At 45.8% G+C, this 143811-nt stretch overlaps 3 protein-coding genes, 1 long non-coding RNA gene and 2 pseudogenes across 5 annotated transcripts; 3 read left to right on the top strand and 3 right to left on the bottom strand.

The window, feature by feature from the left end:
• Positions 1–4144: 4144 nt before the first annotated feature.
• On the bottom strand, positions 4145–13752 carry LOC145522372 (pregnancy-associated glycoprotein 2-like). The gene is made up of 9 exons (XM_081531129.1): positions 13661–13752; positions 12404–12554; positions 11323–11440; positions 11127–11245; positions 9662–9855; positions 8636–8752; positions 6431–6572; positions 6246–6344; positions 4145–4282 (listed from the first exon to the last, which is right to left on the bottom strand). Exons 1-9 carry the CDS (start codon positions 13711–13713, stop codon positions 4145–4147), a joined length of 1131 nt encoding a protein of 376 aa, XP_081387255.1. The 5' UTR covers positions 13714–13752.
• Positions 13753–34969: 21217 nt separating this feature from the next.
• LOC145522390 (phosphatidylethanolamine-binding protein 1 pseudogene) lies at positions 34970–35517 on the top strand (annotated as a pseudogene).
• Positions 35518–40833: 5316 nt separating this feature from the next.
• On the bottom strand, positions 40834–48631 carry LOC145522389 (pregnancy-associated glycoprotein 2-like). Its single transcript, XM_081531136.1, has 7 exons — positions 48625–48631; positions 47242–47360; positions 45847–46046; positions 44877–44993; positions 42884–43028; positions 42698–42796; positions 40834–41150 (listed from the first exon to the last, which is right to left on the bottom strand). The coding sequence occupies exons 1-7, from the start codon at positions 48629–48631 to the stop codon at positions 40998–41000; spliced, it is 840 nt and encodes a 279-aa protein (XP_081387262.1). The 3' UTR covers positions 40834–40997.
• A 32141-nt stretch (positions 48632–80772) lies between these two features.
• LOC145522388 (pregnancy-associated glycoprotein 2-like) lies at positions 80773–86935 on the top strand (annotated as a pseudogene).
• Positions 86936–94190: 7255 nt separating this feature from the next.
• LOC145522370 (pregnancy-associated glycoprotein 2-like) lies at positions 94191–126846 on the top strand. Of its 2 annotated transcripts, none has more exons than XM_081531128.1 (9): positions 94191–94333; positions 118471–118621; positions 119843–119960; positions 120048–120166; positions 121590–121789; positions 122668–122784; positions 124297–124441; positions 124529–124627; positions 126544–126846. In XM_081531128.1, the coding sequence occupies exons 2-9, from the start codon at positions 118487–118489 to the stop codon at positions 126694–126696; spliced, it is 1086 nt and encodes a 361-aa protein (XP_081387254.1). In that variant the 5' UTR covers positions 94191–94333; positions 118471–118486; the 3' UTR covers positions 126697–126846. The 2 variants fall into 2 exon arrangements, with proteins under 2 accessions (XP_081387254.1, XP_081387253.1); XM_081531127.1 differs by lacking the exon at positions 94191–94333 and adding an exon at positions 117774–117874.
• LOC145522373 (uncharacterized) lies at positions 101903–125497 on the bottom strand. The gene is made up of 2 exons (XR_014066004.1): positions 125097–125497; positions 101903–102700 (listed from the first exon to the last, which is right to left on the bottom strand). It is a non-coding gene; the product is annotated as an uncharacterized LOC145522373 (long non-coding RNA).
• Positions 126847–143811: the final 16965 nt, after the last annotated feature.

Here is a 143811-nt window from a genome sequence, read left to right as displayed (position 1 = left end):
CACCAGGCAGTCACAGCTCGTGCCTGTCAGATGCAATCTCGGCATTCTCAGCAACACGTACCTCTGAGCCACTTGTCCATTGATTGACACTGAGCTTCAGTCTGGAGCAAGTCCAGTCTCCCTCATTCAAGAGATGGGAAACTGAACCCTGGGGTGTATGACTCACTCTAAGGCTGCAGGTGGTATGGGGAAGTGCTGAGTCCCAGGGCTCCTGGTTCTCAGGCTGGGAGAGCTCCAGGGAAATGTCATAGAAAGCTCAATTGCATCCACTGCTGAGAAGCTCTCAGAGGTCTGCTGGTGACAGAGTTGAAGTACTTTCCCCTTGCTCCTTAGTCTGGCTCTGATTCTATCAGCAGACCTGCCTTCTTGTAGCAGCAGGAAAGCAATACTGGGAGCTGGGTCTTCTGGATTCCAGGCACAGTGAGGGCAGACCCCACCTGGAGTGGCTCCAGGAGACACTGGTGCAAATGGCACCTGACTCACTTCCAGCTCAGCAGCTCCAGAGCTCCCTCTCCTCATCCCCACAACACAGACCATTGGGAGGCTGGGTCACATGGACCTTCATTCACAGCAAGGAATGTTTTCTGTTCATCCTTCTGACAACTTCGATGCAGTGTCTTACTGTTTCATCAGGGTACCCCTGGCTGAGAGAGGTAGGAGGTGCTGAGACTAGCCTGGATTCAAGGGCTGTGTTCCCTCTCTGATGCTCAAAAAAGACCTTGGTACTTTGAAGACCTTGAGAGGAGGTGAAATAGTCATGTTCTTTCAGGACTTTGCTTTATGGACCTGGTTGAAGAAAAAGGACAGACACCAGGACAAGGCTGGGTATCTTTGGGTCCCTGATGCTTGTGACTTGAGTTCCAGCCACCAGGCTTCAGAGTCAGGTGCTGATGTTAGTTACAAACCACCTTTGGAGAAGGAATAGAGAGGAAAACGTTTTTGCCCAGAGAGCAGTGTGGTCAGGGGACCACGGGATCACACAGGGCAAGATGGGACAAGAGCGATTGCTTGTTTCTCTGCCCTACCAGTTCCCTGGAAGTTCCGCCCCTGAGGACAAGCACACAGAGATTGTCAGAGTCACTGGTGGTGCCCCTGGCACCTGATGCCCTTGGTGATAACCGTTTGTGTACACAATCCTGAGCCCAGAGCTGGCTCAGCCCTGTGACAGCCCCCGTCTCCCTTCTGAGGGGGATGAGATGGCTCATTTGTAACATTGTACAGGAAGCAGACACCTAAAACATCCCTAAGAAACAGAAATGTGAAAAGGCAAAGTGGTTGTGTGAGGAGGCCTTACAAAGAGCTGAGACAAGAAGAGAAGCCAAAGGCAAATGAGAAAGGGAAAGATATACCCAAAGGAATGCAGACTTCCAGAGAATAGCAAGAAGAGATAAGAACGTCTTCTTAAGCGAACAGTGCAAGAAATAGAGGAAAACAATAGGATTGCAAAGACTGGATATTTCTTCAAGAAAATTGGAGATACCATAGGAACATTTCATACAAAGATAGGCACAATAAAGGGACAGAAAAGGCCAGGACTAACAGAAGTAGAAGAGATTAAGAGGAGGTGATAAGAATACACAGAACTGTACAAAAAGTCTGAATGACCCAGATAGGCATGGTGGTGGGGTCACTCATGTAAAGCCAGATGGTGGAGTATGAAGTCAAGTGGGCCTTAGGAAGCAGTACTCTAAACAAAGCTAGTGGAGGTGATAGAATTCCAGTTGAGCTGTTAAAAATCCTAAGAGATGATGCTGTGAAAGTGCTGCTTTCGATATGACAGCAAATTTGGAAAACTCAGCAGTGGTCACAGGACTGGAAAAGGTCAGTTTTCATTCCAATCCAAAAGAAAGGCAATTCCAAAGAATGTTCAAACTACCATACAATTGCGCTCATCTCACATGCTAGCAAGGTAATGCTCAAAATCCTTCAAGCTAAGCTTCAACAGTACATGAACTGAGAAATTCCAGATGTACAAGCTGGATTTAGAAAAGGCAGAGGAACCAGAGATCAAATTGCCAGTGTTCATTGGATTATACAGAGAGCAAGGGATTACCAGAAAAACATCTACATCTGCTTCACTGACTATGCTAAAGCCTTTCACTGTGTGGACCACAACAAACTATGGGATATTCTTAAATAAATGCGAGTACCAGATCACTGTACCTGTCTCCTGAAAAATCTGTATGCAGGCCAAAAAGTGATAGTTAGAATCAGACATGGGACAGTTGAATGATTCAAATTGGGAAAGGAGCATGACAAGCACTCTCGTTATTTAACTTATGTGTTCAATATATCATTTGAAATGCTGGGCTGGATAAATCTCAAGCTGGAATCAAAACTGCTGGGAGAAATATCAACAACCACAGATATGAAGGTGATACCACCCTTATGGCAGAAAAGGAAAAGGAACTAAAGAGCCTCTTGATGAGGGTGAAAGAGGAGAGTGAAAAAGCTGGCTTAAAACTCAACATTCAAAAAACTAAGATCATGACATCTGGTCCCATCACTTCATGGCAAATAGATGGGGAGCAAGTGGAAACAGTGGCAGATTTTATTTTCTTGGGCTCCAAAGTCAATATGGACCTTGACTGCAGCCACAAAATTAAAAGACACTTGCTCCCTGGATGGAAGAAAAGCTATGACATACCTAGACAGTGTATGAAAAAGCAGAGAATCACTCTACTGATAGAGGTCTATAGTATCAAAACTATGGTTTTTCCAGTAGTCATGTACAGATGTGAAATTTGGACCATAAAGAAGGGTGAGCACCAAAGAATTGATGCTTTCAAATTGCAGTGCTTGAGAAGATTCTTGAGAGTCCCTTAGACGGCAAGGAGATCAAACCAGTCAATCTGAAAGAAAATCAACCTCTGACCCCTGCTGTCCCAGCTTCGGCCTCTACCAAGGGTATCCAGGTGGAAAGAACTGATGCTTCTACTCCAAAAGTGCCTAACCATGGCAGCTCCAACCAAATGTTTTGCAGTTCTTCCCCTGGAGGAAGCTCAGAAAAGCTGAAGTCTCTATGTATCCTGAGTCCCCCGTTACATGAATGTCAACCTCCCCAGCAGCACTGGAGGCCAAGAAAGGGGTGTGCTGGTCCCTGGAGAATGGGAATGGATCAAGCATCCACAGGGGCTGTCACTTGCCAAGTGGGACTGGAAAGGACCCAGCAGGCATGTTTGGCAGAGAGCTGGTGACTGGATAGGGGTGGGGGATGGACATAAGGGAACCAGCCCAGTATAAAGGACCTCACCCAGAACCCCCTGGAGCAGAAATCCACTGACAAAGTTCATCTGAGATGGGAAAAATGGAGTCTATTTTCATTACCCCTTATAATCCCTCTGAATGAGGAGATGGTGGAGTTGGTGGTGCCATCATAAACTCTTTCATGGACTAAACCATCCACCAGTCACTATCTTTGGGGCTCCCTCTCTCCAGCTCCAGTCATGTGGTTTTTTGAGGAAACTGACAATCATGTTTGCTACAGGGGCAGGGCCATGTGACCTTGTAAAGCCAGTCATAGGACCCCATGGCTCTGCCAGGATAGTTGGTCCAGGGCTGGACTTGTGATCTGAGATGGGCCATTCAGAACACTCCCTTGAACCTTGATATCTCTAAGCTTCTTCCTTCCTGGTTAGATGCCTTCAGGATATAAAACCCTAGGGCAGGTAGCTTTGGATTCCCTCACTAGCTGTAGAAGCCTTAAGGAAGAAAGCTGTCAGGCTAAGACAATCAAAGAAGAGAGAGGGGAAAGAGCGAGGATGAGAAAGAGAGAACTGATGACTTCTGATTTCTTGGGTCCAGTCACTGAGATCTTTGAATCTGCTCTGGTTCCTGTGTCCCAGATCCCCAGGATTCTTCCAATAAGTCCCTCCTTTCCTTGAAGCCATTTGGAGTTGGGCTTCTCTCACTTGTGATTCAGACTTGGTCCTAGATTCTCCCCAGTCACTATGCATGTCCCAGACACAAACAGAGGCATCCATTTGTTTTAGAACCATTAAGAGTGAAACCTTTTATTCTTTACTGAGAATATGACTTGCAGAGCACCAAACACAGTTTACCAGCATCCTGGGCAGGAGTGCCCTAAGCGTGAGCAAATGTGTGTTAGGGGTGGCCTGACTGATTCCTGAACAAGTCCTAGCATTTACACAGCAGAAGCCAGGCCAATCCTGTTATTTCCTCGGTCATAAACTGAGAAATACAGCCGCAGGAAGACGTCACCCAGGATCCATTTGTTGGTGTTCTCTACATGAAAGCTGCTAAGGCATAAGCTATCGGAAGTCTGGGGGAGACAGAAATACACACCAGTTAGCCTGAGCCCTTGCCTGCAACCCTCCTCAATAGTCAGACCTGGCATACTTCTTGGTTTTATTTCCTTCTTTTGATAAGTATCAAGTGGTTTCCTCAGCAGCTGGGGATGTGAGAGTTCATGCAAAAAGTTAAAGGGCCAAGACATGTGGTTGCCATGAGGAAGGGTGTGGGGGAGGCAAGGCTTGGGAGTTTGGGATTATCAAGTGAAACTAATATATGCAGGATGAATAAACAGCATAGTCCTACTATATAGCACAGGGAACTATATTCAATATCCAGCAATATACTGTAAGGGAAAAGAGTAAGAAAAAGAATATATATACTTGTTTTTGTGTAACTGAGTCACTGTGCTGTACAGGAGAACTTAATGCAACACTGAAGATCACCTACACTAAAACAAATCTTTAAAAAAATGAACAAGAGTTCATAGTTCCCCTCAGTCTCTGTTTCTTTCAGGCCACTGTTCACTGCTTTCTCTGCAGAGAGTGCCTTTTCTTTCACCTGCTTTTCCACGACCTGTTTTTTGTTTTGTTTTGTTTTTTTTAAAAATGTTTATTTTGTAGTGGAGTATAGCTGATTAACAATATAGTGAGTTTTAGGTAGACAGTTAAGGGACTCAGTCATACATATACACATATCCATTCTCCCCCAAACTCTCTTCCCATCCAGACTGCCACATAGCATTGAGCAGAGTTCCCTGTGCTACATAGTAGGTCCTTGTTAGTTATCCATTTTAAATAGATTAATAGCAGTGCCCACAATGCATTCTGTAAGACTGCTCTCAGGCCCTCTAGGCAGCCTTCCTGGACCCACAGTCACCATCCCTGAAGACTTCAGACTAGGTCAATGACTTACACTGGTTCTGCCATAGTCTGTGGCCCTCATCACTCCTAATCTATTCCCAGCACCCCTTTGCACAGCTCCCGGGGTACCATTTACATAAAATCCAGTATAGATTTGCCTCAACCCAAGCAGGTCTCCTCATTCCTCCATGAGGCTGCGGGGTTAGAATTACTGAAATTCCCTCTCTTCCTCAAAGCCTTCTTTGAGACCATCAGCCTGCTCTGAACTCCCACAGGGAGCTGATAGGAAGCCTCCACCCTATACTGGGGCTGTGCAGTCACTGTGCACCCTTTATTCACCTTAGCATCCAACCTCCCCACAGAGGGGACTGGTACCCCAACTCACAGAGAGAGCACTGAGGCTTAGCAAGGGAAAGTTGCAGCCAAGTATTAAGGTAATCATGTAATTTATCATCCCAATCTGGACATTTCTGAGATGGGATGGGAGACTGCTAATCACCATGGTGGGACAGCGCACTGGGACTGTCCCCGGTCACCCTCCCCACCCCCCACCTTGTCACACGGTCTATTTCAGGGAGTGCCAGAGCTGACTTTCCGTGTTCATGCACCTGAGGGCTCTGGTTGAACTGAAGCTCTGTGAAGGCTGAGGCCCTTAGTGTTCCCCTCCCCTTGTGACTCCCACCACGCCAGCATGGGGTGGTGTCTCCACATTTATTTCTGGATGATGGATGTTCCAGACTGCCCTTTACTCTCAAGTGGTTGATTTTGTGGAAGACAGTGGCCCAGCAACTGGGGCTCAGCAGCATCTGCAACGAGGTGACCTGGCTTGCAGAGGGACCCCTCCTCCCAGCAGCAACCCAAAGGTTCTTGCCTGTGTGCGTGCTAAGTCGCTTCAGTCGTGTCTGACTCTGTGGAGCCCTATAGACTGCAGCCTGCCAGGCTCCTCTGTCCATGGGATTCTCCAGGCACGACTACCGAAGCCGATTGCCATGCCCTTCTCCAGGGGATCTCCCGACCCAGGGATCGAACCCGTGTCTCTTACATCTCCTGCACTGGCAGGCAGGTTCTTTACCACTAGTGCCATCTGGGAGCCCCAGAATCAAGAAGCAGCTCTCAGGATTGGCCCCTCACCTTGTGGATATAGGCTTCAGCAGGCACTGAGTAATCGATGCCGTTGATGGTGAAGATGACAGGAGGCAGGGTACTCATGACAGGACATGAAACCATATACTGTTGGGGAAAGAGGGAGAGAGGTTGGCCCAGGAGATCCTTGTTGTGTGGGGAAACCAGGAGAGACCTGTGTCATGACCCTTCACCTCGGAACCGTAGGGGATGGCGTGGATGAGCCTCTGGATGTTGGTGACCAGTCCTGCTGGGCCATGGATCAGTGATGTCCCAGTGTCCACAAGAGCCTCGCAGCCATGTTCACAACCAATCACCCTGCCATTCATGGAGATGCTGAGAAACAGTGGGACAAAGAAGGCACCAAGATTACTCAGAAGTCTCCCTCACAGCTGCCCCCTCCCCAACTAACTCCCAAACAGCCCTTCAGCTCTTGCCCTGACTCTGTTTTTCTTTGTTCTCATCATGTCACCTTCTTTGACATCCTTAAATGCAGTACTTGAATAGGCTCTTTCCTGCCTCATGACCATGACACAAGCTGGTCTTCCTTCCTAGAAGACCCCAGTCCCCTTTGACTAGCTCATTTCTCCTCATCTTTCAAATTCCAGCTTAACTGTCATGGTTTCAGTGAAGTCTTTCCCCCAGTGTATATCAAACTCCTGTCTTGGTCACTCTCTATAGACCCTTTCTCATGTCTAGCATGTACCAAAGTGACAATTCACTATGTGTGTGAGTCATTTCATTTACATCTGCCTTCTTAGATGTGAGGGCAAGTTTTATTCTCATTGCCTCGCTAAAGTGCCTGGCACACAGTGGATGCACAATGAGTGAATGAATGAATGTGAAAATAATAAATGAGGAACATCCAGAGAGCTGTATCCAGTGTCTCACCGATAATGGGTCAAACACACAGTGAAGATGGAGGTTCCCTGGGGCAGCAGATTCTCACAGGGGGAGATAAGCTGCCCTGGGAGAGGGTGTCTCCCATCACTGCTCATTCACCCAGCTCAGACACTGAGGCCCTGGCCAGATGATACCTGATAGCCCATGAAATCTCCAAAGGACAGGGCAACTTTTGTCTGAGAATATCACAGAGATTCCCATCAATTACTGTGCTAGTTATCAGGCCACTCCTGGATCCCACCTTCCTGATTCTGTCAATCACAGTGCCTACTCCTCTGTGTGCTCAGGATGGGGGTAGGGGGGGTAGCTATGGCTACGTGGAGTGTCTCTTTTTATGAGTTGCTTTCAGGTCTCAAGACCGCAGCCAACCTCTCTCCATAGCTGGGTAGCTTCTCCCTAAAGAGACCAGATTTTCCCATTTGTTCAGGACTGTCTCTGTTTTTAAACTGACACTTATACATTCTGAGAACTTCCTCAGTCCTGGGTTCAGTTCAGTTCAGTTGCTCAGTCGTGTCCGACTCTTTGCAACTCCATGAACTACAGCACGCCAGGCCTCCCTGTCCATCACCAGCTCCCGGAGCCTACCCAAACTCATGTCCATTGAGTCGGTGATGCCATCAAACCATCTCATCCTCTATTGTCCCCTTCTCCTCCCGCCCTCAATCTTTCCCAGCATCAGGGTCTTTTCAAATGAGTCAGCTCTTTGCATCAGGTGGCCAAAGTATTGGAGTTTTAGCATCAACATCAGTCCTCCCAATGAACACCCATGACTGATCTCCTTTAGGATTGACTGGTTGGATCTCCTTGCAGCCCAAGGGACTCTCAAGAGTCTTGTCCAACACTACAGTTCAAAAGCATCAATTCTTTGGCCCTCAGCTTTCTTTATAGTCCAACTCTAACATCCATACCTGACTACTGGAAAAACCATAACCTTGACTAGATGGACCTTTGTTGGCAAAGTAATGTCTTTGCTTTTTAATATGCTGTCTAGGTTGGTCATAACTCTCCTTAACCTGGTTATCTTATCACAACTCTGTTCAGGCTGAGGAATTTCTCCCTGATCCTCTGTCCACCACACTGTAGGGTCCTCTAACCATGCTCCTCACCTCACAGGGCAGTGGGTGCAGCCCTCCCCCAGCTGCACAGACCTCTCTGGACCCTGTGAAGGACCCTGGTCAGAGCCCTGGTCAGAAGGCCTGGGGTGATTAGGAACCCATGGGTGGTTTGTGTATCTCTGTGTTTGTGTGTGTTTGTATGTGGCTCTGTGTGTCTGTCTGTCTGTGTGCTTGTGTGTATCTGTCTGCCTAGGTGTGTTTATATGTGTGCCTGCATGTGTGTTTATATGTCTCTGTGTGTGTGTTTATATGTGTGTCTTTGTGAGTTGAGCATATCTCTGTGTGTGACCATGTGTCTTTGCATGCGTTTGTGTGGCTGCATGCGTCTGTGTATAGATGTGGGAGCATCACTTGGGGTGGCATTCAGAGGAAGAGGCTTACCGGTCCACAGTTATTAGCCAGCCTTTGGTTCTGGACAGTGGTATCCAGTTGAGCTCTCCCTTGTAGTAGGAGTGGTCCACCCCACCTAACATCAACACACTGCCATCTTCCTTGTGGCTGTCAAGAGAATAACAGAGGGGGACTCCTTGGAGGACTGTTATGCTGGGCAGTCTGAGGGCTGTGCTTGTCCACCCAACAAGGCCCTAGTAGGGTCCCCATTTTACAGATGCAGAAATTGAGGCATTGAGGGATTGAGAACCCAACCAAGATTGGTCACTGGCTAGAGTGGCACAGAGGAGGTTAGAAGCTGGGCCACCTGCCTGGGCTCCACCCAGGCTTCTGAAGAGGCCCTGGACCTCCTGCAACCTGAGTGCTCAGAGATACCCTCAGAGGACAGTGTGCTGAAGGGTCTGGGCCTCCCCCTTGTCCAGCCTGTAACTTTTTCAGAAAAATCAAGGCCTGAGAATGCTAGGGGTGTGGCTTCAGGTCACCCAGGGTTGGTTTCACCTGCCTGTGACCTGTGCTGTCCATGGGGCCCCACACCCAGCAGGGCCCCCCACTTTTGTTATCTCTGTCTGGAAATTCCTAAGACTTGTTGGATAAGGTGTCCCACACTTCCACTTTGCACTGTCTCCTGCAAATTGTGTAGCTGGTCCTGGGCTCCCAGTGAAATGTTAGTGAGGAAGGAAAGATTTCCACCATCCCTCTCTTTCCTTTCATTTCAAATTCGTCAGCAAACTGTGTTACTTTTTCCTCCACCCTCTATCCTGACACCCTCCATTGCCCTCCCACTTCCCTCGCCCCTGAGACCAAGCCACTGCCCTTGAGCCCATGAGCTAGGTTGTGTTCCAATAAAACTTCATTTACAAAAGCCAGTGGTGAAACCAGGTGAGCCCCTGGGGCCATAGTTATCCTGGGCTACACAGTCTTTCAGGATACTTCTGTAACAAGTGTTTAATAATATTTATCTAACGGAAAGCATCTCACAGCTAGTTTGGAGAGAGGGCTTGTCCAGCTCAGACTTACGTGCTCAAGTAGAAGGCAAAGACAGGCTCAGAAATCGCACCTTGTTTCTTCAGGTTGTCAAAGATAGGGATGGTTCCTGGGATGGCAAGGCTGGGGTAGGACAAGCCCAGGACGCCATCAAAGGGTGCGTCATCAAACCCAAATTGTTGCAGGCTTAGGCCAAATGGCTGGTCAGTGCTAACCAGTTTCCCGATCTGTGGGAGAGAAGAGTGTTCCCACATAAAGGATTGAGAAGTGGGACTGGGCTAGGGGGGTGCAGATGCCATTAGAACCTCAGAGAAGAACTGAGTCCTGTCTGTGCCCTGGGTGGACCTCAGACGGTTAAAATAAGCTGGGACAGGAATTCGGGTTCCATTGGTATGGGGACGTGAATTTTAACCAACACCAGCTACTTCTGCAAACACCATCTGAGTCAAATTGGTCTCCTGCTTTCTGTATAGGTGGGGAAACCAGGAGTCAGGACTGGACCCAACGGTGCCCCCTTGAGGACAAAATGAGTAGAGAGCAAGGTAGTCCTCTCTTTTGCATCACTATGATCTGATGACAGAAATGGACTGAATTCATTGCTATGTATTATGGATTCTGGGTCTGCCAAAGAAGACAGGAGCCCATTTTACAATGTCACTGGCAGGGTTCTTATGAATATGCTACCTGGGAAATACGCACATGTAGGGGTGTGTGTGTGTGTGTGTGTGTGTGTGTGTGTGTGTGTGTGTGTGGGAGAGAGAGAGAGAGACAGGGAAAATCCTCAGGCACTTTGGGGAGGGAGGCCACAGGTTTTATTAGACTTTCAGTGGCCCCCTAGAGTGAGAACCCATTTATCAAGCCCCCCCGCATATGTGTGGGCCCCTGCTTTCACTGCCTGGATATCTGAAGCCCTGGGCTGCCCCCAGGGTCCCCCAATCAGTTTTACTCTCTCTCAAACAACTCCACACCTGCTTGAGCCCTGACAAGCCAGCCAAGCTACCACTTCCCAGATGTGTGACTTTGGCAAGGCCCTTGCTCTCTATACCTCAGTTCCCTCATGTGTATCATGGAGCTAATCATAGTAACTTCTGTGTGGGGTTGTTGCAGGATTAAACTAGTTATTACCATGAAAGTGCCCAGCACAGTCTGAGAATATAAAAATGGGTGCTTTTTTCCCTGTCCCTTTTCCCAGCAAAATGAACCTTGAGCTGCTCATGGGCAAAGGAGCTCCACGTCCACACCCGGAGCCACTCTCTGGGTTAGCCACTCGGATTTTGTGTGTCAGCAGGGGCCCTATCTCCCCAGGGACAGGATTCTGCAGGTAAGGCGGCTAGTCACAAGGGGAGTTAGGGAAGGATGGGCCCTGCCAGCTGTTCCTGCATCTGTTGTGTAAGCAGTGGTCACTCCATAGCCAGTCCTGACCCAACGTAGGCCATCTATGGGGACCAGGAGGGAGTTGGTTAGTGCAGATCTGACTCAGCTTCTGTTTCCATGTTACCTGAACAGTGTCATAGCCAAGAGCTCCATTCATCATCCCAGATCCGTAGAGGATACTGAAGGGCCTGTGCGTAAGCCGGAAGGTGGAAGATTTGTGATAGTCAAAAGTAATATGTGTATCTGCAGACATGAGAGATGAGTGTCAGTCAGGTCAGGGGATGGAGGGGATGAGTCAAGATGGGGGAGGCGATACTCACGACAGGCAGGACTGATGCACTTGATGGAGGGCACCCACAAGTCAGATGAGCCTGTGTCAAAGACGACCCGGAACTCCTGAGGGGGTGTTCCAATGGTGATGTTACCCACGTAGGCCATCTAGAGGGACCAGGAAGAAGTGGGTTAGTGCAGATCTGGCTCCCCTCGATTCCCACACTGCTGCCTCCCTCTTAGTGCCACATGTCTCTTGAAATCACTTTCCAACCACCATGCAGCTCTCAACCTTTGCTCACAGAGTGCCTGCATTTGATATTTTCCTGTGGTATGTGGCATGCAGGATTTTAACTCTATGACCAGGCATTGAAGCAGTACCTCCTGCATTCGAAGCCCAGAGTCATAACCACTGAACCTCCAGGGAAGTCCAGTGACCTCATCTGAGAAGCTCTCTAGTCTCCTCTTCAAACCCAGCCTCAGCACCTCCTTCTCCAGGAGGTCCTCCTTAATCAACCCCAGCCACTCCCTCTAAACTCAGACCATGTTTGATCAACACCACACAAATGGCCCTTTCACTAAATGTGTATTTACTCTTTGCATATCTCTCAGGCTAGCTTGGCCATTCTTGAATAAGAGACGAGACCTGTTTCAAATCGATAATAACAACTATAGTCTTAGATTCTCATGGCGTCACGTGCCATAGGGTTTCAGTAAATTTTTGCTGTTGTGATTCTTGGATCTCTGGAGGCTGAATTCCTCTACCTGGGGATTCACACTTGATTTCCAGCTGGCTTTATTTTTGATTAGAGATGGCTTACCACTTCACCTGTAAACTGAGTGGCTCACTTAGTTCAGAAAGAACAATCTCCCTCAAACTAATGCTACATCTTTGGCACAGAAATAGATGTTTACCTGCCACCTGGTCATTGCTGGGCCCAGTCACCACAGACCAAGAGTTGAGGGTGAGAATGTCTTCTCCTCTGGAAATGGGGCTCTTGTACTCCCACTGTTTCTGCCTTCTGCAGGAGCACAAGCTCCAACATCCCACCCGGCACCTCTAGATGAGCCCCAGTGTTAGACCAGAGCACCAGGGGGCGCTGTGGAGCACCAGCCTCCCAAAACACTCACATCCAGGGCGTTCCTCAGGGGGTGAGTAGATAACTTGGGGTCACTAGCAGAATCATCGGACAGTCTATTGGCTTGTTCCTCCAGGAAATCGTTCAGTAAGTTTTTTTCCCTCAGGATTTCTCGCATGGTCTTCGTTTTAGTTAGAGGCATTCTTTCACCAAGCATGAGGAAAAGGAAACAAAGACGGAGCCGCCGTCAGTTTCTGTGTTACAGTATAACAGTCATACCTGGTATTGTAATAGCACTGTGGGTTTTCCAAGCATTTTTTTTTGAGTGCCATCTATTATCAGAATGCTGTGCAAACACAGGGCAAAGACATAGATTTGAATACAGATTCTGTTGTGTTATCTTGGGTCAGCCATATGAACATTTGGAGTCTCAGTTTCCCTACCGGTAAAAAGGTAGAAGGGATAATCCCCACCCACCCCCCATATAGAAGGCTTTGCCTGTTAAGTACATTATGGATATAATGTACCTGATATATAGGGAGTCTCAACAAAGACAGCCATTACCGTTGCTGTTGCCATCCCACTGTATCTTTCTCATAGAAGCTCAGGGAGGGAGGTAGAAGGGGGATTCTCATCCTCTTTTTACAGGGGAGAAATTTGAAATGCAGAGAGTTTGTGACATGACTGTGATCACACTGCTTGTTCGAGGTAAAAACAGTCTAGATGTAGCCCTCCTAATCTTTCTCCAGAGTGGAAGCAAAAGAGAGGGGTGAGAGAAGAATCCAGGAGGTGGAGAACAAATTAGAGAAAGTAAGAGGCTGGAGAAACAAGAAAGAGTTAAAATTGAAAAGAGAAAAGAAAAGAAAAAAAACACAGAGAGATCTACATTAACAGAGACATCAAAGAGATGAAGAGATAAATGAGAGAGCTATGGAGATGCAGACATGGACACATACACACAGAAGTAGAGAGAGAACAGAGAAGACACCTAGAATAAAATGTAGAATATGCTACTCAACAGGACCACACGTACATTTGCATAGGATGTACACTGGACAATTGCAAGGTGTTCCATTTCCACATAGGTCATGATTGCACCCCCAGAATTGTGCAACCCTGCAGGTCTACCTCAAGACCCTTGGAATCCACATTTCCCATGGCAAATTACTTGCCAAAAAGTGAGAGTTGAACTTTAAGACAGTCATGGAATGATTATATTCCCTTCTAACCCTGATGAGTGGAAGAATAGGAGGCCGATAAGAAAAAAACCAGAAAGGAAGTTGATGTCGCTTACAGCCCCTGTACTTACATGACTATGCACTCTGAGAGGGCCACCAGCCCAAGGAGCACAAGGCACTTCATGCTTCTTTCCTGGCTCCAAGTGCGCACAGAAGATCGGGTTCTAGTCTGCAGTGGTGACCAGGCCCTTCTAGTTATATATGTTCTGAACTACCTTAATTGTTCCCTTTAGGCATTAATAGATTTGATAAAAATAGAAACCTCTAGATAAAATCTTTACCTCAATCAGTGTCCTTGGGGAGTGGACTTAGAAAATTCTCAGACTACAAAGAGTCTACTGTAATCTCTTCCTTGAGGCTTGGCTAGAAAACCAAACTGAACTGCATGGATTATCTGAGAGTGTGGAGAAATTTGCCAATCTAGAGACAAAACACTACTATTAACATGATAAAAGTGAACACTAGGGGCCATGCTAGACATTCGTGATCTCATGTGGTCTTCCTAGCCACATCATGAGATGTACATTGATGTCCTCAGTTGGAGAGGAGATTGCAAGAAGGAAAAGCCATCAAATGGCAAAGTGAAGACTTTAGGGGCAGCCCAGGGACATACGAGTCACTTTAGGTAGTGGGAGAGATGGCACAGATCAGGGGCACCTGTGATGCCAGTCTGCATCAAAGAGCTAGACTCGAGCAGTATTTCAATTGCACGGTTTCAATATTGGAATAAACATCATACATCCACAAGATACTTTATATAGTCAAACAAGCTTATACAGAAAACCCTGTGTGCTGATGTCTGGGTTAGATGATGGAAAGAGTCAAAGAGGATAAGTGGTCCTTATCTTCAGCAAGCTAGCAGTCTAGGGCAGTTCTCACAAATTCATGGCCCAGGAGGCAAGAAAAATGAATACAAGGACTAGGTGGCTATGCTGAACACTGGGCAGCACAAGCCTTATCACTGGGGGCAGCCTCTCCTCTGCTCCAACCATGCTGGAAAGCAGTCCAGTAGGCCAAGTTTTCAAGAGAAGTCGGAAGTCTGGATACTTGTGTACAATCTCCTGATTTTAATGTTAGCGACTTTTTTTTCTTTTTTCAGAAAAAAATAGTGAGAGCAAAATCTCCACAACAGAGTGCTGGATTCAGCTTTCAGTCTATGTAGGTTTTTATTTCTGGCCTAGAGGTGAGAGTGCAGTGAGGGTGGAGAGGGATTTAATTCAGGTTGGTTGATATAAAGTGACTGAATACATATTACACATATTAGTTTTCTTTCTATTTATAAATAAAGTCACCAAGGACATATAAACCAATGAATTTAATACTATCCATTTGCTGAAGATAAATGGATATATCTCTGATAAAATTTCCCAGTAGCGTCCATGCCATGAAAAATTTTGTCTGCCAAACCAAACATAAAGAAATAAACACTCAGAGCTCCTGCTCAGCCTGAGATGAACAGCAAAAGTCGATCAGTCGTGTCCGACTCTTTGCGACCTCATGGACTATATAGTCCATGGAATTTTCCAGGCCAGAATACTGGAGTGGGTAGCCTTCCCCTTCTCCAGGGGATCTTCCCAACCCAGGCATCGAACCCATGTCTCCCACACTGCAGGCGGATTCTTTACCAGCTGAGCCACAAGGGAAGCCCAAGAATATTGGAGTGGGTAGCCTATCCCTTCTCCAGACGATCTTCCTGACCCAGGAATCGAACTGGGGTCTCCTGCATTGCAGGCAGATTCTTTACCAACTGAGCTATCAGGGAAGCCTGAGATGAACAGGGCTACTTGTTGAATTCTTACTTCAGCCAAAGTAAAGACGATAGTGTTTTATGGTTGCTTGCAGGACTCCTAGGGCCTATTTCCGCATAAGCTCTATCCAGGTCTGTCCCTTGGATACAACAACGGGAGTCTGGCGTGTTCACCAGGTGTGGCTAGATGGGACGTTGTGTCTTAACCCTCATTTTTACACATTGTTTAAATTCAATTTCAGTGGTTCGATACCAACAGAGGGAATATCTAACAAATGACACACACATACACCATTTAACTCAGCAATTCTACTTCTAGGGATCAATCCCGATTATACCCACTGCCAAGAATATAAAAAACCATCTGCACAAGCTGTCTACTGCACATTGTTTTTAAAAGCAAAATATCAGCAAGATACCAGAAGTGATCATCCACAGGGGTGTGTGGAATAAGGCACAGAGCATCCCAACACTGGGTAAAATGTGGATGGAATAAGGAGTGGAGTGGGTGAGATGTTCAGGGTGCACTGTGTATTTAGTTTTTAAAAGAAGATCCAAAAAAGTTCTTATAGTCTGTTGCTTCTATATACATACATATGTCTATTTTCATTTAGAAACTGTAGAATTAGCCAAAAACAACTAAAATATAATTTATGGGTGAGGGACAGGAAAGTGAGATTTTTCTTGTTTTATATTTTGATATGCAATGCAAATGTGTTACAGAATCAAAAAATAGATAATCGCATCTGTCAAATTAAGAACAAAGACTAATATATCTAATTGTATAAAGTTGATGACTAGCTGCACATAACAAAGCATTACTTAAGTGGCTTTAAATTTCAGCTTTATGACTCAACATTCAGACCAGAGTGTCTTCTAAAGACAAAGACAAACAAATATACCCCCCTTATTAAAAACAAAAGCAAAAAATCTGAAACTATATTCAACAACTTATTATTGCTGATATAGCTTCTGTTATTGTGACAGTATCATATGTATGTTACATGTTAAATCAAGTCAGTAATAAATGCTAACGTTGTTCTAAAGTAACACTTACAGTGGTTAGAGAAAAGAGTTTCACACATAAAATAAAGAAGCTTAAGTAAAACCCTGCTGTCTTAAAACTTCTATTGGAAGCGTAAGCTTTTACCAATCAAATTTTTCATTTTTTTATTTTTAAAAAAATATCTGACTTCCTGGCTCTCACCACTGAAAAGCCTAGAAGCAAAGATAACTTGATAACAGTAGCTATCCTGAGGTCTAACTTGTGATTTCTAAATGCATTTCCCACCAGAGGATCCATGGATTCTTAAAGAGATGACTGATTTCAGAATTGGGTTAAGAAATGCACAAAATAATCTTCAGAATCTTGAAGAACCAGAAAGTTGAGGGACTTCAAAGACCAGAGGGGACTGGACAGAAAGTTTAGAAATCCACATAAAGAGGCCAAAAGTGGGGCTATTTTAGCATAACATCCAATCAATTGGAACAAATTAAATGCATAAAAAGTCAGATATTCTAAATGCTCAGTTCAGGTCAGTTCAGTCGCTCAGTCGTGTCCCACTCTTTGCGACCCCATGAATTGCAGCACGCCAGGCCTCTCTGTCCATCACCAACTCCCGGAGTCTACCCAAACCCATGTCGATCGAGTATTTTGTCACCGTGACAATTTCTAGGGCATCAACTCACCATTCTGAGCCCTGAGAAAGGAAAATAACCATCAATATATATGCTTTTTTTTTTCCTATGAGGCATATTTCATGTAATTACAAACAGTTAAAGGAATTTTCTTTTTAATTGAAAATTTTCAGGATTTAAATCCAGAAAGAGTGGTGGAAACAGGAAATCACTATTTTACAATATGCTTATAAAACGATGGATCTAGGCAAAGGCTATCAATGGATGCTGAAATCGTAACTGAAAGGTAGAAGGGGAGTATATAATGTCTGCATGAGGTTGGCAACATCAAGACCCAGAGCGTATGAGCATCTATCAGAGTGAGGCAACTAGAAATTATGAGCCTCTTGAAGTGGTCCCATTAGAAATACGTATCTGCATATGAAATTTTCCAATAAAAAGTTTTGAGCTCAAGTTTTCAGGGAAATACACATAGAAAGGAACAGAGAAGCAATCCTCTAAACCAGCGATCTCTAGCCTTTTTAGCAGCGGGGGCTGCTTTCCTTGAAGACAATTTTCCATAGTCCTGGTTGGGGGGATGGTTTCAGGACGATTCAAGGGCATTACATTTATTGTGCACTTTATTTCCATTATTATTACATTGTGATATACAATGAAATAATTATACAACTGTCCATAATGCAGAATCAGTGGGAGCCCTGAGCTTGTTTTCCTGGAACTAGACTGTTCCATCTAGGGGTGATGGCAGAGCGATGGGGAGCAGCTGTAAATACACATGAAGCCTCACTCACTGGCCTGCTGCTCACCTCCGGCTGTGCTGCTGGTTCCTAATAGACCAAGAACTGGTACTGGTGCTGGTACCAGTGTTGTGGACCCCTGCTCTAACCCCGGTATTTGGGACATTCCATAAGACAAACCACTCTACTTCCTGTCCCTTTTTGGACAAATAAATGACATAAAAATTGGAGGAGAGACAGTTATTTAGTCTTAACAGAGAGCAATCAAGTGCAACATATGAGCACATTCTCTAAATAAACTGTGAAGAGACATCTGTTTTTTGAGAATCAGGGAAATTTGAACGTGGACTGGATATTAGATGTTAATTGTTTTGAAACAAAATACATTGTGGTTATGTACATTTTATGAAATGGTAATCTCTTCCTTAAAATAGTTCAGGAAATTTAATAAATAGTAAAAGATAACTAAGTGAGGATCTGTCTTGATTTAAAAACAGGTCTGCATGGCTGCTATGGATTGAATTGTGTCCGTCCCCCAATTCTGATGTTGCATCCTTAAATCCTGATGTGATGGTATTAGGGGGTAGGGCCTTTGGGAGGTAATTAAGTTGACATGGGGTTTTGATTGTAGGGTCTTTAAGATGGCATTAGCCTCTCCCTCTTTTTCTCTCTTATTCTCCCTCTTCCTCCGTCCCCTCTCCTACCACATATGAGAACACAGCCAGAAGAGAACGGATGCAAGTCAAGAAGAGTGTCTTCACCGGGAACCCAACTGTCCACTGCCTCGATCCTGCACTTCTAGTCTCTGGTCTACGACAACCTGTGGGACTAAGAGAGTAGTTGTGCAGTTATTGATGCCGAATGATGAAATACAGGGTTCGTGACACTATTCTTTATTATTTTTGTTATGTTTGAAATCATTTTGTAGTAAGAAGTTAACAAAATGTCCATTTTGAAGTGTCTGTCTTCATGATACCTTGAGGGGCCCCAGAAAAGCAGATTCAGGCAGCCCCCCAATGACTGAGTAGTTGGAGACCCACCTGCTCTCTATCCAGCTCTTCTGTCATCTGATCACCCTCCCCCACACCCAACAATCCCACCCTCACCCCTGTCTACATTCCCCTGCTAACCTGCTTGTTCACCCAGCTGGAGACTTTGATGAGCCAGGTCAGGGCCTGGAGGTGGAAGGAATGGGGGCATTTTTTTTAAAGAATGAACTGGGAAGCCCCCTCCCTGGTTTTCTCTTCTTTAGTGTCATCTTCAGGTGAGGGAGAGGGCCTGGGTAGGGACGGAACCACTAGTGGAGCTGTGAGGACATTTGGAAGGGCAGAGAGGAGGAGTTCATAACCCAGTTACCAAGAGGTGGGCAGATTGCTCAGGATCCAGGAAGGAAAAAGCACTGGGAAAAGAATGGTGCCTACCAGAGGACCAGGCCTACTGTCTTCTGGTTAACCTTACTGGAGGTCACTTCCTTCCTGCTGGAATTCCTGCTCTGGACATGAAGGGATAGAGCTGTACTCACTGCTAATGAGCCGTGGGGAGAGGGACAGCCTCCCCCAGGGGCCCTTTGATTCCACTCTAACTGTGGGCATCATCCCAAGCTGGACAGCAAAATGGCAGGTCACCTAAACCATTTAGAATACTTCCTAATTTATCTAAGAGTCCTGGCATGACCTGTTCCCAGAGTTCCTTTAGGAGAGCTAATTCATCAGCCCAACTCGGGTTTCTGCAGAGGAATCTACAACCTTCCAGTTGGTAACTTCTGATTTATAACTACCTGATTTCATCGCACAGAACCTCATCGCACAGAACCCAAGTGGTGGAAAGTGTCAGTGGGCAAGGCCTCACACAGCTGTGTGCCAAGTGTTCTACTACTCCCAGTCCTGAGCCCAGGATCCATGGACATCACCAGGCAGTCACGGCCCACTGCCCACCAGATGCAGCCTCAGCATCCTCGGCAACATGCACCTCTGAGCCACTTGTCCACTGATTGACATTGAGCTTCAGCCTGGAACAAATGTTCTGGAGCAAGTCCAGTCTCCCTCATCCAAGAAATGGCAGATTGAACCCTGGGGTGTATGACTCACTCTAAGGCTGCAGGTAATTAAGTGAAGACTTGGGACCCAGGAGCTCTGGTTCTTGGGCTGGGAGACCTCTGGGAAAGGAATGATGTGAGGAAACTCAATTGCATCTACTGCTGGGCAGCTCTCAGAGGTCTGCAAGCACCAGGGTGAAAGTCCTTTCCCCTTGTCCCTCAAGTCTGGCTGCAATTCTATCAGCTGACTTGCCTTCTAGTAGCAGCAGAAAAGCAATACTGGGAGCTGATTCTGCTGGGTTCCAGACCCAGTGGGGGCAGCCCCAGATGGAGTGGCCCCAAGAAGCCGTCATGCAGGTGGTGCCTGACTCACTCCCAGCTCAGCAGGCCCAGAGCTCCCACTCCTCATTCACACAACACAGACCCTTGGGAGACTGGGTCACATGGACCTGTGTTCACAGCGAGGAGCATTTTCTTCTCAACCCTCTGACAAATTCGATGCAGTATCTTACTGTTTCCTCAAGGAATCCCTGGCTGAGCAAGGTTGGAGGCTGAGACTAGCCTAAATTCAAGGGATATGTTCCCTTTTCGATGCTCAAAATAGACCTTGGCACTGTGAAGGCCTTCAGAGGAGGTGAACCAGTCATGTTTTGGGGGGATTTGCTCTATGCATCTGGTTGGAGAAAAAGAACAGATGCACAGGACAAGGCTAGGCATCCCTGAGTCCCAGCTGACTGTGAGTCAAGTTCTAGACACCAGTCTTCAGGATCGGGTGCTGATGTTATTCACAAGCCACCTTTGGAGAAGGAATATAGGAATATACTGTTTAGAGAGCAGTATGAGCAGAGGGCCACAGGATCACACAGGGGAAGATGAGCCCAGAGTTATTACTTGTCTCTTAGCTCAATCAGTTCCCTGGGGATCTAGGGAAGAGGACAAGCACATGGAGAGGCTAAGAGTCACTTGTGATGCCCCTGGCAATAACCACCCTGTGTACTGGACCCCGGGCTCAGAGCTGACTCAGCCCTGTGACAGCCCCAGGGTTTCCCTTCTGGAAGGTTGAGATGGCTCCCTGCTGGTATCTCACGAGTGAAGTATTTGATGAGGTCATGGTGGGTGACCTATAGCCAAATTCCAAGAGTGGAAGGAAGATTGGAGGTGGAAAAGTAGCGATTTATTAAGCTTGGTTACCTTGGGCCTTTGCAATGGCTATTTCCCACATGTAGAAAGTTCTTCTCCCAGCATTTTGCATAGCTGCTTCCTTCTCCACATTCAGCATCATCTCAAATGCACCTTCCTCAGGCAGGCCTTCTTTGACCACTCCAGTCTCACAAGCACAGAGCCCGATCCTTTTGAAAAGCCCATAGACAATGACTGCATTTACCTGTGTGCCTTTCATGGGCACCTTGAAAGCTTGAAATTGCCATTAATTTACAGATGAGGAACCTGAGGTTGAGAGGCATTAAGCATCTTCCTGGAGGATATAGAGCCTTAAGTAGTAGAGCCAAGATTTGAATTCAGATCTGTCTGATAGTTAACCCAGCTGCTCCTTAGTCCTGGGCTTAGGGGACCTGGAAGTAATGCAGAGAAGACAAGAGGGTGGGGCATGGAGAGAGACACTGAGAAAGGATCTCACTATTGTCTGGGGCTCTGACCTGGGACATTGTCTCCCCAGGATGCAGACTGATGAATGCTTCACCATCTGCAGTGTCACTAGTTGCCATGGCAGGGGGAAGAGTATGTGCTAATTCATGGACTGACGGCTATGAATGAAAGTGTTGCCTGCCATTTGTTGTTGTCGTTGTTTGGTCGCTCAGTCGTGTCAGAATCTTTTGTGACCCCCATGGACTATAGCCCTCCAGGCTCCTCTGTTCATGGAACTTCCCAGGCAAGAATACTGGAGTTGAATGCCACTTCCTCCTCCAGGGGGTCTGCACATAACAAAACATTACTTAAGTGGCTTTAAAATTCAGAATTTTGACTCTACACTCAGACTACACTACACTCTACACTACATGCTACCTTGCTGTTGGGGCAGCTGGATATAAGTTCTCTCCACCATGGAGTGGAGACAGTATTGAGGACAGGATCCCGGTGGTATAATCTTTCCCAGAGCTGACTATTTGTCACGTGATTGAAAGCATGTGCTTTGTTTTGGGAAGTAGTAGAACGATATTCATTTGATGCTGAAGCTGAAGATCCAATACAGAGTGCCTGAAGATGGGTGGAGGTTGGTAACATTGTACAGGGACAGTGACCAAAACCATTCCAGAGGGAAAAAAAATGCAAGAAGGCAAAGTGGTTGTCTGAGAAGGTTTACAAATAGCTGAAAAAGAAGAGAAGAGAAAGGCAAATGTGAAAGAGCAAGATATACTCAACTGAATGCAGAGTTCCAGAGAATAGCAAGGAGAAATAAGAAAGCCTCCTTAAGTGAATAGTGCAAGAAACAGAGAAAAAAAAAAATAGCATGAGAAAGACTAGAGATATCTTCAAGAAAACTGAAGGTATCAAAGTAATATTTCATTCAAAATTGGGCACAATAAAGGACAGAAAAGTCAAGGACCTGACAGAAGCAGAAGAGATTCAGAGGAGATGGCAAGAATACATAGAAGAACTAGACAAAAAAGGTCTTAATGACCTGGATAAGCTTGATGCTGGGGACACTCACATAGAGCCAGACATCCTCTAGTATAAAGTCAGATGTCCCTTAGGAAGCATTACTAGGAACAAAGCTAGTGGAGGTGAATATTAAAAATCCTAAAAGATGATGCTGTTAACATGATGCCAACATCCAGTAGATCATGAAGAAAGCAAGTGGATGTTTTTCTGAAATTCCCTCTCATCAATAAGTATAAAACTACTCTCTTAGTCCCACAAGTTGTCATAGACCAGAAACTAGAAGTGCAAGATCAAAGTGGTGGACGATTGGGTTCCTGGTGGGACCCTTCTTGACTTGCATCAGTCCTCTTCTTGCTATGTTCTCACATGTCACAGGGAGGGGGAGGGAGGAAGAGGGAGAATAAGAGATAGAAAGAGGGAGAGGCTAATCCCATCATGAGGGACCACCATCAAGACCCGATATCAACTTAATTACTTCCCAATGGCCCTACCCCCTAATCATCACATCAGGGTTTAAGGATTCAACATCTGAATTGGGGGGTGGACACAATTCAATCCATAGCGGCCATGCAGACCTGTTTTCAAATTAAGACACCCTCATTTATTTCTTTTTTTTTTACTATTTATGAATTTTTCCTGAAATATTTTAAGGAAGAGATTACCATTTCACAAAATATACATAACCACAATGCATTCTGTTTCCAAAAAATTAACATCTAATATCCAGTCCATGTTCAAATTTCCCTGATTCTCAAAAAACAGATGTCTTTTCACAGTTTATTTAGAGAATGTGTTCATATGTTGCACTTGGTTGTTCTCTTTTAAAACTAAATTAACTGTCTCTCTCCCAATTTTTATGTCATTTATTTGTTCAAAAAGTGGGAGGAGGTGGGCTGGTTTGCCTTATAGAATGTCCCAAGTATTGGGTTTAGAGCAGGGGTCCACAACACCAGTTCCAGGACCAGTACCAGTTCTTGGTCTATTAGGAACCAGGCAGCACAGCCGAAGGTGAGCAGCAGGCCAGTGAGTGAGGCTTCATGTGTATTTACAGCTGCTCCCCATCGCTCTGCCATCACCCCTAGATGGAACAGTCTAGTTCCAGGAAAACAAGCTCAGGGCTCCCACTGATTCTGCATTATGGACAGTTGTATAATTATTTCATTGTATATCACAATGTAATAATAATGGAAATAAAGTGCACAATAAATGTAACGCCCTTGAATCATCCTGAAACCAGTCCCCCACCCTGGTCTATGGAAAATTGCCTTCAAGGAAAGCAGCCCCTGGTGCTTAAAAGGCTAGAGATCGCTGGTTTAGAGGATTGCTTCTCTGTTCCTTTCTATGCGTATTTCCCTGAAAACTGGTAGTTAGATCTACTCTTGAGTTCAAAACTTTTTATTGGAAAATTTCATATGCAGATACGTATTTCTAATAGCACCATTTCAAGAGGCTCATAATTTCTAGTTGCCTCACTCTGATAGATGCTCATATGCACTGGGTCCTGATGTTGCCAACCTCATGCATGCATTAGGTACTCCCTTTCTACCTTTCATTCATTGTTTTAGCATCCATTGATACCCTTTGCCAAGACCCATTGTTTCACGAAGATGTTGCAAAATAGTGGTTTCCTGTTTCTACCACTCTTTCTGAATTTAATTGCTGAAATTCTTCAATTAAAAAGAAGATTTGTTGGAGAGATTGGCCAATACACTCCAGTATCCTTGCCTGGACTTGGGGAGAGCAGAGGAGAAGGTGAGATATATAGAAAGAGTAACATGGAAATTTACATTACCATATGTAAAATAGATAGCCAACGGGAATTTGCTGAATGGCTCAAGAAACTCAAAAAGGTGCTCTGTATCAACCTAGAGGGGTGGTATGAGGAGGGATATGAGAGGGAGCTTCAAAAGGGAAGGGATATATGTATACCTATGGCTGATTCATGTTGAGGTTTGACAGAAAACAACAAAATTCTGAAAAGTCCTTCAATAAAAAATAAATTAATTTTAAAAAAGAAGATTCCTTTAACTGCAGTTACATGAAATATGCTTCATAGAAATAAAAACAGCATAAATATTGATGATTATTTTCCTTTCTCAGTGCTCAGAATGGTGAGTTGATGCCCTAGCAATCTGTCACAGTAACAGATTAGATGTTGTCTCTTAGCTTTTAAAATATCTGACTTTTTAATCCATTTAATTTGTTCCAAAATATTGGATATTATGGCAGATTTTTCTCACTTTTGGCCTCTTAATATGAATTTCTAAACTTTCTGTCCAGTCCCCTCTGGTCTTTGAAGTTCCTCAACTTTCTGATCCTTCAAGATTCCCAAGATTATTTGGTGCATTTCTTTACCCAATTCTGAAATCAGTCATCTCTTTAAGAATCCACGGATCCTCTGGTGGGAAATGCATTTAAAAATCACAAGTTAGACCTCAGGATAGCTACAGTTATCAAGGTGTCATTGCTTCTAGGCTTTTCAGTGGTGAGAGCCAGGAAGTACAGATTTTCCTTAAAAAAATAAAAAGGAATATAATTGGTTTGTACAAACTTATGCTTTCAACAGAAGTTTTAAGATAGCAGGGTTTTACGTAAGTTCCTTTATGTTATGTGTGAACCTCTTTAACCACTGAAAGTCTTACTTCAGAACAACATCAGCTTTAATTACTGACTTGCTTTAACCTGTAAAATACATACAATACAGTCACAATAACAGAAGTGATATCAGCAACAATAAGTTGTTGAATATAGTTCCAGATTTCTTTCCTTTTCTGCTTTTGGGTTTCTTTTGCTTTTGTTTTGGATGGGCAGTATTTTTGTTTGTCTTTGTCCTTAGAAGATATTCCGCTCTGAATGTTGAGTCATAATTCTGAATTTTAAAGCCAGTTAAGTAATGTTTTGTTATGTGTAGCTAGTCACCAACTTGATGCAATTAGACTTTTGTTCTCAATTTTGATAAATGTGATTTATCTATTTTTTGATTCTGTAACACATTTGCATGGTTGCAAATCAAAGTATAAAACAAGAAAAATCTCACTTCCCTGTCCCTGTAAAACAAATTACATTTTAGTAGTTTTTGGATTATTCTTCTACTCTTTCTTAATGAAAATAGACATATATGTGTACATAGAAACAACAAAATGTAATAACTATTTTGGACCCTCCTTTCTAAAAAAGCTAAATACACAGTGAGCCCTGAAGATGCCACCCATTCCATTTCTCCCTCATCCAAATAATGCCCAGATGTCAGGATGCCTTGTGCCTTATTCCACACTCTCCCATGGAAGGTCACTTCAGGTAAGTTTCTGATCTTTTGCTTTAAAAACAATGGGCAGTAAATAACTTGTACAGATGGTGTTTTATATTCTCACCAGAGTATCAATTGGGTAGATCCCTGGAAGCAGAATTGCTGAGTTAAAGGGCACGTGTATGTGTCATTTATTAGGTGCTGTCATGTTCCCACTGTTGGGATTGAACCATCAAAACTGAATCTAAACAATGTGCAAAAATAAGGGTTAAGGCACGGTGCACCATCTTATACACACCTGGTGACCAGGCCAGGCTCCTCTTGTTGTGCCCAAGGGACAGGTCTGGATAGATCCTAATGCAGGAATAGGCCCTGGGAGTCCTGGAAGGAGCCATAAAATACTATCATCTTTACTTTGACTGAAGTAAGAGTTTAACAGGTAGCCCTGTTCATCTCAGGCTGGGTTAGAGCTTTGAGTGGTTTCTTTGTCTTCTTTGATTGATAAGACACTTCAGAATAATCCCTTTGTAGTTTGGTTTGGCAGGCAAAATGTTTCAAGACAATGACACTACTGGGAAATTGTATCAGAAATATATCCATTTATCTTCAGCAAATGGACCTTATTAAATGCCCTCCAAGTGGGCAGTACCAACACTGACTGGACTCCAGGGACTGCCAGTCACTTGACAAGCTTAGCCATAAGGATATGTTATATCAGTCAGTATGGGCAAGTATGGGCAATACAAGCCACAATGAATATCAAAATATGACCCTTCAGACTTCCCTGGTGGTCCAGTGGTTACGATTTTGTACTTCGGCTGCAGGGGGCAGAGCTTCAAACACTGGAGGGGGAACTAAGATCCTGCATGCCATGTGGTGGGAACAAAAAAAAAAATCTCTCTGTCTATCACAAGTTGTCAGGGGCTCCAATTAAAGAAAGAAATCGTCTCCTGGGGACGCAGACTGATGGACGCTTCACCATCTGCAGTGCCACTGGTTGTAGGGCAGGGAGAAGGGCATGTACTAATTCACATACTGACTATTGTGAATGAAAAACGCTCACTGACATATCAGTAAACAAAGGATGTTACAGCCATCCAGCTATCACTTTATATCCACCCCCAGTGGTCCACCCAGAAGGAATTCAGGATGGCAAAAGATGCCCTCCATCAAGCCCTCAGCTACTGAAGTCACTTATTCCTCAAAACTGCGTACCTAGAAGGGACTCAGGATGAGAAGAAAGTGAATACTTGCCCTAGATAGCTATAGTTCATATCAAAACAATGATTTCAATAAGCCCAGACACTTGCATCTTCCCAAACATTGAAAAAATATCTAAAATTTACTTTAGATATTTAATCTGTCTTTAATGAAGTTGTCTTGATGTTCTGATATCTGGTTTTTGTTGCAAAAACTCCTATATATTCTGCTTCCTCCTTTACCTCTTCAGAGCGGTCCCTTAGAGCTATGAGAGGCTGCCCCCGGGCTTGAAGTTCTCAGAAAGTTTGCCAGATAAAACAAAATTGTCAACTTAGGTTGTGCTTTTTTTTATATAAATTTATTTATTTTAGTTGGGGGCTAATTACTTTACAATATTGTAATAGTTTTTGCCATACATTGACATGAATCAGCCATGGGTTTACATGTGTTCCCCCTCCTGGACCCCCCACCCACCTCCCTCCCCATCCCATCCCTCTGGGTCATCCCATTGCCCCGGCCCTGAGCCCTTGTCTCATGCATCGAACATGGAATGGTGTTCTGTTTCACATATGATAATATACATGTTTCAATGCTATTCTCCCAGAACGTCCCACCCTCACCTTCTCCCTCAGAGTCCATAAGATTGTTCTACGCATCTGTGTCTCTTATTTTGTCTCGCATATAGGTTGTGCTTTTATTTTTTTTTCAGTCAACACTATCAAAGCATTTGCAGGGAGTGAGCCATGTCACTGCTCCCTGCATCATGTTGGTATAAACAAGCCGTAGGACCACAGTGAAATATGAGAGAGCATAGAAGTATAATCCAGGGTGAGTTTAGGATGAAGACTTGAAAATTTGGGCAACAGCACCAATGATACACAGGACAGTGTAGAAGAGGGGGACCAAGACCAGGTCCCAGGGTTGGGAGTGGAAGACTTGGTGTTCAAGCCAACATTCAAGATCACGGGATTTATCCTGTGGGCAGTGGATATCTTTGAGTAGGTGTGTAAGATGTTAAGACTATGGAGAATGGGGGAGAGAAATGGAAAGAGAGGGTAAAACGTAAGAAGGAGATTAAAGGTGTTAAAAAGAAGGAAGTACATTAAGACAACCCAGAAGCTGTAGAAACAGGGTGGGGAAGACTTTGGACACTTAGAGAAGGTCATGGCCACTAGCTTCCATTTCATTGGGAAGTGGGAGTGTGGACAGATGTTTTGGAGGGTTGTTTACGTTACAGAATCAAGACTTTGGTGGGAGCATAATGACCAACTTCAAGTCTCCAAGAGTTTTTCACACATACGAAATAAGCTTCATTTATACTCTATGTGAAACTTCAGAGTAGAACAATGAAAAGGTTAAATAGGATATAGGCAGATTGCACTTAATTTGATAACAGCTTCTGTTGTTAACTTAACCTTGTTCTTTGCTGTTTGCCAGCACCTTGCACAGACTGAGGTAGGTGTGTGATATTTGGAAACGTTAATTTCTTCCCAGTTCTCAGAGCCTAGGGAAGAAGAATGAAAAGGTAATACTCAAGGCTAAGAGGGGTCATAGTCATAAGGTTTGTGGCCTTCTAGAACTACACTGAAGAAAGCTCCCATCTCCTTGATTATGTTTTGAAGGCAAAGTTAAATGAAGTTAAAAGGGGAGGCGGGCAAAGGAGTAAGACCCTGGATGGAAAGGAGGAGGAAGCTCTCTCTGGGTTAAGATGGGTGGTCCACACTGAGGCTGGTTCTCCTCCTGTCATGTCTGCAGGAAGAACTTCTGACCAGAGACTAGTGGGTGCTGTAATCTGATTGCTGAGCACGTGGCCTTCATAGGAGCTGGTGTGGCCCCCTAGAACTGTCCCTCATTCCACCTGGGCCTTGGGAGGGGAACCTCTGTGACTTGCCCAGAGACACAGAGCAATGGCATGTCACCATGGGACTGGGGGAGCTGGAAGATGATGGTGATACCACAGTGTCTGCACAAACATCGCCTGCCTTCATTTTCCTTTTGACACCACAATAGTCTGGAAATCTCAAAGGATTCTACAGAGGAGGAAAAAGAGTGAGGTATATGTACTGTCTGGCCTGGAGGTGAGAGACTGAACTTGAGTTAAAGATAAATGTATATGACTCGACTTACAAAATGTGAGTGGGCGGAGAACACAGCATGTGAAAACAGTGCTAGAACCAGATAGCCTGGGTTCAAATCCCAGCTTGGCCATCCACTAGCTGTGTGACCTTAGACAAGTTACTTGCTCTGTCTGTGCCTCACATTCCCCACCTTTAAATAGGGAATAATAACAGAACCCAATGAGTTGATATGTGTAGGGTGTTTTGATTCATTGTAAGTGCCATATGAGTTTTATATGTAAAGTTGTCAAATAAAAAAAAAGCACAGTGTGAGTGTTCTGAGTTAAGTTTTGTTTGGGACAAAATGTGGTATATAGGAGACAGCCTCTCACATAGATCTGAGGAACATTGCCTAAGAGGTGGGTGGGGGGAGGTTGGTAAGCATGTGATTTGGGGGAAGGGGGTATGTGAGTGAAGCATACACTTAGCAGAAGCTTGCTGCTAGTCATGAGGAGTGGATATCTCTGTTCATGATGTCAGTGCTTTTCTAGATATGCAAAGGTACAAGATACCAGGCTCATAAAGTTTTCTTTTGAAAATATTTCTTTGAAGGAATGTTATATCAGTTTTTCCAGAGCACAGCATGACTCATTCCTGACCTCTGCATTGACCTCCTTGCATCATATGTTGAAAGTCAGTGAGTCAGTGGGTAGCAGCTCCATCCTGGTAGTGGCAGGTGGTGAGGGACAGTGTGTAGCTGGCAAAGATGATCAGCTATTTTGGGTTCAAGTTCACGCCTGTTCCACCTGCTGTATGTGAGGAGCTTCTTTGGCATTTGGGAGCTGCCTCAGGGTTATGTCATGATTTGAGGGACCATCTGGTTCCATCTCTGTAATCAAGGCCAGAAGGGACTAGGGACTAGGCTGAGGTTGCTGTAGACAAAGGGATGTTAGTGACAAAACAGAAACTGGAATTCAGGCAAGTCTGAGCCCTAAGTCAGCCTCTTGAAAGCTGTGGGATTGCTGTATGGGGCTGTGGAATGAAGGTGCTGCTTTGTGGGACTCCAGGCCTAAGCGGGGTGAGTGAAGACTGTCTGACCTCCAGCTTCTCTGGGGGCTACCTCAGGACTGCTGCCTGGAGAAGAGGCACGTTTGTTCCCTCTGACATCTAGCTCACCTTAGGGCTTGGGGAGCTGTGTTTGACCACCTGGAGCCTTTTCACAACAGAAGCCAAGGTCAATGGAGATTAAAGTGTGGGGGCTGCAGTGTAACACCAAAGTGGTCCAACCTAGAGACTGAGCCTTGTCTGTTATAATGAGCCGTTTATCAATTACTGGCTCCCCTTGTGGCTCAGCTGGTAAAGAATCTGCCTGCAATGCAAGAGACCTAGGTTCGATCCCTGGGTTGGGAAGATCCCCTGGAGAAGGGAAAGGCTACCCACTCCTGCATTCTGGCCTGGAGAATTCCAAGGACTGTATAGTCCGTGGGGTCACAAACAGTCGGACACAACAGAGTAACATTCACTTATCAATTACACCAGTCCCTGCTCTCACTCTTAAAAAGTGTGTATGTGTGTGAGTGTGTGTGTGTGTGTGTGTGTGTGTGTGTGTTTTAGGGGAATGAGGACTTAAATGCAATATTAAAATGTTCTCCACTGGAGTGATAGTACTGCTTCCTCTGGCTGGTGGCTCATTCCAGTTCATCAAACATGATTTCTTAAAAACAGAAAGAGGGTGGGTGAGAGTCCAACCTGGGCCTGGGTGCTGGGCCTAAGCTGGCAGTGCCAGGCGGGGAGTTCAGAAGACCATCGCCCTGCGTGGGGTGCTGCAAGGGCACTGCCTGCCTGGAAGCTGTGGCTCCTCCAGGTTTTCTGTGGCTCTATAAGGAGTAGCACTTTGATAGCTGGGGAGCTGGAATGGGACCTGATTTGAGATCAATTCTTAGAGAACACAAAGAAATGTGGTGGATTGAACCAGCTGCCCTTTGACCCTGTCAGCAGCAACAAGCCCCTGCAGTTTGGTAGTACCAGTGGCCCTCTGGTCATGGAAGGCCTCACTGAGAATGGAGGGGAGTCAAGCAAGAAAAGAAAGAGAACAAATGCTCCTTCAGAGATCAAGCCCTGAGCCTTTGGAGTGGGAGCACTGACTCCAAGACCATAGACTGCCAGAAAAATAACCCTAGGGAGTATTAAGTAGTAAGAACTCACATGAAAGAAACCACTTAAATAAAAGACCCAGCATCCCCCACCCACCTGTACCACCCTGTGCAGGATGCCTCATCTAAACAGAAACAAAACAAAAATACAAACCCAACCATCAGTAGACAGGATCACCACCTCACTCATCCTTGCCCATCAGAGGAAAAACAAAGACTCAGCACAAGTCTCACACTATATGATGCTTACACAAACCACTGGATCAACCTTAGGAAGGCAGAAACATAAAGGAAGAAAGAATTCAACCTTGAATCCTGGGAAAAGGAGACCTCAAACATAATGAGTTAAAAATAAATAATGAAAAAACAGAGAAATACTACACAAATGAAGGAACAAACTAAAACCAAACAACCCAATCAAAAAGTGAGAAAAAGCCCTAAACAGACATTTCTGCAAAGAAGACATACAGGTGGCTAACAAACACATGAAAAGATGCTCAATATCGCTCATTATTAGAGAAAAGCAAATCAAAACTACAATGAGATATCACCTCACACCAGTCAGAAAATGGCCATCATCAAAAAGTCTACAAACAGTAAATGCTGAAGAGGGTGTGGAGAAAAGGGAACGTTCTTGCACTGTTGGTGGGAATGTAAATTGATATAGCTGCTATGGAAGACGGTATGGAGATTCCTTAAAAAACTAGGAATAAAATCATCATATGACCCAGCAATGCCACTCCTAGGCATATACCCTGAGGAAACCAAAATTGAAAAAGACATGTATCCCATTGTTCATTACAGCCCTATTTACAATAGCTAGAACATGGAAGCAACCTAGATGTCCATCGACAGATGAATGAATAAAGAAGCTGTGGCACATATACACAATGGAATATTACTCAGCCATAAGAAGGAATGCATTCGAGTCAGTTCTGATGAGGTGAATGAACCTAGAATCTGTTATACAGAGTGAAGTGAGTCAGAAAGAGAAAGATAAATATCATATTCTAACACATATATACAGAACCTAGAAAAATAATACTGAAGAATTTATTTACAGGGCAGCAGTGAAGAAACAGACATAGAGAATAGACTTATGGACCTGGCAAGAGGGGAGGAGAGGGTGAGATGTATGGAAAGAGTAACATGGAAACTTACATTACCATATGTAAAATAGATAGCCAACGGGAATTTACCATCTCAGGAAACTCAAACAGGGGCCCTGGATCAATCTAGAGGAGTGAGATGGGGTGGGAGATGGGAGAGAGGTTCAAAAGGGAAGGGATATGTGTATACCTATGGCTGATTCATGTTGAGGTCTGACAGAAAACAACAAAATTCTGTAAGGTAATTATCCTTCAATAAAAAAAGAAGTTAAAAAAAAAAAACAAAACATATTCCCAGTCTTCCATATGGTTACCAATGGAAAGGTGGGAGGAGAGTGATAAACCGAGAGTTTGGGATTGACATATACACACTACTAAATATAAAAGAAATAATCAAGGAGGACCTACTCTATAGCACAGGGAACTCTACTCAATGTTCTTTAATAACCTGTATGGGAAAACAATCTAAGAAAGAATGGATACCTATATATGCATCATGGAATCACATCCCTATACGGCTGAAAGTAATACAATATTGTAAATCAACTATGCATGCATGCTCAGTAACTAAGTCCTTTCTAACTCTTTGTGACCCCATGGACTGTAGGCTGCCAGACTTCTACATCCATGGAATTTTCCAGGAGTGGGTTGCCAGTTCCTCCTCCAGGGGATCTTCTGGACCCAGGGATCAAATCCACATCTTTTACGTCTCCTGCACTGGCAAGCAGAAATCAACTATACTCCAATACAAAATAAAAATTAAATTTTAAAAAAAGGAAAGTTTACATCCAGCTACCAAAAGGGGCTCTTTCCCCTCCTGGGATTCCTGATGTGATGCTGGAGAGGGCAGAGCAGGTGCAGGACACCTCGACATTATCTGAGATTGTGTTTCCCTGGCTTTGGTGTGCTTTGGCTTCTAGTGGGCCCCTTTGACTTATTTTTGGAGGATCTAATGCAGGGGCTTATAGACACTGGGTGTTCATTAGTTTAAGGCTGAAAGGTAGGTGCTGGTGGGAGTGTGAAAGCCCAGCTCTCTAGCCTTGGGTTGGGATACTTTTGAGGCAAATTTATGTTCCAGAGTTCCCTGTGGGAACAGGCTGCAGCTTCCCTCCCCAAGACTTGCATGAAATCACACTCAGGCTGGTTTCATCCCTTTTCTTGTCCTGATTCCCCTGTGCCCTCACTGGTTTCTCTGGGAGGCCCTTTAAAAAAAAGTTTTAACTGTGCTGAGTCTTCCTTGCTGCATGGGCATTCTCTAGTTTCAGAGAGTGGGGACTACTCTTTAGATATGGTGAGTGGGCTTCTCATTGCAATGGCTTCTCTTGTTGCACATCATGGAATCTATGGCCTGAGATCTCAGCTGTTGTGGCCCATGGGCTTAGTAGTCTCTCAAAATATGAAATCTTCCCAAACCAGGGATCCAACATGTCTCCTGCACCAGAAGGCAGATCAGTAACCACTGGACAATCAGGGAAGTCCTTCTGGGAGGAACTTTGAAATAAATCACTTGTACATGAAACCTTGAGTCATGGGCTACTTCTGGGGAGGCTGACCTATGATGGTTCCCTAATCAGGCAACTCCTTGACACCAGGACTGATATAGGTTCCCCTCCCAAGTGTTCCTATGGCATCTTGAAGCTGTCCTGCCATGTGGCTTTGTTTTGCTTGAGTTTCTGAAACCCATACTAGACCACAGCTTCTGGAGGGCAGAGCTCTAACTTGACTCTCTTGCAAGTCCATATGAGTAGGTCTTGTCTCTATCCAGCAGACTCTAATGTCAAAACAAGGCTAACATACAGACTTGTTATTGGGTTATGAGTGTTAGGTTACAAGCTCAACTGGCTTTAATCAAAGTCTAAATAATCTTGTCTTAAATGCAACACATTTTCATGCAATAGTACTTCCAGTCAGTCCACAGTGATAGGAACCCCGGTTTTCCTTTTGATAGTCATCTTCAACACATGATATTTACCTCTGGTCTAACATGGCTGCTCCAGCTCCTGTCATTATATCTGCATTCCAGAGAAGGGGAAGCAGGATATGTCCCTTTCCTTAAAGAGCATAACCAAAAGTTATAAAATTACTTTCACTCATTTCTCACTGGTTGCAATCAAGTCACAGAGGCATCTTTAGGTGAAAGAAAGGCTAGGAAATGAACTATTTAGCTGAGTGGCCCTAAACTGAGGTTTTAGTTACCAAATGAATGAGACAAATAGGAGTGCCTGTTATACCCTCCTGATTCAATGAAGAGAAGGTGATGTACACTATGAAGACATAAAACCCCCAAATCTGAAAGTCTCAACATAACTAAGCTTTATTTCTCACTCACATCTGACTTTGGTGGACAGGGTCCATGTTCATCACACCCTTTCAGGAAGCAAAGTGGATGGAGGCTCCTTCTGGATGCAAGGGAAGGGAGTGTGAGGCAAATTAGGATCTGATTCCAAACGATTCACTTGCAAGTGACATATCACCTCTACCAAATTCCACTGGCCGAAGTGACTTCCATGGTCATGGCAAACCTGGAGGTGGTGGGTACAGAGAAGGGCAGGAGAAGTGATTCTACTGCAGAACATTCATGATGAGTAACAAGGGCAACCACCCTTCATTCATGTCCCTGTACTTTGTTCTTTAGTTCTTCCCATGCTGCTCCTCCGTCTCTTTTGGCCTATAGATATGGATTCGAATAAGTAAAAGAGAGGACATATGCTAGACTGTAAATATATGGGGAAAACAAGAAAGGAAAGAAGGAAAGGCAGACCGCTGGGAACCTATGCTGCCCACCTTCGGGAGTCCACTAGCCTCTTTCCCTGTTGTCCGACCCCCTCAGCTCTGTGATGCCGGGGGGACCTCAGCAAGTGGCCTGGGCCCTTGAGCCTGCAGGAAGTGGATTAGAGGCTACAGCACCCGGAGAGTCAAATACAGCTGGGCAGAGGTCAACAAACTGGGCAAAGTGCTGACACCCACCCAGGTTAAGAACCGGCCCACCACAATGCATGAGACAGGCGTGATTCAGGGAAATTGTACACCGTGGTCTGAACAGATCTGGATGCTCCCAGCAAGCAGGACCCCCAAATACCGGGATTGGCACCACTTTCTGGTGGTCAACATGAAGGGCAACGAAATCAGCAGTGGCACGGTCCTCTCCAATTATGTGGGCTCTAGGCTTCCCAACGACATAGGCCTGCATTGCTACGTCTGGCTGGTTTATGAGCAGGAAAGACCACTGAAGTTTGATGAACGCATTCTCAGCAAATAATCTGGGGACCACTGTGGCAAATTCAAGGTGGCCTCTTTCCACAAAAAGTATGACCTCGGGGACCCCAGTGACCAGTACGTGTCACCAGGCCAAATGGGATGATTATGTGCCCAAGCTCTATGAATAGCAGCCTGAGACGTAGAGGAGTGGGACACCATCCCAGAGTTCCCAAACAGTGTTTCCCTTTAGTGATGCATGTAGATTTCTGGCCACATCTCCCCCCCAACCCACCCCCCCTACCCCGCCACTCCCTGTCCAAGTCCTGAGCAGTCAGATTTAGGTTTAGGGTGACTTTTCTTTCCTTCTGCCTGCCCTGTATAATTCTAGGGGGGTTATGTTTTGATCAAACTTGAACTCTGTTTTGGTGGGGGTTACTTTGCTACTGTGATGGAGTTTATCAAAATGTTAATACGAGAACGACAACCCAGATTTTAAAGGAGAAAAAAAAAAAATTCTAGTAAAAAGACCAGGTCTACAGTATTAGAACGGAGCATCAAAGAATCTTTAAGGGAGGTTGAAAACAAAGAAGAGATTGACTGCCTCTGCCTTTGTGAGCCCGAGCACAGAACTGTGTATGAAGGCACCTGATGGCATGTGTTTCCACAGCCCTGTCTCCCCAAGACAACGAGGGACTGGCGTGTCCACTGACCCCCAATGCCTCAGGCTGGTTACTGGGTATCAGTGTCCCACTCTGGCTCCTTTAAAGAGCAATACCAGCAAAAGCTACAGAAAGGAAGTCGCTTGTTGTTAAAGCCTGGCCATCTAGATGAGCAGCAGTTCTGGGTAAGAGGTTATCCAGAAATCTGAAAGTCTGTGCTTGTTAACTTGATCACTCTTTGGTGTAAAAAAAAAAGTCATTATGGATGTTGTGTTAATTCTGCTGCTTGCTTATAGTTGGATAAAAATAAAAACACTGTGTAGATGAAAGAAAAAGGAAGAAGGAAAGAAGAAAATTAAGAATAAAAGTTCAAAATATATCGAAAAGCATGTTTGTAATCACAGTTTTGTATTTGTACAGTTTAATTGATTTAAATAAGCTTAACTTGTTTAGGAATAAATTTATAAAATAAAAAATAAGAGAAATTTAAAATATGAATGTATTCACTAAACCCAACAAAACAATAATAATGAGACTGTACCATACTAACCAGGTAGGGCAGGCAGATTCTTTACCGTCTGAACCACCAGGGAAGCCCAATAATCCCAATTGAAACCCCAGCTTGACCAGGGGCTTCCCTCACGGCTCAGACTGTAAAGAATCTGCCTGCAATTGAGGCCTGGTTCAATCCCTGGGTCAGGAAGATACCCTGGAGAAAAGAATGAGTACCCACTCCAGTATTCTTGCCTGGAGAATTCCTTGGACAGAGGAGCCTGGCAGGCTACAGTCCATGGGGTTACAAAGTGTAGCATGTGACTGAGCAATTAGCACTTTAACTTGCTTTTTCATCAGATTCTCAAGCCCTACGCTCTTTCCCCTACCTTTCACGCTGGGTAAACTATTTAGCACCAGGAGATGTGGCGAGATTTCTAACTGTGAACCCAACCCAAGAAATTTGTAAAGATAAAGAAAACTGAAAAAGTATCCTTTCTGGAGTATACTTAGCAACTTTGCAACTTGTGGGGTAGGTCACTTTGAAGGTATTTTGGGGCAAATAAGAGATGCATGCTTGGTGATTTGCTTCTGTCAAGTCCTGAGGGAAGTTAGGTGACTGAATGTCTGGTTACTTGATTTCATAGCTGATATCATCCTGGGGAAAGAATGCTCATCAAATCAACACATATTTTCTTACTAAACAGCAGGCTTAGAAAGGTTTCTAAGGCCAACATCAGGTGTTTTTGACATGAAAGGCGGAATGGGGTTGCTGCTGCTGCTGCTAAGTCGCATCAGTCGTGTCTGACTCTGTGCGACCCCATAGACGGCAGCCCACCAGGCTCCCCTGTCCCTGGGATTCTCCAGGCAAGAATACTGGAGTGGGTTGCCATTTCCTTCTCCAATGCATGGAACGGGGTTAGTCCCCTATAATACGGAGAGACTGAACTGTGCAGGTTGTCATGGTAACAGCTTGTTGTGTTACTCTAGGAGATAAGGTAAACTGACAGGAAACCAAAGGCCCTTACAACCCTCTTTGCAGTGTGATTTCAGGCTTGAAGTAGTTGGCAAGGAAAGGGTGGCCAGTAAGGGTGAGGAGGAGAGTGATCAGAGCCAGTGCTTTAGCTCCTCCTAGAGCCAAGTAAACAGAAGTGCCGGCTCAGTTAGGGTTCCGGTTATCTTCCACTAGATCCTAGGTGAGGAAACGGTGATACGTTGTCTCTGTGGCGGGAACATAGATCAACACCTGTTCCTTTCTTGTCTCAGGCCCAGTCTGATCCCCTTAGAGTAGGAGGTATCACCCCCACCAAAGAGCTGTTATCTCTGTACCTGTGGATGCCTCCCCACTTCCCAGCCCTCCCCACCCTGTCTTGGGCCTCGTGGATCTACAGTGGCTCCTATGGTGGCCTTGCTGTCACCCGCCTCTGACCTTCTGACTCCTGTCCTGGGATTTGAACCCAGAGAGAAAAGCTTCAAGCTATACATGCCTGGCGAGGATGCTTCACTGTCTTCCATGTGCTCTGCAAACCTAGGATCATGCTATTTTGCATTCTGTTCTTTGCTCTCAGTGTCCTATTGTAATGATTTCTTGTAACACTAAATACAATTTTCAGGTGGTTGGTTGCATGATGGCCTGTCTATGCTGTGGACACTTTATGTTGAATGGGCCTTGGGATGTCCCCAGATTTTCACTTTTATAGGAGACTCTGAGGACTACATCCTTGCTTATTCACGTTTGCGGGTGCTTCTGATCATAGCATTAGTATAAAACTTAGAAGCAAAATTTCTGGAACCAAGGCTATACATATATTTAGGACAAATCATCTCCAAAAGATTGTACTAATTTGCACCCTTACAAGAAGCATTCAAGATCTTTTTCCTGTTTTTTCTACCTTTTTGTCTCACTAAAGGCTATAAAACTCTGGTTTACAATTTGAAAAGGATAAAAGTGGAGGGTAGGGGAGGACTGTTGCTTTAAAGATTAGAGTTTATCCTCATGTTGTTGGAACAGGCTACAAATATGGAGCCTCAAGACCAGGGAGGGGGTCCATTAACAGACTCCAGCTCTAGCCCCAGCCTTAGGCTGATCTAGGGGAGCAAAGCCTGAAGTTTTCCAGCTCATATGATGGCAATAGCTGTGCTGAGACCATGCCTGACTCCCAACATAGATGCAGCAGTGTGTTCTAGGGAAGGTATCTACTAATTCACGCATTAATTTACTCAACATGTATTACTTGAGGGCCTACCATGTGCCTGTCACCAGTGCTAGAGCCAGAAGTTCAGGGGAGCTGTCTTTCATCTGTACAGTGGAGGGTCATGCCTTGCCGGGGTTCATGGAGAGACAGAGAGATAGCACATGTAGTCAACCAGAGAAATTACTCTTACTCTTATTGGTGTTGTCTCACCAACAGAAACATTATGGTTCCATGAAGACCGATGGGAAAATAAGTTTGAGATAATGTTCACTTGAGTCTCCACTTAGCCCTCTTCATGATATTTTTTTTAATATTTTGCATTTCATAAAAATTCTATACATCACTGATGCATTAATATATTATTGATTTGTTCCACAATTTATCAAACCTCTTATAATCCTTTTTCACTGCAGCTCTGATGAAGACATTTAGACACACGTCACTTCCAATATTTACTGTTGAAAAAAAGAAACTTCTACTCTCACCTTGCCCCCTATATCATCTCTGCAATGGGTCCTCTTCCAGTCTCCTGAAACTGCTCATAATTCAGTACCATCCCAAAGGGTCCAGGCACACGTAACCACACCCATGTTGCTGATTTGCACACCGATGGTAACTGCAGGGTGTAGAGATGTGTTTCAGGGTGAGGTAGCAAGACTGAAGTCAGTTCCCCTCCAACAGGCCTATGTCAGCCTTTCCTCGTCTCCCTGAAGAGGAAACCCCTCACTCCTCTGGCCTCCCACCCACATCTCTGTTTATTTCTCCATCTGGGCCTGTCCTTTGGGGATGGTCTCTTTATCGATCTCCATGACTCGATGGTGGGTTCCTAAACCTGCCCTCTATCCTGTGGGCCCACCACAGCACCTGGCATATAGTAAGTGCTCAGTAAATTTTTACTGAATGAATAGATGAGGAAGGAAAGAAAGAGACATTTCTTTTGCTGATGTATGTCTTGCCTGAGTAAAGGCCCATAGTATGTATTGTGTTGGGCTGTGTTTTCCACCTTATTCATTCATTCCTGCTCCTTTTCTCATCTGGGCCTGCCTTCACCTCTGATTCCTGCTATACCCAGCCTAGGCCTCTGTCTAGGGTCTCCAGGTGAGAACCTGAGATGCTTCCACTCCCAAAGTGCCAAACCATGGCAGCTCAAACCAAATGGTTTATAGCTCCACCCCTGGAGGAAGCTCAGAAAGACTGAAGGCTCTGTGCACCCTGGATCACCCTTTATATGAGTGGCATCCTCCGCAGCAGCATTGGAGGCCAAGGGAAGGGGCACGCTGGGCCCTGGAGGAGGGGGATGGCTCAGGAATCCACACGGGCTTGCCACATGGGAAATGGAACTGGACAGGACACAGTAGATGTGGGTGGAAGAGAGCTGACAACTGGGATGGGGGACAAAAGGGAACCACCTCAGTGCGAAACTCTTCAACCAGAGCCTCCCCGGAGCAGAAGGCCACCGCCAATGTGCCTCTGGGTTGGAAGGAAGAGAATCTATTTTTACTACCCTTTAACATCCCTCTGAATGAGGAGGTGTTGGAGTTGGTGGGGTAGTCATAAACTCTCCCATGGTCTAGAACATCCTCCAGCCACTACCTTTGTGGACATTTCTCTCCAATTGCAACCTCATGATTCTGGAGTAAACTGGAAATCACATTGGCTGTGGGGGCAAGGCCATACAACAGTGTACAGCCAATCCCAGGACCCTATGCCCTCACCAGGATGGTTGGTCCAGGGCTGAACACAAGATCTGAGGTAGACCAATCAGAGACCTCCATGGTAAACTAATGTTTTCTGAAATTCTTTCCTTCCTGGTTAGATGCCTCAGAGATATAAAACTCTGGAACAAGCAGCTGCAGAGTCCTTCACTAGGTGTAGAAACTGACGAAAAAAAGCTGTCAGGCTAAGAGAATCCCAAGATGATAGAAGGGGAAGAGCAAGGGAGAGAAAGAGTGAGCTGATGGCTTCTAAGTTCTTGGGTCCAGTCACTGAAAAATTTGGATCCACTCTGGTTCCTGCATTCCCAGATCCCCAGTGTCCATCCAATAAGTCTCCCCTTTCCTTGAAGCCAGTTAGAGTTGGGCTCCTCTCACTTATGGTTCAGACTTGCTAGATCCTGCCTGGTTATGATGTACCTCCCAGACCCAAAGAGAGGCACCCATTTGTATTAGCACCACTGAGATAAAATCCTTTATTCTTTACTGAGAATAGGGTTTTGCAGAGCAACAAACACAAGTTCGTCAGCATTCCTGGGAGGGAGTGCCCTACGTATGAGTGAGTGTGTGTTTGGAGTGGGCCTGATTGATTTCTGTAGCAGCCCAGAATTTACACTGCGGGAGCCAGGCCAATTCTGAGGTTTCCTCGATCGAAAACTGAGAAATACAGCCTCAGGAAGACATCACCCAGTATCCAGGTCTCTGATCTGGTCATTTGCTCTGTGCCTCCTTGAGAAGTGCTGAAGCAGAGGCCCCAAGGAGTCTGGGGGAGACAGAAAACACACCAGTCAGCTTGAGCACTTACCTGCCGCCCCCCTCAATGTGCAGAGCAGGTAGGTTCTCCGTTTTATTTTCCTCCTTTGGTAAAAAATCGAGTGGCTCTCTCCGCAGCTGCAGAAGAGGGTGTGCATCCAAGACTAAGAAGTTGTCAATACCTGTGATTTTCCTGAGTTCCCTCAGGAAAATTCCCTCAGGGAGTGGAGGAGGGGAGGATTGGGAGTTTGGGATCATCAGATGCAAACTGATAAAATGAGGATGGAGAAACAATAAAGTCCTACTGTATAGCACAGGGAACTGTATTCAGTATCTCATAATAAACTGTCATGGAAAAGAATAGGAAAAGTATATGTATATATACACACACATATATATATATGCACATATGTGTGGGTATGTGTAACTGAATCATTTTTCTGTACAGCAAAAACTAACATATCATTATAAATCAACTATACTTCATTAAAATTTTTTTAAAGGAACAAGAATGGTCTGTAGTTCCCCTTACATTGCTGTTTCTTTCCTTCTGACGCCCACTAGATGTTTTCTCTGCACAGAATGCCTTTTATTCTCCCCCTTCCCCACAACCCTTTTCTTTTAAGACTGTGCTCAGGCCCTCTAGGAAGGCTTCCTGAGCCCACAATCACTATCCTTGGCCACTTCAGGCTGGGTTGGGTGACTTACCCTGGTGCTCCCCTAGCCTGTAGGCTTCATCACCCCTAATCTGTCCCTGTCCCACCTTTGTACAGGCCCCAGGGGTGCCATGTGCATGGAATCCAGGATAGAGTTGTCTCAACCCAAGCAGGCTTCCTCATTTCTCCCTGAGGCTGATGGTTTAGAATTGCTGCAATTCCCTCTATTCCTCAAAGCCTTCTTTGAGCCCATCAGCCTGCTCTGAACTCCCACAGGGAGCTGATATGAAGCCTCTACCCTGTGCCAGGGCTGTGCAGTCACTGTGTACCCTTCATTCACCTTAGCATCCAACCTCCCCACAGAGGGGTCGGTACCCCAACTCACAGAGGAGGCACTGGGGCTTAGCAAAGGGAAGTTGCAGCCAAGGATTAGGGCAATCATGTAATTTATCATCCCAATCTGGACACTTGTGAGATGGGAAGGGAGACTGCTAATCACTACGGTGGGACAGCATACTGGGACTGTCCTCAGCCAACCCCCCTTGTCACATGGTCTATTTCAGGGATTGCTAGAGCTGACTTTCCATGTTCCTGCATCAGAGGACTCTGGTTGAACTGAAGGTCTGTGAGGGCAGAGACCCTTAGTGTTCCCCTTCCCTGTAACTCCCACCAGGCCAGCACGGGGTGGTGTCTCTACATTTATTTCAGAAGGAGGGATGTCCCAGACTGCCCTTTACTCTCATGTGGTTGGTTTTGTGGGAGGCGCTGGCCCAACCACAGGGCTCAGCAGCATCTGTAATGGTGCAACTGGGCCTGCAGAGGGCGCTGTCCTCTCGGCAGCAGCCCAAGGGTTCCTGCAAGTCCCAGATTTGAGAACCAGCCCCCAGGGTTGGCCCCTCACCCTCAAGGTGTACTCTTCAGGGTGCATTGGGTAGTCAATGCCGTTGATGGTGAAGACGACAGGAGGGATTGTCCTATTGACGCGACATGAAATCAAGTACTGTGAGAGAAAGAGGGAGAGAGGTCAGCCCAGCAAATTCCTGTTGTGTGGGCAGCCTTGGAGTGAACCTGTGACATGATCCTTCACCTGACGACCCTTGTAAGGCCTGGCGCGGATGAGTCTCTGAATGTTGGTGATCAGTCTTGTCGGACCACGCACGAATGAGGTCCTGGTGTCCAGAACAGCCTGACATCTACTGGAACAACCAATCACCTTCCCATTCATGGAGATGCTGGGAGGCAATGAGACAAAGCAGGCAGCAGGGTCACTCTGAAGTCTTCCCCCGGAATGCCCCCTCTATGACTATCTCCAGAACAGTCCTTCAGCTCTTGCCCTGTTCCCCTTTGCTCTGCTCACGTCACTTCTTTTCAGTTCTTGCATGCACCAGGCTCTTTGTACCTCAGATGGTGGGCTTGTGCTGGTGCCCTTCCTAGAAGACTCCCATCACCTTTGTATATCTCATTTGGCCTCATCTTCCAGCTTCCAGCTTAACTGTCCCGTCCTCAAGGAAGTCTTCGCTCTGAACTAGATCAGGCTCTGGTCTTGCTCAGTCTCTGTAGACTCTTCCTCATGTCTAGCACGTACCAAAGTGGTAAATCACTATGTATGTGAGTCGTTTCGTGTCTGTTTGCCTTACTAGATGTAGGGCAAGTTGAATCCTCAGTGCCTCCCTCAAGAACCTGGCATTTGTTGAATAAATGAATGAAAAATTGCAAGTGGATACAGAGACCTGTATCTGGCCAATAATGGGTCAACTCACACATTGAAGATGGAGGTTCCCCCAGGTAGCAGATGCTCAGACTGGTGTGGGGGGAGACCAGGCTGCCCTGGGAGTGGGTGTCTCCCAGCACCACCCCTTTACCTGACTCAGACACTGAGGCTCCTGCCAGGCAATGCCTGAGTTAGCTCAGGGGGCCTCCAAAGGGTACCTAAGCTTTTTTCTGAGGATATCACCCAGAGTCCCATCATTATTGCCACTTGTTCTCACGCCACTCCTGGATCCCAGCTTCCTGATTCTCTCAGTCACAGCCCCTGCCCCATTGTGTGCCCAGGGTTGGGAGTGGGTGACTATGGCTAGGTGGTTTGTTTCTTTCTGTGAGTTGCTTTTAGGTCTCAAGAATGAGGACAGGGACTTCCCTAACCACTAATTCTAGTGGTTAGGCGTTGCCCTTCCAATGCAGGGGACACGGGTTGCTGGGGAACTAAGATCTCACATACCGCCAGGCAACTAAGCTCAAACAGCCCAAAGAAAGCCTGCGTGCTGCAACTGCTGAGCCCAAGGCCTGCAACCAGCGCGCTCAGGCACTCTAGAGCCAGCGGTCCACAACAGCTGAAGCCCTCGCACTGCAACTAGGAAAGCCTCCATGTGCCACAACTAGAGAAAGCCTGTGCTCTGGAAAATGCAGCCAAAATAAAAGACACAAAGGCAGCCAACCTCTCTCCACTGCTAGGTAGCTTCTCCCTAAAGAGACTAGTTTTCCCAGGTTTGTCCAGGACATTGTTTCTGAAAGTGAAAATGCAAGTGAAAGTCGTTCAGTCGTGTCTGACTCTTTGCGACCCTATGGACTGTATAGTCCATGGCTAAACCGGCAATTTTGTGTACTGAGAATCCCCTCGGTCTGAGATAGCTACGGGCATCTTATCACAACCCTGTTCAGGCTGGTGAGATTCTCCTTAATCCTCTGTTCACTGCACATTAGGGTCCTCAAACCATGCTCCCCACCTCACAGCATGGTAGGTACACCCCTCCCAGGGCTACACACATCTACCTGGATCCTGTTCAGGACCCTGGTCAGAGCCCTGGTCAGGAGGCCCCGGGGCAATTATGGGTGGTGTGTGTACCTCTGTATTCCTGTGTCTGTTCATGTGCGTGTCTGAGTGTGTCTGTGTGTTTCTGTGTGTGTGTATCCATGTGCCTGTGCATGTTTATATGTGTGCCTATGTGTGTGTTTCTGTGTGTGTCAGTGTGGGTCTATAAGTGTGTCTCTGTGGGTGGAGAATATAACTGTGTGTGTCTGCCAGTGTCTGTGTGCACATGTGGTAACATCACTTGGGGTGGCCCTTAGAGGGAGAGGCTTACCGATCCACAGTTATCTGCCAGTAGCGAGATTCGGACACTGGTACCCAGTTGAGTTCTCCCTTGTAGTAGGAATGGTCCACCCCACCAAGCATCACCACGCTGCCATTCTCCTTCTTGCTGGAGAGGGAAGAGGGAGTGTTATTGGAGGAGAGTAATGCCAGGCAATGACTGAGGGCTGTGCTTATCCACATATCAGAGGTGCTACTACTGTCCCCATTTTACAGATGCAAAAACTGAGGCATGTAGGGACTGAGAATCTGACCAAGGTTGGTCACTGGCTAAGCAGAGGCACAGAAGTGGTTAGAAGGTGGGCAGCCCAGCCGGGCTTTGACCACCCAGCCTTCTGAAGAGAGCCTGGTCCCCTCTAGTGCCATGAGTGCTCAAAGGTACCATCGGAGGACTCCCTGCAGGAGGGATCTAGCTTCCCCTTGTCTAAACTATCATTCTTCAAAAGAGCTCAGGCCAGGGGGTGCTAACAGCATGGGTTCAGGCTCACCCAAGGTTGGATTCACTGGCCTGTGACCTGTGCCATCCATGGGTCTCACCCTCACAGATACCACATTTTCATTTTTCACTGGTTCCTGCAAATTGTAGCTAGTTCTGGGCTCCCAGTGAAATGTTATGTGCGAGGAAACATTCCTGCCATCCCTCCCCTTTTTCCATATCAAATCTATCAGCAAATCCTGTTGCCTTTTTCTCTAACCCATTTCCTGACACCTTCCATTGCTCTTCCTCTTCCCTCCATCTCCCTGGACCAAGCTGCTGCCCTTGAGCCAATGAGCATGGCTCTGTTCCAATAAAACTTTATTTACAAAAAAACCAGTGGAGGGGACAGGTGGGGCCCTAAGGCCATAGTTCTCCTGGGCCAGACTATCAGGAAACCTCTGGAACAGGTGGTCTATAATTGTTTATGCAACTGCAAGCATGTTAAAACTAATCTGAAGAGAGGGCTTGTCCAGCTAAGACTTACGTGTTCAAGTAGAAGGCAAACGCGGGCTCAGAAATGACTTCTTGTAGCATCGGGTTGTCAAAGATAGGGATGACCCCGAAGGTGGCGAGGCTGGGGTAGCCCAAACCCAGGATTCCCTCAAAAGGTACAAATGGCAGCATCCCACTAATCTGCTTCTGGCTCAGGCCAAAAGTCTGGTTCATGACGACAAGGTCCCCGATCTGTGGGAGAGGAGAGTGTTTCCACATAAAGGATTGGGAAGTGGGGCTGGGGAGGAGATGCCATTAGCACTGCAGAGAAGAACTGAGGCCTGGCTGTGTCTTGGGTTGCTCTCAGATGGTTGGACCAAGCTGGGACAGGAACTCGGTTTCCATTGGTGTGAGGATGTGGATTTTAACAACACCTGCTTCTCCCACAAACACCATCTGAGTGAGTCAAATTGGCCTCATGCCTTCTGTGCAGGTGGGGCAACCAAGACTCAGGACAGGACCAAATGGTTCCCACCTGAGGACAAAATGGGTAGAGAGCAGGGTAGTCTTCACTTCGGCATCACTGTGATCTGATAACAGAAATGTACTGAATTCATTGCAATGCATCATGGATTCTGCATCTGCCCAGGAAGACGTAAGCCCGTTATACAAGGTCACTGGCTAGGTTTTTATGAAAACTCTGCTTGGAAAATGGGCTTTGGGGGATGTGCGTGTATGTGTATATGTGTGAGTAAGAGAGAGCAAGATAGAGAGGGAAAATACTCAGGCACTTTGGTGGAAGTGGGCCATAGTTTTTATTTGATTCTCAAAGGCCCCCTAGAGTGAGAACCCTAACAGGCTCCTCCAATATGTGTGCCCACCTGCTTTCTCTGCCTGGATACCTGAAGCCCTCGGCTGCCCCTAGGGGCTCCAGATCAGTTTTATCCTCTCCCCAAATATCCGACACATGCTTGAGTCCTGACTGGCCAGCCCAGCTCCACCGCCTACCACATGGGTGAACTTTGTAAGGCCCTTGCTTTCTGCACCTCAGTTCCCCTACCTGTATCATGAAGATAATCAAAGTACCTGCTGCATGGGGTTGTTGCAGGGTTAAATAACTATTACCATGAAAGTGCCCCGCACATTCTGAGAAGATAAAAGTGGGTGATTTTCCCCCATCTCTCCCTGCTCCCAGCAAAATAAACCTTGAGCTTCTCATGGGCAAAGGAGCTGCAAGTCCACACCCCAAGCCACTCTCTGAGTTAGCCACTCTGGGAGATTCTGTAAGCAAGGATGCTCTCTCCCCATGGACAGGGTCATTTGGGATGGGCCTCAAATATCTAAGGGACTTTGGGGAGGACAGGCCCTGTCATCTGGTCTCCATCTGTTTTATAAGCAGTGGTTGCTCCCAAGGCCAGTCCTGACTCTGCTTCTGTTTCCACGTTACCCAAACAATGTCACGGCCAAAAAACCCAGTGATCCTCCCGAGCTCAATGAAAAGGTCCATGGGACAGTCTGTGTTCTGGAAGGTGGTAGACCCATGAGGGTTGAAGAGTATGTGTTTACCTGCAGACACAAAAATTGAGGATCTGTCACATGCCAAGAACCAAGAAGGAAGTGAAAAGGGGAGTACCAGATGGGCAAGGGGAGGGTAATGGTACTCACTGCCTGGATCGCGGCAGTAGACAGAGGACACCCAGAGGTCAGAGGAGCTGGTGTCAAAGAGGACCCTGAACTATTTAGGGGGTGTTCCAATGCTGATATTTCCAATGTAGAACATCTACAAGGGCCAGGGAGGGGAGTTAGGGCAGGCCTGGCTGCAGTGTCCACCCCCGATTCTCAGACACTCTAACCCTCTGGGTGTTCCTTGTCTCCTGACACCATGTTTTCATGTTCCAAACACCCCACATCACAGCCTCTGCTCAGACTGGAGACTTCACTTGAGAAGCTCTCCAGTCTCCTCTTTGTATCCAGCATGAGCACCTCCTTCTCCAGGTGACCCTCCTAGGTCACCCCAGACCACTCATTCTAATCTCAGACCATGTCCAATCAACAGCATGCAGGTGGCCTTTTCATTTGATGTGTGTTTACTCTTTGCCTCTCTCTTTTGCATTCTTGAAGAAGAGATGACAGATATTTTTCGAATCAAAACCAGTAACTGTAGTGTTAGATTTTTATGGCGTCACATGCCATGTGGGCTCAGTAACTTTTTACTGCTGTCCTTCTTGGATCTACAGAAGCTGAACATCCTCTGCCTAGGGTTTCACACTTGACTGATCTTCTGATCAGCCATGATTGAGCCTTCATCTGTAACTCAATGGCTCACTTCATTCAGAAAACAAAACCTACTTAAACTAATATCTTTAGCACAGAACTGGGGGTTTAACTGTCACCTGGTCATTGCTGGGCCCAGTCACCGCAGACCAAGAGTTGAGGATGAGACTGCCTTCTCTTCTGGGAATGGGGTCCCTGTTGCCCAGTGTTTCTGCCTCCTGCAGGAGCCCCAACCCCAACATCCTACCTGGTACCTCCAGATGATCCCCAGTGCTAGGCTAGAGCACCAGGGGGTGCTGGGGAGCACCATCCTCCCAACACACTCACATCCTTAAAGTTCCTCAGGGGATGCGTAGAGAATTTCTGGTCATTAGCAGAAATCTGGGACAGCCTGTAAGCGTGTTCTTCCAGGAAACTGTTCATCAAGTTTTTTCCCTTGAGAGTTGCTTGCATGGTGCTCATCTTCATTAGCAGGATTCTTTCACAGAGCAATGAGGAGGAGAAAACAAAGAGGAGGCAGCAGTCAGATGCCCATGTTATAGTATGACTGTCATACCCGGCATTGTAACGACACTGTGTATTTTTCAAGCATTTTATGAGTGTCATGTTATTATCAAGATGCCATGGAAAGACCATGGCAAAGACCTAGGTCTGAATACAGGTTCTGTCGTGTAATCTTGGGTAAGGCATATGACCATTAGGAGTCTCAGTTTCCTCACTGGTAAAAAGGTAAAATGTAATAATCCCCACCACACCCCCATGTAGAATGTTTTCTGTATTAACTGAAATTATATGATGGATATATCCATTATATAGATGGATATAATGTACTTGATATATAGGATGTCTCAACAGAGATGGTCATTAGCATTGTTGTGGCCATCCCAGTATATCTTTCTCAAAAAAAGCTCTTGAGAGGGAGGCAGAAGAGGGATCATTATCCTCTTTTTACAGGCTAGAAATCTGAAATTCAGGGAGTTTTTGACTTGGCTGTGATCACACTGCTTGTTGGAAGTAAAACAGCTTAGGAATAATCTTGCTGATCTTCCTTCCTCCAGGGTTCAAGCAGAAGAGAGGGTTGAGAGAAGACACCAGGAGATGGAGAACAAATTAAGGAAGTTAAGAGGCTAGAGAAGGAAGGAAGAGTCAAAATAGAAAAGAATAAAAGAAAAGAAAAAAATGCAGAGTTCTGCATGCACAGAGACATCCAAAGAGATACAGAGATAAGACAGAGAGATACAGAGATGAAGACAAAGACATATACATGCGCAAGAAAGCAGAGAGAAGACCAAGAAGCAAATGTAGGAGAAATGTTATTACACAGGACCACACTTACAGTTGCACAGGTTGTCCACTGAACAATTCCAAGGAGTGCCATTTTCACATAGGTCATGATGTGACTGAACCCTTCTAGTTGTGAAACCCTGCAGGCTTACCCCAAAACCCTTGGGCCCCACGGTGCCCATGGCAAGGTACTCATCAATAAGTGAGAATTTAACTTTAAGACTGCGAGGGAATTTGTAGAAGGTCAGTTTGTGTGTGTGTGTGTGTGTGTTAGCTGCTCATTTGTGTCCAATTCTTTGTGACCCCATGAACTATGTGTAGCCACCAGGCTCTTCTGTCCATGGGATTCTCCAGGCAAGAATACTGGAGTGGGTTTCCATTCCCTTCTCCAGGGGATCTTCCTAACCCAGAGATCGAACCCTGGTCTCCTGCATTGGCAAGGAGATTCTTTACCATCTGAGCCACCAGAAAAGCCCCAGAAAGTCAGTTTACTACCAGCCTATTTGCCAAAAATCAGAGGGTTAATTTAATGAATTTATCCATTTTTAAAACTTGTTTTAAAATCTTTGAAAATGATTATTTATTGGACACAAATGAGCAGCTAACACACACACACAAACTGACCTTCTACAAATTCACCTACAAAAATGTCTATTTCTCCTGTGCAATTTCTGTCTAAGGTATTGAAGTGTGTGCTATGACTTGATTTTGTAAGGAAAATTTATGTGTAAAAGCTGATAGATTTAGTGTTAAGAGTTATTAAGCTTGTGATTTTTTAAAGTGAAAAATCAGAGGTACTTCTAACCCTACTAAACTGTGTTTCCTACCTTAATAACTGAAGAGCATGCTGAATTTAACTAGAGATTAGGGAATATAAATCCATAATCCTACCCATACAATTCCAAGGACCCCCTGAAATCTAGTCACAGATCTAAGGTTACAATACCCTGGGAACTTTATGCTAAAATTCAAGACCACCTTGGTATCTATATCTTGGTCCCCTTGATAACCCATGTAGTAAACGGCCAACTATGTTGGACCTCCATGTTTCATAGCTCTTGGTAGGACATCATTTCTCAAATACTGAGCAATTTCTGGGGAAAACAGAGTCTTACAACGAACAGTACAGTTCTTGGAAATAAAAGGTCCTCAACTATAGCAAACATAGCAACATAAGAAACAGCGACTTCAAACAGGATTCTGTGAAGTTAAAAAAAAAAAAATTAAAAATTCTAGAAATCAGCCTTGAAGGGTAAGTCTAATTTCCTGAGAAACCTTGGTAAGGGGTATCCATGGAGTATTTGTGAAAGAAAGTCTCACAGCTGATGTAATATCCTAGCAATCTTATTAGGTTGGGTTCAGTCATTACATTTGAACACTAAAGTAAATTGCTCTTCTTCCCACTGATAGTTGGGAAAATGGATTATGCCAGATATACCTATGCAATTGGCTACTCACTTTATATTGTATAATAATTTTAATCTTCATGAAAGCCTTATCCATACATACACACTTTAAAACATCAAATAAACTCCAAAAATAGCTCAAGAAGTTCTCATCATATGTGAAACAGAACGCCAGTCCAGGTTCGGTGCATGAGACCAGTGCTCAGGGCTGGGGCAATGGGATGACCCAGAGGGATGGGATGGGGAGGGAGGTGGGAGGGGGGTTTAGGATGGGGAACACATGTAAACCCATGGCTGAGTCATGTCAGTGTATGGCAAAGCCACTACAGTATTGTAAAGTAATTAGCCTCCAACTAAAATAAATAAATTAATAATTAAAAAAAAAAAACTAAAAAAAAAAAAAAAAAATGAGACTGCCAGGGAAATAAAACAGAAAAGAAACAGAAAGGACTGTCAGGGATTGAGTTCATTCCCTTCTAACCCCGATGAGTGGAAGAGAAAGACAAGAAAAATCCAAGGGAGAGAGATGATGCCACGCGCAATCCCTGTACTTACATGACTATGCACTCCGAGAAGGCCACCAGCCCAAGGATCCCAAGCCGCTTCATGCTTCCTTCTTGGATCCAAACACTCAGAAAAGAGCAGGTTCTAAACAGGCAGTGGTGGTGATGATCACCTAGTTTTATACACTCTAACCTGTTGGAAGAGTCTCTATATGATAAGAAAACATAACCCTTGATAAAATCTTTACCTCCCTCAGTGTCTGTTAATTATGGACTTGGAACATTCTCAGAATACAAGGTTTTCCACTGTAATCTCTTCCTACGTGCTGGACTGAAAAACCAAATTGAGCTGCATAGACTAACTAGAAATGTGGAGACTCTTGCTACCTGGAGACAAAAAAAAAAAAATGCCAAGAACTTGATAAAAATTAATTCTAGGGGCTGTGCTAGACATTCGTGATCTCATGTGGTCTTCCTAGCAACTTCATGAGATGAGATATGCATTTGGAGAGAAAATTGCAAGAGTGAAAGAGGCCATATGGCAAAGTGAAGACTTTTGGGGCAGCGCAATGACTTACAAGTGGCTTTAGGTAGTGGGGCACTGGCACAGATCAGGGACACATTTGATGTCAGTCTGTGTCAAAGTTCTAGCCTGGAGCAGTATTACAATTGCGCGGTTTCAGTATTGGAAGTAATGTGATGTTGGCATTCACAAATACTTTATATCATCCAACAAACATATATGAAGGCTGGGGTCTAGGTTCAGTTCAGTCAGTTCAGTTGCTCAGCCATGTCCGACTCTTTGCAACCCCACAGACTGCAGAACGCCTGGCTTTCCTGTCCATCACCAACTCCTGGCACTTGCTCAAACTCAGGTCCATCGAGTTGGTGATGTCATCCAACCATCTTATCCTCTGTCATCCCCTTCTTCTCCTGCCTTCAATCTTTCCCAGCATCAGGGTCTTTTCCAATGAGTCAAATCTTCCCGTCAGGTGGCCAAAGTATTGGAGCTTCAGCTTCAGCATCAGTCCTTCCAATGAATATTCAGGACTGATTTCCTTTAGGATGGATTGGTTGAATCTCCTAGCAGTCCAAGGGACTCTTAAGAGTCTTCTCCAACACCACAGTTCAAAAGCATCAATTCTTCGGCGCTCAGCTTTATGGTCCAACTCTCACATTCATACATGACCACTGGAAAAACCATAGCTTTAAATAGATGGAATTTTGTCAACAAAGTAATGTCTCTGCTTTTTAATATGCTGTCTAGGTTGGTCATAGCTTTTCTTCCAAGGAGCAAGCATCTTTTAATTTCATGGCTGCAACCACCATCTGCAGTGATTTTGGAGCCCCCCAAAATTGTCTGTCACTGTTTCCATTTTTTCCCCATCTATTTGCTGTAAAATGATGGAGCCGGATGCCATGATCTTAGTTTTTTGAATGTTGAGTTTTAAGCCAGCTTTTTCACTCTCCTCTTTCATTTTCTTCAAGAGGCTCTTTAGTTCTTCTTGCTTTCTGCCATATGGCTGGTGTCATCTGCATATCTGAGGTTATTGGCATTTCTCCCAGCAATCCTGATTTCAGTTTGTGCTTCATCCAGCCCAGCATTTCGCATGATGTACTCTGCATATAAGTTAAATAAGCAAGGTGACAATATGTATCTTTGACGTATTCCTTTCCCAATTTGGAATCAGTCCGTTGTTCCATGTCCAATTCTGTTAGAACTGGGGTCTAGGTTAGATGCTCAAAAGTCAAAGTCCAGTAAGACACCGTTGGCCCTTATCTTCAGGGCATTAGCAGTCTAGGGGAGTTCTCAAAAATGTATGACCCAGGAGGCAAGAGAAATGATGGAAGGGCTGGGTAGGCTTCCTGCACACAGGGCAGCTCAGACCCTACCACTTAGGGGGGCCTCTCCTCAGCTTCAACCAGAGGCTGCCATGCTGGGAAGCAGGCTAGCTGGCCAAGTTTCCAAAAGAAGTCAGAAGTCTGGATATTTACATAAATCCCCTGATTTTAAATTTTAGTAAGGATTACTAAATTGGTTTTTTTGTTTGTTTGTGTTTTTCGAAAACCATAGTGTGAGCCAAACTATTGGAGCCAAGCTCCAACATCCGTGTGATGGATTCATTCACCCTGCAGGCTGGGCAGGTTTTTATTCCTGGCTTAGAAGTAAGAATAGAGAGCAGACAGAGAGGGGATTCAATTCATGTGAGCTGACTGAAAAAGAGACTGAATGCATTTTAACTATGTTATTTTTCCATCCATTTGTGAAGAAAGATCACCAGGGCCATAGAAACCAACAAACTGATTGATGTTCATTGGCTGAGCATCTGATATAATTCCCCAATAGGATCAATGTCTTGAAACATCTTGGCTGCCAAACCAAACCTGCAAAGAAGTCATTTTGAAATGTCTTATCTATCAAAGAAGACAGTAAAGGCTTTTAGAGCTTCTTCTCAGCCTGAGATGAACAGGGTTACCTACTAAGCTGTTATTCAGCCAAAGTAAATAGAGAGGAGTTTCAAGGCTCCTTCCAGGACTCCCAGGGCCTGGGTGCTCCTGCATAAGATCCAGCCAAAACTGTCCCCTGGGTAGAACATCCGGAGACTTCATGGTCACCAGTTGTGTATAGATGGGGCATGGGGTCTTATCTTTCATTTTGCACATTGTTAAAATTCTGTTTTGGTGGTTCAATCCCTATGGAAAGTATTTGAAGCATCCTTTAGCTGTGCAATTTCATTTTTAGGGATATATCTCAAAGATACAGTGAAAAGAATGCCAGATGTACAAGCTGTTAGAGGCAACATGATTTGTAAATGCAAAAGATTAGAAGCCTATCTGAAGTGACCAAGTGACCAAGACAGGGGAGTCTTGAATAAGGCACAGGGCATCCAAACAACTGGAAATAATGCAGATGGAAAGAGGAGTGGAAGGGGAGGAGATCTTCAGTTTACCCTGTTTAGTTTTTAAAAAGAAGGACCAGAAGTCTACCTATAGTTGTTGCTCTTGTACACACACGTATATTTTCTTTTTAAAAAAATATTTATTTATTTACCTATTTGACTGCCTCTGGTCTGAGGTTTGGCATGTGGAATCTTCCTTGGGTCATGCAGGATCTTTTGTTGTGATGCACAGACTCTCCAGCTGTAGTGGACAGATTCAGTAGCTGTTCAGTGGCATGTGGAAACTTAATTCCCCAACTGGGGATCGAACCTGCATTCCTTGCTTTACAAGATCGATTCTTAACCAGTGTACCACCAGGGAAGTCCCAATATATGTCTAGGGCACCAACTCACCATTCTGGGCACTGAGAAAGGGAAATAATCATCAATATTTATGCTCTTTTTGTTTTCATGAGGCATATTTCACACAACTATGAGTATTTGATGAAAGTATGTTCTTTTAATTGAAGAATTCCAGGAATTAAATTCAGAAGGATTCTGAATTTAGAAATTCAGGAAAGCACTGTTTTGCAACAACATCATGAAACAATGGATCTAGGCAAAAATCATCACTGGATGATAACACTGTAAGATGAAAAGTCAAAGGGGAAGTTTATAATGGAACTATAAGTTTGGCAACATCAGAACCTGCAAATCAGTCTTTATCAAACAGCAACAGCTATCAAAGCAGGACAGCTAGATATCATGAGTGTCTTGAAGGAGTGCCATAAGAAATATATGAAACTGCGTGTGAAATATTCCAACAATAAATTTGGGACTCATTATCTAGATCTAACTAATTTTCAGGAAAGAACCAGTTTCTAGGAAATATATAAAGGAACAGAGAAGCCACAATCTCAACAGAATATTTGAGACAACCTTTAAAACAAATGATCCCACCTCCTCTCACTTTTTAAACAAATAGATGTGACAAAAAAGGTGGGTGAGGCTTATTTATTTAAAATCTTAAAAGACAGCATACAACATATGTGTATACGCTCTAGATCCTGATTTGAATAAGTAGACTGTTAAAATACGTGTTTTAGAGCATCAGGGAAATTTGAACTTTGGATATTAGATGTTAATTTTATTTGGAACAAAATAGCATTGAGGTTATATATGTATGTATATATTTTGACCTGATAGTCTCTCCCTTAAAATACTCTAGCAAAAATGAATAAACAGGCAAAAAACTTTAAATGAGGGTCTAGATGTTTTAAAAAAAAAAAAAAGCAGATTTGTACAGTTGTTATGATTTGAATTGTATCCATCCTTAAATGTAGATGTAGAATCCCAAACTCCCAATATGATGGTATTGCGAGGTATTGCCTTTGGGAGGTAACTTGCTGAGATGAGGTTTTGAAGGTGGGGTTTTACCTCTTCAGAGCAGCCCCCTGGAACTATCTGAGAGAGTGTCCCCCTGGCTTAAAGTCCTCAGAAAATCTGCTGAATACTATACAGTTCTCAACTTACAGGTTGTGCATTTTTTTTTCAGTCTACATTATCAAAGCATTGGCCTGGAGTAAACTGTGTCACTGCTATCCACCTTATGTGGTTGTAAACAAGCCACAGGGCCACAGTGAAGTTTGAGGAAGTGTGGAAGCATAATCCAGGGTGACTTTAGGACAAAGATTTCTATAGTGGGCCACAGCACTATAGAACCACAGGGCAATGCAGAAAAAGGAGAACCAAGATCGAGTCTAAGAGGAGGTGGGGGAAGCTCAAATATCATATTCAAAAGGTTGGGATTTATTCTGTGTGTGAAGGGGATCTCTGAGTAGGTGAGTGAGCTGTTAGTCTGTGGAGGATGGAGGAGAAAAAAGGGAAAGTAAGGCTAAAACATCACATGGGTACAAAAGATGAAAGATATTAAGAGGAGGGAGGTACATTTGGGGGAAAAAAAAAACAAACCTGAAACTGTAGAAACCAGGCCAAGGAAGGCTTTGGACACAGAGTGAAGGTCATGGCCACTAGCTCTCAACTCTCCATTTTGCTGGAAAGCAGGGTCATGGGCACGTAGATATTTTGGAGGGTTTTTTACACTGGAGAATTAAGACTTTTGTGGGAGCATAAGAAACTAACTCACAGTCTCTTAAAGCTTTTCATGAAAATAAATGTCTAGACTTATTCTATGGAAAATTTTCAGAGCATAACAAGGACAAAGTTTAAATGGGAGAAAGGCAAATTTCACTTTAAACTGATAGCAACTACTTCATTAACATTAGTTCAGTTCAGTTCGGTCGCTCAGTTTTGTCCAACTCTTTGCGATCCCATGGACTGCAGCAGGCCACGCCTCCCTGTCCATCGCCAGCTCCGAGTTTACTCAAACTCATGTCCATTGAGTCAATGATGCCATCCAACCATCTCATCCTCTGTCATCCCCTTCTCCCACCTTCAATCTTTCCCAGCGAGTCAGTTCTTCTCATCAGGTGGCCAAAGTATTGGAGTTTCGGCTTCAGCTTCAGTCCTTCCAATGAATATTCAGGACTGATTTCCTTTAGGATGGACGGGTTGGATCTCCTTGCAGTCCAAGGGACTCTCAAGATTCTTCTCCAATGCCACAGCTCAAAAGCATCACCATTGTCACTGACATCATTGTTATTCAAACTGCAGGCAGGAATATGTGTGATATTTGGAAATTTTAATTTACTAGCTGTGTGTCCTTGGGCAAGTTACTTACCCTATCTGCTCCTCATGTTCCCTATTTTTAAACAGGGAATAATAACCCAAGTACTCCATGAGTTAATATGTGTAGGGTGCTTCTATTCATGGTAAATGCTATATCCGTTTTATATAAAGTTGTCAAGTGAAAAAAAAAAAACAAATAATGTATGAGTTGTGAGTTAAGTTTTATTTAAGACAAACAATGACTATAGCCTGGGAGACAACCTCTCAGGTAGCTCTGAGGAACTTTGCTGAGGAGGTACGTGTCGGGGGGAGGTCAGTGGCTATGTGATCTGTTGAAGTGGGTACCTGCCGTCAAGCACACATTTTGGCAGAGGTTTGGTGTTTGTTATGAAGAATAGATGTCTAGATTAATGATTTTAGTGCTTTTCTAGATATGAGAAGAAGCAAGAAATAGGGTTCATAAAATCCTTTGAAAATATTTCTCTGAAGACTTGTTCTGTCAGTTTCTCCAGAGCACAGAGTGCTGCATTCCTGACCTCCACCCTGAATTCTTTGCAGGATGTGTTGGAAGTCAGTGACATCGGTGCCTAGTGACTCCATCCTGGTAGTGTCAGGTGGTGAGGAATAATGTGTAGTTGGCAAAGTTAATCAGGTGTTTTGGACTCAAATTCATGCCTGTTCCACCTGCTGTATGTGATCAGCTTGTCTGGGCCTTGGGAGCTGCCTTGGGATCGTGTCACGATGTGAGGGACCATCTGGTTCCATCTCTTGTTTTCAGATGAAGAATCAAGACCAAGAGAGCAGAAGGGACTTGGCCAAAGTTGCTGTAGACCAAGGGAATTTAGTGACAAGCTGGGGCCTGGAACTCAGGCAAGTTGGAGCTGGGGTGTCAGTCCCTCAGGAATTGTGTGATCACTGCGTGAGGCTCTCCAGCTGTGGAATGAATCCTTGTGGGCCTCCAAGCCTGAGCTGGGTGAGTGGAGGCTTTCTGACCTCCAGCTGCTCTGGGGGCTGCCTTGGCACTGCTGCCTGGAGGAGAGGCAGTTTGTTCCATCGGACATCTAGCTGGCCTGAGGGCTTGAGGAGTTTCATTTGACCTCCTGGAGTCTGATGCCAAGGTCAACGGGGATGAAAGTGTGAGGGGTTTCAATGTGACACCAAAAGGGACCCAAACTTGAGTTGGAGCGTGAGCTGAGAAGTTTAGAAACAATCATACCAGTCCTTGCATCTTCCTGATAACAGTGTGTCTGTGTGTATGTGTGTGTGTTTGGCAGTGGGGAGAGGAGCGGGGAATTAAATGCTATGGTGAAATGCTCTCCATTGGGCTGAAATGCATCCCACTCCAGGGAGCGGCCTGTCTGGGTTCATCAGAAATTCTTTCCTCAAAAGAAAAACAGATTCACAGACTTCAAAAACAAATTTATGGTTTCTAAAGGGGAAAAGTAGAGATCAGTTGAGAGTTTAGGATTAACCTCAATTGCCATTTCCTTCTCCAGGGGGTCTTCCCAACCCAGGAATCGATCCAGTGTCTCTTAGTTCTCCTGCAATGCAGGCGGGTTCTTTACCACTAGTGCCACCTGGGAAGCCCCAACATATACACACTACTAAATATAAAATGGGGCTTCCCCGGTGGCTTACACAGTAAAGAATTTGACTGCAATGCGGGAGACCCAGGTTCAATCCCTGGGTCAGGAAGATCCCCTTGAGAAGGAAATGGCCATCCACTTCAGTACTTTTGTCTGGGAAATCCCATGGACAGGAGCCTGACAGGAGCCTGACGGTCCATGGGGTCTCAAACAGTTGGACACAACTGAGCAAATAACACACACACACACACACACACACACACATATATATATATAATAAATAATCAACAAAGACCTACTGCATAGCGCAAGGGACTATGCTCAACCTATAAAGGAAAAGAATCTTTATGGATACAAGTATACGTACAACTGAATCACTTAACTGTATACCTGAAACTGAAAAAATGGTTGTAACTCAACTATACTCCAATATAAAATTAAAAATTAAAAAAAAAAGTCCTAGAAACCAGAAGGAGCTCTTTTTTTGTGGGATTCTGATATGATGCTGGAGAAGGCAAAGGGGGTGTAGAGCACTTTGATATTATCTAAGGTTGCAATTTCCAAGGCTTTGGTGTGCTTAGGCTTCTAGTATCACTTTTGATTTTTCTTTGGAGGATCTAACACAGGGGCCATAGATACCGGGTGGCCATTAGTTGAAGGCTGAGAGGTAGGCGCCGGTGGGAGTGTAGAAGCCCAGCTCCCCCACCTTGGGTTGGGGCACTTTTGAGGCACAACTTATGTTCCAGAGTTGCCTGTGGGAACAGGCTGCAGCTTCCCTCTCCAAGACTTGCATGAAATCACACCCAGGGTTGTGCTAAAATGACCAACTGTCCAGGGCTACCCAGGGTCTGGGGTGTTCTCAGTACACAGAACAGCCAGTTTAAAAACAAGAAAAGTCCAAAACAAACCAGGAAAACTGACCTCCTTAGGGAGAAGCTACCCAGCAGTGAAGACAGGTTGACTGCAGTCTTGAGACCTGAAAGCAACTCCTAAGAAGAAACCTTCCCCTAACCATCGTTACCCATCCCCCCATCCTGGACACACCGTGGGGCAGGGACTGTGACCGAGAGAATCAAGAAGCTGAGACCCAGGAGTGGGATGAGAATAAGGAGCAATAATTGAAGGGATTCCGTGTGATAACCTCAGAAAAAAGCTTACCTGTCCTTTAGAGTCCCGTGAACTAGCTCATGCTCCCCCGACTGGGGCCTCAGTGTCTAAGCCGGGTGAGGGGATGATGCTGGGAGACACCCTCCTCCAGGGCAGCCTGTGTCTCCCCCACCCCCATTCTGAGCATCTGCTGCCCCAGGGAACCTCCCTCCTCACTGTGTGGGTGGACCTATTATCGGTCACATGACAGGTACAGGTCTCTGGGTGTCTCTCATTCACTCATTCAACAAACATACACTGTGCATCCCCTGTGCTGGGCACTTGAGGGAGGCACTGAGGGTACAGACTGCCCTCACATCTAGTGAGGCAGAGGTACAGGAAATGACTCACACACACAGTGAATTATCATTTTGTAACATGCTAGACGTGAGGAAGTACCTACAGAGAGTGAGCAAGACAGGAGCCTGAGCTAGTCTGGGGTGAAGACTTCCCTGACAAAGTGACAATTAAGCTGGAACCTTCAAGATGAAGACAAAGTAGCTAGACAAAAGGCGGGGTCTTCTAGGAAGGACAGCTATCACGTGTCAAGGCCCTGAGGCACGAATAAGCCTTGTGCATTCAAGAACTGCAAGGAACTCAAGGAAGGAGATGTAACTAGAGCAAAGGAAGACAGAGTCAGGGCAAGAGCTGAAGGGCTGTTCTGGAGACAGTCAGGGAGGGGGCAGTCGTGGGGGCGACTTTAGGGTGACCCTGGTGCCCATTCGCTGAGATGTCTCTCAGCATCTCCATGAATGGGATGGTTATTGTTTGTTTCAGTGGATGTCAGGCCATTGTGAATATTGGGACCTCGTTGCTGCTCGGCCCAAGTAACTTGGTCACCAACATCCAGAGGTTCATTCATGCCTGGTCCTCCCAGGCTGTCAAGGTGAAGGGTCATGCCACAGGGTCACTCTGGGTCTCTCCACACACCAAGGGTCAGCTGGGCCAACCTCACCCTCTTTCTCTAACAGTTCTCAGTTTCATGTAACACCCCCAGGACCCTGCCTCCTGTCATCTTTAACATCCATGGCATCGACTACCCTGTGCCCACTCAAGCCTGCTTCCAGGAGGTAAGAGGCCAACTCTGGGGTGTGTGTGTGTTTGTGTGTGTGTGCTCAGTCATGTCTGACTCTTTGTGACCCCATGGCCTGTAGCCCGTCAGACTCCTCTGTCCATGGGATTTTCCAGGCAAGAATACCGGAGTAGATGGCCATTTCCTCCTCCAGGTAATCTTCCCAACCCAGTGTCTCCTGGGTTTCCTGCATTAGGAGGTGGATTCTTTACCAATGCGCCACCTACCTGGTTCTCAGATCTGGGACTTGCAGGAACCCTTGGGCTGCTGCTGGGAGGAGGGCGCCCTCTGCAGGCCATGTCATCCCATTGCAGATGCTGCTGAGCCCCTGTGGCTGGGCCAGTGCCTCCCACAAAACCAACCACTTGAGAGTAAAGGGCCTTCTGGGACATCCATCCTCCTGAAATAAATGTGGAGACACCACCCCGTGCTGGCATGGTGGGAGTGACAGGAGAGGGTAACACTAAGGGCCTCAGCCCTCACAGAGCTTCAGTTCAACCAGAGCCCCCAGATGGATGAAAATGAAAAGCCATTTCTAGCAATCCCTGAAAAACGCCAAGTGACAAGGGGTATGGCTGGAGAGAGTCCCAGTGTGCTGCCCACCCTAAAGATTAGCAGTCTCCCTTCCCAACTCTAAAGTGTCTATGGCAAAACAAATGCAATATTGTAAAGTTAAAAAATAGATAAATAAACTAATTTAAAATTAAAAAAAGAAAAGAAAAAGGAGAAGGGACTGCTCTAAACTAAAAGAGACTGAAGAGACAATTAACTGCCACATGTGATTCTTTGATTGAATCCTTGTTCAAAAGAAAAAAGCAACAAAGCGTATTCTTGGGACAACTAGAAACATATCAGTATAGATTGGATACTAGATGGTGGTGTGAAACTACTGTTACTGGTTTAAGGAATGATATGCAGGTATCTAGGAGAAAGTCTTCTTCATAGGAGATGCATGCTGAAGTCTTTGGGGGTAAAGTGCCTTGATGTCTGCTTCTTACTTTCAAATGGTTCAAAAGAAAAAAATGTATATGTAGATGATTGATGGAAATAAAGCAAAACTTTAGGATGCTAACAATTATTAAAAAAAAAAAAAGTGTCCAGGTTCGAATGATGAATTGCTTCAACTTCCCCTTGCTAAGCCCCAGTGCCCCCTCTGTGATTTGGGGTATCCGGCCCCTCTGTGGGGAAGTTGGATGCTAAGGTGAATCAAGGGTGCACAGTGACTACACAGCCCTGGCACAGGGTGGAGGCTTCATGTCAGCTCCCTGTGGGAGTTCAGAGCAGGCTGATAGGCTCAAAGAAGGCTTTGAGGAAAAGAGAAAACGTCAGTAATTCTAAACCCCCAGACTCATGGAGGCCTGCATGGGTCGAGGCAAATCTATACTGGATTTCATGCAAATGGCACCCCTGGGGGCTGTGCAAAGGGGCGCCGGGGTCAGATTAGGGGTGATGAGGGCTACAGACCGGAGGAGAATCAGGGTAAATTGCCGAACCCAGCCAGAAGTGGCCAGGGAGGGTTATTGCAGGTTCAAGAAGTTTTCCTAGAGGGCCTGGGCATGGTAGAAAGAATGGGTTGTGGGCACTGCTATTTAAAATGAGTAATAAACGACGATCTACTGTGTAGCAATGGGCACTCTGTTCAATGTTATATGGCATCCTGGATGGGAGGGGGATTTGGGGAGAGAATGGATACACGTGTAGGTATGGCTGAGTCCCTTCGCTGTCCACCTGAAACTATCACAATATTGTTAATCAGCTATACTCCAATAAAAAATTAAATTTACAAAAAGAGCAGGTTGTGGGGAAGGGGGAGAACAGGCCTTCTCTGCAGAGAAAACAGCAAGCAGGCGTCAGAAGGAAAGAAACAGCAGAGTGTGAGGGGAACTACCAACCATTCTTGCTCTTCTTAAAAAAATTTTAGGTGGAGGCTACTGTGTGTAAGCAATGGGGCCAGCTGGTGGCTGTGGTGTCTAGCTGCTTTGAAAGATAAGCCACTGGTCAGGGAATGTTTCCACTGGTTGTTTGAGAATCCCAGGGCCAGCCCCTGCCTCTCATGCACACAGAGTTTGAATTCTTTCTAGAGGTCAGGCAGACCCAGGGCTGGTGTAGCTGTGAGTTTAAGTTTTAAGGTCTCGTTTCCTGCCCAAATCAAATGTTCAGAATCTGTACCTTTCAAAGCATGGTATAATGGCTTTGCAATTAGCCCAAAGTTTGGTATCCATAGCAACAAAATCCAGGCTTCCCGAGGAAACTTCAGAGTTGTTAGAGGCTTTTTGGAATATCCAAGTTACAGATAGTCTGCTTTCATTTGGCTAACAAGCTCTGGATCTCTTTTTGTAACTGGAATCCTAAGTAAGTCACTTGTCATTGGCAGATTTGAGCTTTTTTTTACAAGAAAAACTTCGTAGCTGCACCAGGCCAGGTGATCAAACGCTGTGATAGTGTTAGACAAGCAGTGCTCTAAATCCGAGTTTACTATTAACAAATCATCCACATATTTAAGGAAGACTTCTTGGTTTAAATGTATTCCCTGTAAGTCTTTGGCTAGAATTTCATTGAAAATAGTTTGTTGTTGTCTGATGTTATGCTAATAATCACAGTAAATATAAGCAGTCTAAACATCACAATTAAAAGGCAGAAATTGTAAAACTGGATTTTACAAAATGCAAAACTCATCTCCATGCTGTCTATAAGAAATCCACTTTAAATATACAGACACAAATATTTTAGAAATAAAAGTATGTAAGACACGTGTACCCCAATGTTCATCGCAGCACTGTTTACAATAGCCAGGACATGGAAGCAACCTAGATGTCCATCAGCAGACGAATGGATAAGGAAGCTGTGGTACATATACACAATGGAATATTACTCAGCCATTAAAAAGAATACATTTGAATCAGTTCTATTGAGATGGATGAAACTGGAGCCCATTATACAGAGTGAAGTAAGCCAGAAAGAAAAACACCAATACAGTATACTAATGCATACATATGGAATTTGAAAGACGGTAACGATAACCCTATATGTGAGACAGAATAAGAGACACAGATGCATAGAATAGTCTTATGGACTCTGAGGGAGAAGGTGAGGGTGGGACGTTCTGGGAGAATAGCATTGAACCATGTATATTATCATATGTGAAACAGAACACCATTCCAGGTTCGATGCATGAGACAAATGCTCAGGGCTGGGGCAATGGGATGACCCAGAGGGATGGGATGGGGAGGGAGGTGGGAGGGGGGTTCAGGATGGGGAACACATGTAAACCCATGGCTGATTCATGTCAATGTATGGCAAAAACTACTACAATATTGTAAAGTAATTAGCCCCCAACTAAAATAAATAAATTTATTAAAAAAATTTTTTTAAATTAAAAAAATATGTAAGAGATACACCACACTATTCTTTTAATCTCTATCCATTAACTTGATTATGGTAAAACATACATAAAATTTACCATTTCATGTGTACAATTCTGTGCAATTAAATACATTCATGCTATTATACAACCATCATAGCCAACTACCCCCAGAACTCTTTCATTGTCCCAGACTGAAACTTTGTACCCATCAAACATTAACCTCAATTCCTCCCTCCCCCCAGACCTTGACAGTCATCATTCTTCTTTCTGTCTCCATGAATTTAACTACTCCAGGAACCTTACATAATAAGAAGAATCTTGTGATGGAGTTGTTTCACTTAGCATTATTCCTTCAGATTTCATCCATGTTGTCAAATTTTTCCTTTCTTTGTAAAGCTGAATAATATTCTATGGTGTGCATGTATCACATTTAGTTTATAGATTCATCTATTGGTGGACATTTGGATTGCTTCTGCCTTCTGGTTTTTGTGAAGAATGCTGCCAATAACATTGGAGTACAGATATCTGTTTGAGTCTCTGCTTATACTTCTTTAGGATATATACCCAAAATTGGGATTGCTAGATCATATGACAATTCTCTATTTAATTTTTTGAGGAATTGCCATATTTTTTCCTCAGCAGCTGCACACTTTACATTCCTACCAACAATATAAAGAGGGGTTCCAATTTCTCCACATCTTTGTCAATATTTCAGGTGTCTTTTAACAATAGTTATTCTAGTGAGTATGAAGTGCTATCTTATTGTCATTTTGATTCACATTTCCCTAATGTCTAGTGATGTTGATTATCTTCATGTGCCTATTGGTCATTACAGAAATAAGGAAGGTGAGGAAGGTGAGAAAGTTGGGTCAAAATGTGAGGTAACAAAGACAAGATATTTAAGAGGCTAGGAAATGAGAGAGATATGGGACCTGAGTTGGAAAAGCAGTTTTCACAACAAGCTATGTGGTATGTGCCATCTCCAGTTCAGTGCTCAGGAGATCTCCAGTGAAGACTTCGGTTTTTGTTGTTTTTTGTTTTTTTCTCAGAACACAAGTCAGATCCATCTAGCCGCTTCTCAGTTCCAGTCTTTCCTCCTGGCTCCCACACAATGCCCAGCAGTTCGGTCTGATCAATTGAGAAAGTTTTGTTCTCTGAGCCTTCAACTAACTCGGTGTCTTGGGCCCTTGTATTAGAATCCTCCAAAGTTGAGTCAAAGGTGCCCACTAGAAGCCAAAGCACACCAAAGCCAGGAAAACACCACCTCAGAGAATGTCGAGATTTCTGCACCCACTCTGCCCCCTCCAGCATCATATCCGGAATCCTGCGAGTCTAAAGGGCCCTATGGGTCTCTAGAGGTAAACTTTCCTTTTTATTTAATTTTTATTTTATTTTGGAGTATAGTTGATTTACGATAGTGTATTAGTTTTAGCTGTATGGAAAAGTGATTCCCTTGTGCGATTTGTGTATCCATTCTTTTATAGATTCTTTTCCCATACAGGCTACTACAGAATCCTGAGGAGAGTTCACTGTGTTATACAGTAGTTCCTTGTATAGTCGAATGTATATGTGCATCCCAAACTCTCAATTTATCTCCCTCCCACATTTCCGCATTGGTAACCGTAAGATTGGAGAAGGCAATGGCACCCCACTCCAGTACTCTTGCCTGGAAAATCCCATGGCCGGAGGAGCCTGGTGGGCTGCAGTCCATGGGGTCGTGAAGAGTTGGACATGACTGAGCGACTTCACTTTCACTTTTCACTTTCATGCGTTGGAGAAGGAAATGGCAACCCGCTCCAGTATTCTTGCCTGGAGAATCCTAGGGATGGGGGAGCCTGTTGGGCTGCCATCTATGGGGTCGCACAGAGTCGGACACGACTGAAGCGACTTAGCAGCAGCAGCAGCAGCAACCATAAGATTGTTTGAAGACTTTGAATCTGTTTCTGTTTTTAGGAAAGAACCGGGATAAGCCACCAGCTGGAGGCAGGAGTACATTTCACCCCAATGGAGACCATTTCACCCTAGCATTTAATCCCCCTTACACGCACACACGCACACACACACACATATATGCAAACTGTGCTTTTAAGAGTAAGATGCAGAGACTGGTGGGATTGTTGATAAACTGCTCAGCCAAGACAGGCCAGGCTCAGTCTTTAGCTGGGTCCCTTTGGTGTCACACTGCAGTCCCTCACACTTTCATCCCTATTGACCATGGCATCAGCTGTCATAAGGCTCCAGGAAGTCAATAAAACTCTACAACCTTCGGGCCAGCTAGATGTCAGAAGGGAAAAAACAGGCTTGACTCCAAGCAGCGGTCCTGAGGCAGCCCCCAGAGCAGCTGGAGGTCAGATCTTCTTCACTCGCCCAGCTCAGGCCTGGAGGCCCACAAAGCTGCACCTTTATCCACAGCTGGATGCCCCTGCACAGCAATCACACAGCTGGCAAGAAGCTGATGCTCCACTCCAGCGTGCCTCACTTCCAATCCCTGAAATGTCACTAAGGGCTTCCCAGGTGGCGCTAGTTGTTAAGAACTCACCTGCCAATACAAGAGACATAAAAGAGATGGATTTGATCCCTGGGTCAGGAAGATCCTCTGGAGGAGAAAATCGTCACCAACTGCAGTATTCTTGCTTGGGAAATTCCATGGAAAGAGGAGCCTGGAGGGCTACAGTCCATGGGGTCACGAAGAGTCAGACTCGACTGAAGTGACTTAGCACAAGCATAAGCATAAAGGCCAACAACCTCATACCCCGGGGCCACTCTCCCCTTCTGAGATGGCCCTCAGTCGGTCTGAAGGGCGTTTCTCACTCTCCTTTGATCTACAGAGACTTTGGCCATGTCCCTTAGAATCTCCTGGTCTTGATTTCTCATCTGCAAAGCCAGAGTTGGACCGATTGTCTCTCAAACCAAGACATGACCTTGAGGCAGCCCCCAAGGCCCAGACAAGCTCCTCACATCCAGCGGGTGGAACAGGTAAGAATTTGTCCCTCACCATCGGGCACTGTAAAGATGGAGTCACCCAGTCACTGGCATCAGTGACTTTCAACACCACCTGTAAGGCATTCAGGGCAGAAATCAGGAATGAAGCTCTTAGTGCTCTGGGAAAACCGGAAGAAACACTTTCAAAAAAAGATTTTATGAGCCTGGTATCTTGTACCTTCTCACATCTACAAAACGGAGACATCTGTTCCTCACGACTAGCAGCAGGCCTCTGCCAAATGTGTACTTGACTGCATGCACCCCCTTCACCAAAAAAAGATATGCACTGGGCTCACACACACACACACAGTTCTTTGGCAAAGTTCCTCAGAGCTATGTGAGAGGCTGTCTCCAAGGCTATAGTCCTCATTTTGCCCCAAACAAAGCTTCACTCACAGCTCTCACATTGTGTTTTTTATTAATAATCGACAACTTTGAAAAAACTGATACAGCACTTACCATGAATAGTTGGTATTAGTTGGTAATACTTGGTATTCATTCAACACTTTAACTCATTTGGTTCTGTTATTATCCCCTATTAAAACATGGGGAACATGAGGCACCAACAGAGTAAATAAATTGTCCAAGAATCACACAGCTAGTAGGTGGCCAAACTGATTTGAACCCAAGTCATCTGGCTCCAGCACTGAGTTACTAAGTGCTATAATCTGCTCACTCTCATTTTATAATTCATATCATATACCTTCATATTTAGCTCAAGTTCAATATTCTCTCCCCTCCAGACCAGAGAGAATTTATATCCCCCTCTTTTCCCTCCTCCACAGACTCCTTTGATATTTCCAGACTGCTGCTGCTGCTACTGCTAAGTCGCTTCAGTCGTGTCCGACTCTGTGCAACACCATAGATGGCAGCCCACCAGGCCAGTCTATGTGGTGTCAAAAGGAAAATGAAGTATGGGGGTGTCTGTGCAGACATTATAGTGTCCCCATCATATACCAGTCCCCTCAGCTGCATGGGGACAGGCCAGTGCTCTCTGTGTCTGGTCAGGTCACGGAGGGATCCCTCCCAAGGCCCAGGAGGAGCAAGGGCCAGACCTAGGAGATCGCACCATTTCCTATGAAGGCGACATGCTCAGCCATCAGATTATGGTACCCACCGATGTCCAGTCAGAAGTTCTGCCCCTTCCTACAGACCTCACAGGAGGGGAACCAGCCTCAGTGTGGACCACCCGTCTTTCCCCAGAGAGAGCTTCTGCCTCCTTTCCAACCAGGCACTTATTCCTTTGCCTACCTTTTCTTTCAACTTCATTTAACTGCCTACAAAATACAAGGAAGGGTGGGAGCTGGGTACCACCCACTTCTAGCCAAGTGTATTACCTTTTCATTCCTTCTTCCCTAGGAACTGAGAACAAGAAGGAAATCTCCATTTTTAAATATCACCCATACCTCAGTCAGACAAGGTGCTTCGCAAACAGTTTGAATAACAATGGTAAGTTAACAACAGAAGTTGTTATCAAGTTAAAGTTAAATCTGACTTCCTCCCATTTAACCTCATGATGAAGGTGAAAGAGGAGAGTGAAAAAGCTGGCTTAAAACTCAACATTCAAAAAACTAAGATCATCACTTCATGGCAAATAGATGGGGAAAAAAGTGGAAACGGTGGCATATTTTATTTTCATGGGCCCCAAAATCAATGTGGATGGTGATTGCAGTCACAAAATTAAAAGACACCTGCTCTTTGGAAGGAAAACTATGACAAACTTAGGCAACATATTAAAAGCAGAGATTGCTTTCTCAATAAAGATCTGTATAGTCAAAGCTATGGTTTTTCCAGTAGTCATGTACGGATATGAGAATTGGACTATAAAGAAGGCTAAGCATGAAAGAATTGATGGTTTCAAGCTGTGGTGCTGGAGAAGACTCTTGAGAGTCCCTTAGACTGCAAGGAGATCAAACCAGTCAATCCTGAAGGAAATCAGTCCTGAATATTTATTGGAAGGACTGATGCTAAAGCTAAAGCTCCAATATTCTGGCCATCTGATGCGAAGAACTGACTGATTGGAAAAGATCCTGATGCTGGGAAAGATTGAAAGCAGGAGGAGAAGGATGACAAAGGATGAGATGGTTGGATGGCATCATCAACACAATGGACATAGTTTGAGCAAACTCTGAAAGATGGTGAAGGACAGGGAAGCCTCACATGCTACAGCCCACTGGGTCACAAAGAGTCCAACATAACTTAGTGACTAAACAACAAGTTGTCATTCTACTCTGAAAATTCACCATAGAGTAAATGTAAACCATTTTCTGTGAAATAGTTTTAGAGATTTTGAAGAAGGAATTCATAGGGCCTGGACTCCATCTTAGGCCTGTTCATGCTGATTATGCTCGGCCACCTCTCTAATGGACTCTGAACTCTGTGCTTAGTGCCTGTGGAAATGACAATAGAAGGATAAGACCCCCTCCGGACAGGTCATAGATTCTTATCTGTAACCTCAGGCTTATTGATTATTGACTGTTTGGAATGTAACCTCAGGCTTATTGATTATTGACTGTTTGAACACATAACACATGAATGATGGAGTTATTGTGATTGTATTTACCTTTCCTTTGTTTATGTAAGTCACAAGGAAGTTGGGTGGTGGGTTCAGACACGTATACATGGGGTATAAAAGATTTTCACAAATGCTGGTCGGGGTCCTTGGCTAAGAGGATACTCTGCCTTGGGCCCGCCGGTGTAATAAACTGCACTTCACTATCTGCATCATCCTTCTGAGTGAGCTTATTTCCCGGAACGCGTGGCTATAACATTTGGTGCATTGGCCGGGAATCTCCTCACTTTGAGGAGACAGGTCTCCTTTGAGGCCACCCCGAGGCTTTGGGGCTTGAATCTCCTAGAGGGGGGAAGGCGCCTCACCCCTCTGGAAGAACTTGGCCTTTCAATGCCCAGTTTCTTCGCTTTGGCAGGTAGTGAACGGCAGCAAGGGAACTGAGCGCTCAGGTGGGGAGGCACCCACCCGGTAGGGTGGAAGAGGGGGCCTGATCACCCCCCTGGGAGGGACCAGAAGGGAGACCCATAGGAAACTGGTTTAGGTTGGCGACAATAGCTACTCGGCACTCGGGTCGACGGCCATGCCAGGGATAAAGAAAGGGAACTTAGGGTTTAAGAAAGTCAGTTAGGAGGTGTGTCCACGCCGTCTTAGGGAACGTGCCGAACGGTCACCACAGGGTTTTAGAAAGGAGATACTGAATTCCGTGTGCTCGTATTCTGCCCTCCCCCAGGAGGTACCCATCTGCTGTGTGACCCATCATCTCCCCTACCAGTAGAAACAGGTAGATTGGCTTCTCGGGAAGGCCCTGAGACAGGGAAATCCAGAGGCAAGAAAATGGTTACAGGAGATGATCACCGAAGGCACTGCTAACCCAGAAAGGTGGATAGAGCAAGACTTCCCCACTGACAGACCTAATTGGGACTACAATACAGAGGAGGGAAAAATTCAGTTAGGCAGATACCGAACGGCGATTATACAAGGACTTAGAAAGGGAGCCCGAAAGCCGATGGACATGTCTAAACCGGCCGGAGTAGTTCGGAAGGGAAATGAGTCACCTTCTGAATTTTACAAGAGACTTTGTGAGGCCTATAGACTCTATACACCCATAGACCCAGAAGCTACAGGCTCCCAGATTGTTATCAATTCGGCATTTATCTCGCAAGCATGTCCTGACATAAAACGAAAGCTTCAAAAGACCGAGGGGGTTATATCCATGTCTAGCTCTCAGATGATTGAAATAGCGGATAAGGTTTTCCAGAATAGGGACACAGAAATAGAGAAGAAATACGAGAAAAAGTATAAAGACGAGCAGAGGAGAACAGATGAGAGGTTTGCAATGCTGGCTGCTGCGCTTAGAAGGTCTTTCAAAGACTTTTCCACCGCCAAGACAAAGAAACCCCCTCTGGCTTCGAGATCAGGACAGCCCTCCAACCAGTCCCCACGGAGACCACGGGCTCCATTACAGCCGAATCAATGTGCCCGATGCCGTGGGTTCGGTCATTGGAAGAATGAGTGCCCAGAAGGAAGAGGGAGAATAAACCCCTCCCGGTTGCAGAACTCACTAACATAGAGACTGAATAGGGATGCCGGGGCTCAAAGACATCAGGTCCCCGAGAGCCCATGGTAACTTTAAAAATTGGGGACCAAGATATTGACTTTATGGTGGACACCGGGGCGGAATTGTCCGTGGTAACTAAACCCGTGGTGCCAATGTCTAAAAGGACCGCCGCCGTAACTGGGGTTTCGGGAGAAGAAATGGTTAAGTCGTTTTGCCAGCCCAGGAAATGTCAGATGGGGGGTCACCAAGTGACTCATGAGTTCCTCTATATCCCTGAGTGCCCAGTACCCCTGCTAGGGAGAGACTTGCTCTCCAAGCTGGGAGCACAAGTGACTTTCTCTCCTGAAGAGAGGCCCACTTGTCGAGTGAGCACAGCAACCTACTTACTTTCCCTCTCTGTGCCCCCTCAAGATGAGTGGAGGCTACATGAGCCCCCTGGAAATAAACAAGACCAGGCAACAGGGTTGGAGAGAAGGCTAACTCAGCTGTTCCCTGAGGTCTGGGCCGAAGATAACCCTCCTGGGCCAGCCAGACACCAAGCCCCTGTAATAATAGAACTCAAACCTGGCGCCACCTCGGTAAGAAAGCATCAATACCCAATACCCTTAGAAGCCCGAATCGGGATTCTGCCTCACATTAATAGGCTAAAGCAAGCAGGCATCCTGGTGGAATGTCAATCGGCCTGGAACACACCCATCTTACCGGTAAAGAAGGAAGGAGGACAAGACTATAGGCCTGTACAGGATCTCAGACTGGTCAGTCAGGCCACTGTGACTCTGCACCTGACTGTCCCAAACCCCTATACCTTACTTAGCCTCCTCCCACCTAAGTCAAGGATCTATACTTGCTTGGACCTCAAAGATGCCTTTTTCTGTATACGCCTAGCACCTGCATCACAACCCATCTTTGCCTTTGAATGGGAGGACCCAACTGAAGGCAATAAGCAGCAGCTCACTTGGACCCGCCTCCTGCAAGATTCAAAAATGCTCCAACCATCTTTGGAGAAGCCTTGGCCTTGGACCTGGAAACTTTCCAGCCTGAAAGGTATGGATGTTGGCTCCTGCAGTATGTGGACGACCTGTTGCTGGCCGCTGAGACCTGGGAAGAATGCTGGGAAAGGACCCAAGCGCTCCTCCAACTGCTGGCAGAAGCGGGATACCGAGTGTCAAGGAAAAAGGCACAAATCTGCAAGGAGGAGGTAAGGTATTTGGGGTTTGTCTTAAGGGAAGGCACAAGATTGCTAGATCAATCTAGAAAAGAAGTAATTCTGAGGCTCCCCACGCCTAAGACTCGGCGACAAGTCAGGGAGTTCCTAGGGGCCACTGGATTCTGCAGGATGTGGATTCCAAGGTATTCTCAAATAGCCCAACCCCTATTTGAGCTCCTCACAGGGCCTGAAGAAAATCCAGTAAGTTGGACTGAGAAACAGCAAAAAGCTTTTGAGGAGCTAAGACTAGCAATCACCTCCGCCCCCACCTTGGGATTGCCAGACCTCACCAAACCATTCACCTTATATGTGACTGAGAAAGATAAAACAGCCATGGGGGTTTTGACTCAAACCTTGGGAACGTGGGACAGGCTGATAGCTTATCTTTCAAAACGACTTGATAATGTTGCCACCGGCTGGCCTAGCTGTCTGCGGGCAGTAGCCGCGGTCGCCTTACTGGTACGTGAAGCCACAAAATTAACTTTCGGCCAGGACCTGATCGTAAAGGTTCCACATGAAGTCAACACCCTCCTTCGAGGAGATCCCCACAAATGGCTATCCAATTCCCAGATTATTCAATACCAGGGACTGCTATGTGAAAACCCCAACCTCCATATCGAGCCTTGCCAGGGTTTAAACCCAGCAACGCTTCTCCCAACAGGAGAAGGTGGACCCACCCACGATTGCAAGGAAGTCTTAGAGGAGGTCTATCCTAGCCATCCAGACCTCCGAGACAGGCCAATTTCAAATCCTGACTGAACTCTGTATACTGATGGCACCAGCCTGGTAAAGCTAGGACAGTGAATGTCAGGCTATGCTGTAGTCACAGAGAGGACTGTTATCGAGGCCGGCTCTTTACCACAACACTGGTCAGCCCAACGAGCTGAATTATGGGCCTTAGTCCGGGCACTGCAATTGTCAAAGGGTAAGAAGGTGAACGTCTACACCGATTCCTGGTATGCTTTTGCTACGCTCCACATACCTGGGGTGCTATACTGGGAGAGAGGCCTTCTAACAGCCGATGGAAAGGACATTAAGAATAAGAAGGAGATCCTGACTCTGCTAGATGCTGTCTGGAGTCCCACAGAGGTAGCAGTCATGCACTGCCGTGGGCACCAGAAGGAAGACATCCCACAGGCTCGAGGGAATAGGCTGGCTGACGAGGCTGCCAGACGAGCAGCTGAGGACAGAAAGGAATCCGGGGAAATCCCCACGAGAACTTTTGTCCTAGCTGAGCTACCCGAGCTGGCCCTAGACTCCCCAACATACACTGAGGCTCAAAACCAACTAGCTGAAGCAGAGGCAGCCACCAAGGCAGAAAAGGGATGGTGGGAACTACCGGATGGGAAGCTACTAGTGCCTGAAAAGATGGCCCCCTCTCTGGTGAGCCAAGCTCATTACATGACTCACCTGGGACATGACAAATTAGAGGAATTGATCCAAAGGTATTTTCTGGTTCCTCACCTCTCCTCTTTATGTAGAGCAGAATCCCAAAATTGCAACGCCTACTCTCAGATTAATAACGCTCCAGGGTGCAGACCAAAACCTCCAGGTATCCAATTTAAAAGGTACTCTTCCTTTTGAACATCTGGAAGTGGGCTTCACTGAGATGAAACCATATCGCCATTTTCGCTACCTGTTGGTCCTGGTATGTACATTCTCGGGATGGGTGGAGGCCTTCCCCACCCAAACTGAGAGAGCATCAGAAGTAGCTCGGAGCCTGCTTAGGGAAATAGTTCCCCGAATTGGATTCCCCATCAGCATAGGATCAGATAACGGCCCAGCCTTCATATCAGATATGATACAATAAGTAAGTAAAGCCATGAGTATAAAATGGAAGTTACACACCGCCTACCGGCCTCAGGCTCCGGAATGGTAGAACGAACTAACCGGACACTAAAGGAGACACTTTCTAAATGGTTTATAGAAACTGACTGTTCCTGGGTAGATTTACTTCCCATGGCCTTGCTCAAGCTCAGGATGACCCCACGGTCCCACAGCTACTCTCCCTACGAAATTGTGTATGGGAGGCCTCCTCCCATAATAAGACAGGTAACAACTGATATACTTGAGGTAAGGGGAGACGGGATATCACAGCAGATGGAACAACTAGGTAAGGTAATTAATCAAATAACCAAGTTTGTGCAAGAAAGAATACCATTCCCCTTGGGGGAGCAGATGCATGAGTTTATACCAGGGGACCAGGTATGGGTGAAAGACTGGAAACATGACTCACTGGCCCCCCGATGGAAAGGTCCTTATACTGTTGTTTTAACCACCCCTACCGCAGTTAAAGTTTCAGGCATTGCCCCTTGGATCCATCACACCAGAGCGAAGAAGGCATACCACGCCGACCCGGAAGACGCCGAGTGGACCACCCAATAGGACCCCACCGACCCTCGGGAAACCAAGATCATTCTGAAGAGGAAGAAGAAAACGAGGTCCCAGACGAGCCCTCTCTAGGATAGAGCTGGGTAAACGACTCCTGCTACTTGGCCTCGCCAACGCAGTTCTGAACCTGACCACTCTTCCTGCACAGGACAACGTCTTCATCTCATGGGCACATTCCTACGCGGACTTCCACAACTCCTCCAACAGTTGGGTATGTGGGGCTATGCCCCTGTCAGTTATGGACGGACTCCCCTTGTGGGTGTCGCCACTTCGTTATGGAGACTTTATGCCACTGTGCTCCTTCTTGGAACAACAGAAGGGAACTTTCCTTTCTCTCACCAGTCATAACCTTTCTTCGCTCTCCTGGTGTAAGAAAAGGCCATCAATGGGCCAGGGACATGGGGTTACATTTAATATGAACGCTAGTCTTACGGAGGTAACAAGAGCTTATACCTCATATATGAAAAATAAAAAAGAGAAGGGCTCCCTTACAAAAGGGGGACAGGCCTCCCGGTACCTTGAGCAATACTACCAGGTCTGGGATGAATATTTCTGGATGACTCCTGAGAAAGGACAGTTGATTGTTCCCACTACTATTTGCTAGGAACAAAAAGAACACAAAGTTGGATTTGGAGACCGCCACCTAGACCCAAAAGAATTAAAATATATGGGTTATTTGTCTCCTGAACAATGTAAACAAATCATAGAAGTTACCTATCACCCCAATCAGTCGGTTCAGTGGCCCGGTTCCAACTGGAAATATAATCCTGGAATCCGTTGGGTAGCCCCCAACAGGACCCAGTGGCTCTGTGGGCTTAACTTATGGCCATGGTTACCAATTGGCTGGGTAGGGCGTTGCACACTGGGATTTACTTTCGCCCATGGCAGTATTAAGCCCAGCCTACATCAACCTCCAGTATACCTGCCCTATCTGCACCACAAGATCTGTGTTCCAATGGTATGACTATCTTGCTGCCTTGTTTGTACCCTCTGTAGGGACAACGGATATCATGATTAAGGTGGAGACCTTAACTAATTTCACTAAACAGGCCCTCTTAGACAGTACAAAAGCCATTCAAGCCTTGAACGAAGAACAAATTCAGATGAGGAGGGCAGTAATTCAAAATAGGATGGCATTAGACATACTCACGGAGAAGGCAATGGCACCCCACTCCAGTACTCTTGCCTGGAAAATCCCATGGACGGAGGAGCCTGGTAGGCTGCAGTCCACGGGGTCGCTAAGAGTCGGACACGACTGAGCGACTTCACTTTCACTTTTCACTGTCATGCATTGGAGAAGGCAATGGCAACCCACTCCGGTGTTCTTGCCTGGAGAATCCCAGGGACGGCAGAGCCTGCTGGGCTGCCATCTATGGGGTCGCACAGAGTCGGACACGACTGAGGTGACTTAGCAGCAGCAGCAGACATATTCACAGCAGCCCAGGGAGGGACTTGCGCCATAATTAAAGTCGAATGTTGTGTATACATCCCTGACCTGTCTAAAAATGTATCTACTGCCTTGGAAGATATGCAAAATCAAGTGAAAGCCATGTCTGATGAAAATATTCCCTTTTGGACTTTGGTCCTGTCCTGGGTAAAGGGAGATTGGTGGCAAACTATTGTTACTGTTGTCATAATAGTTCTAATCATCCTGCTTTGTGGGCCCTGCTTCTTACAATGTCTTGTGAACTTTGTAACCCAGAGGTTGATAGCCTTCTCTCATGTGGGTGGCCAGAGGGCTAATGTACAATATATCTCAATGAATGATGCTTGTTACGGAAACTAGGAGCATCAAGAGGGGGGAATGAAGAAGGAATTCACAGGGCCTGGACTCCATCTTGGCCTGTTCGTGCTGATTATGCCACCTCTCTAATGGACTCTGAACTCTGTGCTTAGTGCCTGTGGAAATGACAATAGAAGGATAAGACCCCCTCCGGACAGATCATAGATTCTTATCTGTAACCTCAGGCTTATTGATTATTGACTGTTTGGAATGTAACCTCAGGCTTATTGATTATTGACTGTTTGAACACATAACACGTGAATGATGGAGTTATTGTGATTGTATTTACCTTTCCTTTGTTTATGTAAGTCACAAGGAAGTTGGGTGGTGGGTTCAGACACGTATACATGGGGTATAAAAGATTTTCACAAATGCTGGTCAGGGTCCTTGGCTAAGAGGATACTCTGCCTTGGGCCCGCCGGTGTAATAAACTGCACTTCACTATCTGCATCATCCTTCTGAGTGAGCTTGTTTCCCGGAACGCGTGGCTATAACATATCAAATGAACATTGTTAAATTCATTGGTTTATTTCACCCTAGTATTTTTCTTTACCAATGGAAGGAAAATTAACATGATTAAAACACATTCAGTCTCTTCAATCAACCAACTGGAATCCTGTCTCGGGCCTCTTTCTGCTCCCACCTCTGATCCAGAAATAAAATCCTGTACAGCCTGAAGGCTGAATCCAGCCCACAGTTGCTGGAGATTTGACTCACACTATGTTTTGTGGGTTTTTTTTTAAGGAAAAAAAATGAAAGATTATTGCTAGCATTTAAAATCAGAGGACTGTACATGAATATCCAGACTTCTGACTTCTCTTTTAAACTGGCCAGTCAGCCTGCTTTCCAACATGACAGCTGCTGCTTGGAGTTGAGGAGAGGCTGCCACCCGTGGTAGGGCCTGTGCTGCCCTGTGTCCAGGATGTCTGCCCAGCCCTTCCATTGATTTCTCTTGCCTCCTGGACCACAAGTTTATGAGAACTGCCCTAGACTGCTAGATAGTTCTGAAGATAAGGACCACCTGTATCTTACATGACTTTGACTTTCCAGCGTCTTACCCAGACCCCAGCTCACGGGGCTCTCCTTATACATTTGTTGGCTGATATAAAGTATCTTGTGGATGCCTGCATCACATTTCTTCCAATACGGAAACTGTGCAGTTGTAATACAGCTCTAGTCTAGATCTTTGACACAGACTGGAATCAAAGGTGCCCCTGACCTGTGCCATCTGTCCCAATACCGAGAGTCATTCACATGTCACTGAGCTGCCCCTAAAGCTGTCACTTTCTCACATGACCTCCTTTTCTCCCAGCTATCTCCTCTCCAACTGAGGATATCAATGCACACCTCCTGAAGTTGCTAAGAAGATCATATCAGGTCACGAATATCTAGCATGGTTCCTAGCATGTACTTTTATCACGTTATCAGCAGTGTTTTGTCTCTTAAGTTGACAACAGTCTCCCCATTCTTACTTTGGTTTCTCAGCCAAGCCTCAAGGAAGAGATTACAGTAGAAAGCTCTGTATTCTGAGAATCTTCCAAGTCCAAACCTCACAGACACTGATGGAAGTAAATATTTTATGGAGAGGTTGGTATTCCTTATCAGATCCATTACTGGCCTAAAGGGGACAATTAGATCAGGTCAGGGCATACATAACTAGGAGCTCCTGGTCACCACTGCATGCTCAGGACCTGATCTTCCCTGAGTACTTGGAGCCAGGAAAGAAGCATGACGTGGCTTGGTCTCCTCGGGCTGGTGGCCCTCTCAGAGTGTGTAGTCATGTAAGTACATGGACTGTAAGTAGCATCATCTTTCTGTCTGGGTTTTTTTTCTTCTCGCCCTAATTCTTCCAATGATCGGGGTTTGAAGGGAATATAATCATTCCCTGACAGACTTAACAGTTCAAATCTCACTTATTGATAAGAAGCTTGCCATGGGCACTAGGAGCCTAAAGTTCTTGGGGTAGGCTTGCAGAATTGCACAACTCTGGGGGTGCAGTCACATCGTGACCTATATAAAAATGCACTATTGGAATTGCTCAGTGCACAGCCTATGCAACTGTAGATGTGGTCCTGTGGAATAGCATTTCTCTGGCATTTGCTTCTAGGTCTCTCTGCTCTCTTCACTTCTGTGTGTATGTGTCTGTGTCTTTATCTCTGTGTGTATCTCTTTAATCTCTCCATTTCTTTGGATGTCTCTCTGTGTGTGGAGAACTCTCTGGGTTTTATTTTGTCTATTCTGATTCTTCCTTACTTCTCTAGCCTCTTAATTTTCCTAATTTATTCCCCATCTCCTGGCTTCCTCTCTCACCCCTCTCTTCTGCTTGAGCCCTGGAGAAATATCAGGAGGGCTACTTCTAGGCTGTCTTACTAACAACCAGTGTGACCACAGCCAACTCACAGACTCCCTGCATTTCAAATTTCTCCCTTGTAAAAAGAGGATGATAATCTCCCTTCCACTTCCCTCCCTGAGCTTCTTTGAGAAAGATACGGTAGGATGGCAACAGCAATGGTAATGGCTGTCATTGTTGGGACTTCCTATATATCAGGTACATTATATCCATCATTTCGCCTAATCCCAAAACATTCTATATGGACGTGTGTTATTCACTCAGTCGTGTCAAACTCTTTGCGATCCCATGAAACCTAGCCCACTATTCCTCTGTCCATGGAATTTTCCAGGCAAGTATACTGGAGTGTGTTGTCATTCCCTTCCTCAAGGGATCTTCCCAACATGAGACTGAATCTTCATCTCCTGCATCTCCTGCATTGCAGGCAGATTACCAGCTGAGCCATCAGGGAAGCGGGGATTATTCCATTCCACCCTTTTAACCGATGGGGAAACCAAGGCTCCAAATGGTCATGTGGCTTACCCAAGATTACACAACAGAACCTCTATTCAACCTAGGTCTTTGCCATGGTATTTGCACAGCATTCTGATAATAATATGACACTTGTAAAAATGTTTGAAAAATATACACTGCCATTACAATATTAGATATGACAATCATACTGTAAAGCAGACATCTGACTGCTGCCCCTTCTTCTTTTTTCCCAATGTTTGGTGTAAGAGTCCCTCTAATGAAGATGAAGATCATGCAAGAAACTCCCAGGGAAAAAAACTTGCTAAAAAATTTGCTGGAGGCTTACAGCCTGTCCCAGAATTCCACTTCTGACAAGAAGTCTCACCCTCTGGAGAACCACAGGGATGTGTGTTGGGAGGATGGTGCTCCACAGTGCTCCCTGGTGGTGATCTGGACTAGCACTGGGGTTCATCTGTAGGTCTCAGGTGGGATGTTGGGATGGGGACTCCTGCAGGAGGCAGAAACACTGGGGAACAGGGACCCCATTCCAAGAGGAGGAGGCAGTCTCATCCTCAAATACTGGTCTGTGTTGACTGAGCCCAGCAATGACGGGGCGGCAGGTAAACATCCATTTCTGTGCCAAAGATATGTCATTAATTTGTGGGAGACTGTTACTTCTGAACTAAAGGACCCATTGAATTACAGATGAAGGGTGAGTCATGACTAATCAAAAGATAAAGCCAACTGCACATCAAGTGTGAAACCCTGGGCAGAGGAATTTCAGCCTCCGCAGACCCAAGAAGGACACCAGTAAAAAGTGACTGGGCCCCAAATGCATGCAACTCCATAAAAGTCTAACATTATGGTTATTGTTATTGATTTTTAACAGACAGGGGTGGTGGTCTCAACTCTTCTTCAAGAATACACTGGCCAGGCTGAGAGATAGGCAAAGAGTAAATACACATCAAATGAAAGGGCCACTTAGGTGGTGTTAACTGGACATGGTTTCGGTTTAGAGGAAGTGGCCCAGCCTAAGGGAGGTGCTTACCTGGGACTTGAACAGGAGACTAGAGATCTTCTTAAATGAACACACCAGTCTGAGCAGAGGCTGTGAGTGGGGTGGTTGGAAAGTGATTTCAGGAGACATGGGAAACCCAGCAGAAGACAGTACTCCAGGAATTGGTGGGGGGTGGATGGTGTCTGCCCTAACCACCAGCCCCTGGCCCCGGTAGGCTGCCTATGTTGGCAACATCACCATTGGAACACCACCTCAAGAGTTCCAGGTCATCTTTGACACTGGCTCATCTGACTTATGGGTGCCCTCAATCTACTGCCACCGACCTGAGTGCTGTGAGTACCCGCACCACCACCCCCGCCAGCCCATCTTGTACTCCTCCTCCCAACCTGTTCTCCACCTGGGCCACCTGGCAGACACTCATCTCTTCTGTCTGCAGATCCACACAACATCTTCAAACCTAACGAGTCCACCACCTTCATTCCATCAGAAAAGCTGTTCTACCGCCTCCACAGCACTGCGTGGATGATTGCAATCCTTGGCTATGACACTGTTCAGGTAACGAGGAAACAGATGCTGGGTCAGGACTGGCCTTGGGAGTGACCACTGCTTACACAACAGTTGCAGCACCAGCTGGCAGGGCCCGTCCGTCCCTAAGTCCCCTAGTAACTGACCGCCACCACTCAGGACCCTGTCCCTGGGGAGACAGCGCTCCTTCTGACACACCAACTCCCAGGATGGCTAACTCAGACAGTGGCCTGGGGTGTGGACTTGAAGCTCCTTGGTCCATGAGCAACTCTTTAGGTTCATTTTGCTGAGAACAGGGGTTGGGAGGGGGGAAGCACTCACTTTTATCTTCTCTGACTGTGCTGGGCACATTCATGGTAATAACTTGTTTACCCGGCAACAACTTCACACCGCAGGTGCTATCACTAGCTCCATGATTCAGGTAAGGGAACTGAGGTGCAGAGACTGAGGGCCTTGGGGAGATCACACGTGTGGTAAACGGTAGAGCTGGGCTGGCTTTTCAGGACTCAAGTAGGTGTGGGGTGTTTGGGGAGAGGATAAAACTGATCTGGGGCCCCTGGGGCAAAGCAGGGCCTCAGGTATCCAGGCAGGGAAAGCAGGGGGCCACACATGTGGGAGGGGCTTGATAAATGGGTCCTTACTCTAGGGAACCTTGAAAGTCTAATAAAAACTATGGCCTGCCTCCCCCAAAGTACCTGAATATTTTCCCTCTCTCTCACTGTCTCTGACACACACACACATATACAGGGGCATACATCTTCAAGAACCTGTTTTCCACACATGATTTTCATAAGAACCCTGCCAGTGACGTTGTATAATGGGCTTCTGTCTTCCCGGGCAGATGTAGAATCCACAGTGTGTTGCAGTGAGGTCAGTCCATTTCTGTCATCAGATCACAATGATGCCAAAGAGAAGGCTACCCTGCTCTCTACCCATTTTGTCCTCAGGTGGGAACCATTCAGTCCTGTCCCATGTCTTGGTTGCCCCACCTGTACAGAAGGCATGAGACCAATTTGACTTACTTAGATGGTGTTTGCAGGACAAGCAGGTGTTGTTTAGAATCCACAGCCCCACACAAATGGAACCAAAATTCCCTGCCCAACTTGGTCTAACCATCTGAGGTCCACCTAGGGCCCAGCCAGGCCTCAGGTCTTCTCTGCAGTGCTAATGGCATCTCTTCCCCAGCCAATTCCAGCCCCACTTCCCAGTCCTTCATGTGGGAACTCTCTCCTCTCTCACAGATCGGGAACCTTGTCACTGTGAACCAGGAATTTGGCCTGAGCAGGGATCAGTTCAGTGTACCCTTGGTACAAGTACCTTTTGATGGCATCCTGGGCTTGGGCTACCCCAAACTTGCCGTCCAAGGGACCATCCCCATCTTTGACAATCTGAAGAAGCAAGGAGTCATTTCTCAGTCTATCTTTGCCTTCTACTTAAGCAGGTAAGTCTGAGCTGGACAAACCCTCTCTCCAAATTAGCTGTAAGATGCCTTCAGTTGCATGAAAAATTATAGAACACCTGATCCAAAATTCTCCTGAGAGATGGTCTACCCCAGGAGAACCAAGGCCCCAGTGCCCCACCTGGCACCATCGCTGGGTTTTATCAATAAAGATTTATTGGAACACAACCATGCTCATGGGCTCAAGGGTAGCAGTTTAGTCCAGGGGAGCTGGAGGTAAGATGGAGAGCAATGGAAGTTGTCAGGTTATGAGGTGGAGGAAAAGGCAGCAGGATTTGCTGATGAATTTGAAATGGAAGGAAAGAGAGGGATGGTGGAAATCTTTCTTTCCTCACTAACATTTCAGCAGGAGCCCAGGACCAGCTACATAATTTGCAAGAGCCAGTGCAAAATGAAAGTGTGGGACCCCAAATGAAAATGTGGGATCCCAAATGAAAGTGTGGGACTCCTTGTTCAACAAGTCTTAGGAATTTCCAGACAGGGATAGCAGAGGTGGGGACCCTGCTGAGTGTGGGTCCCCATGGACAGCACAGGACACAGGCAGGTGAAGCCAACACAGGGTGAGCCTGAACCCATTCCCTTAGCACTCTGGGGCCTCAGGATTTCTCAAAATGACAGGATAGACAAGGGGGAAGCAAGCCTGCTCAAGCAACCTCTTCTGTGGTACTCATTAGATGGTGACCAACCTAGGTCAGGTACTCAATCCCTCTGTGTCTCAATTTCCCCATCTGTAAAATGGGGACCATGGTAAAACATCTGACAGTGGTAAAGCACAGTCTCCAGACAGTGTCTGTAGTTAATTTCTGTCAATGAGAGTCCCCCTCTTCTCTCATCAGTCAGAAGGTGGATGCAGCGTGGTGATGTTTGGTGCTGTGGACCGTGCCTACTACAAGGGAGAGCTCACCTGGGTACCACTTTCCCAACTAGGCTTCTGGCAGGTAGCCATGGACAGGTAAGCCTCTCCCTCCAAAGGCCACCCCAAGTGATGCTCCCACACATGCACATGGACACATGTAGACACATAAAAATGAACACACAGACATATAGTCACACGTACAGACATATGCTCCACCTACAAAGACACATAAAACACATACAGAGACAAATATAAATACACACATAAGCACATATAAAAACATTCACAGGCACAAAGATGCACACTCGAACACACAGAGAGAGACACATATAGACACACAAACATAGATACACACATCACTCATGGGTTCATAATCTCCCCAGGCCTCTGACCAGGGTCCTGAAAGGGTCTGGAGAGGCCTGTGCAGCTGTGGGAGGGCTGCACCCACTTCCCTTTGTGGTGAGGAGCACGTTTAGAGGACCCTACAGTATGGTGGATAGAGGATCAAGGAGAATTTGCTCAGCCTGAGCAGGGCTGTGTTAAGCTATCCAAATGACCAGGGCTACCAAAGACCTAGGGACTTCTCAGTACACAGAACTGTCACTTGTAGAACAAGGCCCATCCGGGACAAACTGGGAAAACTGGTCTTTTCAGGAAGATGATACCAGCAGTGGAGAGAGGTTGGCTGCAGTCCCAAGACCTGAAAGCAGCTCATAAAAAGAGATATCCCACCTAACCATAGCGACTCACCCCCGATCGTGGGCACACAGTGGGGCAGGGACTGTGACTGAGAGAATCAGGAAGCTGGGACCCAGGAGTGGCCTGAAGTCAAGGGGCAATGATTGATGAGATTCTGCGTGATACCCTCAGACAAAAGCTTGTCCTTCATAGTGTCCTGGGCTAGCTTGGGCATCACTGGGCCAGGAGCCTCAGTGTCCAAGCTGAGTGAAGGAGCAGTGCTGAAAGACACCCTCTCCCAGGGCAGCCTGTGTCTCCTGTACCCCCTCCCTGAGCATCTACTGCCCTGGAGATCTCCTTCTTCACTGTGTGGTTTGACCCATCATTGGTGAGACACCATATACAAGTCTGTGGTTGTTCCTCATTCATTTTTTTCATTCATTCATTCAAAAAATATACACTGTGCACCCACTGTGTGCTGGGCAGTGGAGGGAGGCACTGAGGATACAGCTTGCCCTCACATCTAGTAAGGCAGACATATATGAAACAACTCACACACATAGTGAATTACCACTTTTGTACACGCTAGACTTTGGGGAAGATTCTACAGAGCGTGAGCAAGACAGGAGCCTGATCTAGTCTAGGGTGAACACTTCCCTGACAAAGTGACAGTTAAGCAGGAATCTGGAAGATGATGAGGATGAATCAATTATACTAAGACCACAGAGGTCTTCTAGGAAGGGCGACAGAATAAGGCCAGGCCCCGAGTTGTGAAAGAGCCTGGTTCATTCAAGAACTAGAAGGAAGTCAAAGAAGGTGACGTGACCAGAGCAAAGGAAAGCAGAGTCAGGACAGGAGCTGAACCGATGTTCAGGAGGCAGTCAGGGAGGGGGCAGTCGTGGGAAAGACAGCATAATGACCCTGCTACCCAATTTGTCCCTCTCTCTTTCATCATCTCCATGAATGGGACAATTATTGCTTGTTCCGGTGGATGTCAGGCCATTTTGAATACCGGGACCTCCTTGCTGAATGGCCCAACTGACTGGTCAGTAACATCCGCTGGCACATCAAGGACACATCATTCTCGGATAACGAGGTGAAGGGTTAGACCACAAGGTCCCTCTTGGGCTCTCCACACACCAAGGATCAGCTGAGGCCAACCTCTCTTCCTCTTTCTCTAACAGTACTTGGTTTCATGTGACACCACCCACAACCTGCCTCCTCTCATCTTCACCATCAACAGCATCAACTACCCAGTGCCCGCTCAAGCTTACATCCTCAAGGTGAGAGGAAAAGCCTGAGGTGTGGTTCTCAGATCTGCATCTTGTAGGAACCCTCGGGGCTGCTGCTGGGAGGAGGGCGCCCTCTGCAGGCCATGTCACCCCATTGCTGATACTGCTGAGCCCCTGTGGCTGGGTCAGCGCCTCCCACAAAACCAACCACCTGAGAGTAAAGGGCAGTCTGGGACATCCATCCTCCTGAAATAAATGTGGGGACGCCACCCCGTGCTGGCGTGGTGGGAGTCACAAGGAGAGGGGAACACTTAGGGCCTCAGCCCTCACGAGCTTCAGTTCAGCCAGAGCCCTCAGGTGCATGAACACGGAAAGTCAGCTCTGGCACTCCCTGAAATAGACCGTGTGACAAGGTGGGGGGTGGGGAGGGTGACCGGGGACAGTCCCAGTGCGCTGTCCCACCATGGTGATTAGCAGCCTCTTTTCCTGCCTCAAAAGTGTCCAGACTGGGATGATAAATTACATGGTTAGCCAAGTTCTTAGCTGCAACTTTCCCTTGCTAAGCCCAGTTCCCCCTCTCTGAATTGGGCTACCAGACTCCTCAGTTGAGAGGTTGGATGCTAATATGAATAAAGGGTGTACAGTGACTGCACAGCCCCAGCACAGGGTGGAGGCTTCATGTCAGCTTCCTATGGGAGTTCAGAGCAGGTTGATGGGCTCAAAGAAGGCTTTGAGGAAGAGAGAAATTGCAGTAATTCTAAACTCCTAGCCTCATGGAGATGTGAGGAGACCTGCTTGGGTCAAGACAAATCTACACTGGATTCCATGCACCTGGCACCCCCAGGGGCTATGCAGAGAAGTGCTCGGGATAGACTAGGGGTGGTGAAGTCTACAGACCAAGGAAGCACCAGGGTAAGTTGCCCAACCTAGCCAGGAGTAGCCAGGGAGAAGGGTGAGCTTGAGTTCAGGAAGTTTTCCTAGAGGGCCTGAATGAGCTAGAAATAACAGGCTGTGGGCACTGGTATGTAAAACGAGTAGCCAACAATGACCTACTGTGTAACACGGGGAACTCTGCTCAATGTTATGTGACAACCTGAATGGGCGGGGACTTTGGGAGAGAACGGATACATGTATATGTGTGGCTGAGTTCCTTGGCTGTCCACCTGAAACTATCACAAAACTTTAATCGGATATACTACAATAAAAAAAATAGAGAACTTAAAAAAAAAAAAGAGCAGGTTGTGGGGAAGGGGAAGAAGAAAGGGCATTCTCTGCAGAGAAGACAAGGAGCAGAGGTCAGAAGGAGAGAAAGAGCAGAGTGTGAGGGGAACTACTGCCCATTCTTATTCCTTTTTTAAAATTTATTTAAGTATAGCTGATTTACAATGTGATATTCTGCTGTCCAGCAAACTGCCTCAGTTACACACACACACACACATATATATTCTCTTCCATATTCTTTTTCATTATGTTCTACCATGTGATATTGAATATAATTCCCCGTGCTATGCAGTAGCACATTATCTATCGTCTGTGTATTAGTTTACATCTGATAATCCCAAACCTTTCAACCTTCCCTTCTCCACTCCCCTTTCTCATGAAAACCACGCTGCTTGTTCTTCGACGGGCCTCCATTTCTGCACCTGCACACAACTACTGAGAAACTCACTTGATTTTTTACCAAAGGAGGGAGATAATTCCGAAAACCTGCCAGCTCAGGATATTGAGGGGGGTGGTAGGTAAGGTCACGGGCTGACTGCTACGCATTTCTGTCTCCCCCAGAAGTCTGAGAGCTCCTGCCTCGGTGGCTTTCAGGGGGGCACAGAGAGGACGCACGCCACGGAGGCCTGGATCCTGGGTGATAGCTTCCTCAGACTATATTTCTCAGTTTATGATCGAGAAAATAACAGGATCGGCCTGGCTCCCGCAGTGTAAATGCGGGCTGCTACAGGAATCAATCAGGCCCACTCCAAACACACACTCATGTGAGGGCACTGCCACCCAGGGGCTGCTGGTGAACTGTGTTTGGTGCTCTGCAAAGCCCTATTCTCAGTAAAGAATGAAGGGTTTCACCTCCATGGTGCTGATATGAATACATGCTTCTCTTTGTGTCACAGAGGTGCATCATAACTGGGTAGGATCTAGAGTTGGTCTGAACCACAAGTGAGAAGATCCCAACTCCAACTGGCTTCAAGGAAAGGGGAGACTTATTGGAAGGACCCTGGGGATCTGGGATGCAGGAACCAGAGCAGGTTCAAAGATCTCAATAACTGGACCCGAGAAATCAGAACCCATCATTTTACTCAATCTCTCCCTCACTCTTTCCCTTGTTCCTTCCTTGATTATCTTAGCCTGACTGCTTTCTTCCTTAAGGGTTCTACACTTAGTGAGCGAGTCTAAGCCTGCCACAGGCTTTATTTCTGTAAGGAAGATATATCTTTATATCTCTAAAGAAGCTCAAAAACATCAGGGTTTAGGAGGTCTCTGATTGGTCCACCCCAGATCATCTGTCCAGTCTTGGACCAACCATCCTGTCAGGGTATGGGGTCCTATGATTGGCTTTACTTAGTCACATGGCCCTGCCCCGCTTCCTTGACAATTTTATCCAGAACCACATGACTGGAGCTGGGGAGAGGCAGCCCCAAAGGAAGTGCCAGGGGAATGTTCTATGCCATGTGAAAATTTATGACAGCCCCACCAAGTCCACCACCTCTTCATTTAGAGGGATGGCAGATGGTATTAAAAATAGATTCTATTCTTCCCTATTCTCCTATTCTATTCTGTTCTTCCAGGATTGGCATTGGCTTCTGTTCCAGGGAGGTTGTGGGTGAGGTCCTTCAAGCTAAGATGTTTCCCTTTTGTATTCTCACAACAGTCACCAGCTCTCTGGCACCCACACCTGCTGTGTCCTTTCCAGTCCCACTTCTCAAATGATGGGCCCTGTGGATCCCTGGCCATCCCCCTCCTCCAGGGCCCAGCATGACCCTTCTTTGGCCTCCAATGCTGCTGGGGAGGATGCCATTCATGTAACAGGGGACCTAGGGTGCATAGAGCCTTCACCCTTTCTGAGCTTCCTCCAGGGTCAGTGCTACAAACCACTTCATTTGAGCTGCCATTGTTTGGCATTTATGGAGTGGAAGCATCACTTCTCACCAGGAGAGCCTAGGATGAAGCCCAGGCTGTAGAACGGCAGGTGTCAGAGGTGGAGGGAGACCCAGGTGAGAGAAGAAACAGGAAAGAATAATAGAGATGGAAAACACTCCCCCCAAGACAACGCATAGCATGGGCCTTTACTGAGACGAGACAAGCATCAGCAGAAGTGATGTCTCCCTCCCTTGCTTTCTCATCTTTCATTCAGTACAAATTTACCAAATACCAACTATATACTGGGTGCTGTGGAGGACCTCAGGTTTAGAGGGCTGGGTTAGGAACCCACCACCAAGTCATGGGAACAGATAGAGACCACATCAAGGGGCAGGGGCAGATGGAGAAAACAGACGTGTGGGTGGGAGGCCAGAGGAGTGAGGGGCTTCCTCTTCAGGGGGACGGGGAAAGTCTGGCACAGGGCCAGAGGAGGGGCACTGACTTCAGCCTTGCCACCCGACCCTGAAAGAGACCTCTAAACCCTGCAGTTACCGTCTGTGTGCAGATCGGCCTTATGCCCATGGTTATTTGTGCTGGACCCTTTTGAATGGCCCTGAATTATGATCAGTTTGAGGGGAGTGAAAGAGGACAGTGGCTGAGCTGATAAAGGGGGAAATATGAGAGCAGAATCGGTTGTTTTTGTTTTTTGACAGTAAATATCATGAAGTGAGCTAAACAGAGACTCAAGTAAACAGTTCCTCAAACACATTTTCTCAGTGATCTTCATGGAATCATAAGCGATGTTTCTGGTGGTGAGAAACCACCAATAAGAATAAGAATAATAGCTTAGGTTGTTTACACATGCTATCTCACTGTCTCCTCACAGTGAGAGGAGTGGAGAAACGAATTTCTCAGTTGCAGGTGTCCTGGAGCCCACCTTCTGTCACTGAGTCCTGGGTGGGGGCTGACAAAGCTGGAGAAGCACCAGCCAGAATCAACAGGCAGTTTCCAGGTGCAGACCCTGGGTCTTGCTAAGCCCCACTCCATGAGGAGGGGTCAAGAACTCTCTGGCTACGGGCTGTTGCTGCTTGCATTCTTGTCTTCAACTTTCCACCTTGATGAAATCAGCTCACATTTTGAACACTAGGAATCAATCTATTGGAATATAGTGAGGCCCAGAGGTGACTAGACTACCCTGGGTAGATGGAGGCCAGTGTGGTCCCCTTGGTTACCACTCCCAGAGGGGGAGGCTGCAGAATGTCCTGGTGGGGAGGGGCTGCTGGCGAGGGCTCAGCTCAGACAGCTCTCCAGATGTGATGTCAGTGGGATGAAAAATGCAAAGTATTGATGGCTTCTGGTCAATGAGGACCTATCCTGGGACTCTTCAGCTCAACAACAAATAGTTTCAACTGATAGCAGATTCTTTGCAAGGATAACCTTAAGAGGGGGGAAAAAAAACAAAGACGGAAAGCAAAAGGCTGCATTTTCTAAGCATGAGCATGCTCAGGTTAGGTGTGCAGCCCTAGAGATGGTTGGTGGTGCCCGTTGCCCCTTGATTCTGCATAGACAATTAGTGCCAGCTCTCCACCCACCCACCCACCCCCCAGGTGCTGAGCAGAAACACAAAATTTGAGGACCTGTGTCCTGGGTTTGCACTCTGGCTCCTCAGACCTTTAGCTGTATGACCTTAATCGAGTCCCTTAACCTCAGTTTCCTCATCTGGAAAATGGGTACCGTGATGATAATCCTACCATGGGGATCACATGTGTGCCTGGGGTGAGCAAGGGCCCCTGAGAGGGCTTTGCAAGCTCCTGAGTCTGAAACAAATGTGAATTATTCTGCCTCCTGGGGTAAAATCTAATGATTGCAGGCAATTCCTGACTCCTGAGAGGGTTAGTATTGAATCCGAGAAAATGACTGCTATTTCTGAACCGTAACAGGGAACTCTGACTGAGCCGGGACTTGTTTTCCTGGTTCCATGAGGAGCTAAAGCACTGACTCATATTACTCCCCTCCTCACCCTTACCAGCCGACCTTTCCTTGCCAACTACTTCAAACCTGAAATCACACAGTAAGGAGAGCTGTAAAAGCCCTTGGTTTCTTCTGAGGTTCCCCGTTTCTCTGCGGTGGCACGAGAAGTTGTTACCATGGTAAGCTGCACAGTTCAGTCTCCCCTTGTTGTATGGAACTGACCCAATTATGTTCTTCAGGTCAAAAACATTTGTAGTTGCCTTAAACACCTTTCTAAGGCTGTGCTTTACAAAGAAGCCTTTCTAAACTACTGCTCTTTGGTTTGGCACAAAGTCCTGCACCAGCAGACCCAGAGCCTCCACTTCCAGGTATATCTCCCTCCACTCCACCCTGGGCTACGGGCTCCCCCCAGCTCTCTGTCCTACCTATTCCCAGAACAAACAGCATGCTTCCTATCACCAGGCAAATCTTCCACATTATGAATATCAATAGGATGGGATCCTGCCCTCCGCGAGGTCCCAGCTCTACTGTCCGGCCTTTGCTCTTACCAGTCCCACCACCTGGCCTGGAATTTCTCCCTACACGTTCACCAGCTTGAAGATGTCTGTGATCTTTCATTGGTAGATATCTGGAAAGGGTTTCTTGCTCCTTCTCCCAAAGACTTCATCCAGGCCTCCCTTAGTGCTCTTACGTACCATGTAGCAGTTCCTACGTAGGAATCAGCGTGTTTGTCCAGTAAGACTTGGATTTCCCCAGGGGCCCAGGACACCTCTCACTCATGTCTGTACCTTCACATTGAGATCAATACCCAACATGCACAAGGTACTCGGTGAGTAATGACTGCAGGGGGACCTCCATGTTTTAGCAAACGTAAGCCAAAGAACGGAGGTTCATAACATTGTTCAGGAAGCAGTGACCAAAATCATCCCAAAGAAAAAGAAATGCAAGAAGGCAAAGTGGTTGTCTGACAAGGCTTTACAAATAGCTGACAAAAGAAGCGAAAATTAAGGGAGAAAGGGAAAGATATACCCGACTGAACACAGAGTTTCGGAGAATAGCAAGGGGAGATAAGAAAGGTTTATTAAGTGAACGATGCAAAGAAATGGAAGAAAACAATGAATGGGCAGATCTAGAAGTCTCTTCAAAAAATTGGAGATATCGAGGGAATATTTCATGCAAGAATGGGCATGATAAAGGACAGAAATGGTAAGGACCTAATAGAGGCAGAAGAGATTAAGAAAAGGTGGCAAAAATACACAGAAGGACTTTTTTTTAAAGTTTTTTATTGTAGTTCAGTCAGTCAGTCGTGTCCGACTCTTGGTGACCCCATCCACTACACCACGCCAGGCATCTCTGTCCTTCATTATCTCCTGGAGTTTCCTCAAATTCATGTCAATGCAGTCGGTGATGCCATCTAACCGTCTCATACTCTACCACCATCTTCTTTTGCCTTCAATCTGATGACCTGGATGTCTTCTTTGGAGAAATGCCTGTTTAGACCTTCTGTCCACTTTTTGAATGGGTTGTTCATTTTTCTTGTAATTATTCTCCAATTAAATAAATAAAAGAATTAAAAATATATATAGTTGTGTACATGATTATTTTAATAGTGTAGCTCTAGCTACATGAGCTCCTTGTATATTTTGGAGATTAATTCTTTGTCAGTTGGTTCGTCTGCTATTATTTTCTCCCATTCTGAGGGCTATCTTTTCATCTTGCTTTTCACACAACTATATATTTGACCAAGTGCTTCGAGTCACCTTGTCATCATTGTCATCAGAGGTTCAATCACACATTTGGTAATACAAGAAACAACAATCTTGTTAAATGGGCAATCCATAACTAACAAAGATAGCGGTGTTATTAAAATCATAAGTAATTAGTTGAAGTCTTCATTCCCTGGGCTGCGCGGGGTCACAGCTTTGGACAACATTCAAAGAAAATCTTTCCTTCCCAACTCCAGCTCTAGGGATGACTGTCACAGACCTGACAGTCAGGTAGAGCACCTTGGGTGCCCCAGTAGGAAATGGGACTCCTGGATAAGAGGTAGGCAGCCAAAAAAGAAGGTGGAAAAGGCCTCAGTCAGCCACAGTGTTACTGGGATACTGCTGAAGTGAAGGGAATGAGCTTGTGAAGTTTCCAGAGCTAAGAGTGGACATTCCCACAGTACCTGAACCCAGAAATTGCACAGCAAAAAAAGCACTGACTCCTCTCAGTGGCTGAAACCCTGAGGTGTAGAGTCAACTCTGCCACTATAGTAATACACACCACACACACACACACACACACACACACACACACACACACACACACACACACACACATACCATGCTCTCTGAACCCTGGAGGAACCAGGCATATTGGAGATACACAAACACCAATAATATTTGTACCCATCAGGCCTAGAACTAGGCATTGATCGGTGATACTGGGACAAGAATACAGGACAAGAACAGACCCAAGGTTGTAAAAACACATCCTTACTGCCCTGAGGAAAGGTCACAGCCCAGAGAGTTATAGACCAGAGTGTCCCTCAAGCCCCACTCTGCTATGGGACCCCCACTGGCAAGTCAAACCCCACTCTTACCCTTCTCTCCCCACCTGTACAAAAGGCAATTGGGCTCTAGGGTCACCAGAACTGTGACAAGCAAGACACTCAAATATAGAGGGTGAAAGGTGGTGGTGATGAGTGGAGTGGGCAGGTGGCCCAATCTCTGCTGGGAGCTCAGGCACTGTCTCCCTCCCCCAGCCCCACCAGGAGGGGCAGGGGCCTGGTCTTGGCCCTGATGGGAGTCACGTGCCCTTCTTACCCAAACACCAGCCTCAGCCAGGTGAGGCTGGCAGGAGGGGGTCGTGCCAGGAGTGATTCCCAGCACTGCCTCCATCCCAGTCCTTGCCATTACCCCTAGCCTCCAAAGCTGTCACCACAGCTGTCTCCAGTTAAGTCACAGCCTGAGCCCACAGTTCTGGGGACCACAACCACCATCATCCCGCCAGGATGTGACCCCCACTCCAACATGCAAGACCTCGGAGCTGGGACTCAGACCACTCATCTGAGGCAGATGGCATTAGGAAAGGGTGTTTCTCCGACCTTGTTTCCTCCTATTTTCTACTTCAGGCTCTTTTCAGCCTCCCCACCCACTGTGACTCTGTTCTCATATCACTAGCATCTCTGTCCCCATTCACCAGGCCTCACCCATCACAATGTCATTCCTATTCAGACTGACCCTGATACAGGCAAAAATGAGAGAGAAAGAGAAGGCAGCTCCTTACTCTTCTCTTGTGCATTCACTGCACATACCCTCACTGAATCCCTGTACTGTTAGGACCTGTGGATACAAAGTGAACACACCATCTACAGGTCCAAGGAAGTCACATTCTTGGTTGGGATTTTAGAGGACACAAGAGACCTCCCTACTCCAATACATCTCAGCCCTTCAGATGAACTTAATCAGGAAAAAAAAAAAAAAAGAATATTAAAGTAGAAATAGTCATCGTGTTTCTCCCCACTTCTAGAAAGTGTGGTTTAGCTCCTCAGTACAGGATCTTATTATGCTGATAGACTGGATGGGGAAGTGATGTGAACAGAAGGAAGGTGAGACAGGTAGGTCAGAATGTGAGGTAAAAAAGACAAGGTATTTAAGAAGCTGAAGTATTGAGAGAGATTCAGGGCCTGAGTTGGAAAAGCAGTTTTCAAAAGAAGTTAGCCAATGTGTTGTATATAATCCCCTATTCAGTGCTCAGGAGCTGTCCATTGAAGATTTTGTCTTTTGAGCGGGAGAGGGGAGGCGTGAGGAACACAAGTCAGATCCGTCTCGCTGTTTCTTATTCCTGGTCCTATTTCTTGGCTGCCACACTACGCTCAGCAGTTCGACCTAATTGGTTGAGAAAGGTTTTATTCTCTGAGGCTTCAACTTACCTGGTGTCCATGATTAGATCTTCCATAGACAAGTCAAATGTAACCCACCAGCCTCCTCTGTCCATGGGATTTCCCGGGCAAGAATACTGGAGTGGGTTGCATTTTCTCCTCCAGGGGATCTACCAGACCCAGGGATTAATTATATCTGGTTGTTCTGCATTGCAGTCAGAGTCTTCACCAACTGAGCCACCAAGAAAGCCCAACTATTGATAGAAGCAAAAGGACACCAATGTCAAGGAAAATGCAACCTCAGAAAGTGAAACGTCAGATAATGTCGAAGTGTTCTGTACCCACTCTGCCCTCTCCAGCGTCACATCAGGAATCCCACAAGGGGAAACAGCCCCTTCTGGTATCTAGAGGTAACCTTTGTTTAAATGTAGTTTTTATTTTATATTGGAGTATAGTTGATTTACAGTATTGTATTAGTTTCAGCTGTATGGGAAAGTGATTCCATTACACATATTCATGTATTCATTCTTTTATAGATTCTTTTCCCATACAGATTATTACCAAATATTGATTAGAGTTTCTTGTGCTATACAGTAGGTCCTAGTTGATTATATTATATATAGTCGGGTATACGGTAAAGAATCTGCCTGCAATACAGGAGATGCGGGTTCAATCCCTGGGTTGGAGAGATCCCCCAGAGAAGAGAATGGCCACCCACTCGAGTATTCTTGCCTGGAGAATTCCATGGACAGAGGAACCTGGTGGGCTACAGTCTATGGTGCTGCAGAGTTGGACATGACAGGTACTAATACACACACTTAGTCAGTTGTATACATTAATCCCATCCTCTCACTTTATCCCTCTTCCCCAGCCTTTCCACTATGGTAACCATAAGATTGTTTTTGAAGACTGAATCTGTTTCTGTTTTCAAGAAACCGTTTTTGATGAACAAGGATGAGCCACCAGCTAGAGGGAGGAGTACATTTCACCCAACGGAGAGCATTTCACCCTAGCATTTAATCCCCCTCCCTACACACACACACACACACACACACACACACACACACACACAATGCTTTTAATAGCAAGATGCAGGGTCTGGTGTGATTGTTGATAAACTGCTCGGCCAAGACAGGCCAGGCTCTCTCTCTCTGGTTTGGGTTCCCTTGGGAACAGCCCCTCACACTTCCATTACCACTGACCTTGGCAGTGGCTGTGATAAGGTTCCAGGAGGTTAAACAAATCTCCCCAAGCCCTGAGACCAGCTAGAAGTCAGAGGGAAAAATCTGTCTCTCCTCCAGGCATCAGTGCCAAGGCAGCCCCCAAAGAAACTGGCAGTCAGCCTCTGCTTGCCCTGCTCAGGCCTGGAGGCCCACAGCTGGGCAGCCCTGCACAGCAATCACACAGCTCAAGAGAGGCTAATTCACGACTCCAACTTGCCTGAGTTCCACTCCCTGATATGTCACTAAATTCCCTGGGCCTAGAGCAACCTTGGTCAAGTCCAGTCTGCTCTCTTGGCTTTCTGCTTTCTGGGCCTTGATTCCTCATCTACAAAGACAGAGATACAACCAGACGGGCACTCAAATCATGACAAAACCATGTTGCGGCTCCTAAGTCTTGAATAAGCTCCTCACATAAAGTAGGTGGAACATTATAAATTTGAATCCAAAAAACCTGATTAACTTTGCCAACTAACCATTGTCCCTCACCATCTGGTGCCACAAGGACGGAGTCACTAGCCACTGATGTCACTGACTTTCAACACACCCGGCAAGGATGTGAGGGTGGAGGTCAGGAAGGAGGCACTCAGTGCTCTGGGAAAATGAGTAGAAAAAGCCTTCAGAGAAATATTATCAAAGAAGATTTTATGAGCCCATTTTCTTGCATCTTCTCATATTTAGAAAATCATTAAAATCATTAGAGGAGACAGCTGCTCCCCGTATCAAGCAGCGGCTTTGCCAAAATGTGTGCTTGACTGAACCTCCCTCTTCACCAGGTCATGTATACACTGACCTTCCCCACACACGCCCCTCTTCAGTGAAGTTCCTCAGAGCTGTGTGAGAGGTTGTCTCACGGGCTACAGTCCTCACTGTGCCTCAAACAAAACTTAACTCACGACTCTCACATTGTGCCTTTTTTTTTTTGACAACTTTATATGAAGCTCATATAGCACTCATCATGCATCAAAGAACCCCACACATATTAACTCATTTAGTTCTGTTATTATCCCAGATTTAAGGATGGGAATGTGAGGTACAGACAGAGTAAGTAACTTGTCCAAGGACACACAGCTAGTAGATGGCCAAGCCGGGATTTGAACCCAGGCTGTCTGGCTCCAGTGCTGTGTTCTTAAGTGCTATGCTCTGTTTGCTCTCACTTTTTAAGGATGTCATGTACCTTTATCTATAACTCAAGTTCCATCTTGTCACTCTTCAGGCCAGAATATACCCCACTCCTCTCCCTCCTCCATAGAATCCTTGGAGATTTCTTGTGGTGCCAAAGAGAGAATGAAGGAGGTAGTATTTGAGCAGACACTATGGATCCCTGTCATATCCCAGCTCCCCCAGCCATATGGTGACATACCAGTGCCCTCTGTCTCTGGGCAGGTCATGGGGGTACCACTCCCAAGGACCAGGTAGAGCAAGGGGATCACACCACCAGCTCCTGAGAAGGCCATGTGCTCAGCAATCAGACTATCATACCCACCAACTTCCTGTCAGAAGTTCTGCCCATCCCTGCAGACACGACAGGAGAAGAATTTGCCTCAGCATGGACCACCCCTCCTTCCCTAGAAAGAGCATCCTACTGGTTTCCATCCCAGCAACCATCTCTTTGCATTTCTCCCCTTCTAAATTCATTTAAGTTTGCCTTTGAAATCCAAGCAAGGGTTGGAGCTGGGAGACTTCTTCAGTGTAGTTGTAGAACATCACAAAGCTCTTGACTCCCACCCTCTCCTAACCCAGATCTTTACTTTTCATTCCTTCTTCTCTAGGCTTTGAGAACAGGAAGGAAATGAAGATTTTTGAATATCACACGCATAGCCCAGTCTGTGCAAGGTGCTTGGAAACGGTTCAAAAAACAATGGTAATTTAACGATAGACGTTGTTATCAAATTAAAGTGAAATTTGCCTTCTTCTCATTTAACTGTTGTCCTCATTCTACTCTGAAAATTCATCATAGAGTAGTGCAGTCCTTTTTTTGTGAAAAACTTTTAGAGGTTTGAGGTTGGTTCTTATGCCCTTACCATCATCTTGATTTTCCAGTGTAAACAACCCTCCAACACTTCTGCCCACTCTCCCACTTCTGAAATAAGGATCAGAAGCTAAGGCTCATGACCTTCACTCAGTGTCCAAAGGATCTTCTCTGGCCCCTCTCTACAGTTTCTGGGTTCTCTTAACGTACTTCCTTCCTCTTTACATCTTTAATCTCTTGTATCCTTCTGCTTTAGTGTCACATTCCTTTATTCTCCCCCATTCTCACATTCAGCTACTCAAGATACCTACTGCCCACAGGATACATCCAACACCCTAGAACATGAGCTTGAACTACAAACCCCTCCACTCCACTCTGGGACCTGGTCTAGGTTCCCCTTTTCTACACTGTCCTGTATACACATCATTGGTGCTGTTGACCAAGTTTTCAAGTCTTCATCCCAAACTCATGCTGGCTTACACTTCCATCAGTTCAGTCACTCCGTCGTGTCCGACTCTTTGTGACCCCATGAATCGCAGCATGCCAGGCCTCCCTGTCCATCACCAACTCCCGGAGTTTACCCAAACCCACGTCCATCGAGTTAGTGATGCCATCCAACCATCTCATCCTCTGGCATCCCCTTCTCCTCCTGCCCCCAATCCTTCCCAGCATTAGGGTCTTTTCCAATGAGTCAACTCTTTGCATGAGGTGGCCAAAGTATTGGAGTTTCAGCTTCAACATCAGTCCTTCCAATGTACACCCAGGACTGATCTCCTTTAGGATGGACTGGTTGAATCTCCTTGCAGTCCAAGGGTCTCTCAAGAGTCTTCTCCAACACCGCAGTTCAAAAGCATCAATTCTTCGGCGCTCAGCTTTCTTCATCGTCCAAATCTCACATTCATCTACACTTCCATACTCCCTCAAAATTCCTGTAGTCCTACGACTTATCTATACCAACATAATGCAGGGAGCAGTGACACAGCTCATTCCTGGCAAATGCTTTGATAGTGTCAACTGAAAAAAAAAAAAAAGCACAACCTAAAAACTGACCCTTCTGTTTGATTGGGCAAACTTTCTGAGGACTTCAAGTCCTGGGGCAGCCTCTCAGGTAACCTGAAGGGACTACTCTGAAAAGATAGAGGAGAAGCCAAGATATACAGGAGTTTTTACAACAAAAAACAGATAGTTAGAACATCAAAATATTACTGTTCTTCAAAGGAAGCCAACTATCTCAAGTTAAGGAATTAAACCATTTTTCAATGTATGGAAAAATGCATGATCCTGGGCTCACTGGAATCTTTCCTTTGCTATCTAGGGCAATTATCCACATTCTTCTCATCCTGAGTTCCCTCTCGATACACAGCTGGGGTGGGGGATGGCTTCAGTAGCTAAAGGCTTGATGGAGGGCATCCTTTTGCCATCCTAAATTCCTTCCAGGCTGACCACTGGGGGAGGTTGTAATGTGATTACTGGATGGCTATAACATCATTTCTTTACTGATAGGGTGGGCAACACTTTTCTTTCACAACAGTCAGACTCTTTGTGACCCCATGGACTACACAGTCTACAGAATTCTCCAGGCCAGAATACTGGAGTGGGTAGCCTTTCCCTTCTCCAGGGGATCTTCCCAACCCAAGGATTGAACCCAGGTCTCCCACATTGCAGGTGGATTCTTTACCAGCTGAGCCACAAGGGAAGCCCAAGAATACTGGAGTGGGTAGCCTATCCTTTCTCCAGTGGATCTTCCTGACCCAGGAATCAAACCAGGGTCCCCTGCATTGCAGGCTGATTCTTTACCAACTGAGCTATCAGGGAAGCCCTCACAATAGTCAGTACATGAATTATCACATGTGCGTCCACCTCCAAGGCAACCAGTGACTCTGCAGATGGTGAAGCCTCCATCTTCAGTCTGAATCCCCAGAAGACTCCAATTAGAGCCCCAGACATCTTGTAATGGACAGAGGGATTTCTATTTTGGGGACTACCATGTGGCTACAGCATCTTTGTTCCCCATCCAGGGATTAAACCTGTGTCCCCAGCAGTGAACGCACAAAGTCTTAAATATTGGATGGCTAGGAAAGTCCTAGTTTCTTATTTTTAAATCGGACATTGTTTATTTTTAAATTGACTGTGATGATGGGGGTTGTCAAGAGTGTGGTCAAGTGAACAGATGACAGGAGAAGAGCTAGAATTATGAGCAGATGGGTCTCCAACCTGTTAGCCAGTGGGGGCTTGGTGGAGTTTGCTTTTCTGGGCCCAGCAGGGTATCACTAAAGACAGACATTTCAAAATGGATATTTTGTAAACTTACTACAAAAAAAGATTTCAAACATAACAAAAATAAAAAGCAGGCTATCATGAGCCCTGTAATTCATCATCAAAAACTGTAGGAGATAGATGGGCTCCAGGCTAGACATTTACACCTGGCCTCCTGTTCTCACTTCGTGGGGCCCGAAGAAGTGGGCTTCAGCCTAGATACTTAGCATTTTCTGAGACAAGAGATAGGTGGGATCCAGTTAAGGCATTTATAATCAACCTCCTGTTTGCCCTCTGAAATGGAAGTAACTACAGAAACAGGGTAAAGAGCCAATGTTTGTCTCTTGTAAACACCTTAAGGTAATAGTCATGGTACAAGAACAAGGAGAGGGACAACTCTGTTTGAATAAAGGAGTAAGGGATCTCACCACCCCTCTCTTTGAGGACAATGGAGACACTAAAAATGAGCAGAAAGGCTCCTTGTGAGTAAAAAGTATCTGGGGATAATGCCAGGCCATAATGAGTCTTACTCCTTTCAGAAGCCTTCACTTCAAGACCCATCTTGGTTGAGGGGTGTGTGCACACCCAGAGAGGGTCCCAGGGTAGGTCAGATATGGAAAAGGAATCCAGATAATTGGCCTGAAGGAAGACAAAGACCCTGAAGAGCTGACCTATAAAAATGACCTAACTGCCTCTTTACTGCACTCATCCTCACTAGGGGGGACGCCCACACTCTCTCTCTCCAGGTGTGCATCTCTGCCTTGCTTCTAGCTCATCTACACAAACCATTTCTCTGTGTACTCTTGCACTTGTTGTTCTATGTCTTTAAGAGGAAACTGTGTACCTTCATTTACAGTTTCTGCCTCCATGATAAAGGCACTTTCCACTGTGGGCAAAGATCCAAGGAAAAATAGCTTCTAACTTCTAGCCCTTGCTGGTCTGGTGGCTAGGATTCCTGGTTCTCATCCAGGCTACCAGGTTCAATTCCTTGGCAGGGAATGAAGATCTTGCTTCACATCACATCGCACTGCTGCCTCACCGAGATCAGAACGACAACACTACTCTCAGTCCACCCAGGGTGTCATAGACCTGAGGCTACATGTCCCAGATCAAGGTGCTGGTCAATTGTGTTCCTGGTGGGAACCCTCTTCCTGGCTCCCAGACAGTTCTCTCCTTGCTGTGTCCTCACATGTGATGGGGAGGGATATTGAGGGAGGAGAGAAGGAGGAGGAAGAGGGAGGAGGGAGAGAGAGGGAGAATGAGAGAGAGAAAGAGAGGAAGTTCTCAGGTGTCTCTTCTTATAAAGGTGCTAATCCTATCATGAGGGCCCTACCATTAAGACCTCATCTCAACCTAATGACCTCCCAAAGGCCCTGCCTCTTTAGGAGGGCCTAAAGAGTCATCACATCAGGAGTTAAGGATTCAACATTTGAACTTGATGGTGGACACAATTCAACCCATAGCAAATACTCAGATCTATTTCTTTAAATCAAAGCACACCCTCATTTAAATTTTGTTTTTTGCTATGTATTCATTTTTGCTAAAATATTTTAAGGAAGAGACTGTTGTTGTTGCTGTTGTTGTCCTTTAGTCTGACTCTTTTGTGGCCCCATGGACTGTAGCTGGCTGGCTCCTGTGTTCATGGAATTTCCCAGGGAAAAATACTGCAGTGGATTGCAACTTTTTTCTCCAGGGGCTCTTCTCAACCCAGGGATCAGAATAATGTCTCCTGCGTTGCAGGCAGATTCTCTACCACTCAGCTTCCCGGGAAGCCCAAGGAAGAGAGTACTATTCACAAAATGTACATAACCACAAATGCTATTTTCTTCCAAATAAAATTAACATCTGATATCTAGTCCATGTTCAAATTTCCCTAATCCTCTAAAAAAAAAAAAAAAAAGTCCTTTATAGTTTACTTATTCAAATCTAGGTCTAGGGGATGAATATTTGGATGTTGCATTTGGTTGTCCTAGGACTTTCAATAAATAAAATTCTCCCCCTTTCTTTTTATATCATTTATTTGTTTAAAACGTGAGAGGAGGTAGGTGGTTTGTCTCATAGAAAGTCCCAAGTCTTGTGTTGAGAGCAGGAGTCCACAACACCGATACCAGGACCAGTACCCGTACTTGGTCTGTTAAGACCCAGACATACAGCAGGAGGTGAGCAGCAGGCCAGTGAGTGAGGCTTCCTCTGTATTTTCAGCTGCTCCCCATCACTCTCCCAATACCCCCAGATGGACAGTCTCGTGACAGGAAAACAAGCTAAGGGCTCCCACAGAGTCTGTATTACAGTGAGTTGTATAACTACTTCATTATATATCACAACATAATAATAATAGAAATAAAGTCCACAATAAACGTAATACCCTTGAATCATCCAGAAATCACCCCCTCCACCAAGTCTCTAGAAAAATTGTCTTCCAGGAAACCAGTTCCTAGTGCCAAAAAAAGCTGGAGGCTGCTGATTTAGAGGATTTCTTCTCTGTTCCTTTATCTGTGTATTTCCCTGAAAACTGGTAGCTAGATCTAGACTTGAGTTCAACAAATTTTATTGGAATATTTAATTTGTAGTTACATGTATTTCTTATGGCATCACTTAAGAGACATAATCGCTAGTTGCCTCACTTTGATGTATGCTGAGATGCAGTGGGACCTGATGTTGCCAACCTCATGCATGCATTATAAACTTCACCTTTGACCTTTCATCTTACAGTTTTACCATCCATGGATGATCTTGGCCAAGATCCATTAATTCATGAGAATGTTGCAAAACAGTGGTTTCTTCTTTCTACCACTGCTGAATTTAATTCCTGGAAATCTTCGATTAATAAGAGCATTCTTTCAAATGTTTATAGTTACATGAAATATGCTTCATACAAACAAAAATAGCATAAATACTGATGATTATTTCCCTTTCTTAGTGTCCATGATGGTGACTTTTTGTCCTAGCAATCTGCCACAGTGACAAATTACATGTTATCTATTAACATTTGGAACTCCTGAATTCTTATATATTTAATTTGTTTTGGTGGATTTGATCTGATGCTAAAATTGTCTCACTTTCGCCCTCATCAGATGGATTCCTAAACTTTTTGTTCAGCTCTTGCTAATCTTTGAAGGCCCTCAAATTTCTGGTCCTTCAAGATTCTCAGGCTTATCTTGTTCATTCCTTGCCCCAGTCCTGAAATCAGTCATCTCTTCAAGAATCCATGGACTCTAAGGTGGGAAATGGAATTTCGAGGCCACGTGATATACCACAGGATAGTCACTGTAACCAAGTTGCCATCCCTTCTAGGCTTTTCAGTTGAAAGAGTCAGGAAGCACCAATTCCTTTAAAGAAAAGGAAAAATAAAAGGAAAATAATTAAATGATTCAAACTTATGTTATCAATTTTTAAGGCTGTAGGGCTTTACTAAAGGTTTTTTGTTTTATACTTGAACCTCTTTACCCTGTCCACTGAAAGTCTTGCTTCAGAACAAAATTAGCATAAATTATTGACTTGCTTTAACCAGTAATAAATATGGTACTTTCACAATAACAAAAGCAATATCACCAACAATAAGGTGATGGATATAGTCTCAAATTTCTTTGCTTTTTTGTTTTCTTTTGGTTTTGTTTTGGATACAGTGGAGTATTTTTGATTGCCTTTGTCATCAGAAGACATTCCACTGTGAATGTAGAATCACACTTCTGTATTTAAAGCCACTTAAATAATGTTTTGTTCTGTGAAGTAATGTCACCAACTTGATACAATTAGGCTCATTTGCTTTTTGATTGTTCTAAAATTCTGCAGATGTATTCCTTTATCTGTTTTTGAGCCTGTGATGCATTTTAATGGTTGCAAACTCAAACTGTTATAGCCACACATTCTGGGAAACAAGCTCACTCAGAAGGACGATGCAGATAGTGAAGTGCAGTTTATTACACTGGCGGGCCCAAGGCAGAGTATCCTCTTAGCCAAGGACTCCGACCAGCATTTGTGAAAATCTTTTATACCCCATGTGTACGTGTCTGAACCCACCACCCAATTTCCTTGTGACTTACATAAACAAGGGAAAGGTAAATACAATCATAATAACCCTATCATTCATGTGTTACGTGTTCAAACAATCAATAATCAATAAGCCCGAGGTTGAGGTTACATTCCAAACAATCAATAATCAATAAGCCAGAGGTTACAGAAAAAACCTTCTATTGTCGTTTCCACAGGCACTAAGCACAGAGTTCAGAGTCCATTAGAGAGGTGGCCGAACATGATTAGCACGAACAGGCCTAAGATGGAGTCCAGGCCCTATGAATTCCTTCTTCATTCCCCCCTCTTGATGCTCCTAGTTATCGTTACGAGCATCATTCATTGAGATATATTGTACTTTAGCCCTCTGGCCACCCACTTGAGAGAACGCTATCAACCTCTGGGTTACAAAGTTCACAAGACATTCTAAGAAGCAGGGCCCACAAAGCAGGATGATTAAAACTATTATGACAACAGTAACAATAGTTTTCCACCAATCTCCCTTTACCCAGGACAGGACCGAAGTCCAAAAGGGAATATTTTCATCAGACATGGCTTTCACTTGATTTTGCATATCTTCCAAGGCAGTAGATACATTTTTAGACAGGTCAGGGATGTATACACAACATTCGACTTTAATTATGGCACAAGTCCCTCCCTGGGCTGCTGTGAGTATGTCTAATGCCATCCTATTTTGAATTACTGCCTTCCTCATCTGAATTTGTTTTTTGTTCAAGGCTTGAGTGGATTTTGTACTGTCTAAGAGGGCTTGTTTAGTGAAATTAGTTAAGGCCTCCACCTTAATCATGATATCCGTTGTCCCTACAGAGGGTACAAACAAAGCAGCAAGATAGTCATATCATTGGAACACAGATCTTGTACATCTTGCGTGCAGATAGGGCAGGTTTACTGGAGGTTGATGTAGGCTAGGCTTAATACTGCCATGGGCGAAAGCAAATCCCTGTGTGTAACACCCTACCCAGCCAACTGGTAACCATGGCCATAAGTTAAGCCCACAGAGCCACTGGGTCCCGTTGGGGGCTACCCAACGGATTCCAGGATTATATTTCCAGTTGGAACCGGGCCACTGAACCGACTGATTGGGGTGATAGGTAACTTCTATGATTTGTTCACATTGTTCAGGAGACAAATAACCCATATATTTTAATTCTTTTGGGTCTAGGTGGCGGTCTCCAAATCCAACTTTGTGTTCTTTTTGTTCCCAGCAAATAGTAGCGGGAGCAATCAACTGTCCTTTCTCAGGAGTCATCCAGAAATATTCATCCCAGACCTGGTAGTATTGCTCAAGGTACCGGGAAGCCTGTCCCCCTTGTTAGGGAGCCCTTCTCTTTTTTTTCATATATGAGGTATAAGCTCTTGTTACCTCCATAAGACTAGTGTTCATATTAAATGTAACCCCATGTCCCTGGCCCATTGATGGCTTTTTTTTTACACCAGGAGAGCAAAGAAAGGTTATGATTGGTGAGAGAAAGGAAAGTTCCCTTTTGTTGTTCCAAGAAGGAGCACAGTGGTATAAAGTCTCCATAATGAAGTGGCGACACCCACCAGGGGAGTCCATCCATAACTGACAGGGGCATAGCCCCTCATACCCAACAGTCGGAGGAGTTGTGGAAGTCCGCGTAGGAATGTGCCCATGAGATGAAGACGTTGTCCTGTGCAGGAACAGTGGTCAGGTTCAGAACTGTGTTGGTGAGGCCGAGTAGCAGGAGTCGTTTACCCAGCTCTATCCTAGAGAGGGCTCGTCTGGGACCTCATTTTCTTCTTCCTCTTCAGAATGATCTTGGTTTCCCGTGGGCGGTGGAGTCTTTCTGGGTGGTCCACTCGGCGTCTTCCGGGTCAGCGTGGTATGCCTTCTTCGCTCTGGTGTGATGGATCCAAGGGACAATGCCTGCAACTTTAACTGCAGTAGGGTGGTTAAAACAACAGTTTAAGGACCTTTCCATCGGGGGGCCAGTGAGTCATGTTTCCAGTCTTTCACCCATACCTGGTCCCCTGGTATAAACTCATGCATCTGCTCCCCCAAGGGGAACGGTATTCTTTCTTGCACAAACTTAGTTACTTGATTAATTACCTTACCTAGTTGTTCCATCTGCTGTGATATCCCGTCTCCCCTTACCTCAAGTATATCAGTTGTTACCTGTCTTATTATGGGAGGAGGCCTCCCATACACAATTTCGTAGGGAGAGTAGCTGTGGGACCGTGGGGTCATCCTGAGCTTGAGCAAGGCCATGGGAAGTAAATCTACCCAGGAACAGTCAGTTTCTATAATCCATTTAGAAAGTGTCTCCTTTAGTGTCCGGTTAGTTCGTTCTACCATTCCGGAGCTCTGAGGCCGGTAGGCGGTTTGTAACTTCCATTTTATATTCATGGCTTTACTTACATGTTGTATCAGATCTGATATGAAGGCTGGGCCGTTATCTGATCCTATGCTGGTGGGGAATCCAAATTGGGGAACTATTTCCCTAAGCAGGCTCCGAGCTACTTCTGATGCTCTCTCAGTTTGGGTGGGGAAGGCCTCCACCCATTCCGAGATTGTACATACCAGGATCAACAGGTAGTGAAAATGGAGATATGGTTTCATCTCAGTGAAGTCCACTTCCAGATGTTCAAAAGGAAGAGTACCTTTTAATTGGATACCTGGAGGTTTTGGTCTGCACCCTGGAGCGGCGTTAATCTGAGAGCAGGAGTTGCAATTTTGGGATTCCGTTTATCCGGTAGTTCCCACCATCCTTTTTCTGTCTTGGTGGCTCCCTCTGCTTCAGCTAGTTGGTTTTGAGCCTCAGTGTATGTTGGGGAGTCTAGAGCCAGCTCGGGTAGCTCAGCTAGGACAAAAGTTCTCATGGGGATTTCCCCGGATTCTTTTTTGTCCTCAGCTGCTCGTCTGGCGGTCTCGTCAGCCAGCCTATTCCCTCGAGCCTGTGGGGTGTCTTCCTTTTGGTGCCCACGGCAGTGCGTGACTGCTACCTCCGCGGGACTCCAGACAGCGTCTAGCAGAGTCAGGATCTCCTCCTTATTTTTAATGTCCTTTCCATTGGCTGTTAGAAGGCCTCTCTCCCGGTATAGCGCCCCATGTATGCGGAGCATAGCAAAAGCATGCCGGGAGTCGGTGTAAACGTTCACCTTCTTATCCTTTGACAATTGCAGTGCCCGGACTAAGGCCCATAATTCAGCTCGTTGGGCTGACCAGTGTTGTGGTAAGGAGCTGGCCTCGATAACATTCCTCTCTGTGACTACAGCATAGCCTGACATTCGCTGTTCTAGCTTTACCAGGCTGGTGCCATCAGTATACAGAGTCCAGTCAGGATTTGAAATTGGCCTGTCTCGGAGGTCTGGATGGCTAGCATAGACCTCCTCTAAGACTTCCTTGCAATCGTGAGTGGGTCCACCTTCTCCTGTTGGGAGAAGCGTTGCCGGGTTTAAACCCTGGCAAGGCTCGATACGGGGGTTGGGGTTTTCACATAGCAGTCCCTGGTATTGAATAATCCGGGAATTGGACAGCCATTTGTGGGGATCTCCTCGAAGGAGGGTGTTGACTTCATGTGGGACCTTTACGATCAGGTCCTGACCGAAAGTTAATTTTGTGGCTTCATGTACCAGTAAGGCGACCGTGGCTACTGCCCACAGACAGCTAGGCCAGCCGGTGGCAATGTTATCAAGTCGCTTTGAAAGGTAAACTATCGGCCTGTCCCACATTCCTAAGGTTTGAGTCAAAACCCCCATGGCTGTTTTATCTTTCTCGGTCACATATAAGGTGAATGGTTCGGTGAGATCTGGCAATCCCAAGGCGGGGGCAGAGGTGATTGCTAGTCTTAGCTCCTCAAAAGCTTTTTGCTGTTTCTCAGTCCAACTTAACTGGATTTTCTTCAGGCCCTGTCAGGAGCTCAAATAGGGGTTGGGCTATTTGAGAATACCTTGGAATCCAAATCCTGCAGAATCCAGTGGCTCCTAGGAACTCCCTGACTTGTTGCCGAGTCTTAGGCGTGGGGAGCCTCAGAATTACCTCTTTTCTAGATTGATCTAGCAATCTTGTGCGTTATTCTTACCTCTGGCTCTTTGGCAGAATGGAGCCTTTGTTTAATTCCAGTGGTTCCTCCCCCTTGTCCGGGAGTACTTACCGGGAGTGGAGGGTAGAGTTTAGGGAACGTAGAGGCAGCATCCGGGGTGGCAGAGTCCGGTGGGCTCAGTGTCCCTCCAGCTGAGGCTGGAACCTGCCGAGTGGGCGGCTCTACAACCTGTGGAGCTGTTGGGACCGCTGAGGAGTCTGGGAAGCTTACTGGTCTCGGGCTGGTTCCTCCGGTTGAGCCTCCGGCAGCCGCGGTGATACTAGTTGGCAGGACCATCATCCAATACGGTGGTGGGGGAAGTTCATCTCTTTCAGGGTCTTGTAAAATTTCCTCCTCATCCTTGGTTACCTTTTGGGCCATCAAGATTTTTCCTTCCCCGCCATGAGCATAAAAACGGGCCCATTTGGGGGGGTCTTGGGCTATTCCCAGCCAAGAGTCTATGTATGGGAACTGATCGGGGTGTCCAGGCTTTCCCGTAACTATAGCATAGACTGCCTTTATGAGATTTAAGTCCATAGTTCCCTCTGGTGTCCAGCCAACTCCCATGGAAGGCCATTCGACTTCACAAAGGGTACAGAGCCGGCCTGGTGTCATTTTCTTCCCATAGTCTCCATGGAACCCTTTCTTAAAATTCTTAATCATATTCTCCAATACAGTGGCCTTAGATCCGCTTCCTCCCATTTTCTTACCTCTGGATTTCCCTGTCCCAGGGCCTTCCCGAGAAGCCAATCTACCTGTTTCCACTGGTAGGGGAGATGATGGGTCACACAGCAGATGGGTACCTCCTGGGGGAGGGCAGAATACGAGCACACGGAATTCAATATCTCCTTTTTAAAACCCTGTGGCGACCATTCGGCATGTTCCCTAAGACGGCGTGGACACACCTCCTAACCGGCTTAAACCCTAAGTTCCCTTTCTTTATCCCTGGCGCACGGCCGTCGACCCGAGTGCCGAGTAGCTATTGTCGCCAACCTAAACCAGTTTCCTATGTGTCTCCCTTCTGGTCCCTCCCAGGGGGGTGATCAGACCCCCTCTTCCACCCTGCTGGGTGGGTTCCTCCGCACCTGAGCGCTCGGTTCCCTTGCTGCCGTTCACTACCTGCCAAAGCGAAGAAACTGGGTGTTGAAAGGCCGAGTTCTTCCAGAGGGGCGAGGCGCCTTCCCCCCTCTAGGAGATTCAAGCTACAAAGCCTCGGGGTGGCCTCAAACGAGACCTGTCTCCTCAAAGTGAGGAGTTTCCCGGCCAATGCACCAAATGTTATAGCCACACATTCCGGGAAACAAGCTCACTCAGAGGGACGATGCAGATAGTGAAGTGCAGTTTATTACACTGGCGGGCCCAAGGCAGAGTATCCTCTTAGCCAAGGACCCCGACCAGCATTTGTGAAAATCTTTTATACCCCATGTGTACGTGTCTGAACCCACCACCCAATTTCCTTGTGACTTACATAAACAAGGGAAAGGTAAATACAATCACAATAACCCTATCATTCATGTGTTATGTGTTCAAACAATCAATAATCAATAAGCCCGAGGTTACATTCCAAACAGTCAATAATCAATAAGCCCGAGGTTACAGAAAAAACCTTCTATTGTCGTTTCCACAGGCACTAAGCACAGAGTTCAGAGTCCATTAGAGAGGTGGCCGAACATGATTAGCACGAACAGGCCTAAGATGGAGTCCAGGCCCTATGAATTCCTTCTTCAAAACTATAAAACAAGAAAAATCACTTCCATCCCTGGCCTTCATCCATAAATTATATTTTTGGTAGGTTTAGGCTTTTTCTTCCACTCTTTCTTATTGAAAATAGATAGATATTGTATGTAAAAGCAACAACTGTAAGCACTTCTCCAGTCCCTCTTTTTCAAAAAACTAAACAGTGTACCCTGAAGATCTCACCCATTCCACTCCTCTCTCCTTTTATCCACGTTATACCCAGGTGTTGGGATGCCCTGTGCCTTATTCCACACTCCCCCATGGAAGGTCACTTTGGGTTTATTTACAATCTTTTGCTTTTACAAACAGTGTTGTAGTGAATAGTTTGTACATATGGTACTTCTTGTATATTTTGCCAGTGAGTTTTTGGGATAGATCCCTAGAAGTAGAATTGCTGAGTTAAAGAGCATATGTGTGTGTCATTTGTTAGATGCTGTCAAGTCCCCTCTGCAGGGATTGAACTGAATGTTAACTGTCGGGAGCCGCGATAGGCATTACTGACAAAATGGAGGCACTGCCCCAACCCCCTCTCCTCATCCCGCAGGCACGGTCCCAGGATGAAGGGGTTAGGTCTTGTGATTCTGACTTGTCCTTTCCTTTCTTTGGTTGAGTTGGCTGGAAAGAATGTTATAATCCGCAAGGTTAACTATTGACATTTGTTCAAGGATCTTTACAAAGAATGTTCAAGGATGAGCACATAGGCTGCAGCTTGAGGCCATGGGAAACATTGTTATCTGAAACCTGCCTGTAAGGGGGATGTTTATGGCAAAAGAAGTTTGCTGAGTTTGGGGGTTAGGAATAATTAAGAAGAGTTAGAAGCTAAAAGTTTAAGGTATGTTGTAGTGTTGGCATATTTTACTATAGCTTATAGAAACTAGGAATTTTAGAGATACTAATAGCTAAAGAAGTCTTTTTAGGAGTTAATGAGCTCAAGCAGGATTTAGAAAGATAAGAAATAAACTGAGGAATGTGGTATGCAGCCCAGAGACAAACTTGAGTTACAATGTAATCACAAGGACACTTAAGAGGGAACTCTGAAGGACAACAATGATTTATGGAGACAGTAAATCTGGGTGAGGGGAAACTGAAGATGTCAAACTTCTGACCTAATGCTTTTGTAAAAGTATAAAAGAAAACCTGATGCTTAAAATAAACATGCAGTCCAAATGAGTGAGAGGCTGCATCATTTTCCATCATTTTTTTCTCCGCCGACCCTGTTCATCCCTTCAGCGTCTCCCTGGCTGTCAGAGCTGGACTCCGGCAGTTAACCTTGTGCAAAAATGAGGGACAAGACCCAGCAACCCATCAATACACACCTGGTGACTGGAGAGCCTCCCAATGTTCTACCCAAGGGACAGGCTTGGACGAACCTCATACAGGAATACGCAGGCCCTGGGAGTCATAGAAGGAACCATGAAGCACCATCGTCTTTACTTTGCATGGAATAACAGTCTAAGAGGTAGCCCTGATCATCTCAGGCTGAGCAGGAGCTTTGAGTGGTTTGTATTTTGTGTGTATATGTTCCTTGACTGATTAGACACCTTGCAATTATCTCTTTCTATGTTTGATTTGGCAGACAAAATGTTTCAAGGCATGAATCCTATTGTTGTTGTCCAGTCACTCAGCCATGTCCACTCTTTTCCACCCCATGGACTGCAGCATGCCAGGCTTCCCTGTCCATCACTCTCTCCCAGAGTTTGCTCAAACTACTGTCCACTGAGTCAATGATGCTATCCAACCATCTTGACCTCTCTCCTCCCCTTCTCCTCCTGCCCTCAATCTTTTCCAGCATCAAAATCTTTTCCAATGAGTTAAGTCTTCGCATCAGATGGCCAAATTATTCAAGCTTCAGCTTCAGCATCAGTCCTTCCAATGAATATTCAGGGCTGATTTCCTTTAGAATTGACTGGTTTGATCTCCTTGCTGTACACGGGGCTCACAAGAATCTTTTCCAGCCCCACAATTCAAAAGTATCAATTTTTCAGCTCTCAGCCTTCTTTATGGTCCAACTCTCACATCTGTACATGACTACTGGAAAAATGATAGCTTTGACTACATGGATCTTTGTTGGCAAAGTGATGTCTCTGCTTTGTAATACACTGTCTAGGTTTGCTATAGCTTTTCCTCCAAGGAACAAGCATCTTTTAATTTCAAGGCTGCAATCACTGTCCGCAATGATTTTGGAGACCAAGAAAATTAAATCTGTCACTGTTTCCATTGTTTCCCCATCTATTTGCTGTGAAGTGATGGGACCGGATGCCATGATCTTCGCTTTTTAAATGTTGAGTTTTAAGCCAGATTTTTCACACTCTTCTCTTTCACCTTCAGCAAGAGGCTCTTTAGTTCCTCTCTGCTTTCTGCTATTAGGGTGGTATCATCTGCATATAAGAGGTTGTCATTTCTCCCAGCAATCTTGATTCCAGTTTGTGCTTCATCTAGCCTGATATTTCACATGATGTGCTCTACATATAAGTTAAATAAGCAGGGTGACAATACACAGCCTTGTCATACTCCTTTCACAATTTTGAACCTGTCCATTGTTCCATGTCCGGTTCTGATTGTTGCTTCTTGACCTCCTTACAGGTTTCTCAAGAGGCAAGTAAGGTAGTCTGTTACACCCATCTCTTGAAGAATTTTCCACAGTTTGTTGTGATCCACACAGTCAAAGGCTTTAGCATAGTCAATGAAGCAGAAGTAGATGTTTTTCTGGACTTCCCTTGCTTTGTCTATGATCCAATGGATGTTGGCAATATGATCTCTGGTTCCTCTGTGCTTTCTAAATCCAGCTTGTACATCTGGAAGTTCTCGGTTCATGTACCTTTGAAGCCTAGCTTGAAGGATTTTCAGCATTTGCTTGCTAGCAAGTGAAATGAGCACAATTGCGTAGTCAATGCCAAAATCAGATTGATTATATTCTTTGCAACTGAAGATGGGGAAACTATACAGTCAGCAAAAACAAGACATGGACTGACTGGCTCAGGTCATAAGCTCCTCATTGGCAAATTCAGACTTATATTGAAGAAAGTAGGGAGAACAATTAGGCCATTAGAATGTGACTTAAAGCTAACCCCTTATGATTATACAGTTTAAGTGACTAATAGATTCAAGGTATTAGATGTGATAGACAGAGTGCCCAAAGAACTACAGATGGAGGTGGTGACCAAAACCATCCCCAAGGAAAAAGAAATGTATCAAGGCAAAATTATCATCTGAGGCATCTGTAAAAATAGCTGAGTTAAGGAAGAGAATCGAAAGGCAAAGGAGAAAAGGAAAGATATATCCATCTGAATGCAGAGTTCTGAAGAACAGGAAAGAGAGATAAAAACACCTTCTTAAGTGAACAATGCAAAGAAATAGAGGAAAACAATAGAATGGGAAAGACAAGAGATCTCTTCAAAAAAAATTAGAGATACCAAGGGAACATTTCATGCAAAGTTGGGCACAATAAAGGAGAATGGTATGGACCCAACAAAAGCAGGAGATATTAAGAAGAGGTGTCAAGAATACACAGAAGAACTCCACAAAAGTTCAGATCTTAATGATCTGGATAATTACAATGGCGTGATCACTCACCTAGAGCCAGACATACTGGAGTGTGAAGGAAAATGTTCCTTATGAAGCATTACCAGGAACAAAGCTAGTGGAGGTGATGGAAGTCCAGCTGAACTATTTCAAATCCCAAATGATGATGCTGTGAAAGTGCTGCACTCAATATGCCAGCAAATTTGGAAAACTCAGCAGTGGCTACAGGACTGGAAAAGGTCAGTTTTCATTTCAATCACAAAGAAGGGCAATGCCAAAGAATGTTCAAACTACCACACTATTGCATTCATTTCACATGGAGACTATTAGGGAATTAGAACTCTATCCATTTGTCCTCAACAAAGAGTATTATTAAATTCATTGGTTTATATGACTCTGCTGATCTTTCTTTATAAGTTGAAGGAAAATTAACATAGGTAATATGCATCCAGTCTCTTATTCAATCAACCAACTTGAATTGGATTCCCTCTCTGTCCACTCTCTACTCGCACCTCTAGGACAGAAATAAAGACCCACACAGTCTGCAGGTTGAATTCAGCACACAGTTGTTTGACATTTGGCCTCCACTATTGATCTCAGAGGCAGAGCAGTGAGCAGTCCTGAAGAGAGATCTTCATTCCCTGGCCAGGAATTCAGCCCAAGTGACCTGGGAGAAAACCAAGAGTCGCTACACCACCTGGGGCTAGAGGCTAGAAGCAAAGTGGTCCTGGCGCCTGTCCCTGTTTGAAAGCGAGAATGTTTCAAGGAGGCAAAAACTGTAAAACCAGTTACAAAGTTTATTACTAGAGACACAGCACAATGTATGGGAGGGCACACGGGAAAACAGTTGGTTTGTTCAACTCAGAAGCAGGGTAGAGACACACACAGAGAGAAAAAGGGTATGGGCATCTTCTCTAAGGAGGGGGAGTGCAGCACATCAGAGACTAGGCAGAGACCATACCCAGAGCGGGGTGTGGGCATCCTGATTAAGAAGGAGTGCAGCATGGAGGTGAAGTAAATCATATAGGACAGTCCTCATAGGTCTTTGTTTACCCTTGGCCAATTATCTTCTTTCTTTACACCAGACTGGTCCATGGATCCTCCCCAAGATGGGTCCGTAAATTTTTGCTAAGATGGATCCCACTACACAGGCCTACGGGTGCATGTCCACACTTATTATGGGGTAAGGTCCCCTCCCTTTTCCACCCCAAGAAGGCTTCTTGAGCATGTGCAGACATGGAAATCTTCCTTGCACTCAGGAGTGGGCACCGTATCTCCTTGTTTTAGTAGAGCTCAGCTTTTACCACTAGCTTTGTCCTCGGAGAGTCTGGGTGAGAACGGAAGCTCAATTTTACTCCACTTGACAACCACCAGGTGTCTGGCCCAGAGGCCAACTATAGGTACCTCATTTTGTTTTTAGTTTGTTTATTCAGAAAAACCTAAAAGGTAAGTTGCTAGCATTTAAATCAGAAGATCATACATAAATATCCAGGCTTCGGACCTCTCTTCTAAACTAGGCCAATCAGCCCGCTTTCCAGCATGGCATCCGCTGGTTGGAGCTGAGGAGAGGCTGCCCCCAGTAGTAGGGCCTGTGTTGCTGGGTGTCCAGGATGCCCTCCAAGTGCTTCCATTCATTTCTCTTGGGCCAGGAATTTGTGAGAAATGACTTAGACTGCTCTCCCCTGAGGATAAGGACCACCTGAGTGTTACTCAACTTTTGACTTTCCAGTGTCCTATCCAGACCCCAGCACACAGGGTTCTCCTTATATGTTTGATGGACAATATAAAGTGTCTTGTGGATGCCTGCATCACATTTCTTCCAATACTGAAACCGTGCAATTGCAGTTCTGCTCCAGCCTAGATCTTTGACAGAGATGGGCATGAAAGTTGCCCCTGATCTGTGCCAATGTCCCTCTACCTAAAGCCACTCATATGTCACTGGGCTGCCCCTTAAGTCTTCACTTTGCTATTTGACTTCTTTTCCTTCTAGCAATCCCCTCTCCAACTGAGGACAGCCATGTACATCTTATGGCATTTCTAGGAAGACCACGTGACATCACTAATGTCTGGCATGGCCCCTAGATTTCCTTTTATCACATTATTAGCAGTATTTTGTGTCTAAGTTGGCAAGAGATTCACCACTCTTAGTTTAGTTTAATTTTTCAGCTAAGCCTCAAGGAAGAGATTACAGTCAGTTCAGTTCAGTTCTGTTGCTCATCATGTCCAATTCTTTGCAACCCCATGGACTGCAGCACACCAGGCCTCCTTATCCATCACCAACTCCCAGCATTTACTCAGACTCATGTTCTTGAGTCAGTGATGCCATCCAACCATCTCATCCTCTGTCATCCCCTTCTCCTCCTGCCTTCAATCTTTCCCATTATCAGAGTCTTTTCAAATGAGTCAGTTTTTCTCATCAGGTGGCCAAAGTATTGGAGTTTCAGCTTCAACATCAGTCCTTCCAATGAACAATCAGGACTGATCTCCTTTAAGATAAACTGGTTGGATCTCCTTGCAGTCCAAAGGACTCTCAAGAGTCTTCTCCAACACCACAGTTCAAAAGCATCAATTCTTTGGCACTCAGCTTTCTTTATAGTCCAACTCTCACATCCATACATGACTACTGGAAAAACCATAGCTTTGACTAGATGGACCTTTGTTATGTCTCTGCTTTTTAATATGCTGTCTAGATTGGTCATAGCTTTCCTTTCAAGGAGTAAGCATCTTTTAATTTCACGGCTGCATTCACCATTGGCAGTGATCTTGGAGCCTAAGAAAATAAAGTCTGCCACTGTTTCCACTGTTTCCCCATCTACTTGCCATGAAGTGATGGGACCAGATGCCATGATCTTGGTTTTCTGAACGTTGAGCTTTAAGCAACTTTTTTACTCTCCTCTTTCACTTTCATCAAGAAGCTCTTTAGTTCTTCTTCACTTTCTGCCATAAGGGTGGTGTCATCTGCATATCTGGGGTTATTGATATTTCTCCCAGCAATCTTGATCCCAGCTTGTGCTTCATCCAGCCCAGCATTTCTCATGATGTACTCTGCATATAAGTTAAATAAGCAGAGTGACAATACAGCCTTGATGTACTCCTTTCCTGTTTGGAACCAGTCTGTTGTTCCATGTCCAATTCTAACTGTTGCTTCCTGGCCTGCATACAGATTTCTCAAGAGGCAGGTCAGGTGGTCTGGTATTCCCACCTCTTTCAGAATTTTCCACAGTTTATTGTGATCCACACAGTCAAAGGCTTCGGCATAGTCAATAAAGCAGAAATAGATGTTTTTCTAGAACTCTCTTGCTTTTTCGATGATCCAGCAGATGTTGGCAATTTGATCTCTGGTTCCTCTGCCTCTTCTAAAACCAGCTTGAAAATCTGGAAGCTCACAATTCACGTAGTGTTGAAGCTTGGCTTGGAGAATTTTGAGCATTACTTTACTAGCATGTGAGATGAGTGCAATTGTGTGGTAGTTTGAGCATTCTTTGGCATTGCCTTTCCTAGGGATTGGAATGAAAACTGACCTTTTCCAGCCCTGTGGCCACTGCTGAGTTTTCCAAATTTGCTGGCATATTGAGTGCAGCACTTTCACAGCATCATCTTTTAGGGTTTGAAATAGCTCAACTGGAGTTCCATCACCTCCACTAGCTTTGTTTATAGTGATGCTTCCTAAGGCCTAATGGACTTCACATTCCAGGATGTCTGGCTCTAGGTGAGTGATCACACCATCATGGTTGTCTGGGTCATGAAGATCTTTTTTGTATAGTTCTTCTGTATATTCTTGCCACCTCTTCTTAATATCTTCTGCTTCTGTTAGGTCCATACCATTTCTGTCCTTTATTGAGCCCTTTTTTGCATGAAATGTACCCTTGGTACTTCTAATTTTCTTGAATAGATCTCTAGTCTTTCCCATTCTATTGTTTTCCTCCATTTCTTTGCACTGATCACTGAGGAAGGCTTTCTTATCTCTCCTTGCTATTCTTTGGAACTCTGCATTCAAATGGGTATATCTTTCCTTTTCTCCTTTGCTTTTCACCTCTCTTTCCACAGCTATTTGTGAGGCCTCCTCAGACAGCCATTTTGGTTTTTTTGCATTTCTTTTTCTTGGGGATGGTCTTGATCCCTGTCTCCTGCACAATGTCATGACCCTCCATCCATAGTTCATCAGGCACTCTATTAGATCTAATCCCTTGAATCTATTTCTCACTTCTACTGTGTAGTCATAAGGGATTTGATTTAGGTAATACCTGAATGGTCTAATGCTTTTCTCCAATTTCTCCAATTTCAGTCTGAATTTGGCAATAAGGAGTTCATGATCTGAGCCACAATCAGCTCCTGGTCTTGTTTTTGCTGACTGTGTAGAGCTTCTCTATCTTTGGCTACAAAGAATATAATCAACCTGATTTTGGTTTTGTCCATCTGGTGATGTCCATGTGTAGGTTTTGTGTTGTTGGAAGAGGGTGTTTGCTATGACCAGTGCATTCTCTTGGAAAAACTCTATTAGCCTTTGCCCTGCTTCATTCTGTACTCCAAGGCTGAGTTTGCCTGTTACTCCAGATGTTTCTTGACTTCCTACTTTTGCATTCCAGTCCCCTATAATGAAAAGGACATCTTTTTTGGGTGTTAGTTCCAGAAAGTCTTGTAGGTCTTCATAGAACCGTTGAACTTCAGCTTCTTCAGCATTACTGGTCGGGGCATAGACTTGGATTACCGTGATATTGAATGGTTTGCCTTGGAAATGAACAGAGATCATTCTGTCATTTTTGAGATTGCATCCAAGTACTGCATTTTGGACTCTTTTGTTGACTATGATGGCTATTCCATTTCTTTCAAGGGATTTTTGACCACAGTAGTAGATATAATGGTCATCTAAGTTAAATTCACCCATTCCAGAGATTACAATAGTCTCTCTGTATTCTGAGAATTTTCCAAGTTGAATACCCACAGAGACAGATAGAGGTAAAGATTTAACGGAGAGGTTCATATTTCTTATCAGATCTACCACTAGCCTAAAGGGAACAATTAGGGCAGGTCATAGCATATATAATTAGGAGCTCTTGGTCACCACTGCATGCTCAGAAATTGATCTTCCCTGAGTACTTGGACCCAGGAAAGAAGCATGAAGTGGCTTGTGCTCCTTGGGCTGGTGGCCCTCTCAGAGTGCATAGTCATGTAAGTATGGGAACTGTAAGTGGCTTCATCTCTCTGGGATTTCTCTTGTCATCCTCTTATTCTTCCACCCATCAGGGTTAGAAGAGAAAGTAATCATTCCCTGGCAGTCTTAAACTTCAACTTTCACTGATTGATGAGAATCTTGTCATGGGCACCATGGAGGGCAAAGTTCATGGGGCAGGCCTACAGGGTTGCATAACTCTAGGAGTACCAGTCTCATCATGACCTATATAAAAATGGCACTCCTTGGAATTGTTCAGTGCATGACCTGTGCAGCTGTAGGTGTGGTGCTATAGAAAAGCATTTCTCATGCATTTGCTTCTAGGTCTTCTCTCTGCTCTCTCTCCTTTTCTGTGTGTATGCATCAGTGTCTTCATCTGTGTAGGCTCCAAACAGTCATCTGGTTTACCCAAGATTACACAACAGAACCTGTATGCAGACCTAGGTCTTTGACATGTCTTTGCATGGCATTCTGATAAAATATGGCACTCATAAAAATGCTTGGAAAATACACAGTGCCATTACAATGCCAGATACAACAGTCATACCTGGTTACTGCCATTTCTTTGTTTCCTTTTCCCTATGCTGGGTGAAAGAATCCCTATAACGAAGATGAAGGCTGTGCAAAGAATGCTCATGAAAGAAAACTTGCTGAGAAGTTTGCCGGAGCAACAATCTTATACCCTGTCCCAGAAGTCTACGCTTGATCAGAATTTCTCATCTCATCCCTTGAGGAACTTCATGGACGTGAGTGCGTTGGGAGGATGGTGCTCCACAGCGCCCCCTGGTGCTCTGGCCTAGAATTGAGGCTCATCTGGAGGTTCCAGGTGGGATGTTGGGGCTGGGGCTCCTGCAAGAGGCAGAAACAGTGGGGAACAGGGACCCCATTCCCAGAGGAGAAGGCACTCAAATCCTCAACTTTTGGTCTGTGTTAACTGGGCCCAATTACGACCAAGTGGCAGGTAAATATCCATTTATGTACCAAAGATGTGGCGTTAGTTTGAGGAAGATTGTTCTTTCTGAAATAAGTGAGCCACTCAGTTACAGATGAAGGGTGAGCCATCTCTGATCAAAAGGTAAAGCCAACTGCAAATCAAATGTGAATCTCCAGGCAGAGAAAGTTCACTCTGCACGGATCCTGAAATGACAGTAACTTACTGAGTCCCTAATGCATGTGACTCCATAAAGGTCTAACACTATAGTTACTGTTATTTTTTTAAAAATAAGGGCTTATCTCTTCTTCAAGAATGCATAGGAAAGCCATGGAATTCTCCAGGCAAGGATACTGGAATGGGTTGCCATTTCCTTCTCCAGGGGATCTTTCCAACCCAGGGATCGAACTCGGGTCTCCTACACTGCCGGCAGATTCTTTACCAGTGAACGACCAGGGACGCCCATATAAGCAAGCCAGAGAGAGACAAAAATTGAATGTATGTCAAAAAAGGGACCACTTTCGTGTTTTTCACAGGACATGCTCTGAGTTTAGCAGGAGTGGCCTGGAATGACATAGAAAGGCCACCTGGAGAAGGAGGCGCTAGAAAGTGAAAGAAAGTGAAGTCACTCAGTCGTGTCCGACTCTTTGCAACCCCATGGACTGTAGCCCACCAGGCTCCTCCATCCATGGAATTTTCTAGGCAAGAGTACTGGAGTGGGTTACCATTTCCTTCTCCAGGGGATCTTCCCGACCCAGGGATCAAACCCAGGTCTCCCACATTGCGGGTAGACGCTTTACCATCTGAGCCACCAGGGAATCTCGGTTTTTATATATATAAAGGAGGCACTAGGCTGGGCCTTAAAGAGGAAACAGGAGAGCTTCTCAAACAAAGGGACCTCTGAGCAGAGGTTGTGAGGAGGAGCAGTTGGAAAGTGATTTCAGGCCCTGGGGTGCCCAGAGGGAGGCAGGACAATGGGAATCAAGGGTGGCCAGGCAGCCAAGTCTGCCCTAACCTCCATCCCTGGCCCCTATAGATGGCCTACGTTGGCAGCATCACCATTGGAACACCACCTCAAGAGTTCCGGGTCATCATTGACACCGGCTCGTCTGACTTGTGGGTGCCCTCTGTCTACTGCCAAAGTCCCTCCTGCTGTGAGTGCCTGCCCCCCACCCATTTTGTCCTCCCCCTGCCTTCTCCATCCCTGGCATCAGACAGATATGGATCTCTTGTGTTGGCAGCTGCATCCCAGACATATGACCCCAAGATGTCCACCACCTTCCAGTGCAAGAGGAAGAAATTCGACCTCCACTATGGCTTTGGAAAGATAACAGGAGTTCTTGCCAGTGAAACTATTCAGGTAATGGGGGAACCAGGGGCTGAGTACAAGCTGGCCCTGGGAGCAACCACTGCCTACAAAACAGATGCAGGCCCAGCTGGGAGGGACTGTCTTTCTGAAAGTCCCCTCGTGGCTGTCTACCTGCCCAGCAGGGCCCTGTCCCTGGGGAGACAGCTCCCCTGCTGACACACAAACTCCAAAACAATGAACCCCAGAGAGGGGCTTGGGGTGTGGATTTGCATCTCCAATACCCAAGGTTCATTTTGTTGGAGCAGGAAGAAGGGGGAATAAAGCACCCCCTTTTATTTTCACAGGCTCTACAGGGCACATTCATGGTAATAACTTGTTTCATCTTTCAACATCCCAGGCAGGAGGTACTATTATTAGCTCAGGATAAAGACGAGGGACATGATGTGCACAGAGCAAGGGCCTTGCCAAGGTCACATATTTTTTAAGTGGAGCTTCACTGACCTTCAGGACTCAAGTAGGTGTGGGTTTGGGGAGAGGATAAAACTGATCTGGGGCCCTTGGGGGCAGCACAGGGCTTCAGGTATCCAGGCAGGGAAATCAGGGGTCACAGATGTAAAATGGGCCTGATAAAAGGGTTCTCACTCTAGGGGGCCTTTGAGACTAATAAAAACTATGGCCTCCCCCCCACACACACACACACAAAGTGCCTGAGTATGCTCTCCCTGTGTTTTTCTGTCTCGGTCTCTCTCTCTCTCTCTCTCTCTCATACACACACACACACAAGCACTCACACACAAGTGTGCACATCCCCAAAAGCCTGCTTTCCAGGCAGAATTTTCATTAGAACCCAGCCAGTGACATTGCATAATGGCTTCTGTCTTCCTGGGCACACGTAGAATCCACAGTACATTGCAATGAATTCAGTTCATGTTTGTCATCAGATCATGAAAGTGAAAGTGTTAGTCGCTCAGTCTTGCAACCCCATGGACTTAGCTCTCCAGGCTTCTCTGTCCATGGAATTCTCCAGGCAAAACACTGGAGTGGGTTGCAATTTCCTTCTCCAGGGGAACTTCCAAACCCAGGGAATGAACCTGGGTCTCCTGCATTAACAGGCAGATTCTTTACTGTCTGAGCCACAAGGGAAGCCCATCAGATCGTAGTGATGCCAAAGAGAAGACTAGTCTGCTCTCTATTCATTGTATCCTTAGAGGGGGACCATTCAGTCCTGTCCTGAGTCTGGTTGCCCCACCTGTACAGAAGACATGAGACCAATTTGACTCACTCAGATGGAGAAGCAGGTGTTGTTAAAATCCACAGCCCCACACAAATGGAAGCCCAATTACTATCCCAGCTTGTCCTACCCATCTGAGGTCAACTGAGGCCTCAGTCCTTTTCTGCAGTGCTAATGGCATTTGCACCACAGCCCAGACTCACTTCCCATCCCTTTATGTGGGAACACTCTCCTGTCTCACAGATCGGGACAGCTGTTGCCAAGAACCAGACATTTTGCCTGAGCAAGAATAAGATTAGTGGGTTCCTGGAAAATTCACCTTATGATGGCGTCTTGGGTTTGGCCTACCCTAGCCTCGCCACGCACGAAACCACCCCTCTCCTCGACAACCTGAAGAGACAAGGAGTCATTTCTGAACCTGTCTTTGCCTTGTTCGTGAGCAGGTAAGTCTGAGCTGGACAAGCCCTTCCTCCAAACGAGCTCTAAGATGCTTTCAGTTGCATGAAAAAGTGTAGGTCACCTCATCCAGAAGATTCCTGAATGATAGCCTAGCCTAGGAGAACAACTGGCCCCACCACTGGGTTTTTGTCAATACAAAATGGTTGTGTTTCATTGGAACACCACCATTCTCATGGTTTCAAGGGTGCAGTTTGTTCCAGCAGGACGGAGGTAGGAGGGAGAGAAATGGTCCAGGATATGGCTGGAGGAAAAAAAAACCGGATTTGCTGATGAATTTGATGCTGAAGGAGAGGGATGGCGGGAATGTTTCCTTCCTCACTAACATTTCACTGGGAACCCAGGACGAGCTACAAAATATGCAGGAGCCAGCACAAAATGAAAATGTGGAACCCGTTGTTTGAAACACATTAGGGATTTCAAGACAAGGAGAGTGGAGGTGGGCGGCCTGCTCAGCACAGGTCACAGGCAAGAGAAGCCAACCCTAGGTGAGCTTGAACCCATGTTCTTAGTGCCCTCAGACGTCAGCTTTCCTGAAAAATGACAGGCTAGACAAGGAGGAGGCCCGACCCCTCCAGCATAGAGTCCTCTGAGGGTATATCTGAGCATTCAGGTGGCTGGAAAGGTCCAGGCCCTCTTCAGAAGGATGGGTGGTCAGAGCCAGGCTGCCCAGCTTCGAACCTCTTCTGTGACACTCATTAGATGGGGACCGACCCCGGTCAGGTACTCAAGCTCTCCAAGCATCCGTTTCCGCATGGAAAAATGGAGACCGTAGTAGTGCCTCTGAGGGGTGAAGAAGCCCAGCCCTCAAACGCTGCCTGGTGTTGCTCTCTTCCAATGAGCTCTTTCTTCCTTCTCGCTTCAGCTGGCCGCAGAAGAGCAGCTTGCTGATGCTTGGTGGGGTGGACCACGCCTACCACACGGGAGATCTCAAGTGGGTACCGGTGACCCTAGCCCGCTTATGGGAGATAACCATGGACTGGTAAGCCCCCTCCTTCTGAGGGCCGCCCCAAATGATGCTCCCACACATGCACATGGACACACACAGACACACACAAATGCACTCACAGTCACACACAGACATGTGCTCCACACGCATGCACACATAAAAACACATACAGAAATGCCTGCACACATAAAAACACATACAGAAACGCATATAAACACATACATAGGCAAACATATAAACACACACAGACACACAGATGCACACAAACACACACACACAGGAACACACACCACCCATGGGTTCATAATTGCCTCAGGGCTGCTGATCAGGCCTCTCAGCAGGATCCTGAAACGGTCCAGAGAGGCCTGGGCAGCTGGGGGAGGGCTGCATTCCTGTGCTGTGAGGTGGGGAGCCTGGTTAGAGGACCCTATAGTGTGGTGAAAAGAGGATCAGGGGGAATTTCACCAGCCTGAACAGGATTGTGTTAAGATGACCTACTGACCAGGGCTACACAGGACCTAGAGTGTTCTCAGTACACAGAATTGCCAGTTGAAAAACTGAGAAAGTCCTGAAAAACTGGGAAAGCTGGTCTCCTCAGAGAGAAGTTACGTAACAGTGGACAGAGTTTGGCTGCAGTCTTGAGACCTGAGAGCAACTCATAAGAAGAGACACCCCACCTAACCAGTGCTACTTACTGCCCAAACCGGGCACACAGTGGGGCAGGGGCTGTGACTGAATCAGGAGCTGGGATCCAGGAGTGGCCTGAGAACAAAGGGCAATCATTGATGGGATTCTCTGTGATATCCTCAGGCCAAAGCTTACCTGCTCTTTGGAGGCCCCTGGGTCTGCTCATGCTCCCCTGGCAGGGGCCTCAGGGTCTGAGCCGGGTGAGGGGGAGGCGCTGGAAGACAAACTCTCCCAGGGCAGCCTGTGTCTCCCCCACCACCACTCTGACCATCTGCTGTCCTAGAGACCTCCATCTTCACTGTCTGGGCCGACCCATCATTGGTGAGACACCAGATACAGGTCTCTGGGTGTTCCTCATTCATTCATTCAACAAACATACATTGTGCATCGCCTGTGTGCTGGGCACTTGAGGGAGGCACTGAGGATCCAGATTGCCCTCACATTTAGTGAGGCAGACGTACATGAAACGACTCACACACACAGTGAATTACCACCTTGATATCTGCTAGACATGAGGAAGAGTGTACAGAGAGTGAGCAAGACAGGAGCCTGATCTAGTCTTGGGGGGAAGACTTTCCTGACATAGTGACAATTAACCTGGAAGATGAGGAAAACTTAGCTAGACCAAGGGGATGAGGTTCTTCTAGGAAGGTCACCAGCACAAGCCCAGGCCCTGAGACATGAAAGTGCCTGGTGCCTGCAAGAACTGAAAGGAAGTTAAAAAGATGATGTGACCAGAGAAAAGAAAAACAGAGTCAGGGCAAGAGCTGAAGGGCTTTTCAGGAGAAAGTCAACCAGCGGGCAGTCATTGAGACTTCAGAGTGACCGTGGTGCCCACTTTGTCCCTCTGTCTCTCAGCATCTCCGTAGACAGAATGGTGGTTGCTTGTTCCGGCGGTTGTCAGGCTATTGTGGACAGCGCGACCTCATTGCTGCATGGCCCAACTGAAGCGGTCCGCAACATCCTCAAACACATCAACCCCAGTCCCAAGGAGCAAAACCAGGTGAAGGGTCATGCCACAGGGTCATTCTTGGGCTCCCCACACACCAAGGATCACCTGGGTCAACCTCTCTCCTGCTTTCTTTTACAGCAATTGATTTCATGTGAAAGTACCAAGACCCTGCTTCCTGTTATCTTCACTATCAATGGCATGGACTTCCCCGTGTCCCCTAAATACTACGTCCAGAAGGTGAGGGGACAACCCTGGGGGCTGGTTCCCAAATCTGGGATTTGCAGAAACTCTTGGGCTGCTGTTGGGAGGAAGGGGCCCTCTACAGGCCAAGCCACACCATGGCGGATGCTGCGGAGCCCCTGTGGCCAGGCCAGTGCCTCCCACAAAACCAACCACATGAGAGTAAAGGGCCATCTGGGACATCCATCCTCCTGCAATAAATGTGGAGACACCACCCCGTGCTGGCATGGTGGGAGTCACAAGGAGAGGGGAACACTAAGGGCCTCAGGTTTCCCAGAGCTTCAGTTCAACCGGAGACCTCAGATGCCTGAACACGGAAAGTCAGCTCTAGCAATCCCTGAAATAGGACAAGTGACAAGGAGGATGTCTGCGGACAGTCTCATTGTGCTGTCCCACTATAGGGGTTAACAGTCTCCCCTTCCCAACTCGAAACTCTCCAGGTTGACATCATAAATTACATGCTTACCCTAGAACTTCGCTGCAACTTCACACTCTTGTGAGCTGGGATGCTGACCCCTCTGTGGGGAAGTTGGATGCTAAGGTAAAAAAAGGGTGCACAGTGACTGCACAGTCCCGGCACAGGGTGGAGGCTTCATGTCAGCTCCCTGTGGGAGTTCAGAGCAGGCTGATGGGCTCAAAGAAGGCTTTGAGGAAGAGAAGGAATTGCAGTAATTCTAAACACCCCAGCCTCATGGAGGAACGAGGGACCCTGCTTGGGTTGAGGTAATCTATATCGGATTCCTTACAAATGGCAGCCCCGGGGGCTGTGCAAAGGGGCCCAGGGGCAGACGAGGGGTGGTGTGGGCTACAGACTGGGGGAGCTTCAGGATAAGTCACCCAACCCAGCCTGGAGTAGCCAAATAGTGTGAGTGTGGGACCAGAAAGGTTTCCTAGACAGCCTGAGTGCAGTATAAAGAATGCATTGTGACAATGTTATTTACAATGAGTAACCAACAACAACCTACCATGTAGCACAGGGAGCTCTGCTCAGTGTTATGTGGCAGCCTGGATGGGAGGGGAGTTTGGGGGAGAATGGATACATGTATGTGTAGGGCTGAGTCCCATTGCTGTCCACCTGAAACTATCACAATACTGTTAATTGGCTATCCTCCATTGAAAAGTTAAACATTTTTTTAGAAAAAATAATGGGTTGTGGCCAATGGAGAGATAAACAGGCATTCCTAGCAGAGAAAAAAAAGAGCAGGAGTCGGAAGGAAAGAAACAGCAGTATGTGAGGGGAACTATGGGCCATTCTTGTTCTTTGTTTAAAAAATATATTGAAGTAGAACTGATTTACAATGTTGTGTTAATTTCTGCTCTACACCTAAGCCACTCAGTTTTATATATATTCAAATATATACATGCTGCTGCTGCTTGGTCGCTTCAGCTTGTCCAACTCTGTGAGACCCCATGGACTGTAACCCGCCAGGCTCCTCCATCCAGGGGATTCTCCAGGCAAGAATACTGGAGTGGGTTGCCATGTCCTCCTCCAGGGGATCTTCCCAACCCAGGAATTGGTCTCCTGCATTGCAGGCAAAATCTTTACCACTGAGCCACCAGGGAAGCCCACAAATATATACCAACTCTTTTTCATATTCTTTTCCATTACAGTTTATCACGGGATACTGAATACAGTTACCTGTGCTATACAGTAGGACTTTGTTATTTAAATATCATATATTAGTTCACATCTGATAATCCCAAACTCCCAACCCTCCCCTCCCCACACCCCTCTGTCATGGCAACCACATGTTTTGGCCCTTCTTGTTCCTGTACCCTCACTTCTGCAGCTGCTGTGAAAGCCACTTGATTCTTCCCAAAGAAGGGGAAAAAATTGAAAAGCTCTCTGCTCTGGATATTGAGGGGGGTGGCAGGTAAGTGCTCACACTGGTGTGTATTTCTGTCTCCCCCAGATTTTTGAGGACATCTGCTTTATCAGCTTTCAAGGGGGCACAGAATACATAAGCCGCTCAGAGACCTGGATCCTGGGTGACATCTTCCTGAAAGCATATTTCACAGTTTTTGACCGGGGAAACTACAGGATCGGCCTGGCTCCCTCAGTGTAAATGCTGGGCTGCTTCAGGAATCACTCAAGCCCACTCCAAAGACACACTCACACAGAGGGCACTCCCTCCCAGGGATGCTGAGGCACTGGGTGTGCCTCTGTAAGCCCTGTCCTCAGCAAAGAATAAAGGATTTCATCTCAATGGAGCTCATACGAATGGCTGCCTCTCTTTGGGTCAGGAAGATGCATCACAACCAGGCAGGATCTAGAATCAAGTCTGAACCACAAACGAGAGGAGCCCAACTCCAACTGGCTTCAAGAAAGGGGAGACTTATAGGAAGGATACAGGGATCCAGGACACAGGAACGAGATCAGATCCGAAGATCTCAGTGACTGGACCCAAGAAATCAGAAGCCATCAGTTCGCTCTTTCCTTCACCCTTTCCCTTCTCTCTTCTTTGATTCTCTCAGCCTGACAGCTTTCTTCCCTCAGGTTTCTACACCCAGTGAGAGAGTTTCAAGCCGCCTGCCTCATGTCTTTATCTCTCTAAGGCAACTAACCAGTAAGGAAAGAAGCTCAGAGGACATCAGAATTCAAGGGAGGGCTCTGAATGGACCATCTCAGATCATGTGTCTAATACTGGACCAAGCATCCTGGTAGGGGTATGAGGTCCTATAATTGGCTTAATTCGTCACCTGGCCCTGCCCCCACAGCATGTGATTGACTGGTTCCTCATTAACAGACCCTGGGAAAGAATTATTTTCTTCTTTTCTTATCCTTTCCTTCTTTCTTTCTTCCTTCCCTCCTCCTTTAATTCCTTTCTTTCTTTTGTCTCCTCTGAGCATTCCCCTCTACAGAGCTCACAAACCTAGATGTGAGAAAATTTCAGATTCCTCCAGAGACCACATCAGTCAAGAGAACGACAAACTCAAGATGTCTGGATGGAACTCAGATCAATAGAATTCAGCTCCATGCTCCCTTCATGGCTCAGTGGTCAAGAATCCACCTGCCAATGCAGGAGACATGGGTTCGATCCCTGATCCAGTAAGAACCCACATACCGAGGATCAATGAAGCTCGTGCACCACAACTATTGAGCCTGTGCTCTAGAGTCCAGAAACCACACTACTGAGCTCACGTGCAGTCACTACTGAAGCCCACATGCCCTAGAGCCCAAGCTCCACAACAAGAGAAGCCACTGCAATGAGAAGCCAGCAAATACATTAGATTGGAAATAAGACAATGGGGTAAAAACCCCAACATGGTCACTTACTGTGCAGCACCCTACCTAACTAGGACTCACTTCTAGGATTCACTTCATCTGCAAAATAGGCTCATCACCTAGCTTGAAGTGTACCCAGAATCTCATATGTTTACAAAGCCCCAGAACACTGCCAACAGCACATGGCAGCAAGGCAAAAAGAATAAGAGCTACTGCTACCCTAAGGGGTGGGGGGGGGGAGCAACAGAAGCTACCCAGATGAAATCTACAAAGAAAATTTTCTGCTAAATGGAAAATACAAAGGCACCAAGCCAGATTTCTGAGATAATCTAGGGGAAAAAAAGCTTTTCTGGGCATATGACTGTCACGAGTTCTCATTTCGAGGTCAACTCTTTTCTCCCCAAGTCCTAACTCCCAGGCCTGTGCAGGGTCGCAGCTTTGGACAACAGTCAAAGAAAGTCCTCTTTGCCAAGTCCCTCTGTCACCACCACCAGCAGTTCTAGGGCTGACAGTCACAGACCTCACAGGTTTAGCATCTTGGGGCACCAGTAGGAAATGGAACTCCTGGGTAAGAGGCAAGCAGCCGATGAAGAGGGTGGAAAAACCCCCAGCCAGCAACAGTATTACTGGGACACTGCTGGAGTAAAAGGAAGTGAGTCTGTGAAGTTTCCAGAGTTAAGGGTAGACATTCTCAGGGTGTGTGAACCCAGACATTGGGCAGCTGAGAATGCGCTGACTTCTCTCAGGTGCAGAAACACTGAGGTGTAGAGTCAACTCTGCCAGTAACACACAAACACACACCACTATTCTTGGAACCCTGCAGGAACTAGGCACACCTTGGAGATACACAAACACCAATGACCTTTGTACCCAGCAAGCCCAGAACTACGGATTGGTCAGTGATGCTGGGAAAAGAATAGGGGCCAGGAGCAGACCCAAGGCTGAAAGGCCACATCCTCACTGCCCGCGGCGGGGGCAGTGCATAGCTCAGAGGGTTACAGATCAGAGCATCCCTTGGACCCCACTCTGCCGATGGATCCCCCTGGCAAGTCAGAGCCCACTCTTATCCTTCTCTCCCCACCTGTACGATGGGCAAATTGGCTCTTGGCTCACCAGAAGTGTGGCAAGCAAGATGCTCAAGTGCAGGGAGGAGGGTGAAAGGTGGTGATGAGGAGTGGTGCGGGACTGGAGGCCCGAGTGGCCCAGCTTGGGCATTGCCTCCTTCTACTGGTCCAACTGTGAAGAGCACGGGCGGCGGGTCACGTGCCCTTCGTGCCCAATCCCAGCCTCTGCCAAGTGAGGCGCTGCCCCCAACCCCGTCCTCGCCCTTCCCCAGGTCCAGCTCACCTACCCCTGGCCACCACAGCCATGGCTACCACTGGTTAAATCGCAGCCCAAGCCCACACTTCCGGGGACCGCAAACATCCCCTTCACCGGATGTGACCTCCCTCCAATGTTCAGGCACTGAGAGCTGGGGCTAAACATCAGTATTCTGAGGCAGATGGCCTTAGAAAAGAGTGCTCCTCCTATGTTATTTCCTCCAATTTTCCACTTCTGGCTCTTTTCAGCCGCCCCACCCACTATGACCCTCGTCTCCTATCACTTGCGCCTATGTCCCTAATACCAAGCCTCCATTTCCCCAATTTTCCTATTCAGAGGGCCCTGACACCTGCAAAAAGTGACAGTGAGAGAGACAGAAGGCAGCTCCTTACTCTCTTCTTGTTCATTCACTCCACATACATTCACTGAAGACCTGTGCTGTTAAGACCTGTGGATGCAAAAGTGAACACACCACCCCCAGGTTCAAGGAAATCACCTTCTTGCTTGCAATTTCAGAGGAAACAAGAGATCTCCCTATTCTAGCCATCTTAGTCCTTCAGATGACTTTGATCAGGAACAAAAATTATTAAAGTAGGAATAGGCATCCTGTTGCTGTGCTATGCTAAGTCACTCAGTCATGTCTGACTCTGTGATCCCAAGGACTGTAGCCCACCTGGCTCCTCTCTCCATGGGGATTCTCCAGGCAAGAATCTAAGAGAGGGTTGCCATGCCCTCTTCCAGGGGATCTTCCCAAACCTGACAGCGAACCCAGGTCTCCCACACTGCAGGCACATTCTTTACCGTCTGAGCCACCAGGGAAGCTCAAGAATACTGGAGTGGGTAGCCTATCCCTTCTCCAGGGGATCTTCCCAAACCAGGAATCAAACTGGGGTCTCCTGCATTGCAGGTGGATTCTTTACCAGCTGAGGTAACAGGGAAGACCCATCCTGTTTTTACCCACTTCTAGAAACTGTTCGTTTAGCTCCTCAGTACTGGATCTTGTTAGTTGGTGGACTAGATGGAGAAGTGATGTGAACAGAAGTTAGGAAGGTGAGCAGGTAGGTCAGAATGTGAGGTAACAAAGACACGATATTTAAGAAGCTGAGTTATTGAGAGAGACTTGGGACCTGAGTTGGAAAAGCACTTTTCAAAAGAAGTTAGACCATGTGGTATGCATAATCCCCAGTTCAGTCTTCAGATCTCTATGAAGACTTTGTCTTTTTTTTTTTTTTTTGGAACACAAGTCAGATCCTTCTAGCTGTTTTTCAGTCCTGGTCCTTCCTTCTAGGTCTCACACTATGCCCAGCAGTTCAGCGAGCTCAATGGACAATGGTTTTGTTCTCTGAGCCTTCAACTAACCCAGTGTGTAAGGGCCCTTGTATTAGATCTTACAAAGACAAGTCAAAGGTGCCACTAGAAGCCGTAGTACACCAAAACCGGGGAAAATGTAACATCAGATTATATTGAGGTGTTCTGTACCTGGTCTGCCCTCTCCAGCATCATATCAAGAATCCTGCAAGTCTAAAGAGCCCCACAGGTCTCTAGAGGTGACCTTTTTTTAATTTAATTTTTATTTTATGTTGGAGTATAGTTGATTGTGGGGCTTCCCAGGTGGCTCAGTGGTAAGGAATCCACCTGAAATGCAGAGGACCAGAATTCGATCCCTGGGTTGGGAGGATCTCCTAGAGCAGGGAATGGCAACCCACTCCAGTATTTTTGCCTGGAGAATTCCATGGACAGAGGAGCCTAGTGGGCTACAGCCTATGGGGTCGCAAAGAGTCAGACACAACTCAGCAGCTGACTGTACTATACTATAGTTGATTGTGTTAGTTTTAGCTGCACTGGAAAGTGATTCCATTATACATATACATGTATCCATTCTTTTTTAGACTCTTTTTCCATACAGAATCCTGAGGAGAGTTCCCTGTGCTATACAGCAGGTCCTAGTTGATTATTTATTTTATATATAGTTGGGTGTGTATGTTAGTTCTAAACTCTCAATTTATCCCTCTCCCACTTTTTCACTTTGGTAACTATAGATTGTTTTCGAAGACTGTGAATCTATTTCTGTTTTCAAGAAACCATTTCTGATGAACTGAGATGAGTTCTCAGTTTTCAAGAAACCATTTCTGATGAGCCAGCTGGAGAGCACAGTCGCTTCAGTCGTGTCCAATTCTTTGCGACCCTATAGACTGTAGCCCTCCATCTTCCTCTGTTCATAGGTTCTCCAGGCAAGAATACTGGAGTGGTTTGCGATGCCCTCCTCCAGTGCAGGAGTACATTTCACCCCAGTGGAGATCCTTTCACCCTAGCATTTAATCCTCTCTGTGCAAACACACACACACACACACACACACACACACACACACACACACATACTTTTTAAGAACAAGATGAAAGGACTGGTGTAATTGTTAATAAACTGCTCAATCAAGACAATCCAGGCTCGGTTTTTAGTCTGAGTCCTCTTTGGTATCACACTGCAGTCCCTCACACTATCATCCCCATTGACCATGGCATTTGCTGTGATAAGATTTCAGGAGGTCAAACAAAGCTCCCCAAGCCCTCAGGCCAGCTAGATGTCAGAAAGAACAAACCGTCTTCCCTCCAGGCAGCAGTCGCAAGGCGGTCAGACAATCTCTGCTCACCTCACTCAGGCCTGGAGTCCCACAAACAGCACCTTCATTCCACAGCTGGACAGCCTCATACAGCGACCACACAGTTCATGAGAGGCTGACTCATGACTCCAACTTGCCCGAATTCCAGTCGCTGTTTTGTCACTAAACTCCCTGGGTCTAGAGCAACCTTGATCAAGTCCTGCCTGCTCTCTTGGCCTTGACTCTTCATGTGCAAAAGCAGAGATGAGACCAGATGGTCCCCCAAATCATGACATGACCCCGAGGCAGCTCCCAAGGCCCAAACAAGCTCCTCACATACAGTAGGTAAAACAGGTATGAATTTGAGTCCAAAATACCTGACTAACTAGGCCAACTGAAAAATGTCCCTTGCCATCTGATACTATAAGGAGGGAGCCACTGACCTCACTGATTTTCAACACACCCTGCCAGGAGGTCAAAGTGGAGGTCAGAAATGAGGCCCTCTGTGCTCTGGGAAAACTGGCAGAACAAGACTTCAGAGAAATTATTTTCAAAGAAAATTTCATAAGCCCATTTTCTTGCATCTTCTCATACCTAGAAAAGCACTAAAATCACTAAGAGACATCTGCTCCTCATGACTAGCAGCAAGCCTCTGTCGAAATGTGTGCTTGACTGCACAGCCCCCTTCAGCAGATCACGTATACACTGACCTCCACCACGCATGCACTTCTTCAGTGACATTCTTCAGAGCTATGTGAGAGGCTGTGTCACGGGCTATAGTCCTCACTTTGTCCGAAACAAAACTTTACCCACCACTCTCATATTGTGCTTTTTTTAATTTGACAACATCATACAAAACTAATAGAGCACTTACCAGGATTCAAAGCACCGTACACATATTAACTCATTCAGTTCTGTTATTATCCACAATTTAAACATGGGAAACCTGAGGCACAGACAGAGTAAGTAACTTGTCCAAGAACACACAGCTAGTAGATGGCCACGCTGGGATTTGAACCCAGGACATCTGGCTCCAGCACTGTGTTCTGAAGAGCTATGCACTGCTCACCCTCATTATTTAAGGATGTCATATACCTTTATCCAAAGGAGAGACCTAAATTTGGGCTCTAGAGGGCATGCTCTCCCGGTAGGCCCGTGGTGGGGCTGCTCAGCTGGGTTCTCTCCAGGCACCACCAAGAGGGCAGAACGCTCCAAAGGGTCTGGGGCAGGCGTCCTCCTCAGGCTCTAGATCACAGCGTAGACGCAGCGTCCCTGCAAACGACCTGCTGCCGCCATCTTGAACTGAGCGCTGTGCCTGGTCCTCGGCAGTCTATTGGTTGTGTCAGTTGCAGTCTGTGGACGTGGGAACTCGGGTGTGAAGGGCTGGATGTGAGGCCTCTGTGTGTGGCCCCCTATGAACAAGTGAAACGAATCATAAAGGGAAAGAAAAACTCCAGGATTTACGAATTGCAGCCCAGAGTCCCAGTCAGTTAGAGTGATGACAGAGCTTCACACTAAACACAGGCAGAGAAATTCTACAGCTTCCCAATGAGGACCTACTTTTGCTTTTTTATGAAATCTCATAAGATCACTTCCAGGGGAGAATAACAGCGCTAAGGAAGTCAGCCATTTAAGCAGGAGTGAAGAAAATAGGTAGTATTCAGACACTATAGAATGGGAAGATTTGTAGGAGAGGGACTGGCAGAGCAGGGCCGGGAGAAATAATAGCAATCAGTTTAGAACATTTGGTTTTGAGAAGACTGATACTTGGGACAGATCCCCAGGAGGACGGAAAGGCCACCCACTCCAGTATTCTGGCCTGGAGAACTCCATGGGCTGTATAGTTCATGGGTACCATGCAAGATGGTGGAGTAGAAGGATGTGCGTTCATCTTCTCCTGAGGGAACTCCAAAACTACAACTCACTGCTGAACAACCGTCAACTGGAGAATGTTGGATCCCACCAAAAAAAGATACCCCACAACCAAGGGTGAAGGAGAAGCCCCAGAAAGATGGGAGGAGGGGTGAAATCACATTTGGAATCAAACCCCTTACCCGCCAGAGACGCTCAGAAGGCTCAAACAAACCTTGTGCGCACCAGGACCCAGAGACCCCACAGAGACTGAGCCAGAACTGTGTTTGAGTGTCTCCTGTGAAGGTACAGGTCAGCACTGGACTGCTGCGGGGGCAGGGGCTCTGGATGCGGCAGACCTGGGTATGGCATAAGCCCTCTTGGAGGAGGTCACCATTAATCCCACCATGGAGCCTCCAGAACTTACTTAGGACTGGGGAAACAGACTCTTGGAAGGCACAAACAGAAACTTGTGTGCACCAGGACCCAGGAGAAAGGAGCAGTGACCCCACAAGAGACTGACCCAGACTTCCCTGTGAGTGTCCAGGAGTCTCCAGCAGAGGCGTGCGTCAATGGTGGCCTGCTGCAGGGTGGGGGGCACTGAGTGTAGTAGTGCCTGTATGGGGCCTTTTGAAGGAGGTCACCATTATTTGCATTACCTCCACCATAGTTTGGCCTCAGGTCAAACAACAGGGAGGGAGCACAGCCCCACTCATCAACAGAAAATTGGAGTAAAGATTTACTGAGCATGGCCCTGCCCATCAGAACAAGACCCAGTTTCCCCCTCAGTCAGTCTCTCCTGTCAGGAAGCTTCCATAAGCCTCTTATCTGTCTCCATCAGAGGGCAGACAGACTGAAAATCACAATCACAGAAAACTAACCAATCTGATCACATGGACCACAGCCTTGTCTAACTCAGTGAAACTATGAGTCATGCCACATAGGGTCACCCAAGGCGGACGGGTCATGGTGGAGAGTTCTGACAAAATGTGGTCCACTGGAGAAGGGAATGGCAAACCACTTCAGTATTTTTGGTTCGAGAACCCCATAAACAGCATGAAAAAGTGAAAAGATATGACACTAAAAGATGAACTCCCGAGGTCGGTATGTGCCCAATATGCTGCTGGAGATCAGTGGAGAAATAACTCCAGAAAGAATGAAGGGATGGAGCCAAAGCAAAAACAACACCCAGTTGTGGATGTGACTGATGATAGAAGCAAAGTCCAATGCTGTAAAGAGCAATAGGAACCTGGAATGTTAGGTCCATGAATCAAGACAAATTGGAAGTGGTCAAACAGCAGATGGCAAGAGTGAACACTGACATTTTAGGAATCAGCGAACTAAAATGGACTGGAATGGGTGAATTTAACTTAGATGACCATTATATCTACTACTGTGGGCAAAAATCCCTTAGAAGAAATAGAGTAGCCATCATAGTCAACAGAAGAGTCCGAAATGCAGTACTTGGATGCAATCTCAAAAACGACAGAATGATCTCTGTTCGTTTCCAAAGCAAACCATTCAATATCATGGTAATCCAAGTCTGTGCCCCAACCAGTAATGCTGAAGAAGCTGAAGTTTGAACAGTTCTGTGAAGACCTACAAGACTGTCTGGAACTAACACCCAAAAAAGATGTCCTTTTCATTATAGGGGACTGGAATGCAAAAGTAGGAAGTCAAGAAACATCTGGAGTAACAGGCAAACTCAACCTTGGAGTACAGAATGAAGCAGGGCAAAGGCTAATAGAGTTTTTCCAAGAGAACGCACTGGCCATTGCAAACACCCTTTTCCAACAACACAAGAGAAGACTCTACACATGGATATCACCAGATGGTCAACACTGAAATCAGATTGATTATATTCTTTGTAGCCAAAGATGGAGAAGCTCTACACAGTCAGCAAAAACAAGACCAGGAGCTGACTGTGGCTCAGATCATGAACTCCTTATTGCAAAATTCAGACTTAAATTGAAGAAAGTAGGAAAACCACTAGACCATTCAGGTATGACCTAAATCAAATCCCTTACTATTATACAGTGGAAGTGAGAAATAGATTCAAAGCATTAGATCTGATAGAGTGCTTGATGAACTAGGGACAGAGGTTCATGACATTGTACAGAAGACGGGAATTAAGACCATCCCCAAGAAAAAGAAATGCAAAAAAGCAAAATGGCTGTCTGAGAAGGACTTACAAATAGCTGTGAAAAGAAGAGAAGAAAATGCAAAGGAGAAAAGGAAAGATATACCCATTTGAATTCAGAGTTCCAAAGAACAGCAAGGAGAGATAAGAAAGCCTTCCTCGGTGATCAGTGCAAAGAAATAGAGGAAAACAATAGAATTGGAAAGACTAGAGATCTCTTCAAGAAAATTAGAGATACCAAGGGAAAATTTCATGCACTCATGAAATGGGCTCAATAAAGGATAGAAATGATATGGACCTAACAGAAGCAGAAGACATTAAGAAGAGGTGGCAAGAATACACAGAAGAACTATACAAAAAAGATCTTCACGACCCACATAACCACGATGGTGTGATCACTCACCTAGAGCCAGACATCTTGGAAGGTGAAGTCAAGTGGGCCTTAGGAAGCATCACTACGAACAAAGCTAGTGGAGGTGATGGAATTCCAGTTGAGTTATTTCAAATACTAAACGATGATGCTGTGAAAGTGCTGCACTCAATATGCCAACAAATTTGGAAAACTCAGCAGTGGCCGCAGGACTGCAAAAGGTCAGTTTTCATTCCAATCCCAAAGAAAGGCATTACCAAACCATCTTACCTCCCTCCTGAGAAATCTGTATGCAGGTCAAGAAGCAACAGTTAAAACTGGACATGGAACAACAGACTGGTTCCAAATAGGAAAAGGAGTACGTCAAGGCTGTATATTGTCATCCTGCTTATTTAACTTCTATGCAGAGTACATCATGAGAAATGCTGGGCTGGATGAAGCACAAGCTGGAATCAAGGTTGCCAGGAAAAATATCAATAACCTCAGCTATGCAGTTGACATCACCCTTATGGCAGAAAGTGAAGAAAAACTAAGAGCCTCTTGATGAAAGTGAAAGAGGAGAGTGAAAAAGTTGGATTAAAGTTCAACATTCAGAAAACTAAGATCATGGCATCTGGTCCCATCACTTCATGGCAAACATATGGGGAAACAATGGAAACGGTGAGAGACTTTATTTTCTTGGGCTCCAAAATCACTGCAGATGGTGACTGCAGCCATGAACTTAAAAGACGCTTACTCCTTGAAAGAAAAGCTATGACCGATCTAGACAGCATATTAAAAATCAGAGACATAACAAGGGTCCATCTAGTCAAAGCTATGGTTTTTCCAGTAGTCATGTATGGATGTGAGAGTTGGACTATAAAGAAAGCTGAGCACCAAAGAATTGATGCTTTTGAACTGTAGTGTTGGAGAAGACTCTTGAAAGTCCTTTGGACTGCAAGGAGATCCAACCAGTCGATCCTAAAGGAAATCAGTCCTGAATATTCAATGGAAGGACTGATGCTGAAGCTGAAATTCCAATACTTTGGCCACCTGATGCGAAAAACTGACTCATTAGAAAAGACCCTGATGCTGGGAAAGATTGAACGAGGGAGGAGAAGAGGATGACTGAGGATGAGATGGTTGGATGGCATCACCGACTCTATGGACATGAGTTTGAGTAAGCTTCTGGAGTTGGTGATGGACAGGGAAGCCTGGCGTGCTGCAGTCCATGGGGTCGCAAAGAGTCAGACACGACTGAGTGACTGAACTGAACTGATATATTTATCCATGGGGTAAAGATATATGCCCATGGGGTTGCAAAGAGTTGGACACGACTGAGCGACTGAACAACATACCTTTATCTATAACTGAAGTTCAGTCTTCTCACTCCTCAGGCCAGGATATACCTCACTCATCTGCATCCTCCATAGAATCCTTGGAGATTTCCAGACTACTGCAGTGTCAAAGGAAAATGAAGAGGGGGAGGTGTTCATGCAGACACGCTGGTGTGTCACCATCAATCTCCACCTCCCCCAGCTGCAAGGGGATATGCCAGTGCTCTCTGTCCTTGGGCAGGTCACAGAGGTGACCTCTAAAGGTCCAGGTGGAGCAAGGGCCAGGCCTAAGGAATCACATCAATTGCTCTGAAGGCTGTATGCTCCAGAATCTGATTACAGTACCCACAGACCTCCAGTCAGAAGTTCTACCCCTTCCTACAGACATGACAGGAGGGGAACCAGCCTCAGCGTGGACCACCCCCTCTTTCCCTGGAGAGAGTTTACTCCTCCTTGCCATCCATGTACTTGCTCTTTTGCCCACCTCCCCTTTTAAATTCATTTAACTTTGCCTTCAAAACACAGGCAAGAGTGGAAGCTTTATTCAGGTTGTTCTAGAACACCACAAAATTTTTGACTACCACCCCTTCCTAGCCTTGGAGAAGGAAATGGAAACCCACTCCAGTATTCTTGCCTGGAGAATCCTGTGGACGGAGGAGCCTGGTTGGCTTCTGTCCATGGGGTCGCACAGAGTCAGACACGACTGAAGGGACTTAGCAGCAGCAGTCTTCTTAGCCTAGAGTATTATCTTTTCATTCCTTCTTCCCTAGGCTCTGAGAACTGTAAGGAAATTAACATTCTTGAATATCACACACACAGCCCAGTTTGTGTAAGGCGCTGGAAAACAGTTCAAATAACAATGGTAAGTTAATTACAGAAGTTGTTCTCAAATTAAAGTTAAATCTGCCTCCCTTCCATTTAACCTTTGTCCTCATTCTACTCAGAAAATTCACCATAGAGTAAAGGTAGTCTTTTTTTGTGAAAAGCTGTTAGAGACTTGAGTTGGTTCTCATGCCCATACCAAGGTCTTGATTTTCCAGTGCAAACGCTCCAACACTTCTGTCCACACACCCACTTCCCAATGAAATGAAGGATTGGAAGCTTCACTCACTGTCAAAAGCCTCTTCTCTGGCCCCTCTGTACAGTTTCCAGGTTCTTTTAATGTGCTTCCTTCCAATTCAAGTCTTTAATCTCTTGTATTTGTCTTAAATTTTAGCCTCACTTTCCTTTGTTCTCCATTCTCCCAGGCTAACATCTCATTCACCTACTCAAAGATCCCCATCACCCTAAGTAAATCTCACACTCTTAAATGAGACCTTGAACATCAAGCCCCCTCCATTCCACCCTGGGTCATGGTCTTTGGGTCCCCTTTTCTATATTGTCCTGTATATCATTACTGCTGTTGTACAAATTGTCAAGTCTTCATTGTAAGTGCACACTGGCTTACACTTCCATACTCCCTTATATTCACTGTGGTCCTATGGCTTGTTTACACCAACATGATGCAGGTAGGGGCTTCCCTGGTGGCTCAGTCAGTAAGGAGACTAACCACAATGCAGGAGACCTGTGTTCGATCCCTGGGTCAGCAAGATCCTCTGGAGAAGGAAATGACAACCACTCCAGTATTCTTTCCTGGAGAATTCCCTGGACAGAGGAGCCTGGCAGGCTATAGTCCATGGGGTCTCAAAGAGTCAGACACGACTTAGCAACTTAATCATAATCAAGGCAGGTAGCAGTGACACAGCATACTATTGGCAATGCTTTGATAGTGTCAATGCAGAAAAAAAAAAGGCACAGCCTAAAAATTGACAATTCCAAGCTTTCTGAGGACTTCAAGCCTGGGGACAGCCTCTCAGCTAGCTCTAAGGTACTGCTCTGAAGGGGTAAGGGAGGAGCCAGGATATACAGGATATTTTGCTACAACAACAACAACAAAAATATCAGAACATCAAAAGATTACCGTTCATTAAAAGAAGTCAAATATCTCGAGTTAAGGAATTTAAACATTTTTCAATGTAAGGAAAGATGCGAGAGCCTGGACTTACTGGAAGCTTTCCTTTGATATGCATCATAGCTATCTAGGGCAATTATCCACATTCTTCTCATCCTGAGTTCCCTCTAGGTACACAACTGGTGGATGTGGGGTGGCTTTTATAGATGAGGGCTTAATGGAGGACATTCATTTGTCATCCTGAATTCCTTCTGGTCTGACCAATGTTATGGCTCTAACATTGTTTTCCTACTGATGTGGCAGGCAACACTTTTCATTCACAATAGTCAGTACATGCATTGGCACATGCAAGAGAATGTCCCCATTTCACAGATGAGGAAACTGAGCTTGAGAAGAATTAAACTTCTCACTGGAGGCCATAGGGCCTGTGAGTGGTAGAGCCAAGATTTGAATCCAGGTCTGTTCGACTGCTAATTCCAGCCTCTCCTTACTGGGTTTGGGTGGCCAGAAAGTGATGTAGAGGAAACAAGAGGGTGGGAGATGGAGGGGAAAACTGAAAAAGGATCTCATCTATTAGGTAATATTCATTCTTTCAGTGAACACTTCCTCAAGGTGCTAAAGCCTAGTGTGAAAATGCTCCCTGCATAGATGGAGCCTAGAAGGCGGGAACACCATGGGGACTGTCCCCAGAACACAAATGCTGGGCACAGGGGGATGGTGACCTGAATCCTAGTTCATGATCTTTTTCCAAGAGCCAAACCATCCAGAGCTTGTCCACTTGTCTGGCCTACTTTTCATGCATGGGCTAGCAGGAACTTGTAGTCCAGTAATCAAAACTTCAGAAAAGAAATGTGGCCACGCTATAATGTACACATGTTCCTGGCATGCTGGGAAGCCGGTGCCAAATGTCGTCTTGGCACATTCTCAAGCTCTCAAGCTGACCATGAAAAGCACATAGGCAAATGCAGTCACTGTCTATGGTCTCTTTGAATGAATCAGGCTCTGTGCTGAGAGACTGGAGTGGCCAGGGAAGCCCTCCAAGGGAGAGACATTTGAGATGATGCTAAAAGTTGAGAAGGAACCAGGCCAAGAGCTGGGAGAACATTCCAGATGGGGAAATAGCCAAGGTAACCAAGCTTAATAAATGGCTACTTTTCCACCTCCAATCTTCCTTCCACGCTTGGACCCCAGCCAAAGGTCACCGATGTCAACTTAAAAAAAAAAGCACAACGTGAGAATTGCAATTGAAGTTTTATTGGGGGCAAAATGAGAAATGCAGCCTGAGAGACAGCACCTTAGATAGCTCTGAGAAACTGCTCCAAAGAAGCAGGAGGGAAGGTCAGTATAAATGAGATTTTGGTGAAGGGGGAATACATGCAATCAGGAACAGATTTTTCCTGTAGGTTTCCACTAGGCTTGGGAAGCTTTTCTACTCACAAGGAACAGTCCTCACCATGGAGGATTGTTGTGTTTTTCTAGATATGAGGAGATACAGGAATCCGGCTCATAAAATCAGTTCCTGAAAATATCAATTTGAAGACCTGTCCTGCCAGTTTTTCCCCAAGCACAAAGTGCCTCATTTCTGCTCTCCACCCTGAACTCCTTTTAGGGAATGTTGAAAATCAGCAGCACAAAGTTTAATCTTTATGAGGGTAGATGGCAAGGGCCAATTTGTAGTTGAAAGAGCACCTCGGGGTAACAAATTCGACCCTACTTTAGGAGGCATCTCATGACGATTTTGTCGCATATGCTAGGAAGCTTCAACTGGTCTTCCAGTGATTTAGCTGATAGGCCATTCGATGTGCTGTTCCTGGATTAAGTCTACAAATAGTAACCACGGGGCTCTAGACCATCTCTCTTACATGATCTGTTACAGTCCAGGAAAAAAAATTCCCTCTTGCTATATCTTCCCATATCTAGAGTTACACTATTATGATCACTAATCACATATACCACTTTATCTTCTGTCAACTGCTTCAAGTAGCGTAGTCATCATTTTCTTTGCAGGTTCAGTCACATTTGGTAATGCAAGAAACAACAATTTCATAAAACAACCAAAGTACAAATAACACATTTAACAGTATTATTAAAGTCATAAGCAAGAATTAAGACAAGAACTTGCAGTAGCCCAGCATATGCTCGGGTCATCTGACTTAGGCTGTTCTGTACCAATCTTTATCTTTCAGGAAATTGTATATTGGGACTATCCATAAGGCTCCAGCCCAATTTCATAGTATTACTAAGCTAGCTACCTTAGTAGAATTTAATTGTTCCCCAGATAAAGAGGGCCCTTAAAATTTAAATGACTGTAGCCTGGTGTTAGCCACACTAATCCATCCCATAATTGTGAGATGTTTTATTCCTTCCCTAATTTGTGCTTGTTGCTCTGATTGAGCTTGAGCAACTTAGAGGAAAATTCATATTGGGCTCAGGGTCAGAACAGGTATTATTAATTGGACAGGTGAGAGGATCCCACCTAGTAATATCAATGGTAACTTGGATAGGACTGAACTTTCTTTCTGCTAAAATAAATTTTCTAAGGATCATCCAATAAGAATCTTAGAGTGGAGAAATCCACCAAGGTAATCTAGACATACTAGACAGGGGTAATTGGCCACAACCAAACAATTGGATCGATTTTTGAAACAGCGTGTGGTCACGTCCACGATAGGAAACATTTGATTGGTATGCAGAGGTCTAAGAAGTCACAAAAACATTATATATAATCACACAAATCAAGTCCAGCATCTTGATGTCTTCTTCGTCTGGTCCTGGTGTGGTTTTCTCAGGGCATCATTTTAAGGTGAGTTTCAGGTCAGCAGTCCTTTCTGTATTCCTGTCTGGTGTATGGCCTTTGGAAGTAGGAATTAATCCAAGAGTCAGTTTTCCTTCAGTTTCAGTGTGCATGAGCTAGTGAAGAGTACCCTATAAACCTCCTTCCATCCAGGTTAGAGACTGTCCAATACTTGGGCCACCTGATGCGAAGAGCTGACTCATTTGAAAAGACCCTGATGCTGGGAAAGATTGAAGGTGAGAGGAGAAGGGGACAACAGAGGATGAGATGGTTGGATGCCATCACCAACTCAATGGACATGAGTTTGAGTAAACTCTGGGAGTTGGTAATGGACAGGGAGGCCTGGAGTGCTGCAGTCCATGGGGTGGCAAAGAGTTGGACACGACTGAGTGATTGAACTGAACTGAACTAAAAGGCCCTGCCTCATAATACCATCACATTGGGAGTTAAGGACTTAAAATTTGAATTTGGGAGTGGATACACTTCAATCTACAGCAACTACACAGATCTGGATTGGGTTTTTTTGTTTGTTTTTTTTTAATCAAGATAGAACCTCATTTAATTTTTTTTTTTTTTTTACTATGTATTCACTTTTGCTGTAGTATTTTAAGGAAAAGATTACTGTTGTTGTTGCTGTTTGATCTGACTCTTTTGTGACCACATGGACTATAGCTCACCAGGCTCCTCTGTCCATGGGATTTCCCAGGTGAGAATACTGGAGTGGGTTGCCATTTCCTTCTCCAGGGCAACTTTCCCACCCAGGGTTCAAACTGACATCTCCTGCATTGCAGGCCCATCTTCACCACTGAGTCACCTTGGAAGCTGAAGCAAGAGATGACTATTTCACAAAGTATACATAACCACAAATGCTATCTGTTTCAAATAAAATTAACATCTAATATCTCATCCATGTTCAAATTTCCCTAATTCTCTAAAAAAATGTCATTAAGCAATAATATCAAGATCTAGAGGATGTACACATATGTTACATTTGGCTGTTCTAAAACTATAAATAAAGTGGTCTCCTTTTTTTGCCACTTATTTTTTAAAAAGTGGAAGGAAATGGGATCATTTTTCTTGTAGAAGGTGTTGGGTTTAGAGCAGGGGTCCACAGCAGCAGGACCATGGATGGGTACCAGCCTTAGCCTATTAGGAACCAGGCCGCACAGCAGGAGGTGAGCAGCAGGCCAGTGAGTGAGGCTTCATCTGTATTTACAGCTGCTCCCATCGTTCTGCCATCACCCAGAGATGGGACAGCCTAGTTCCAGGAAAACAAGTTCAGGGCTTCACTGATTCTGCATTATGTTGACTTGTATAATTATTTCATTATACATCACAATATAATAATAGAAATACATGCACAATAAATGCAATACCCTTGAATCATCCAGTTTCCACAACCACCACCCTCTGTCTACAGAGAAATTGTCTTCCAGGACACCAGTCCCTAGTGCCCAAGAAGCTGGGGACCACTAATATAGAGAATAGCTTCTCTGTACCTTTTTCCATGTATTTCCCTGAAAACTGGTAGTTGTTGTTCTGTGCCTAAGTCATGTCTGACTATGTTCGAACACGGACTATGCACAGCCCACGGACTGTAGCCCATGGACAAGAGC

The sequence above is a fragment of the Giraffa tippelskirchi genome, chromosome 10 (assembly GCF_054371585.1).
Source record: "Giraffa tippelskirchi isolate mGirTip1 chromosome 10, T2T-mGirTip1v1.2.pri, whole genome shotgun sequence".
Classification (NCBI taxonomy): Eukaryota; Metazoa; Chordata; class Mammalia; order Artiodactyla; family Giraffidae; genus Giraffa; species Giraffa tippelskirchi.
The sequence above is the reverse complement of the archived record's forward strand: the minus strand, read 5'-3'. Positions and strand labels throughout refer to the sequence as shown.

What these genes read in the sequence shown, in the direction of transcription:
- LOC145522372 (XM_081531129.1), bottom strand. Translation starts at nt 13,713, where the DNA reads ATGAAGTGCCTTGTGCTCCTTGGGCTGGTGGCCCTCTCAGAGTGCATA. An exon ending in GTGCATCAGTCCTGCCTGTC is followed by an intron (nt 11,246 to 11,322) that starts GTGAGTATCGCC and finishes TCATGTCTGCAG; the next exon opens with ATACACATATTACTTTTGAC. An exon ending in TGGCTAATAACTGTGGACCG is followed by an intron (nt 6,573 to 8,635) that starts GTAAGCCTCTTC and finishes ACTGTTTCTCAG; the next exon opens with CATCTCCATGAATGGCAGGG.
- LOC145522389 (XM_081531136.1), bottom strand. An exon ending in TTTGCCTTCTACTTGAACAC is followed by an intron (nt 44,994 to 45,846) that starts GTAAGTCTTAGC and finishes TTCCCTCTCCAG; the next exon opens with CAAGAAGGAGAATGGCAGCG. An exon ending in TGGCAGATAACTGTGGATCG is followed by an intron (nt 43,029 to 44,876) that starts GTAAGCCTCTCC and finishes ATTGCCTCCCAG; the next exon opens with CATCTCCATGAATGGGAAGG.
- LOC145522370 (XM_081531127.1), top strand. Translation starts at nt 117,822, where the DNA reads ATGAAGTGGCTTGTGCTCCTTGGGCTGGTGGCCCTCTCAGAGTGCATA. An exon ending in CTGCCAAAGTCCCTCCTGCT is followed by an intron (nt 119,961 to 120,047) that starts GTGAGTGCCTGC and finishes TTGTGTTGGCAG; the next exon opens with CTGCATCCCAGACATATGAC. An exon ending in CTAAATACTACGTCCAGAAG is followed by an intron (nt 124,628 to 126,543) that starts GTGAGGGGACAA and finishes TGTCTCCCCCAG; the next exon opens with ATTTTTGAGGACATCTGCTT.